Here is a 144,179-nt window from a genome sequence, read left to right on the forward strand (position 1 = left end):
TTCTAATTTGGAATGCATTATATAATTGAGGGTGGGATAGAGAAATCAATTTTATTTGGGTTATCATTAAATTACTGTAACATAAGCATGCACTAATAACAGGGAAAGCCAGCCCGAGATGCAAAGAATACCACATAATTAGTTGCCAAAACAAGTGGTTCAAGAATGCATTAGAGGAGGTTGATAACCAATGCTGCTTGACTAAAGTTTGTATTTTTCTTTAAAAATCGTCAAGAAGATACTAAAGAATGTTCAATCCATGTTATTTCATATAATATGGTTAATGTGAGTCTAGCCACAGCTATGTAAACAATTAGGCCATGCAAAAAAAAAAAAAAAATACCGAAATAATTATTTTAGTAAATAATTTAAATGGCACCAATTGTGTATCTGGATGAAGACATCCAAACCAAAAATTTAAAACATGCAACAAAAGCATTTTTAGAACATAATTCCAAGATGAAGGGAGCAGTATGGCAAATGCTGAGCATAAACTTTGAAACCCCTCAATTTCAACTCTATCACTTAAATTGATGTGTAATCTTTAGTTTGCCACTTTGGGCTTCAATTTTCTCATCTGAAAAATAAGAAATATAGCACCTTCACTTATTGTTATGATAGTTTTAAACGGGAAAACATGAAAAGACCAAACAAGCATGGTGTCTGTCATTAGTGTGTGACAAATTTCAGTTATTTTCTTCTCTCTTAAGATAACTCTGAAAACTCCAAAAATTTACTGGGTGACTATTCAAGAGTAAAATGAGACCCAAAAAATGAAATTTTTAAAAAAGAAAAAGGCTTGCCCAATCTACAAAGATAATATGTGAAAAACTTGAAAGAAAAACCCAAGTCTCCTGTTCTTGTACCCCCATGGTCTTCTACAGTCTCCTGGTTCTCTAAGAGACCGGAGGAAGCTTCTGACCCAAGAAAAAAATTGAACCAATATGGTACTGAATTACAAAATTTTCTGGAAATTATGGGCTAAGGCAACAAACAGTTGTCAGGAAAAACAAGATGTAAGTACCCAATACATTTGAATATGGTTTTACTGAAGCATAAGTCATTTCAAAGCAAAAGCAGTTTATGATGTCAATTCTAACATATAATACATTTAAGTCATTATATGAACTTAAGTTTTTATTTGTGTATTTCACTGTAGTGCTGACAACAAAATGACATCTGTGTACCAGAGCATACATACATCAACAGTAAGATGTAACTTTTCATTACACCACTGCTAGGATATTTAGCTTTTTGTAGGACACATAAGCATTTAAGATGGCCACACCAAATAATTGGTTTTTTCCCCTTAGATAATCTTAATTTTTTATCAGTAATACTTTATCAACCAAACTGTTAATAGAACTGTAAATTATCTGGGTGATGGGGTGTGGGGGTAGAGGGGGGAGGAATCATTCAACTGTGTTATATATAATAGTCGCTGGAGTAATCTCACACATACCAATAAGGAACTGTCATCATAATTAAGGGCTAGTTACTGTTGTTAGTTGCACAACAATAAAGTTCTTTTCAAAATATTGGTTAGCCCACTTATAGTATGAAAAATGCCCTTTCCACTTACGCAGAAGAAAAAATATTCAGAAAGTTATTTTTGGCCTTGCTATGTCAAAAAGTCAACTGTACAAAGATCTACGTGTCAAACCTAAAATTATAATTTTAAAAGTCTATTAAAAACAAAAATGTCATGCATTTTTATTATTAATTATGCAGAGGCTTTAAAACTGTTGCAAGACCATATAGTATATATTAGCTTTTATACTGCTAATGCACAACTAACAGCAAACTTGATTAGATTAACAGAAATCTGTCTTAATTACACCTTTATATATCACACTAGAGAAACAAATGCCACAAGATCTGCAGAAACATTCAGTTCTGAGCACTTAAATGGCAGGATAACCTTTTGTGTTGTAATCCATCACATATAGAATAACAAAACAAAAGGAAAAAATTCTGCAGTCTCACGTTGCAAAAAAACGTACTGCTGTAAAATATTAAGAAGGGGTAAAGGTATCATCTATAACACAAAGAAATAACTAGTGTCAAAGAACAAACAAAACCTCTAAATAAAAATCTCAAAATACACATAGCAACTGAAGCACAAATACTGCATTAAATACAGTAAAGATATTTAATAAGACTAGTTAATAAAAGACACAAAAATAGGGGGAACTAGGATAACCAGTAAATAAAACCAAAATAATGGGAAAAACATCTGAACCAGTTTTCCCATAGTTGGAGCACAATTCTTTTGGGGGGTGTCTTTCCATTCATATAACACCTAACACTGTACATTAAGATTTTAATGACATAGAAAAACTTGGTTCTTCCATGAAATTCTTGATAAATTTTTCAAAGTAGACATTATCATGAATGAAAAACAGCCAACAAATGGGCATCTGTTGTTTTTAACACTGTAGATTTACAGAAACTTTTTAAAAGTTATCGTAATCTTTTTTGTCTTTTTTCCCCTCAGCTTCAAATCCATCAACTCCATCGCTATCCCTTCTTCGTTTCCTGTTGTTGTGGATGTTAAAACGCTGGCTCATTTGGGGTAATGGATCCATGCCTAGAACTTTGTGTATCTGGCGGAATGCAAGGAGCCTCAACGCAAACTGCAACAAAGAGTCAGAAGTTAAGAGTTAATTTAAAAAATAAAAAATTTAGTATTATGTTCGTTAAAAAAAACAATCTGAAATAATATACAGCAAAAGAAAAGTGTCAACTTATTCAGTGAACCCCTTTTTGGGTCATAGTCACATATTTCCCCATTTGCACACACTCACTCAATCACCCAGATTTACACAAGGAGAATCATACTTCAACTTGTTAATTTCATGAACTAAGGAAAATTTTCACTACATGGCTATGTATACACAGTCACAAGATCTCATGGAATCTCGAAACCAGAGGGACTTGAGGCACTATTCCTCAAATTTCTGGGAATATACACCCTTTAAACTAATTCAAGGAGATTTTATTATAGTTATTTGGTTAAATGGCAACTTTAACTATACGATATAACCCTCAATGTAACTGTTTATTTTTTGAAATGATTTCTGTACCACCCTGACAATCACTAATCTACCATTCTGTCTCTGTAAATTTTCCTACTATGAATATTTCATATAAATGGAATCATATGGCTTTTTGTGTCTGGCTTCTTTCACTCAGTATAAAGTTTTCAATGTTCATCCATATTGTAGCACGTATCGGTACTTCATTTCTTTTAATGGCTGAATAATATTCTACTGTGTGGATATACTATAGTTGTTTACCCATTCACCAACTGATGAACATCTGGGATGTTTCCACTTTTTGGCAATTATGCATAATGTTGCTATGAAGATTTATGTACAAGTTTTTGTGTGGACATGTTTTCAGTTCTCTTGGGTATGTATTCATGCACGTAGGAGTCAAACTGTTTTCCAAAGTGGCACTGTTTAGACTATTTTTAACTCCTCTTTATTTTTTGTCAGATGAGATAGTACATTTAACACATTTCTGGAAACAAAAAGGTAAAGCTATGGGAGTCTTAGATTGATTTTTTTCATTCATTCATTCAGTTCACATATTTTTTCCTTTTCCATGATTCTTCTTCAAACAGGATTAATAAATAATAGTGATTGTGATAATAGCTAACATAAAGATGAATACTGAGGCAGGTAATAGGAACAAAAATGATTCATTTGAACTATGGTGTTGGAGGGAGAGCTCTACGGATACCCTGGACCACCAGAAAGACTAAATAAGCGGGTTCTAGAGCAAATTAAGCCTAAAACATCATTGGAGGCAAAAATGACAAAACTGAAGCTGTCCTACTTAGGGCACATCATGAAAAGGCAGGCTTCTTAGGAAAAGACAATAATGCTGGGGGAAAACATAGAAGGCAGCAGGAAAAGAGGAAGACCAAATATGAGATGGACTGACTCCATAAAAGAAGCCCTAGGCATGAATCTGCAGAGCTGAGCAGGGCTGCTGAGGACAGGACACGGTGGACATCACTCATTCACAGGGTCGCCAGGAGTTGGAGCCAACCCAATAGTACACGATACACACATTAAAGTTCCACATGTGAATTCATTCAATCCTTCCAACAATCCTGCTTGAGACAAAAACTGCTTTTATCCCCATTTTATAGATGAGATGGCAGAGCTGGAATTCAAACCCAAGGTGTCTTGACTCCAGAGCCCACACTTTTAATTACCTCATTAGATGGCGTTCCCAGTGGCAGGAAAAGGTAAACTATAACAATAATTCCACAAACTACACATCACATCACATCACAACACTTCTGTACAACCGGAGGACATAGTTTCTCTACTGATCTTGATATGTATGCTGCTGCATTTTTATATTTACGTAATACACTTAACTAGACACACATAGTTAAAATAATAAAATTTAAGGGTATATCAGGGAAATCTAGTTTAAATTATAATCCCTTCTAAGGGCTTACTTACTAAAGCAGCAGCAGAATGAATACTACACAGTATCTCTTCTAAAAGACAGTTATAAAAAAACAAAACCTTATGGGTGGTGACCCACCAAAGCTTTGGGATTAGGAACACACAGGTACCTGTGCACTGGATGTGATGTCTTCACGCTGCTGGTCAGTCATTGTTGCCAAGGTGTCAAAGGGATCCTTCTCACAAGGATCCAGAAGTCCAGGACTACCTACAGCAATCACCATAGTGAGAATAAGATTAGCTTTTTGTCAAAGAAAGAAGAGTTCTTATTCAATTATCAAATATACAAACATTAAAACTGAAGTAAAATTTACCTTTAAGAATAATCCCTGAAGAAATGCATTCAAAAACTCTTCTCAGTGCATCTCCAGGGCTCTGAGGACTAGAAGCACTACTGATTGCTTTCTCTACCAGTAACTCCATAGCCTAAAAATAAAAACGTAAGAAAATGTGTTTAACAGTTTACAGACCAAAGGAATTATCCATTTGCAAACACTTAGAATGACAAACTACTTAATGAAAATTAAAAATTTTAAAGACTTAAAAAGTTACATAGAACAAATCACAAAAACAAAAAAAAAAATACATTACAATACAAAAACCATCAAAATTAAATAAGTAATGAAAACAAAACTCATAAGGCAATATGTAATTCAGATTTTTAAAAGATTTTACAATTTATAATAAAGAAAAATGTAAAGTAGATTAATAGGTTTTTAAAACTATTTTTATTGTTATCCTTTACTGTTAAAATACGAGTCTTTAAAATTCTTTAGATATTTAGAGCTAATATACATTTGTTCTTTAATACCTACAGACTGATGATACTAAGGAGTTAGAGCAGATCAATCTTATACTAAGAAGACTTTTTTATTTTTATTTTACAAACAATGTATATTATCTAAATTTTCATATAATGCACAACTGAACTTCTATTATCCCTAAGGAAAATACATATTATGCTTTCACAATGAATAAAAGACAAACGTAAAAGCACAGATTTAGATAGCAGCCTACCCAGGAAGTATTTTGAAGGGTGTATTAGAAAATTTGCTTTCATACAGATTTTTAAAATTGAGACATAATCCCCATGACAAGATTCACTCTTTTAAAGTATACAACTCAGTGGTCTTTAATACACTTACAAAGTTGTTCAATCATAAACACTCTCTAATACCAGAATACTTTCATCACTCCCAAAAGAAACTCCATACCCATTAGTAGTCATTCTCCATTCTCCCTTTCCTTTAATCCCTGGCAACCACTAAATCACTTTCTATTCCTATAGATTTACCTATTCTGGATATTTCATACAAATGAAACCATGTAAAATGTGACTTGGTGTCTGGCTTCCTTCACTTAGGGTTCACCCATGTTGTAGCTTTTAACTTAAATAAGATCACCAATAACAATTCCAAGGAAGTAAACAGATTGGAACTACAGTGAAATCCTTAAAATGATACTGAGGCTGAAAATACCTTAGTGAGAATCCAATTTTTAGTTGTGTGCTTAAAAAGCTCATAAATTTAATCAGGGGGAAAAACTATGTCAAGTTATTCACTCCTAGGCCATTACTCAAATCTTTTCACTAAGAATTCTATAAAGTTTCGACACAGGAATATTGCAGTCCCACACAAATTAGGAATAAGTTTTAAGAGAGACGGGAATTTAAAGAGACAGTGCACATTAACAACAGTAAAATATGACAACTGGCAGCATGAGAGATTGAAATAAAATTGAAAATAATGTTCATGGTGATAAATGTAAATCACAACTAAAAAAATTAAGAGGTTCAGTTTATCCAGTTTAATAATGCAGAAGATGTCAAGATTTTTGAAGGATTTTCATTGAAAATTTTCAGTATTTTAAGGAATCAGCTGTAGTTTTCCAGACAGCTCTATGAGTGTGCAATAAATTTCTATTTCAAACAAATCAAGTATTATTTTAGGATGTCCGACAGAATGTGAAATTCTGAAAGATAAGTTGAATGTCACATATTTTAAACCTCTTTGCCTAGCATAAATGGCCAGCAAGTAGTAAATACTTAATATGTTTATGAAACAGAAAACTTTTGGAAACAATGTGAAAATAATCCTACTGATAAAAGAAGTCAAGAATAACAAGCAAATTACTTACTGATGTTAGGCTTAAAATACCAAACATAAAATATGCAACTTTCCAAACTTTTACTTAGTACCTTTAGAAAATATTAAGGGAAAAACAAGTATTAAATAATCACCTATAATCTGTATGTCAAGATAGAGAATGTTTCAAGTAATTCAAACCTTTCTCAAAAATTGCTTGTTGACTGGCCTAAGAAGTGGGAATTCGTGATTTATACTTGCATATAAAGGTAGAAACTAATTAAAAACCAAGAAAGAAATGATTTACTTATGAAAAACAAAAAGACAATGTATTTAAACACAATGAAACTAAGTCAAGTATCTGACTTCTAGGTCAGATCATCTCCTGTGAAAGCAAGCAATTTAAAAATGTTAATTTTCTACAGAACATGGCTATTCTTCAATAGATGTCTACAGTTTGTGGCTTTCCTAAGCAATAGAAGTGGAATACATGTGATTTATAAACTCTAAAATGTATGAATTCATAAGTAAAAGGACAATATGAAAGATGAACAGAATCAAATTAGGGAAATGATAATTAACTATAATATAAAGGATCTTGGTAGCTAAAGTTATTTAAAGAGAAAAATTCTCTACATTAAATAATCTGAAATCAATGATTGTAGTATTTGCTTTAAAAAAGTCAGGAAGCATATTATCTTCCCCATCTCTAGTAATATTAATAACAATAATGCTAGTTACAAAATGGCAGGTACCATGCTAAGCACTTTAAATGCATTTAATTTTCATAACTAGACGCTATTAAGCCACAATTTTAAAGATTAAAAAGAAAACTTAAAGAGGTTAAGTAGTTGTCCAAAGTTATACAGCTAGAAGATGAAAAGATTATGATTTGAACCCAGGTCTGTGACTCAAAATCCTTTTTTTTTTTTAACTACAACTGTATCTCAATAAATATTTTTTTTATCAATGGGTGATCAAGACAGGTAACAACTAATTTCCTTGGATATTAGTTTCTAGCTCTGGCAGAGGTCAAGGGCCATATTTTAAAAAACACCTGTGAGATTGTGGTAACACAGATACTTTCATTTGGTGTTGAGTGTAAACTGGTAAAACCTTTTTTTAGTATACAACTGGCAAGATCAAAGGCACATACCACCAATGCCAGCACTAAAGATTTACTATAGGATTACTATACTTAAATAAAAACAGGAAATTTATTCAGTGCAGATGTTTATCTGTAATGGACTGGAAACAATGGAAATATCTAACACTAGGAATTCTGGTTAAATAATAGCAATAGTAGCATGATTAAATAACAATAACAGTAGCAGTTACCCTTTTCACCATTGTAACTGAGTGCTTATTATATACTAAGCACTGTTCTGAGCCTTTACACACATTAATCAATTTTAATCATCACGATCACCTTTCGGAGACAGATGTAATTCCCATTTTATAAAGATGTTTGTTATTAAAATAGGATTTTATGAATACAATTACAAGCAATTGTATATACAAAAGCCAATTCTATATTCCAATTGATAGAGTAATATTGATACATGCACGACAGACTTCCATTCCTAAATCCATTTGCAAGATGTTACAATTTTGTATTATACTTATGCACAGCACCTTATTTCATACTTAACAATTCTTAATAAAAACTGTCAAGAGTTTACTCACAGCTACTGGTGATTTAGCAGTGAGTGTGCACTTTAGGTTGTTTTGTTAAGTGGTAGCTAAGTGCTGAGTTATTATTTTTAAGCTAAAGTGAATGATGATATATTCAAAAGTATAAGTTGCTGATTCTAAGAAATATCAGTTCTTTGCCCGGAGATGTCAGTGTCCTATCATTTAAAAACTCTTTATTAGTGAGTTTTAAAAGTGATTTTCTTACTACAAGCCACCACCACTAAAATCTAAATTTTTTGCATCTATCTAAAATACTCTTGAAAATCCAATAACATATGTGCAAAGAAATGTTAAATCACACATTTCAACTGCTGTTTGAACAGAAAGTATAATTATGGCATTTCTCTCAGCTTCTTTGGGAGCAGTCCTTTTACATTTGACAGATCATTCTTTTTAAAAATATAAGCGAGGCAAAATTCACGTAACATAAAATTAACTATTTTAAAGTAAATAATTCAGTGGTATTTAGTACATTCACTATGTTTTGCAATCACCACCTCTATCTAGTCCAAAATGTTTCCATCATTTCAAAGTAAAGCCCCTTACCCATTAAACAGTTTGTTCCCATATTCTATCCTTCCCCAAGCCTATGGCAACCACCAATCTGTAGTAGGTCTTTATGTGTATTCTGGATATTTCATACCAATGCAATCATATAATGTGTGACCTTTTGTGTCTGGCTTCATTCACATGTTTGAGAGGTTCATCCACGTTGTCACGGATCATTCTTTTGTGTAAAATATTCCTCACCCTAATATATATTAACTACATACCTTTTTGTAAATTACAGCAGGTATAGCATTCTAGAGGTTTAGGTACCATATAGCAATTCTGATGCCAGACTAACCTTACAATAGAACTTTGTATTTTCTTTACCCAACACTATAGATTCAGGACAAAAGAAAAACTAATTTGAAGGCAGAGTACCATTTTCAATACTCATCGCAGTGGTAAAGGAAGAGCTTAAAAGCAGGCATTGTTAAAGACATTCAAACTAAGTAACTCGAATGCTAAATAAAATTGAAAATAATAAAGCTTCTAAGAATTTCAAATTTCCTTTAAGGAAATCAAGAAGAAAAGTTAGTCTCTGCTTAAGGTGATAGTTAAAAACCAAATCTCAAGATCTCTTGCCCCCAAAACATGATAATGATTAAGAAATATGTTATGGGGCAGCCAGTTAGCTCAGTTGGTTAGAGCGTGGTGCTCTTAACAATAAGATTGCCAGTTCGATCCCCACATGGGCCATTGTGAGCTGTTGCCCTTCACAACTAGATTAAAACAAATACTTGACTTGGAGCTGATGAGTGGGTCCTGGAAAAACACTTGAAATAAATAAAAGTTAAAAAAAAAAATGTTACAACACACACTACTGTCAACCAATCAAAACTGAAATTAACTTCAACAAAACAGAGGAAAAGGCCAGTGAAAGAACATTTCCAAGAAACTAAGTAGCTTGGCAAACTCTCCATGTAGCTCTTATATTGGCTTTCTAGAAAGAATATGGAGGTGGGGGTTGGCAGGTGAGTGAAAAAATCCAAAAAATTTCACCAGTAACCTGCCAATTTGGAGAAGTGGAACAAGTCAAGTTGCAAATAGTCCCAAGAAAAGATATTTTCCTAATTGTAAAAACCCCTTCTGACCATCTTCCATCTCATCAGAGAAAGGTAAAGTAATAGAATTCACCATAATAGAGACCCTTTGTGGAAGTGAGGAAGGGAAGAGCAAAAGAATCCTAATTATCCACATCTAATTATGTCTAACAATAAATAGACATTTGGATAACATGTAGATAAAAATAAGGTAAGATCTTCCAAAGGAGAGGTAGAGATAAATATCAAAGATGGCTGTGAACTCTCAACACAAGGTCCCAAAGTGGCTTCACACAGCCAAAACCCCTTCTTGGTTCAGGGAATTGTAAGCTGTTCCTGAAAAGGAGATGACAAACAGACTCAGAAAACAAATACAGCAGATTCTGCATAGGCAAATGCTCCATGAGCCCATCCTGGGTTTGAAACCTAAAGCCTAAAGGTGTGCCAATGGAACCCACCTCAGAGTAGCACAGCACATCTGATCAAGACACAGAAGAAAGCACAGCCCATGTCTATAACAAGGCTGCATGCAGCCAAACCCTATTCCTTTTCATAAGCAATCCTCAAGGTACAGCTCACAGGTGAACAAAAAAGGAGAGGTATTTAAAAATGTGACAATTCTTGTTTGGATGTCTCGGCACGTAAAGCTGATATTGTGAACTGAAGACGCTAAGCACTAACGAGATGAAAAAAAACAAAAACAAACCAGGCGTGACATCTTTGTATTTGCGTGGAAAACAGCATGAAAAAAATCTATTCTCTACGGGCTTTGAGTGATAATTATAGTTAATTCTATTAGGTTAGTGCAAAAGTAATTGCAGTTTAAAAGGTTAGAAATAATTGCAAAAACCGCAATTACTTTTGCACCAACCTAATAGTTCATTGCTTGTAACAAGTGCACTGCTGCTGCAAAATATTGATGGGGAGGCTGTACATGGCAGAGGGGATGTGGGAACTCTATGTAATTTCTGCTCAATTTTGCTGTGAACCAAAAACTGCACAAAAAATAACTATTAAAAAATAATAATAATCTACTCTTGAAGAACCTTAATTTAATGGAGATGTAATCTGCTAACATTTTGAGTTATAAGACAACTTGATGCATAAAAGTAGACAATAAAATTAAGAGCTCAAAGGTGAGATGAAAAGATTACAAAGCTAATAAAGAAAATTGAAATGCAAAATAACACTATTATAGAACTAATGAATTTATTATAAGTAGCACAGAGGATTAGGACATAGTGGAAAATCAAGTTACTGCCAGAGACAATAACAGGGTACGCAACAATAAAGAGAACAAAGATTAAAATAGTCACAAAGACAATAGCTATGCAGGACAAAGAGAATCCAAGATAAGAATAATTGGTCTCCCTAAAATAGAGAATGACATTAGACATAATTAATCAAACTGAAAGAAAAATCAAATCTGTAGGACAAAAGAACATAAAGATTTCAATGAAATGCTTATATCCAGGACGGCCCAGTGGCTCAGGTGATTGAAGCACTGCTCCTAAAGCCAAGGTTGCCAGTTCAATTCCCACATGGGCCAGTGAGCTACGCCCTCTACAGCTAAGATTGTGAACAACAGCTTATGAACAACAGCACTCCCTGGAGCTGGGCTGCCATGAGCAGCTGGAGGTTGGCCTGAGCTGCTGCAGGATGCTGTGTGCTGCCATGAGCGACTGGCTGCCGTGAGCTGCTGTGAGGAGCCAACCGACAACTGGCGACTGATTGCCTCAGCCGGGGGAGCGCAAAGCTCACAATACCAGCATGGGCCAGGGAGCTGTGGCCTACACGCTAGATTGAGAAACAATGGCTTGAATGGAGAGTGGAGGTGGAAGAAAGGGGGGGAAGCAATAGAATCCAAGTCATAATCTGATTAAAGTTACTGAAATTCGAGGATAAACAAGGAATTCTTTCAACAGCCTAAGTAAAGGCAAAATAATTAGGCTGGACTTAAGACTTTGCAATACTCAATGCCTGATGATAATGTATTGATAGCAATATTTGAAATTAAGAGGGAAAAACTATGACCCAACAATGTGTTTCTCATTAAAGTAATGTCAATTGGCAGATTCTCAAACATAAAAGAAATTCAAGAAACTTAAACACTTTTTGATAAAAACTACCTGATGACAAAATACAGTCAATCAAGAAATGAATAGGAGGGACCGGCCCGGTGGCTCAGGCGGTTGGAGCTCCATACTTCTAACTCCGAAGGCTGTCGGTATGATTCCCACATGGGCCAGTGGGCTCTCAACCACAAGGTTTCAAGTTCGACTCCTCGACTCCCACAAGGGATGGTGGGCTCTGCCCCCTTCAATTAAAATTGAACAAGGCACCTTGAGCTGAGCTGCCTCTGAGCTCCCGGATGGCTCAGCTGGTTGAAGCGCACCCTCTCAACTACAAGGTTGCCGGTTTGACTCCCACAAGGGATGGTGGGCTGCGCCCCCTGCAACAAACAACGGAAACTGGACCTGGAGCTGAACGGCACCCTCCACAACTAAGATTGAAAGGACAACAACTTGACTTGGAAAAAGTCCTGGAAGTATGCACTGTTCCCCAATAAAGTCCTGTTCCTTTCCCAATAAAATCTTAAAAAAAAAAAAAGAAATGAATAGGAGAAACCCCAGTAAAAAACCTAGTGGTTTTAAAAATCTGGAACATAAACAATCATAGGAAATAACACTACATAAGGTAAATGTAGTTACTTTTATACATAAAGTAAATGTAGTTACTGTTACACTTTTAAGGTTTAAAAAAGTATAAGTGTATAAATTCCCTCCTTTTCTAAAGTGGAATCAGCATATAAATAAACCAAGAAACAAGTTTAAATACATTATTGCTTATTTAAAAGAAACAAATGAAACAAATGAAAGAAGAAACAACAAAAAGCCCAAAGGAGGAAGGAAGGGGTGTAGGAAGAAGTGATAATTTTCTCCGCTTTTATAGATGAGAGATTGACAGACATTATCTAAAATTGTTAAACAAATAGATAAAAGATAATATCACATAAAATTAGAAGGATAGCTAATTGCCTAAATCAGAAGGAAAACATTCATAAGAACAAGAAAAGGAAAAAGATAAGAATTACAGCAAAAGACAGAAGAAAACAAACGAAACATGAACAGAATCACACCAGAAAAATGCTAACAAAAAGAAAGGTAGAGTTTCAATATTAATAAGTGAACAATTCTTATTAACTCATGGCAGACAGTATTAAATGAGGGGTCCTTTATAATGGCAAAGGGTTCAGATTCACAACATAACCATCTTAAGTGTTTATGTCCAAAATATCACTGCAACAAAACAATAAAGCGGAAACAGTAAGAAATGTAAGAGAAATTAACAGAAATATAATAGAGTAGCAGATTTTAATTCATTTTGGTCAGTCCATATTCAGATGTAGTACACAAAAAATATTTAAGGAAAGAATATAGAAGGTACGAACAGAATGACTGATGAACTTGAACTAAGATGTATATATTGTACACTGTTGAGAACACATCTTTTAAGTGTCTGGTTTATAAAAATTGTACATATTACTGGACCACAAAGAAAAAGTTTAAATAAAAAAAACTGCAAATAGAATACATTTATTAGATGACAATGCTATACAAACTTTGTGTTTTTTTTTTACAGAAACAAAAGCCACCCTCCTTCAATCATGTAGACTTTAAAAATTTCCTCAAAACTACTCTTGGCTTAAGCAATAATATTAATATAAATTTCAGATAGAATGGAAAATAAACAGAAAAATATTACGTACATGGCCAAAAATCTGTGTTCAGCTTTAAATTACAGCTTTAACACCTCTACATAATTAAAGTGTGAGTGAATTAAATAAGTAACTCAAGAAGTGTGTAAAAGAACAATAAAAATAAACCCAAGGAAAACAAATCAGAAATTAATGAATTATTAAAGAGGAAAATGGTAGATATGACAGATAAATCTAAAGGGCTGATTCTTTGGGGTGAAGGGGAAAAAAATAGATAAACCACTGCCTAAAGTTTATTATAGAAGTACCAAATACTAGGAGTAATTTTAAAATTCAAAACACTGACGTCTTGGTGTGTTTCCAACTACTGAAATACTGGTGTACTTTATATGTACATGATTTCAAAGATCAGCTAGCGATTGCCCTCCCTGACTCTCCCATCACTACCCTGCAATGGCCTATGCCCCCAAATTCCTTTCTCCTGTGCATCCTTTCTTTCCCACTCGGCTCTTACAGCTCTGTACCTTCAAAGGCGAGAGTGCCCTCTGAAGTTGATCGCTCTTTCTGATGAGAGGAAAAATAAGGTGTAGGGCAGAGCAAGGCCATCTGCAAGTGGTGGACCTCCAGACTCCAGGAGTGGCCTTGAAGGAGTGGCCTGAGAGTCCATTCTCATATGTATTGAAGCTTGGGCTTAGTAAAACAGAAAAAGCATCAAAGGGCACCTGGGATGAGGGGACTGAAGTTCAAGGAAGCAGGAAGTAAAATGATACAGAATGCTTAATTCTATAAATTTTTAAAATTTGAAGTTATGATGCTTGTGTATTTTTATATTTCAATCTACTGAGAATTTGGTAAGTTCTGATCACAAATAAATACTGAAACACACCATTTGTCATTTTGCTTTCATATGGGTACTGCTATTACTGGGTAGTCTAATCGATCAATCAAACAAGGAAAAATTGAAAGCAAAAAAGGTAGTAATAAAGATGCTACCAGATACAAGAACAAAAATTCCAAACTCTGTAACATTATTATAGAGTTAGTGCATTATAGATTCAAAATCTGACAAAGGAGACAAACAAAACTACAAAATAATTATTTTATGTCACTGCAAAAGTCCTAAATAGACTATCAGCAAACAAACTTAACAGTTCATTTAAAATTATTCTCGTATACTATATGAGAGTCATTCCTGGAATGCAAAGGTAGTTCAATATGAGAACACTTACTTGTATAATACACAATATTAACAGATTAAAGAAGAAATTTACTATAAATTTATGTCAATACTTTGAAAAATTATGTGATAAAGTTCAATTTCCATTCCTGACTCAAAATTACTTAGTAAACCAGGAAAAGACTGATACTTCTAACATGACAAGGAAGTAAATATCTCGAATAAAATGCTATACATCACTTTACACTATAGAAGCCTTTTCAATACAATTAGGAACATAACATGGAAGGGATAGCATTATTTCTTTTATTCTATATTTATTATAGAAGTACCAAGTAAATTAGAAGAAAAAAAAAAGGAAAAATATTGGGAAGAAGGCAAAATATCACTTGTAGATATGATTCAAAGACTAGAAAACCTAAGAGAATCACACGAAAAAACTTATTACAAATAAAAAAATGCAATCAGGTGTTGGGTTACAAAATTAATATCCAAAGTTAACAGCTTTTATATACATAAACAATAACCAGAAGATAGAATGTGAGGAAAAATAACTCTAAAAGATAAAATACTTAGGAACAAAAAAACCAAAACCACTTAACATGCACAGAAGATATTCAAATCTAAATAGGTACATAAATTTCAATAAGGACATTCCATAATCTTGGCTAAGAAGAGTTAGTACTGTAATTATCAAGTGATGCCAGTCCCCAAATTAACCTGCTGACTCAATGCAGTACTACACAGAAACCATCAAGGGAACTTTGGAGAAACTGAACGAAATGGTTGTCCAGTTCACTTGGAAAAACAAACATATGAGAAAAGCCAAAAAAATTCTTCTGTGTTTATAACAGGGGGAAGAGAATGGAGAGAGGGCATGAGATGAACAATCAGAACTTTAAAAACACTATGAAGCTTCAATAATCAAGAGAGTAGTTCGAGAGAAGAAAATGGGCTGAAGAATAAAAAGACAATCACAGAAAACAGGCCCACAAAAAAAGGAACTTTGGTTTATGACAGGGTTTCTCAACCTCAATGCTACTGGTGACCAATTTTGACAACTATATAAAAATGTCTCCAGACATTGTCAAATATCCCGTAGCAGGTAAAATTGCCCCTGGTTTATGATAATGATATTTCAAACTGGGGGTTGGGAGAACAGACAATCATTATTAAATTATTAAATGGTACTGAAATAATTGTCAGTTGGTCTGGTAAAACATATAGCTGGATCCAACTTTAATCAATTAATAATTTTTAAATTAATTGTATAAGCAATAGATGCATATTTTATCCTGGAAAAAACCAAACATTATATAGATCTCTATCCTAAGAATCCCTTTTACTCACTCATCAGAGACAACCACTATTGTTAAGTTGGAAAATATCCTCCTAGGAACTTTTGCTAGGTATTAAAAAAGATATATGCACCTGTAGAAAATAAAAATTTGATGGGGGAAAAAAAACCTCTAGAAGAACGCATGTATGAACGGATTTATAACCAAAAATACAAGAGGATTTTGTAAGTAGGATACAAAATCATAAAAGATAAGTGAGTTAGAATTTGTAAAAATTTTTAAACTTTTATATAGCAAAAATTATTATAGAGTTGAGAAGCAAAACAGCATGGTATTGGCAGAAAAACAGAAACACAGACCAAGGGAATAGAACTGAAAACCCAGAAATAAACCCACATAAATATAGGCAGATAATTTTTGACAGAGGAGCCAAAATTACACCATGGAGAACAGACAGCCTCTTCGATAAATGTTGCTGGGAGACTTGGAAAATCACATGCCAAAGAATGAAACTAGACTGTTATCTGTCACCATGTACCAAAATTAACTCAAAATGGATCAAAGACCTAAACATAAGACCTGAAACAATAAACTGCAAAGAAGAAAGCATAGGTACTAAACTTATGGACCTTGGGATCAAAGAGGATTTTAGGAAATTGACCTCAAAGGCAAGGGAAGTAAAGCTAAAACAAATGAATGGGACTATATCAAACTAAAAAGCTTCTGCACAGCAAAAGAAACCATCGACAAAATAAAGAGGCAACCAACTGAATGGGAGAAGATTTTTGCAAACAACGCCTCCGATAAGGGGCTAATATCCAAAATATATAAGGAACTCATACAACTCAACACCAAAAAAACCCAAAAATCCAATTAAAAAATGGGCAGAGGACCTGAACAGACATTTCTCCAAAGGACATACAGATGGCCAATAGACATATGAAAAGATGCTCAACATCACTAATCATCAGAGAAATGCAAATAAAAAACACAATGAGATATCACCTCAAACCAGTTAGAATGGCTATCATCAACAAGACAAACAATAACAAGTGTTGGAGAGGCTGTGGAGAAAAAGGAACCTTCATAAACTGTTGGTGAGAACGCAGATTGGATGCAGTTGCTATGCAAGGCAGCGTGGAGGTTCCTCAAAAAATTAAAAATAGAAGTACCATATGACCAGCAATCCCTCTCCTGGGTATCTATCCAAAAAATCTGAAAACATTTGGCCATAAAGATATATGTGCTCCGATGTTCATTACAGCTTTATTTACAGTAGCCAAGACATGGAAACCACCAAAGTGCCCTTTGACAGAGGATTGGATAAAGAAGACGTGGCATATATACACAGTGGAATATTATTCTGCTGTAAGAAAAGATGAAATAGTGCCATTTGTGACAACACGGATGGATCTTGGGATTATTACGCTAAGCGAAGTTAAGTCAAAAAGTAGAGAATCATATGATTTCACTGGTATGTGGGATATAAAACTGAAAGCAACAAAGGAATAAGACAAAAACTGATAGACATAGACAACAGTTTAGTGGTTACCAGAGGGTAGGGGAATGGGTGGGAGCGTGGGGGTGGTAGATGAGGGTAAATGGGATCAAATACATGGTGATGGAAGGAGAACTAACTCTGGGTGATGAACACACAATGTGATATATAGATGATGTATTACAGAATTGTACACTTGAAACCTATGTAACTTTACTAACCATTGCCACCCCAATAAATTTTAATTAGGAAAAAAAAAGAAAAATCAGAAAAAGTAATTTTCAATACAGATAAAGGCTAATTTCTGATAGAAAGAGTATAAATTATTAAGAAAATGATGAGTAACAAACAACTGGCAGTTAAAAGAGAAAAATAATTGCAAATGCCAGCAATTACTAAAAAAAAAAAAAAAAAAAAAATTTAAAAATGAGACACACTTTTTTACTTATATTGTTAAGAAATGTGATGGTATCCCACAGTTAGTGAGGGTGTGAAGGAAAAGGCTCACTCCTATAGTTTTTGGAAGTTTTAAATAATCCAACTTTCTGGTGCACAATTAATTAGCACATGTTCTTTGACCTTGTCCCAGCCTTAGTATAAGACTCACAAAAAAGTTTGTCAACAATATGAAGATTTAATAGCAAAACACTGCAAACAACACCAATGTCCATCGAACAGATAGATAGCAGTTAAAATATGGCATGTCAATACAAAGGGAATACCATGTAGTCAATGCAGAGAAAGAGGGAGACCTGACTGTGCCCTTCTCAAAGAGCTCCAAAGATGCCTTTTGTTAAGAAAGATGCAAATAATGTAAATAGCGTGATCACTCCTGTGTTTAAAAAAAAGGAAAAGAAAAAGACTTCAGGTAACCCTAGCTAGTCAATTCTCACTAACCCAACCCAACTCTGGAATCCTAAGTTCAATTATAATAATTCTTTATCTGAATTTGTGTTCTTCAGGAACCAAAACAGTTCAAAGATCAAACGGATACTTGTACATATATTAAAAATATATATGTACATGCGTGCCTCTTTTTTCCTGGAAGAAATCAAAACAAACTGTTGATATAATTCATCTTTAAATAAGAATTTCACTTCTTATTTTGTGTTTCTGCATTATTTGAATTTCCCATCTTTATGCATTATTTTAAAATAGTGTATTATTTCTGAATTTTAAAAATTCTTAACCTTATCTATTATTTTTAAATGTCAACAGACCCTTGTAAAGAGAGATTAATAGTTCATTTTTAGTCATTGTACTTCTATGTATGTAAAAGCCAATTACCAGTTATTTTTTAAAAAATTAAACACTGTAAGAACAAAAAAAGGAGAGGAAAATACAAAAAGAAACATTAAGTGCAACTGTTTAAATAATAAATTCTCAGAAAATTAAAAACTCTAAGATCCCCAGGATTTCTCACTAGAAGAGGAAAGAAACTGTATTTAGGAAATGAAAATAAAGTTCATAATTAAGTATGAGACTGCAGAAATATTTCCCAAATGTTTATTTTTCACACCATACAGTTAGGTACTACTCACCCAGCTTGGAAAATCAGACCAAGTTGGAACTCGCTGACAGAGGTCCCGGAGGATGCGTATGATAATCACACAGGACTGCAGACCATTAGCTCTAGCCTTGAGAGCAACACAAAAACCAACTGAATTACTCTTAGAAATATTGACAATATCCCTTGATGAAAAAAAGTCAAAATACCACTGTTCAATGGAAGCTCAGATAAAAATAAAACAAAAATAACCACACTTATAATTGGATTAATGAGCTGCCATTTACAGCAATATTTTATGCCAGGGTTAGTATTTAAAAGCTGGTATTTTAGGTCAAAGTAAACAGATTATACAAGAATAATATTTCTTGATCCCCTGTGGACCTTGACCTGTGTTCATTTAAATCAGTAAACTTAAAAAAAAAATCTGCCTACATTAGAAATAAAAGAAAAAGTAAAGAGCTAAAAAGTTTGTCTAGGGACTGAGAGGTTAAGGAAATCTGTTTGGTTTCCCTTCTGTGCCTTTGCATGATTGCAAAGTCACTAAACCAAACAGCTGCTTCCTCACCTTTCACTCCCTACACTTATTAACTTAGAGAAAGAGGGGGGAAAAATCTTAAAACTATACACAAAGCTTTAAACACATATTCCATTATTTAAAGCAAAGTTAATCTGCAGCCTTATGGAATACAATATATGTACAAAAACATGTGATGTTCTTAAAGAAGTCAACTGTAATAGTCACTAAAAATAAAAATAAAAAAACCCAAACTACAAAACACCCCCAAAACCTAAGTTTATTGTCAAATGAATAGTAACTGCAATATGCAGATCTTCAAACTCGGCTCTCTATGTTAACATGTTTTCTGAAATTTAATTTAAAATAGTGTTGCTTGGGCAATGTTTTGAAATGTTTAAACACAGTTAAACATGTTGTACTGAACTACTCTCTCATAAGGCTACAATAAAAAAGTAAAATGATGTTCCGAACCTGGAACCACTTAGCGTGGCGTAGAGCAGCCAGAGCGTCAAGGCATTTTTGCCTGTCCAAGACGTCCGGTGGGTCTTTCACCATACCCGAGGTTACATCTAAAATGGATTGAATTGGCAAAATGCAGTGAGGAATGGGTGTTTGACCAGGTGAGCAAGACACTTCCTTAAAGTAGCATCAGTGTCACATGAGCCATTTGAGAGTTTATCAGCACTTGAATGCACCCAGGGAATCATTTTCAACAAATTTACATAATCCAATGACAATTAAAAGGAAAATTAAACTCAATTTAGAAGTATACTCATTTCTGCAAATATGAACCCTACCCGCCAAAATCCAATCAGAAGGAAGGATTACTGGACACAACGCACCAGCACAAAGATGACAGGACAAGAGGGAACACAAAAATCCACCTTAATAAATGAGAATGTAAAATAAATTATTGAGTTTGTTCAGTATTCTAAATGGTCATAGGTTATTCTGGGGCTACGAATTATATACAAAGAATTAATGATAAATATGGAATGACAATACAGTAATAATCACGGAAAAAATAAAGAGGCCAAAATAGGCATTTCTAAGAGTTCACTACTTTCTCTTTCACAGGGGGATTTTAGCTGTAAGGGAATATAAAATGCCCTTTAAAATCCAAAGTTCCCATAAAGTGTTCCAAAGAATAACTGGAGGGGAGCAATGGGTAGCGTAGAAAAGGGCAGTAGGAACTAGCATGGTTAAATAGAGTAAGTATAGAAATAGAAGAGGTGCAGTAAGCAGATGCTTTGATGATAATATGTAAGGTCTAACGTTATAGTAACAACTGATTTTAATCAATTATTGTTTTTAAACATAAATGAGCTACATAAAACTTGAGAAGAAAATCTGAACTTAAACCAGGCCAAGAGGTTAACTTTACATTCATAAAAGTAGTTGGAGGGCCAGCTTTGTATTCTTCTAAACATCTCTCTAAAATGTGTGTAAATGTAACAGCAAATTTGCTAATCAGTTATTCACAAGTAAATAGCAATTAAGTCAATCTAATTCACAGCTCTTGGTGATTTTAACAGTATAAATATTTTCTTAATATAGGGAAACTATATACCAGGCAACTAATCTATTGTATTTAACACTCTTCTGGCTAAAGAGCACCAAAATTATGGGGCATTTAGGATATTATTTAATAAATCATTGAGGGCACCAAATGAATATTTGAGGGAAAAAGAAGAAAAAAGTATATGATAAAAAAAATCTTAAAGATGATTTTATTTTAAGAGTAGTACTGCAACTCTGAGTAAGGTACTTGACTGTATATTTTATATGAGCATTCAGAAATCTTAAGAGATACTTGTCTTTATTTTGAGTAGATAACATACAAAAAAGCGTATTTTAAAGTGACAAAGAATTCCATCCAGTCTGAGCTTTCTATTATTAGTTCTTACTCCTCAAAAAATCAGATAAACACAGATTTTTCAGAAGACTTTAGAAGGGAGATTTACAAGATAATCAAAGAACGCTATGTGGTATTCTGAGAATAAACACTAAGAGGAATCTGGATACTAAAAAGAAACTATCAAGACAAAAATATCAGTAGTTTTTAAAAAGTAATAATCTCAAAACCTGCAAGAGCAGCTACCGAATCCAAAAATATACTCAACAGAAGAAATGGGCTATTCTGAGGTAAGAGAAAGGAACACAGGAAAGCACAGCTCACTACGGAAGTAAAAGAGAAAGGGGAAAAAACAAAAAAACCACTCCCCAAAGCAGGGCTACAGAACATGCTGAAGGACCCTCTTTTTCCATGTCCCTATTTACTGACATTATTTGCTAAAAGCTAGAATGCAAATAGGTGACAATGTGCAATCTCTTTCTAAAAGTTTCTGAATTTCTAATGTTAATTCAGAATGTTATAGTTTCCTCCAATAGTTCCTCATATAGTTTCCTCCAAGAAAAATGTCTTTTTGCACACAAGCATTCATGACTTTGGAAATTTTAATTAATGACAGAATTTCAAAGACGCCAAGACACCTATTGCAATTTAAAAACAAATTAAGAGCTATAAGTAGAAAATTTCTGTTAAATTTAGAGTGTGGATTTTTGCACCCATTTTATAGTTTGAGTGGATTAACCCCTTAGATTATTGTACTAAAATCATACTTGTTGCCTAATACCCAGTTAAAACAAAACAAAAAGCAGTTAATTTCTTTTATAAAAAAGCAAATTCTTACCCTACATGAACGTATTTAATACATTTTAAGGGGTTAATCACCAGTTAGAAGACATGCTGTGTCCACACTATTTTATGATTAAAAGTTAATGGGAATATATTAATTTAAATTAACACGGTTATGTAAAATATATAATCCACCCAACCATTTAAAAACTAGTGTGAACACTGCTCAATTCTAGAAGAGACAAAGACAAAACAAACAAAACAGCCACACAAAGGACAATAAATGCCAGGCTCTGCATCCAAAATCCTTTCTTAATCAAATGGCAGGTGTGACACTGAGCTTTTGAAAACCTTGGTCAAAAATCCTTCCGATGTCTTGGCAGCAACCCCTGACAGGAATCAATCCCCTCTGCTAGAAGGCTTTGGACCGGGCCTGATAAGCTACAGGTGGAAAAAAACACACATAATACTTGACTTGCTGCAGAAAACACTCTGTAGCAAGGGTTAGAGCATTTTGAACATTTCAAGCTTCAAGTCAATTAAATATTTACTTAATATTTAACTGTCAAACACAGTACCGTAAAATAGATCTATCATGTGTTTAACAGTTATTTGGGCAATTTAATCACTTCCTTAAAATCATGTTTGGTATTAAATAGGACCATTAAGCACTAAAGAGGCTACCACACTACGCACAGTCACAAGTCTTGTAATTGACAATTGCTCTTCCGGCAAAGCCTTCCTCACCCCCTGTACTAACTCCCCAAAGCAAGCTATAGGCTTTAAATGATTTTAAGACACAGAGCATTGGGAGCTGCAGTGAGAGAGAATACATACCATTATTCTGCAGCAAGAAAGAAGCAATCTTCATAATGAAGCTAAAGACATGGTTTACTGCAGTCATCTGCAGCAAAGTACACTCGTATCAATGTTTCTACACTTTTTGCACATCAAACTTTTCAGCTCAGTGTCTTGGAAGTAAAATCTTTCAATTTTGGACTGATCATTTCTCTCACCATAATATTTATGAAATTCAGAACAATAATTCTAAATCAAGTCTGGGTCAGACAAAAATATAATTTTGTTTCCTTTAGAAGGGATAGGTTATCAAACACTCTACTAAAATATGATACAATTAACTTTTGCAACATAAAAAAATGACTTGATACTGCACAAATTAAACTAAGCCTAAATATAATTGGACAAAATGTGCTCTGAAATAAAGTTAAATGCTTATACAAGTATAATTTCATCTTATACAAGTATAATTTCATCTTAAGTATAGCAACTTTTTATTTATAATATATATTAGAAGATTTTTTTCGAATCCTAAAGTCAATATGCTGCGTATGAATTGATCAGATTGACTCAGGAGCTGTGTGTCCAGCAATATCCATCACCAGACCTTAAGTGGAAACTCGTGTTCATATAAAAGACCCTTTATCCAAAACCCATTTATTTTTAAGATGAAAAGCTTATACAACATAAAGACCTGATACGGTATACAAAGTATGCAAAATTAGACATGTCTCCCAATGACCACATTTTTGATAAAATGTTCTTTTCCTGGGTTGTAGAAAGCCCAGTATCTTAAAAAATTGCATTGCTGTAAGCAAACAAATTTAAAGTGACAGTAACTGAGAGCCTACTGATGCTATTTTAAACAAATTTTAATATTCAATATATAGTATTCTTTTCTTCTTTATATCACAAATAAATATTATATAACTCCATAATCAACAAGTTAAGATGTACAAAACAACATGAAAGGAAACAAAGTAAATTTTATCTGACCCATAAAACAACAGAACCAATATATGGCAGACACTGACCATGCTTTTTGGCTTATAAGCTTTTGAAGCTTTGAAAATGTTACAGAATAGTCCCTAAAGCAACATTGCTGGCACCAGCAGGATTTCATATTCTACAATTGTAAAGAAGTTTAAAAACCCTGAATTGTACTATAACTCACTACCTCTACACCATTTATTTTTCAGTATCTCTAGTATCACATTGGGCTCAAATACCCAAATACATGCATTAGGATGGTCTGTGTTTATGAAAGCGCTCCAAACCAAAGAGCAACCTCAGAGAACTAGAAATATTTACCATAAGACAAGCCAAATCCATGCATGATTACATATATAACAATGCCTCTTAAAATATAACTTATGAGTATTTAACCAATTTTATTTCTGCAACTCTTGCCTTTTTTGTAAGACAAGAACTTCTTAATATAAATTAAATTTGTGGCCCCTTACTAGCAACTTTTAATTTTTTCATGTGTCGACTATGCCAGTAAGAATAATTTTGAACTTTTTTTTTTTTTCCAGAAATCTGAGGTTAGCAAGAAAAGAAAAAAAATCAAGAAAATCAGTAATACCACGAGTGTTTTATAATCAAAGTCCAGTACTAAAAAGAGCATTTACTTTCTGGGAAATGATCTTAAGCAAAACTGGTTGCTATATAAGTCAAATCCATCAAATTCTTATGTAATGCCAGCATGTTGCCTTCTAGGGCTTAATGCCATCTTAAAGAGTAGGTAAATGAAAAAAAAAGTTAATAGAAAAGTAGAATGTTTAATGGCTTTCCAACCTCCTTCCCTCATGTTCTCTTCTCGAATAATTGGAGATGTCAGGGTGATAGTGACTTGCATTTTAGGTTCCACACATGAATTCAAAATTATTGCGGCTTCAGACACAGCACATTTTATGTCATACTTCTCAGGACTTATAACCTATGTAATGAAGAGTACAAGAAGTTACTTGGACCTTTTACATTATCAAACAAAGCAGTTTCACTATGGCTCTTTCATTTTCTCACTACCCCAACCATTTTATAAGGACTAGGTCATATACTACTTCCTCTGAGAACCCTTGCAATAAATGCAAGTATTATTAAACTCTGGCTCCACCTTCTTTTTAGAATTCTTTGAACTCCCCTACATCTGTTTCTGTAAAATGGGGACAGCAATTCTATCTAACCTATTGGATTGTTGCAGGATTAAGTAAATCAACTATATAAAGCAATTAAAACAGTGCTTGGTACATACATAGTAAGTACTATATAAACGTTAACTACGATGATGATAAAGAATTAATTCTATTTCTCTTGCTTACCCACTTGTATAATCAAGTATGTACTGATTTGGAAAGAGCATTCTGCTGTTAGCTTAACTGTTTAACCGTTAATTAGTTAGGATATAATAGTTCCTGCTGTGCAGTTTTACCAAGTACCACAACTAGGATCAAGATGTTCCTTATAAATTACATAATTCTTTCAAAGTCCTCAAAACTTTTCTCCCTCCTCAGAGGGTAGGAAGTAGACACACGATGCCAGTTCTCCTAGCTCCTGCTGGCTGGTAAAAAGACTCATCCACAGTTAAGAAACTTCCTATCTGGAACAATGGTAATACAAAGCAAACAACAGTGAGTGGCAGAGTTGTCAGAGCTTAATTGAGTTCAATAGTGTGCGCTTCACCATCCCTTTTGTTACTGTTGCTCTGCTGTGGTCAGCTACTACTTATTCTAACTCAGTGCTGTAGAATACACATTACCAGTGAAATGTCTATTCCTAGATTTAGAATAGAATACCTAAATAAATAACAAGGTTTTGAAATGACTTTTATACATTAAATTGTTCAAGGAATCTTTATTTTAAATTTCAGTTTGAGATTCTGACAAGCTAATATATAAAACTTTTTAAAATTTAAACTTGGAAAAACTGCTTTTACAGGACTGAAAAAGGATAGTCTATTAACCATGCATTACCATGATTTGCTAATTGGACACTGGAGAAGTTAATTCTTACCATTATAACATGTAGAAAACTGAAAATAATCACAAGCAAACGGGAAATTTGAATCAGCAAGACTATTTCATTAACTACACTTTCTTAAAAACATGTATTCAACTAAATACGCAAGAGGTTCATGAAATTTAAAAATTTTAAACGTGCTATACATGGGCTTTGTTTAAAAAAAAAATCACTTTCTGTTCTGAATTGCCTTCCCTCTGATGATTCAAATCTCGGAAAAAGAACAGGAAGAGGACATGCAATTTTACATTTTGAAACAAATTAGCAAGATGGCTTCATGCCAAATATAAGCACTATAAAATCTAAAAGATAAAGTAGAAAATAGCTCTACCAATTTGCACAATCAAGGAAAAAAACTCAATATGGAAAGTCAAGCCAAAATTTTAAAGGTTGGCTTAGGTTTAGGCTTTAGCACAGTTAGTTCTGCCAGAAACTTTTGAACCAGACAAGGGGTGAAAATGAACATTTCCATAATACTTACAGCAAGTTGTTTGGGTAGGTTTTCTGCAATACGGCTTAATAATGTCTTTGAAGGTTTCTCTGAACACAGCAAAACAAGGTTGACATTTCTATCTCCTCGGAGAAGTAATCCTTTTGCCAATACTCCCACTCGCAAAACTCCTTTTAAAGCTCTGCAGTAAAATCAAATCAAATTATGACATTTCTCAACGAGAATCAAGATAATCTCTAAACACAATAGTAAATTACTTTTATATTATTAATTTTTCATCAACGAGAGTATAAAAACATTCAATATATTTAGAAGTATCCTTCATTTAGATAAGAAATATGGATAAATCAATCAATCAAGAGCTAAGTTCTCACAGGGGCAACTGAAAAGCAAATATTAATGTTTATGTGCACACTTTACAAATTAAAATGACTCACTTCTAATATAATACAAAAATGTTTCCAAATAAGGGGAGCACGAAATGTTATAGATCATAATGTAAAACTTGATATGAAAGATGCTACTGAAAGATGCTACTGACACTTGGACTTTATCTTTTATGGTCAATACATTAAGAGAAAAAAATTGTTACAACAAAGACTGAATGTCGGACAGATTTAACAAATAAATAAAAACTGAGTATCAGCTGAAAGCAATTAGAAGACTACAAAAGCAGCTTTGAAAACAGACTCAAAATAGTTTTATATAAATTTAAATAATGCAGTTGAATACATTAAATACCTAGCACAAGCATAAGACATGTAGACTAACACTAGAGAGGCTTCACTTTGTAACTTTTACTTGAAGTGTAGGAAGTCCATGTAAGGCAAAGCAAAAACATACAAAGTAGATAACCCTGAAAACACACCTGTCTTTACCTCCCTCTTTCTTATCATCTCCCTCTTTGCTCTTACTCTTCTCATGTTCAGACAAACTGTCTGAAACAAGTTTTAAAGCACGTTCAGTAATAGAAACAATCTTCTGAACTGCCTGTAATTCCTCTTCAGTTGGATAAATAGTTGCATGTTTTGTCATTACATAACGGTCATCAGATGAGTCAGGACGACGTAAGGGCTAGAGAAAAAAAAAAAAGTACTTCATTAAAAAAAAAAGTCAATTATGGAAAATGTCCCTTTAAAACTATCTTCTCCTTTATTCCATTTCAGTACAAACAAAAATGCAAACTGGAAACTTAGACCACCAAGTGTGTATGTATATATGTATATATGTGTATATATACATTGTCTCAAAACATGTACAATTGTAATACACACCATTAAAAGTTAACGAAAATATTTTTTATTCAACTATAAAAACCAGTAATTCTGAAACTTTTTTTGCTTTTTAATAAAATGTTTTGAAGATGATTGTTGTGTTAAGACAACTGAGAAATGAGGAATGCTATTTTCTAAGTGCTCTCTAGAAAACCAACCAACCAACCAACCAAATTCTCTTGTTTTCCATAGTCTGAACTTCTATAAAATGTTCCTCACACCCCAGGTGTCTCTTCTTTTACCCAGCTTCTACAGAACACAGACTCTAAGATGCAGATCTTTCCTACAGTTTTCCTAATTCACCAGCTGTGGTGCTACTACCCGTCCTCTACTCAACTCAGTAGTAGTAGGTTTTAGATGGCCGCAATTTGAAGAAGGAAAAAAGATTCTAAACCACTAATAATGGAAAAAATAACTATGGGCTAGGTCTTATTTTCGGAGAAACATGGTATACACGAAGACAGGAGCTAAGAACCTATATTAAAAAAAGGAAAAATTCAAAATCAGATGAAAAAGTTATATTGAGATTACAAAAGTCTAAGGATTAGTCCCTGAAACTGTTATCTTCTAATATTGAGCCAGTCTTCCAGTTTTGCCCCCACATAAACAAACTGGACACTCACTGCAGGCCCCTGTGGCTGAGGAGGCATGCCTGGTCGGACTCCCAGAAGGCCCAATGGACCCGGGGGACCATGAGGATAGCCACCATCAGGCATTCGGCGACGATCATCCCAGTGATGCTGTTCTTCCTCCATTCTTCTCCAGTACATGTCCTCTTCGTAACGTCTGAAAACACACAATGACATTAGAAGCCTATAAGAAAACTACAACCCAAGAACTTACTTCAATAATGACATAAAAATTTTTCAAAAAAAGGCCCCAAATCAGCCTGACATGTTGCTTTTTTTCCCTACTGTACCTGGTTTCCCTTATTTGCTTTCATCTAGAAGTAAATGCAAGTGAATGCAAGTGGAAAGAGAAGGTGTGACTACAAAGAGGAAAGCAAAACAAAATTTCATAGTCTGAGGTCAGTTGAAAGAATAAGCATCTGGAATCTGAGAGTTCCTTCCAACCTCTCTTTTAAGGAAGAGATTAACTTAAACACCTACTACCTAAAGTGGCCAGACACATAATGTATGTTGGTGTACGACTATGACCCAAAGTACACATTAAGGAATTTCTTCATGTCTCCAAAAAAATGTGCTCTCTCCTATTTTTTCCTTAGTGAGAACCTTTTAGGACTACCGTTAATTTCCCCATTTATGACACAGGCAGACACAAAGACTTTTCTCCAGCATGAGCAACAACAATGCAAGACAGTGATAAATGGCAACTCACATTTTGTCTCATTCTTGGAAAACTATACTAAGGGTGATGGAGACTATGGTCAAGTAGAAAGTACAAGTTCTGGCTAGAGACAACAGTTGCACCTCAGCTTCTATTAATCATTGCCATTAAAATACAGGTTGTAATTCCAAGGTCCTCAGGATTTTAATTTATATCTCTTTAATGTTGGACTTTAAATGTTGGATCAGATTGAAAAATACTACGTATACCAAATAAAACACCCATGGGATGAACTTGGACTGTGGGCAGCTAGTGCGGACTCTGCTTTACCAGTCAACATGTTCACACTCTAACTTCTTTTCACCATCTCATATTCTCTAAGTTCTACTCTTTCAGCTTCAAAGTAGGACACCAGTAACTCTCAAGGGAAATCATATCTCTAAAGCAAATTTCTGTAGCAATAAGGTTTTTCTAAACAAATCTATTTAATACAAAACATAAGAAGTAGCACTGTGGAAACTACCAATTTTGTCAGGTTGGGAATAAGCAGTGCCTTTTAGGTCATCTAACTCTAGAGATGTACAGAACCACTCTTCCATGTTGTTTAGGCCTTGAGAAAAAACGAACAAAAACAACTTGAAGACTCTTGAAAACCATCTTCATTCTAGTTTCCAATAGTTTACTGTTATTATTAAATGTGTTTAAGTTAAATTAAGGGCAGGGACCTTTATCCACTGTTTACCAATTCACACTCATTGCCTAATACTTCCTGACACATGGTAGATACTTAATAAGTATTTGATATATCAGTGAACGAGAAAATAACTGCTTAGTTTAGGTATAGAGAAGAATTTCCAATGCATTAATTACAAAGGCAGAAACTTCACAAAGAACGTGACTAATAGGTTTAAATACATTTTTTTAAATTGACACATAAATAACAGCAACAACTATTTAAAAGTAACACGTCAATAATGACTTATTAACTACAACATATAAGAAGTATCTGTATGAATCAACTATAGGTAAGTAAGAAAATGAATAGGCAATTTACCACAGAAGAAATGTAAGCGGTCAAACATGAAACAAAAATTCAATTTGCCAGTCATAAAACAATTCAAATTGAAACAAAAACGGCTTCCACATTTCACTCTCTCATTGGCAGGGATATTAATAAGTTATAGCAGTGGTTCTCAAAGTATGGTCCAGGAACCTCAGGTGTTTCCCAAAACCCCTTCAGGAGGTCCATAACATCAAAATTACTTTCATAATATTAATACATTATTTGCCTTTTCCTCTCTCATTCTTTTATGAGTGTAAAATGGAGTTATCCAGAGGCAAATGTGGTATAACATATTGAACACAGAAGCAGACATGAGAATTATGCTGCCTTCTCTTAAGCCAGATAAAGAGATTTGCAAAAATATGAAACGTCATTCTCACCAGTTATTTTATAGTTAATTTTCACATATATTTATTAAATATATGTAACACTTCAATATTCTAATTGTTAAATATTTAACTATATTTTAAAACAAAGCTAAAATGTCATTTTAAAATGAATTCATAAATACTTAAACTTCTGTTTTAATTTCTAATACAGTGAATCTTGACAGCTATAACCCACATAAGCAAAAGCTCTTTGAAGTCTTCCAATTATTGAGTATGAAGGGTCTTGACACCACAAAAAAAATTTTTTTTTTTTAAATATAAATTTTTAAATTTTATTTTATTGGGGAATATTGGGGAACAGTGTGTTTCTCCAGGGCCCATCAGCTCCAAGTCATTGTCCCTCAATCTAGTTGTGGAGGGCGCAGCTCAGCTCCAAGTCCAGTCGCCATTTTCTCTTTCGTTGCAGGGGGCGCAGCCAAGCATCCCATTGGGAATTGAACCGGCAACTTTGTTGAGAGCTCGCGCTCTAACCAACTGCACCATCTGGCTGCCCCCGACACCAAAAAGTTTTAAGAACCACTAAGTTATAGTATTCAGTAGGCTGACGTATGGGTATTTTTGAATCAAACATTTCCATTCCTTGATTTTACTATTAGCAACTAGTCATGATTTACGCAGTAATATAGACTCAAGAATGGTCAATGTAATTATAGTAGGAAAATACTGGAAACAACCTAAATACCAAACAATATGGAACTGATTATAAAGAATATCTTACCTTGGCACAAGAGAATACTCTGCTGCCATGAAAAAAAAATTTATTGGCTTAATTTTTTAAAAAGTTGGTATGCAAATGAAAAAAGTGGATTGTAAAACGTGTACATTGTGCTTCTGTTCATAGTTTTGAAATTATATTTTAAAATTGGTACATAAATACAGCAGCAGTATTCACAATATCCCCCAAGTGAAAACAACAAATGTCCATTAATTAATGAATGAACAAAATGTGGTACATCCATATAATAGAATACTGTTCAGCCATAAAAAGGAATGAAATACTGATAAATACAATAACATGCATGAACCTTGAAAACATAATGCTAAGTGAAAGTAGCCAGACACAAATTGTCTGATTCCACATATTGTATGATTCCATTTAAATGAAATCTCCAGAATAGGTAAATCTACAGAGACAGAAAGTATTTTAGTGGTTGCCTGGGGTAGAGGAAGAGGTTAGGGGGAAAAGAGGCAGTGACTGTTAATGGGTTCGTGGTTTCTTTTAGGGGTAATGAAAATGTTCTAAAATTGTGGTGATGGTTCCACAACTCTGAATGTATGTGAACTGTACCACTTGAAGATATGTCAGTTACATCAATAACACTGAACATACCTCTGGAAGACGTTTTCTCATTTTTCCTTCCCTGTAGCCTACGTAATTAAGTTTCTTTTTAAAAAACACACTAAAATGTCTATAATCTACCAAATCTTATACTCAGTGTATTTTTATCATGTAACCAAATGTTCTACTTTACATGTTTTAAACTGAGGCATTTATTTATAATATTAAACTACTTCTTCATATATTTAATACATATACCGTTTAGCCACATAATTCCTAATACCAAGGCCATGGTCAAATACTGGAATAGCTAAGAACTTAATTTAATGAATTTCTTTTCTAGACCTAGAAAATTCCTGAAAAGTGAAAATTAAAAGTACATTAAATAAATCTGGATTGCTTTGAATGGGAGTCACATTCTCAGAATAGCTAAGTTTTTTATTTATTACCATGCTACTAAAAGTTAAAGATATTACCTCATTTCCATTCTCCAGCGTTCTTCTTCTTCTCGTCTTCGCCAATACTCCTCTTTCTGCATTTGTTTCCTCATTTTCTCTTCTTGAATTTTTCTTGCGCGAATACTGGGCTTTACTTCCACTTGCAAATCTGGATTGACTTTTTTCTGTTTACATAGACAAGATATTTAAAAAACTAGTATCCCTACCAACAATCTACATTTTTAAAATCATAAAATCCCAAATTTTCTTTTATCATAGGCTTTTAGTTGCAAATTTCCTATTATGTAAGAGTGCAGTCAGTATATAAGTTGAACCAGAGGAAAGATTCAGAATACACTAATAAATATTCTTTTTTTCCTCTCACCTCAAAAATTCTTAATTGTCCAAATTTCAAACTGCATACTTAGTGCGTAAAAAGTACATATTAAGGCTGGACAACAGAAAAGATCCTTAGGGGACCAATGGATAGTTAATTTTCCTTCATTTTTTGGTAAATAGATGATTCAAAATGTCTGAGTGTGGGGGTTAAAAGTTTCTTTCCATAGAAATGTATTGCCCTTTAACAGACTATTTTAATTTTTATGACCTGTGTTTACAAGAGAAAACATGAATCTGGTACATTAATCAAGCCTAATTAAAAACTTTACACACAATGTAACACTTGAAGTGTTTTCAATGAAGAATTCCTCATCTCAAAATTCATTTTCGTGGGAATCTACCAAGATAAAGTAGGGTGAATGGAGACCTGACGTTTCTTTACATGATTATACTTGATCCAAGCATTGTTACAGCACTGAAAATGATGGAATATGGTTATATTCTTATCTCAGTATAACAAACTAATCAGTAGAAACCAAATATCTGAATCTAAATGAGGCAGGACTTGCTAATTTTAGAGTGGGAGTTCATGGACTGGGTGAGTTATGTTTAGATGTTTTGTTTTACATCTAGAATGTTCCAAACTGTTTTAAAAAGAAGGAAAAAAAAGATAGTTGAAGTTTTTAACTCACTTTATATTGAAGTCTGTGTCTTCGTCCTTTTAAGTGCATCTCCTTAGCATTGGGATCATTAAAGCTGCACTCACATAATTTACAATGGAATCGAATTACTTTTCCTTCATCATTTCGTACCTTGGTGGGGAGGGGGGGAGAAGAATCAAAGAATCATAATAGGAATATTCCAGTTGAAGATTTCATTCCTATACCCTCCCAGATTCTCTGATAAAGAAATGTTCTGAAAAATTACAATTTGAAGTGAGAAAAAGAGGCAAAGTATACACTTTTTTAAAAGGCTAATCTATAAAAACAAACTAAATGTTAGAAGTTTTAACTCTTGCATGCAAGGTGTATAACCGTGTATTTGCTTTTGCAATTAACTTTAATTTTAATATTTTTATCTATATGTAAACATTTAAATGCAATTGGATACCTTAAATTGTCTAATAGACAGTTACAGAATACCAGGTAGTGTTGCTGGAGATAAAGAAAACTAAAGGCATTATTTTGGTATACAAATTTCTACAAAGTTCAAAATTTTATACATGTAACTTTATGGAAAACCAATGTCAATTTTTTCTGACTGTACAATGTCAGGAAGACAAGTAGACTAGAATGTTATTAAGAAGTCTATGATGGACACCAAGTTCAAATTGTCTGTGCAAGCTTTAAAGACTGGTTCTGAACACAGTTATCTGAAGTTTATGATTACTTAATTAACCAATGTCCTTGGAGATTAAGGTGTTCTGGCTGAATACATTTTTTTTAGATAACCAAATCTTACTCTTTTAAGAACTACAGTTTTAAATTAAAATTGTATGTGAACACTTACAAACTACATAACCCAACTTTCCATTTCATAAACAAAGAACTCAATATAACCTGATGCAGAAAAGGATGAAGGACACATATTTACCCATATTTACCAAATATCCACTACATGCTAGGTACTGTGCTAGGTACTTTATTTCATCTACTTTTCACAACTTCGTTAGGGACTATCCAAATTTTACAGATGTGGACACTGAAGTTCAGAGAACTTGTATGTTCTACAATAAGGGTAAAAAGTAGTGCTATATCACTGTTAGTCTTTCTAACAGCAAATATTTATATCAAGACTCTTTGGTGCTCCCCCACTCCTCCATTTACTGAGTTTACGTTACCTAAGCAGCTTGGGAAACATAAACAGGATCTTTTAAATGAGCAACCTTCATTTTACACATGAAACTGATTGTTCAGAAAGAGAAATATTGGCTCTCTTTGTCAAAATTTTTGCTGCTCACAATTTTTTTACATCTCACGTTCAGGATAGTTGAAAGATACATTACAAGAATGCCTATTATATAAATGGAAAGTTACTGTACACCACAGTGATGGTGTTAGCAGGGAAAGAGGTAAATTAACAAAAAAAACTGTGCAGTCACTTAGGCAAGCTTAAAGGGCAGCTTTTAAAAAACCCTTAAAACGATCTCTTAGATATTCCTTCATAAGTAAACTAAATCTAAAATATAACTGAACACAATTTCATTTTACATGTAAAGCATGCTTACAGCAAACTGACACATTTCTTCCCTCTATCTAACTTTAAAGCGAAGGTATTATTAAATCAATACCTCTTCCACATAATCGTGGCCCACTGGCTGCACGTCACTCTGCAAAGCAGCAAGAGATGCAGGTGTAACCGGTTCTGACACTGTGTCTGGCTTTACTTCTGGAATCTGCACAGAAGTGACAGGAGTGCTTTTAACACATTCGGTTCCTTTTAAGTCTTCTGTTTTATTTCCTGTTGATTGAAGTTTATTACCACCTAGAAAAGCATAAAAGAATAACAGTAATTTTAACTTTCTTTTTGTATAAATATATAACTTAATGCAACAAAAACTGCAGATAAAGTTCTTATGTTTTCTACCAACAGTCAAACTCCTGCTTCACATACAATAGATCAGAAATGTGAAGAACCACATAGAGCACTTGGCTATTTTAGCCTATTAATGTCGTGTCTGAATTTTTCCCTCTCTACCACCCAACAATCCTCCCTGTCTCCACATGGTTCTCATAAGATCAAGTACCGAAAAGTGAACAGCAAGTACCTGAAAAGATCGGGTCTAAGTCTAAATCATGCTCGTACTCCTAGTTCTTTGCCAAGGAACTGGGCAATGCTACTACATTCTGAGTGTAGCCGATTGAGAGGCACCAACAATTAAGGAGAAACACAAGTAATTACAATACAATGTGGTAAGTGCCGTAATAAGTATGAGTAGAGTATTGTGGGAATATAAAGCAAAGGAGCCACTACCATTTAACCTGATCCAATAAGGAAAGGCTCTACCAAGGGTGTGATACTTGAGCTGAGCTTTGAAAGAAGAGCAACAACTATGAACTGGCCAGGCAGAAAGAAGAGAATGATGTCTAGACAGAAAGAATGGCAAGTACAAAACAGCACAACAACATGGGAGTTAAGAGTACAGTAAAATTCCAGGAAGATTCAGTAATTCAGAATGAATTCCTACTTAACTTAGGTAAGCGAAGACATGAAGCAACGGTCAGACCGCCAAAGGCCTTGCATGACATAATTAAGGAACATAAAGAGTTTTTTCCTATATGCAAGGGGAAGGTCACTGAAAAATTTTTAATAAGACTAAGACAACTTGATACATATTTTTACAAAAATGACTTTGATAAGTGTTGGGAAGACTGGATGCAACAAGAGAAAACTCTGAAGAAGAGACTTTGAAGGCCTAAAAACAAGGCAGTGGCTATGAAAAAAATTTTTTGGGGGGAGGGGTGTAGAACTATTGTGATAGAAATGACTAGGTACACAAGTGTACCAGGGAATACCAAACTATATCTAGAACTCAGATGGGGATTTTGAGTTTGCCCATAAGATTTTAAAGTCACTGCACACATTTGAATGGAAGAGACCACTCATGAATACAGGCTGAACAAAGACGAGAACAGAATAAAAACCTTAGGAACACTACCATTTTATGAACATGAAGGCAGGAGAACCAATAGAGATACCTGAGAAAGGGGTGGGTGGACAGATAATAGAGAGATAGAGACGTATCATAAGCTTTAAGGTATAAAAGTCAACTGAGTCAAATGTTAGAGCTGTCAACAGAATGAAACTGAAAACTGGCCACTGGATTTGGCAATTAGGAGTTTGATGACTCCTGAAAGCAGTTTCAGAAAAGGGTATAGTAGAAATACTGTAACAGACTGAGAATTGGATAGGAAATATAGAAGTAGAGAAAATAAGAATTAGGTTAGCAGCTTGAGAGGATAATCACAATGGGGAAATGTCTTTTTTAAATTTAAGACTACAAAAGAAAAAAGGTATACCTGCATGGCTGAAGGGAAGAGAAAGAAACCATTAGAGGACTAAAAATTCAAGGAAAAAATACAGATGTGATTCAATGAGGTCCCAGAGAAGAAGGGAAAAGATGGGTACAAGAGCATAAGCTGAAGAGTTAGTCCTGGACTAGAAGAGAAATATCACTTTGATGAAGTTAGGAGGAATACAGAGAAGCTTCAGTACTTGCCAACAAAGTTTATTTTGGGTGTAGATGTCTTCTTGGCAGCCATATTTGTAGGCACTGCTGATACTTTAGTGTTGGATGTACTATTAAGAGACGAGTTTCCTGTAGTTGTAAGACCTTTCACTGAAGAAGTTGCAATTGATGAAGTATTCACAGTACAATTGCTTGCTGCAATGCTTGAAGGAGAGGCAGTTGGTTTTGAAGCAGACACAGCTGTTGAAGAAGTAGCTTGGCTAACAACGTTTGGTTCCGTTGAAGGAATGGGTTTACCAAGTTTTGTGTGTAATTTAACCACCTACAAAATAAAAGCACATTTATTTGTCAGGAAATTCAGTGTAGATTTTTAATTCTAAGAGACATTATAAAACAAAAATCTGAACTATATTTTCCTTTGTTGTATTTTTTGTTATATATACTTCATACACAAAACTCACTACTTTCAAAATATTTTCTGTGAAGCAGATATGGATATATATTGCATCCACTACCGGGTGAGGAAATTAAGGCAGAAACATGAAATGACTTGGCCACATGCATAGCAGCCTAGACTTAAGCATGACAAAAAGAAGAAAATAATCATACAACAAATTTCCAATTGGTAGAATAAATGATCTAGTTCAATTCAAAGAAAGGGCATCAGTCGTTCCCTCTTTAAGCAATGACTATTTGAAGTCACCTTTATGTATAAACAAGGCTTAAAATGCACTCAAAGTTTTAAGTTTTGGAGTCAGTTTTACTCAACACCCCCCACCCCAATTGAAAAAGTAAAAGAAAACAGAGTAAGACATAAGGGTGCGTGGGAAAAAACACCTACTTTCTGATGCTTAGCACCACGAATGTGGGCAGCATATGCATCTGCTCCTGTACAAGACACATCGCAGAGCTCACAACGTAGCTGATTTTGAGTCCCACGGGTAGAGTTGTTGCTGCTGCTGGTATTTTGTGAGGCTTTCAGTGCAGCTTCTTTTTTTTTATGTTTCTGTCCTTCTAAATGTTCTTTGTAAGTCTGTTTCAAAGAAAAAATATAAATGTTGTTTTACTAGTTTTCTATCTATATCATTTGAAAAGTATTCAAAGTGTCAAATCTAATACTCATTTAAAAATGAGCACTAAACAATTTTATAAGCAGCTGAACAAAAAAGCACGTGGATTCCCTACATACGTGATATATGTGTGGTTCTTTATACCTTGTTTACCAAGAATACATTTGTCTAACACTTTGATTTACAAAGGACTTTCATACATAGCCATAATATCAACATAAGGTAATCTCTTTCAATTTCAAGAATTTGCATTTACTGCTTATGTATAATGTTGGATAGAGAACAGACAGCAATCTCACTCCGTGAAGAAATTACTTAACTATATGAACAAGATGAGGAGGGAAAATGTATCTACATCATGAGAAGGAATAAAGTTACTCTATGGTAACAAGACTCTTCACAAACAGGTGTTTATTTAGAAAACTGACTTTTCTTTCTTTCTTTCTTTCTTTTTCTTTCTTTCTTTTTTTTTTAAGGAGGGCACAGCTCACAGTGGCCCATGCGGGAATCAAACATGCAAACTTTGGTGTTATTAGCACCATGCCCTAACCAACTGAACTGACTCAGAATGCACATTCACATAGAATTCTTGCCACCCTAACAAATGCCTATTTAAAATACCACAGCCAAAATTGTATATAACTTCATGGAAAATTCTTATTATTTTAATACTAGCCAACAAAATAGTGTGATAATATATTAAAAATTGTTTTGAATGCAGAAAATTGAAGAAGGAAGATTTATTAAAATGAGAAGTTAATATGGACTGTTGGATAGTTTGTTTTTTCTTGAGTGGGGCCAAATAGTCTCATTCATGTTTTATTTTTCAAATTGTTTTTAAGACAGACATAGGACTAGGCTAAAATCGTATATTCATCATAGCATTTCAGAGCTAGGTGGAACTTTAGAGATTACCCAAAATAGTGATTTTCTAATTTTTAAACAAGAGAATGCTTTCTATAAATATTATGCACAAATAAAGAAAATTGTTCTGTTTTTGAAACAAAAGAGGGAGACCTAAGATCCAGCCTTTTTATTTTTCTCTCATTACCTGTGGCAGCCTGAAGAGGCTCCATGAAGCAGTTTAAGTCTCAATTATTTAGGACAAGTCCCTATTATAGAAGTAAGGAAACAAAAGCCAAAGAAGTTAAGGTTTCTGACTTATCCAAGGACATAGTTGGTGGCAGAGCCAAGATTGGAACCATGGCCCCGGCCCCTTAAATCTGAACCAAAGTACTCTGCCGCCTATGGCCACACCTACACTCTATCACACAATCTCACTATGTTTCTCTAAGGCTCATTAACCCCTTAAAGCACTGCCTCTGACTTGCAGAAGTACCCTGGCCTGTTCTTGTGTAACCATCTAGACACCCTCAAATCACTGATAAGCCGTACAAACACTCATTCTAAATGCTATTGTCAACCTATCTCCCGAGACCAATGTTCTATCCTTCGATATAGGTACGACATGGTTAATACATCTCTTAGGCTTACATTTGTCACTCAGCCTCATCCCCCCAAACAGCTATAATAGAGTAGTAGGATACACTCCTCAAATACTAAGACCAACATCTTTTTTCCCTTTCATGTTTAATCCCATCATTATAAATATTATGGTTGGAGGATGCCCCCTCTCCTCCAACCATGTAATCACAACAAAACCATTTCTTATCCAAATTATGGAGAAAAAAGGTTTTATATAACTAGCCACGTATATTAAAATATTCCCTAATTTGATATAATTCAGGTAATGCTGATAACTGAAAACACCCCTAAAATTCAGTATTAGAAAGTAGACAGAACTTATCTAGTAAATGAAAAAGAACATACACAGATGGGGCAGGGGTAGGAGACAGATGTAACTGGAAGAAACTACTAGAGAATCAAAATCTGGTCTTTTCAAATAATATGCCCTTTATCTGCCAGACTGCTTATCAAATTTTTATGTAAAAACTATATAATCTTAAAGAAAACTATTAACAAACAAAGTTGGGATGGGAGTGAACTCATCAGATTTTATAAACAGATTCATGCCTCAATCACATATTTTAAGGTGCGGCAACCAGGAAAAAAGCAAAAAAACAAGAAGAATAAAGGTTTTACATGCTTCATTAGTTGATATTTTTTAAGAGACTCTTTTCTACACCTTTCTTGTTCCCCATATTCCTAGTCCCTCATGGAGATTATATAGAAATAAGTAATATTCTATAAAGCACGTATTAATACAAAAGTCAGTCTCATTAGAAATGTTATCCTGAAAATTGTAGATTAAAAGGCCTTATTTTAAGGATTTTTAAAACTCCACAAAAACAATTTTCTTCAACTACTTATATGCTCCAAAAAATAATACATTTGACAAAATCATCCCATCTTTAACGCAAATATGTAAACTGAATTACCTCTATGGTCATCCTTTTTTGGCTGTAAAATTCTATTCACATACTCAAAATGGACCTTGAATAAGAGCTAAAGAAATAATTAACGAACTGTCTTAAGTTGAAGAATTTTGTGTAAAGGCTTTACAAAGCAAGTTGAAGGTATTAAAAAATACATAAAGATTCAATCCTTACCCCAAATCCCAAATAATGTAAATATAAAACGTTTAAGCTAAATTAAAGTATTAATAAAAAGCAAAGTATCCTTCCTGAAAAAGGCTCAATTTATTCATTTTTCATTTATATTCAATCATTTTTACAGTTTTGTAATAGTTTTGTAATGTTTCAATACAAATACTTTTAAAACTAGCCATTTAGCAAAATACATATGCGTCAGCTAAAAGCTAACAGAAAGGAAAATGTTAACCTTCTTTGTAGGCACAAGAGAATACACCAACCATATTTAACTACGAAAAATAACCATTGAAAACTCATGGTAAAACATACAACATAAGTTACCTGTGGTCCAGCACAGCTGATCTTACAAACATCACAATAGTGAATCTGGGGTGGTTTGGGAGGCTGTTTTGGTTTCAGTTGTTTATTTTGGAATGGTGCTTTTTTAGTGAAGGTGGTCCCTGTCCAGGCAGCTGTTGCAGCAGCAGCAGCAGCTGCCGCCGCCGCCTGCTTCTGTTGCTGCTGCTGCTGTTGGTAATAGGAGGATGCAGCTGAATACACTGCTGCTTCATAACCTGAATAAGACGTACCTTACAAAGAAAATCAAATAAAGATTATGTTACATAACTATAAAAGGCCAGGTTAAATGTTAAGAATTTAAATTCAATAAATTCTACTCACAAAAGTAGGTTTACATGTGCATCTTTACAAACAATGTATATCTCAGAAAACACCTTCCTTTTATATAAGTCAACCAACAAGTATTTACTCAACACATGCCAAGTGTTATGCAGGTATAAAGAAAGTATAAGATTTGATCCTTGTCTTCAAGAAGCTTATAGCTCAGTTGGAGGGATGTGACAGAGTATTTGGTAAACTTATGCGGCTACAGAAACTGTTAATATTTCCCCAAACAGAATTCCTCTGAATATAATTTGGGAGGTGTTGGATTTGAAGAAGGGTCTGAACTAGGATACTAGATGGGAAAAAAAATAAACTCATGAAAGTTAAGATTTCACATGCTTGGTGGCCAGGAAGATAAAAGATATAAAAGAAGAGGAAAACACACAAAGATGACACCAAAATTTTGAATTCCAGTGACTGACTGATGGGTTGTGCATCTGAAAAAAGTAAGGCGCTGATAGAAGCTGGTTTAGAGTGGCCAGGTGAATAAAGCTCAGTAGAAGTCTGTGATATGGAATTGAGGTTCAGATGAATTTATAGGACAACAGATAAAAGATTTTGGAATTAAGAATCAAATACATTGGGTTTCATCTTCCAAAAGATGAAAAAGCACTGTATTTTCTGGTTACATGTATGGATTCCATCCATTTCTATTGTTTATAGTCTCTAATGAACAAGCACATTAAGCTAGTAGTTGCTGACATAATTTGTATTTTTTTTATGTTCAGTGATTTATAGATTTAGAGATCTGTAGTTTTAAATTTGACAAAATTGCTGATTTTATTTCTAAATCTACCTAAAAACTGGGAAACGTACCCATTCTAAACTAAGATCTCTGGAAATTTCATGGACTCTCTATTTATCATATTCCAATAAGATGTCTATTTTTCCCTCAAGTGGAAATGAGTGGGCAAAGAGTCATGTAAGGTTCAAAACAGATTCCTAATTGCCAGGATAGCACAGAACTACTTAAGGAAAACTGAACTTTTTCGTCTCACAAACGCAGACTGCTATACTGAAAAGTAAACACTAATGACCCACCAACTCCAATATACCTGCACAGAGAGAAGAAAACGGAATTGGAAAGGTGAGAGTTAAAATGCATGGGAAATCATAATCACATGAATCTGAGACTGGACATTTTCAGAAGAGAGAGTAGTTGAGCAACTCCCAAGAAAAGCATTCCTATACTTTTATGGCAGGTTATTAAATTTTGTAAATTCTTATAGATACGAAAACAGAAGGTGTGATTAAAAAAAAATCTAAAAATAAAAGTAGGAAGTAGGTAAACATACCAATAATAAACAGATAAAAGACCATCAGAAAACAATTGATATAATTGGTCAAAAGAAAAATTCTATAGATTATTAAACTGTTTAATGTGTTGATTCTACCAAAGTCCCCTATTACTAATGAATGTGATAAAAAGAGCCTAATTAAGCTCACAGCCAAATGCTTTCAGATTTATAGGCAGAAACATGTCCATTTTAAATTTCGCTCTTTAAAATACCATAAAATTGTCCAATTAAAAGTAATAAAGCTGGGCCGGCCCGGTGGCTCAGGTGGTTAGAGCTCCATGCTCCTAACTCCGAAGGCTGCCGGTTCGATTCCCACATGGGCCAGTGGGCTCTCAACCACAAGGTTGCCGGTTCGGCTGCTCGAGTCCCGCAAGGGATGGTGGGCTCTGCCCCCTGCAACTGGGATTGAGCACGACACCTTGAGCTGGGTTGCCTCCCGAATGGCTCAGTTGGTTGGAGCGCGGGCTCTCAACCACAAGGTTGCCAGTTCGATTCCTCAACTCCCGCAAGGGATGGTGGGCAGCGCCCCCTGCAACTATGATTGAACATGGCACCTTGAGCTGAGCTGCTGCTGAGCTCCCGGATTGCTCAGTTGGTTGGAGTGCGTCCTCTCAACCACAAGGTTGCCGGTTCAACTCCCGCAAGGGATGGTGGGCTGCGCCCCCTGCAACTAGAAAACGGCAACTGGACCTGGAGCTCAGCTGCGCCCTCCACAACTAAGATTGAAAGGACAACAACTTGACTTGGAAAAAAGCCCTGGAAGTACACCCTGTTCCCCAATAAAGTCCTGTTCCCCTTCCCCAATAAAACCTTTTAAAAAATAAATAAAAAATAAAGCTACTTTTACATCATAACCAGTTAGGACCACGAGTTTTATATGAAATCTTTAAAATATAGACATTTCCCAAATGACTAGTTGTTCCATATAGAATCTGTAAAAATGCCACTTAAATATACATTCATGAGTTATATATCAAGAAAACGAAGTAAAATAAGATCAACAGCATCCTATAATGGATGACCAGGAATTTTAGTTGTTTTTTTTTTTCTTTTTTGAGAATCCACAATACAGACACAGGAAGACTCAGAACTTATCTTTAAGGCAGGTATTACTACTTTGCAGATGAGAAAACTGAGGCTAAGAGATTGTGAGGTCCCTTAAACACTGAGTTATTTAAAGTGCAAATCACCAGGTTAAGCTTAATTTTTATAAATAATCTCCTCCATTTGCACACATGTAGTCTAATAAAACTAGCAAGCTTAACTATAGCTTACTACTTCTTATAGTTTTTAAAATGTCTAAGCATGCACTGAAAGGTGGGCTAACAATTCTGGAACTCTGTTAAGGAACATCTTTAAATCTCCTATGTCGACTAGTAACAAAATGTACATTTCTTGTAAAAGCACTGTGGCAAAACAAATACAAGGCTGTGTCTCTAAGTAAAAGCCCAATTTTTGAACGCTAAAATAATTTCACTTCAAAAGTACTTTTATTAAAAATGTTTGTCAATTATTAGTAAGGCACATAATTAAAATAGTCAAAATATAATTTTTAAATTTACATTATCAGCAACAAAAACATACCATTTCACCAGTAAATCCATCATGCTACAAGTTACCATTTAGTATGTACCAATATTCTAGAACTCATTTTAATGAGATAAAAAGAATAGCTAACCTAAGTTGTAGTTGATATAAAATTGCAGATATAGAACATAGACAACCTAAAAATGATCTCTCTGGATGGCAATTTCACACTGTGTATCACGTATTCTTTAACTAATACATACCCTTTAATGTAACAATTCCAAAAATAGGAATTTGTCCTAGGAAAACAATTGGCAAACACACAAATCTTTACATACAAGAATTATTTTACCCAGTATTCTTTCTAGTTTTTCCCTAGTATGAAACTAAATGTTTCAAAATAGGAACTTTAAAATATATTACCTCCATACAACAATATATTATGCAGCCATTAAAAACCATGTATTTCTAAGCATAGATCTAGGTTTCTAAATACCACTGCCATTTAAGAAACCATGGCTCCTTTGTAAAATGACTAATTGTTAGTCGAGGGCAGGAAAATCTCCAAGTGTATCTGTAATAGCTTACTGTGCCAGAAAGGAGAGAAACACTCAAAGACTAATGATGCCAAGACGAAAAGACTCAGGAGCTGGTTTGAAAAGAATCCCTTTGGTCAAATTTGGGATAATGTGTGCCTCAAAAAGACAAAAAGGGAGTAATGGATTATACTGTATTGAATAAAAAAGAATGAGCCCATAGTAACACTAAAAGAGAGGAGGGTGGGGACACATTTTAGAGAAGAATGCCTAAGAATCAACATAAAGGATTCTACAACCACCACTGTAAATACTTGATTCAGTTAAGTGATTTTCAAAGGATCTAACACCATAAAGTGAAAGGTAGCTGGGCACAGGCCCACAAATTTCTTGGTTAGTTACAAAAAGAAAAAGGTATCTTTACAAGGGAGAGATCTGGTAGTTACCACTTTAACAGTGATTATACTTGATATCATCAATAACAAATAAACTGACATTTATTATGTGCTCCTGGTACAGTAAAATGGAAAAGTTTTCTTAGACAATTTAACTAATAAGCTGCCAGAATCTAAGCATAATGAAATCAGGTAAATCCAGATTGTGGGACATTCTACAACTGGCTTGAACTCTTAAAAAAAGTCAAGGTCACAAAACAGAAGACAAAAATAGGGGATTATCATACATTAAAAAAAACTGACATAATACAACCAAACACAATCCATGATCCTTGACTGGATCTTGAATATAAAACAAAGTACAAACACACAGAAAGCCTAGCCATAGAAGACATCTGTGGAAAACTGAAGAAATTTATTAGATAATATCCATCTTCAATTCCTTTTAAAGATATCTGCATTGTGGCTATGTAAAAGAATGCCCTTATTCTTAGAAATACATGCTGAAAAATTCTGGGCAAAAAGCATGTCATCTGCAACTTTTATATATAGCTGACCCATTAGAAAATACGTTTTAAGAGGAGATATAAAGTAAATGTGACAAAATATTAATAACTTGTGAATGTAGGTAATAGTATATGGGCATTTGTACTATTTTTTCAACTTTTCTGCAGAATTAAAATTTTCTAAACTAAAAAGTTGGAGAAAACTATTAATCAAAGGAATGATATATCTTTATATTTAGTGACACGAAAGGACATTCACAATAAGTAGTTTATACAAGGTGTGATCAAACAATATGGTGAATGTTTAAATTTTTTAAAAACTTATTACAGTAAAAGACACATTGCCATTAATCCCCCCTCAAAATACTCCCCCTTGCTTCAAACACATTTATTCTAATGTTCTTACCACTTTCTGAAGCAGTTCTGGAAGTCCTCTTCCGTGAGTGTCTTGAGTTGCGCTGTTGTGGCTGCCTAGATGTCCTGAACCATTTTGACTTTGGGGAAAAGCCCGAAGTTGCACAGTGCCAGATCATGTGAATAAGGTGGATGAGGACACACCGTAATGACAGTAATTGCCATACCAGAAGCGGTATGTGCCACGGAGTGTTGTCATGATGGAGGATGATTTACGGCACACTTTAAAAAACACCTCTCAACCGTAGCTCACACCCAACTGACTGCACTTAACAAGTTGAAACTTGTCACACACTATTACTAAGGTTCGGCTCACTGCTTCCCGTATTGAAGATCCCTGACTTTCCACTGGATGGCACTTGGCAGTAGCAGTCACTGTATTTTTTGATCACAACAGAAAGGCTCTGTGTCACACATGGCTTCTGGTATGGCAACTTCTGTCAAATAAAAACACTACAGTGTGTCCTCATCCATCTTATTCACCGGATCTGGCACCGTGCAACTTCTGGGTTTTCCCCAAAGTCAAAATGACCATGAAAGGTAAACATTTTGAATCGATTTAGGACATCGAGGCAGCCACGACAGCACAACTAAAGACATTCATGAAAGAGGACTTCGAGAACTGCTTCGGAAAGTGGCAAGAACGATGGGATTAAGTGTGCTCGAATCGAGGGAGAGTATTTTCAGGGGGATTAATAGCAATGTGTCTTTTACTGTAATAAATTTTTTAATTTAAACATTCACTTATTTTTGGTCACACATTGTAGTATGCATAACACAAATTCATTTTTATAAAGAAACATGCTATCCCCATGGAAGAAAAGTATACAAAGACATGCACTAAAATGTTAATGGCAGTTAGTGTCTAGGGGTAGATGTCCAGTGATTTTTTTTCCTCCAGTTTCTAGTTTTAAAATAACGACATATTATTCATGTAATAAAGCAGTATATAAAGAAAGGATACTATTGTACTCATTATTTTGAAGCTAATGTGGACACTAATAAAATGCGTCCTCAGATTTCATTGAAATAACTCCATTACAGTTATTAATTGGTTAATCAGATCAACAGAAGCAGAAAAGTTATATCCGGGCAATGCTGAACAACAGATCTAGGAATAACAACACCTCCAATTCATTTCCACGTGGTTGTCAGTTAACTTACAAATCTGCTCTCATTTTTCCCTTTTTCATAAGATCTCTTGGCATTCTTTCTGCCCACAAGATAAAGACATACACAGCAGACAGCAAGGCTTTTTTCACACCGACATTTCCATCCTCATCTCCTGATATTTATCCCCTCTGTCCTGTATTCCAGCCACAATGAACTCTTGTTCCCAAATACTCCGTGCCTGTCTAATTCACCATTTTATCCCTAGCACCCAGCACAGCATTTGGCATAGGGCAAGAGACAAAAAAAAAATCTCGAGAAATTAAAAAATATTTTTTTAATTCAGTAGCTAGGCTTCTAACACTCAAGCTACAGGTAAGAATTGAAATTGCTCATGTCACCTTAAATCCTCCATGGAACAAGATAAGGTATTAAGGAATAAATAAAATGCAAAACAACAACAAACCACATAGTAGTATAAGACCAGTGTCTACAAAAAAGTAAAGTGTGATTTCAATCACTGGAATACTGGAGGTACCTCAGCTGGAAATTAGCAAAAGCACTGGACACAGTAAGAATGTTTTAGTGATTATACTTGTCCAGGAAAAATGTACGATTATTTAAGGAAAATAAAACTACTCTGTATTTCCAAGATGTGTTATATAACCATTATCTTATGGATGTTTACAAATATGCTACCCAATATTTTCCAGATTACTTATTCCTGATAATAAATATGAAGAAACAGCCCCTCAAGGGCTGAAATAAAACAATATAATTTGTCAGTGGTATTCCCTTGTTAACCTTGAGTTTTCAAATTCACTTGGAAAAGTCAGAAATAAAATAGAATAGAATACTAGTAGAATACTGTCGTTTTATCTTATTGCAATGCTAGGCCTAAGACTGATGACTAGCTTTCAAATGTCCAATAGAGCATTTCACGTTCTACTAAAATTTTCTGGCTTAAAGAGAAAACAAAAAACCCCATGCAACTTATGATCCATTTGTCACATGATGCACATGTATTAAGGCCTATCAATTAATTCAATTCTTTCTACTGGGAGGAAAATCAAGGTAGTTTCTAGCAAGTCTCTAATTTCTTTATTCATTTAAACACTGTTTATCAGTCTTACCAGAATAAGTAACTGCCGTGGTACTGTAAGTAGCACTCTGGGTATAGGATGGCACCACAGTAGCTGCCGCTGCTACTGGCTGTACGGTGGAAGATACAGGATAAATGGAGAAAGTAGTAGTAGCTGGACTCGGTGTGGCTGGTTTTATGGCTGTCACTTGTCGAGTTTGCTGGGCTTGTGTATACTGAGTTGCACCTTGGCTATAACCTGCCTTGGGAGCTAAATGGGGAAAGAGACATCAGAAAATTAGAAGGGTGAACCATTTATAGCACTCATGTTATTGTGGTGGTCTGGAACCAAACTCGCAATATCTCCAAGGCATGTCTATAGCTATTGCACCCAACATCCTGGAAAATTACAAAAATAGGTATAAACATTAACTATAAATCTGATGCCAGCAATTTCTTCCTGGCAAAAGGGGTAAAATTCTTATTACGAACTGAGCAAAATATAACATTTACATAAATTAATTTATTATCCTATCCCAGATGCTTTCCACTTATTTCCAAAATGGTACTTTGTAAAACTTACATCTAACTGAAATACCGGTACTGCTTAAAAGAGGTATTAATAAAGGAAATTTTCAGAAAATGTGTGTGTGTGTCTGTGTGTATTTAGGCTAGTCAGTCTACTTGAGAGTTATGCTTCATATTGGGAACAGTAGACAGAAACTCAAAGTATATATTCCAATTCACCATAAAAATTTCAATGTTTCATTATATGGGACTTATTCACATATTAGTCATCACATTTTATTGATTTATCCACAGTGAACTTCAATATAATTCCAACTCACAAGGTACTACTGACTTAATTCTTCAAATATCAATAGGCTGAGTAGAGTTGTTCTTAAATGGCTACCGCTAATGTCTTTCTGTTGCCTTTGACTATATTCAAAACGAATGTATACTTTAAGAATCTTATGAGCCTTTTTATTAATCATTGAATTAATAATCACTTATTAATGAACATTAGAGCATATAAATGTAATTCCTGAGAAAGCCCCAAATATCAGGGAGCCGAACTCATCTTATGCTCAATTAAGTAAAGGTAGCTTAAAGAATTGCACTTAAGAGTTTATAAAACTTTATGAAATTTTACCCACACAATACACAGATGAGGACAAAATTTTAAAAGAGGAAATAATGTCCAAGACCTAAGTGACTTACAAAGTTACATAGGCAATGTCAGAACTCAGACTAAATCAAGCTGACTCTTACATAATTCAATCTAAGCACAATCTACCCTTGATAATTAACTAGGAAGTTCACTATAGATTGCTGTACTCAAAAATCATTAGAGATGAGACTAAAGGAAAAGTCAGAGTCATTATAATTCAAAATACTTTTAAACCTCTTTTAAAGAACACATAAAATCTTAGAACTAGAAGTACCCTAGTGTGATCTGCGTCAACTGTCTCATTTACAAATAAGAGAACAGAGATAAAAAGAGGTAAAAATCACTTGCCCATATTAGTGGTAAAGTCAGTACTAGAAGTCAATCCTATTCTTTCCTACCTTACGGTTCTACTCACTCTCCCAATGGTCCTTCAAAAATAATTAAAATAAAGGAGTTGCCTACTTTTCAAAACCCAGAGAGCTTTGTTTTAAAAGTCCTCAACTAAATCTTTATGAAAAAATCCATCTTTTAAAGATTTCAAATATGTACAACTGTTTGCAAACAAAACACTTCCTACCTTTGAACCAACTATAATATTGGTGACTGGTTGCAGAACCAATTGTCATTACAAATCAGAGGAAGATGATTTAAAAATACGGGCCCACAAAAGGTCTCCATTGGCCATAAAGGCAGCCCTATGTTCTGGGCATTTCTGGAAAAGATACTACGGTGGCCTGAAGCTATCACAACTTCTTTTGTACGACTTATTTCAGCAGGAAGAGAACTGTAAGCTAAAGACCAGAAATGAAATACATTTCTACAAGAGCAAGGTATGATTACGAATTGCTTCCATGGCCTTCTCTTTGGGATGGGACGCAAAGGCATTCTAGCAGAGAAAAGGAAGGACATGGCTAGAACCTGCCTCTCAAGGTAATATAACAAACTCAGTAAGTTTAGATGGACCCAAAAGCATACCTTCATTAAATACACCCTGAATAATATATTCAATAGTTTACAACCATGTATATTAATAAGACCCACCTGTCTGATAGTAGGTTTCAGCAACAGAAGGCTGAGGCTGGGCAGCAGCAGCTACAGCAGCAGCAGTTGCTGTTGGCTGCTGATAGTACTGCTTACTGTCATAAGCTACAGCAGGAGCTGTGGATCTTACATACGAGTACGAGTCCTAAGGAAAGGAAATGAAAGAAAATCTCACTATGAATGATGAGGCAAAGAAACCCCGCACACACACACTTTTACTATATAAAAGTATAATAAAACAAGAAATAAATAAATACCTAGACCCAGACATAAGAGTCAAAATCAATACAAAGGAGATTTATTTTTTGGACTTCAGTAAATAAGGTCAAAACCATTTCAAGCAGAACGTTTAACTTTTATAATCAGAAAAATCACCAAAACATTTTAAAATAGTGCTTTTTAAAAAATTTAATTTTATTTAAAAAATCAGTGAGTTTTTCCTTAAAGATAGATCCCATGTTAAAGAAGACCTGTATGTTCTAAGCTTTGTGATTGTTCCAGCTTTCTTTTTATCCTTCCTTATTTACTACTATCATTAACAATGATGAGAAGGAGCTTCCAGATGGAGGAAAAGGGAACAGAGGTTCCGGGGAGAAGGAATACTATATAGAAATCTCCAAAGCAGTGAAGATCAAGGTGAGTTGGGTCAATTCTGGCACTGCATAAGTGAGGAGGGGTGGGGAAGTAGGCAGGTGGAAAGCCTGAAGAAGCAGATAGGGCCCAAAAAATGGACTTCATGCACCCTGTTAAAAACAATGGAATTTATTATGTCTATAGACATAATGAAAACAATCACATATCAAAAGGAAATCAGAGACATGGATGGACCTAGGGAACATTATGTTAAGTGAAATAAGTCAGACAGAGAAAGACAAATACCATATGATCTCACTTATATGTGGAATCTAAAGAAAAGAGTAAGTGAATGAACTAATCAGAAACAGTTTTGGAGACATGGAGGAAAAACTAGGGTTGCTAGAGGGGCGGGGGGGTGGGGATAAGGGAAGGTGAGAGGTTTAGAAAATAGTCGGTAACCACAAGATGGCCACAAGGTTTTGAAAATTAATTTGGGGAATGTAATCAATAATGTAAAGATATTGTAGGGTATCCGATGGACAGGTGTCCCATTTCGGAGACCACCTCAGGGATGATGCAGATGCCTGATCTCTGCACTGTACACCTGAAGCTGAACAATAGTGAATGACAACTATAATTTTATATAAATATATATATATGTATGTATATTTATATATTTGTATGTATATTGTTACAGGAAGCGGAGTACAGCATTAGGAATAGAGACAGTGGAAATGTACTGGCTCTGTGCGTTGTCAGAGGGATAGTGGATGGGGGAGGGGGGTTCACACAGTGTGAGGGATATAAATGATAAATGTCTAAGTTTTGCTTTGTCTTGTGCACCTGAAACTAATAAAATTAAAAAAAAAAGGGTAAAGGGAATTAAGAGGTACAAATTTCCAGTTATAAAATAAATAAGTCACAGGAATGTAATGTACAGTATAAGGAAGACAGTCAATAATATCCTAATAATTCTATACGGTGACATATGGTTACCAGATTTATCATGGTGATCACTTTGTAAGGTATATAAATGTCAAATCATTACCTTGTACACCTGAAACTATAATAATATAACATTATATGTCAACTATGCTTTAACAAAAAAAAGGAAATCAGTTTAGTAACTTACATATTAATAGCAAATACTAATATTATTGATTCATATGTCAATTTCTTACTTGACAAAATAAATTCCTATACCTCAGAAAGAATATAGAAAAACTAGCTAAAATCCAAAAGGGTCAAAGTTTAAAAAAACTGATCCTAAAAGCAAACAAACAAAAAATGGGTTAAAGGAATTAGGACCAAATATAATTAAATAAGCAAGTAGTAATCCAGTACCACAATAAACACAATACTATCATTAGATCTTTATGTCCCCATAAAGCTGAACAAAAAGCAACTAGATGAATAAAGATCAGGATCGATTTCTGTTACATACTAAGAAAGAACACCATGAGGAAGAATGTACAGGCAACAGAATTCTCAGCCTTGATAAGTTTCAGGAAGACACTATAATTTGTCCTATATAGCTTAGGCTCATGGCTCTCAACATAGGAGGCAATGCTGTCAAGGTATATCTTCCCTGTATCTTAATTTTTCTGAAAAACGTGGGGTAAAATTAAAATATTTGACCAGGAATCAATATAAATTTTTCTAAATTAAATTAAAGTAAAGAGATACAAAATGGAGTAGAAAGACTATGCCCCTAAATTACTTAGGCATACACACTCTCTTTTCTCTGTCATTACAGATGTATTTTGGAAGACCCAAGTTTAAAAAAACTGGCTTGAACATTGTATGATACACTGTAGTCACTTAAGCCTGTACGTTAAACGCTATTGAAAACGAATAGTTTTCTTACCTGGTAGTTTTGTGTAGTAGCTGGGGGTGGTGGTGGTGGCGCTTCTTGTTGCCTCTGGGTATAACCATAGTCCGTTGCTGTGTGTGCAGTGGGGTAGCCTCCATAAGCAGCAGCTGTTGCAGCAGCTGCAACAGCTACTGGAGCAGGTCTGGCAACTGCAACTGTGGCAGCTGCCGGTGCATAGGCCGCAGTAACTGTGTGCGCAGCTACTGGAGCCTGATGGACAGTGTAGCTAGCAACTGTAGTTGGATGAGAGTAGGCTACACCCGAAGCTGGCTGCTGGCTATATTGTGGAGTAGAAGAATAAACACAATACAATTTAATTTTAAAATCTAGGAGTTTAATCAACTTAAGTAAAAAGCACCTTTTAGATAATTATGGACTACAAAAGATCACGTATTTTTTTGAACTTAATAAACCTCCTAATCAATACCATATTTATTGTGTAATTTTCATTCCTGAATCTCAATACATGAAAAAGTCACACATATGTTTCAAATCATAGATTATATCACAAAGCAAGAATGACAAACTGGGATAAAAAGAAGTATTAGGAGAAAAAAGTTGATCAAATTCTGAATTAAAAAAAATGTTTGTTGTACATAAAGTTCTTTATTATGCTCTACAGTTTTAAGAAAGTCTCTACAAAGAGACGTTAAGAAAAATATTGTATTCTAACTCCAATTACGGAAACCATTTAAGGTAGAAACTATTATCCAGTTGATTTAAGAAGTATTTCTGATGCCTTAGGGTAGTGGTTCTCAACTGGGGGAGATTTTGCCCTTTACCCAATCCCAGGGGATATCTGGTCAGGTCTGGAGATATTTTTGATCATCAAACTGCAGAGAAGGTGATGGTGATGAGTGCTACTGGCATCTAGTGGGTAGAAGCCAGTGATGCTGTTATATATCCTACAGTGCAAAGGACAGCTACCCACAACAAAGAATTATCCACAGAACGTCAACAGTGCTGAGGTTGAAAAATCCTGCTCTAAAATATGAAACCTACAATGGAGTATCTATTATTTTAGATAAATTTTCCAGATGTTAGGCAGTATTTCAATGTACATTTTTCTCTTAAAAATGTAGCACATGTTGCAGATAGATGCTTTGCAATCATAACCATTTAAACCTCTAAGAGGCAAAAAACATTTTCCAAAAACGTAAATCAAACGAATTTCCAGCTAAAGTTCTTAAATGTTTAATTTTTAAATTGACAGCCTGTGTCACATAAATCCAAGACCTAAAGATGTTGACATATGTGTATTTGTTGTTCTAGCATCTCTGAGTAATACACTCACCATTACACTTGCTAAAGCTGTATTACCAACTAAGACAGAAATGCCTTCTAAAAAAAGGAGACCTCCAACAGTTATTTTAGTTGATAGGTTTTAGTTGACTATAAGTTTTAATATGAGCCAACAGTTAAGAATAGCTAAGAAAAAAAATATCTGACATAAGCTGAAGTAAACTAGTAAACTAGAGAGTCTGATTCATGGGTTATTGTACAGAGTATTCTTCACTGGTGTGCACAAAACTGTAGAAATATGGCATACAATTAAATTTTGGGGCCATCATTTAAACTGTATTATGGAAATCACGGATAATTAGGAATTATTCAAAGAGAATCAATATGAAGCTTACAAATATGGGTATTATTTCATACAAAAAGTGGAGGACTGGGAGACATTCAGTGTAGAAAAGGTGACTGGGGCAGATATGATAGCTGCGTTCTAATTAGAAGAGACTTACTCCATGCTGCTCCAGAGAACAGAACTACAACCAATGGATGAAAGGGTGGCAGATTTCAGCCCAATATGAAAAAGAAAAAAAACAAAAACAAAAACAAAAACTTAGAACAGAGTCCAAAGAAGCTCTTATAATTCCTATTTGGTTGAGGTTTTCCGTATTTTGATATTAAAGTTAGTTTACATTTCCTATATATATGCCAATTATAAGACAGGAAAAGGAAAGTTTGTATTATAACAATGGGAAGAAAACTGTCTTAGGATTGACACTGTCTATGGATAATTCCACATCCTTAAGAAAAAATGCCAACATACTTCTTCAAAATTCCTAGAACTAAGAAAAAGAATTATACTTAAAATATGAATACATCAGTTTTATGAAATTTGTATTTAACAAGTCAATTAGGCAGACAATTTAACTTATACTGCCTCTTATCCCTAAAAGTCCATGTGACTCAGGAAGAAATGGTCATATGCTGTGGTTTATACCTACTCTGGTTTATGTCCCAGTATAATTATTAATAGTTCTCGTTTTTACTTTCCTACGTGTCTCAGTGTGAACAATAAATTTTAGTCACCCCAGAAATCATATAAAAAAAATGTCAGTGAATTTAGCAATTACCATATACATCCCTAGGTTTGCCTAACTGGACTCTGCTCTGTAAAGCCAGGTCCCTATCCATCATCTGGGCTGGAACCATGTCCCGCACGAAAAGAAATCATGAAGAATGATGATCCAGTCCCAATTCCCACAGAGTCAACGGTTAGGGCAGCTGACTGCTCACTGTTAAGAACAAAGATTCTCTGGGTTTGTTATCTTAGACCCTTCGAGGAAATTCTCTTTCAATTTCAAATATCCTTAGAAAAACTGACTTTTATGTGATACGTAGGTGACCAGACTGGATTATACCAATTCAATTAAATCTCCAGTGGCTAAGTCTAAATAAATAAGTTAATTTTTAAAAATTCAGGTGAAATCAAGATCAAACTCACTTGAGTGAAATTTGTCTAAATGGAAATAGTTCAAATCACGGTTTTCACCTAGTTGGGGGTGTTAGAATAAAAAATGTTAAATTATACCCCTACATAAAATTAAGACTTACTGTCTTTACATTATTTTTTAAATAAAGCAAGACATAAAGTAAATAACAACCCAAATCTTGTGCCATAAAAATACATTATGGAATATGAGAAGATTTTCATTTACTAAGTATTCAGTAAAGCAGAAGCTTCTATTTAGAAATCCTTTGTGAATAAATTCAATATAGTCAGTTTCAGTTTTTTAAACCAGAACTAAATAATAAGTCATGAAACAAACATATAAAAATATGGGTAAAAAGGTTAAGAAATACTTGAAGAGTCAGATATAAAATGGAAGGGTATTTCTCTTGGAAGTAAAAACAGGAAAAAACGTATTTAGGGAACTGTTAGTATTAAAGAGTAAAAACACTTTATATTCTTGGACTTGCCCTGGAGGTTAACAACTCCTCAACTGCTTACCAAAAAGTGAAGCCAGCCAGAGGCCTTACCAAAATAGACAGCCAACCAAAAATTACCACATATTTAAAGAAAGCCTACTATAAACTGCAAAGAAACAAGAATGACCCTGTAGAAAATGGATACTTCAAGGCAACAGACAAGAATTTTCAAAAACTCTAATGTGTAGCCATAAAACAAGAACTTTATACTAGTTAGAAGATAAAGTTGAGGGACACAGAGAAAATAAAGACATAAAAACCATAAAAGAAGATAAATCTAAAAGGTCCAATATTCAACTAGAAGGAATTCTAGAGAGAAAAGAAAAAAGCAGATCAAAGAAATTAAGAAATAAAATTTCTGGGGAGGCTGGATGGCTCAGTTGGTTAGAATGCGAGTTCTGAACGGGGTTGCCAGTTCGATTCCCACGTAGGCCAGTGAGCTGCAACCTCCACAACAGACTGAAGAACAACGACTTGGAGCTGATGGGCCCTGGAGAAACACACTGTTCCCCAATATTCCCCAATAAAAACAACTTTTTAAAAATTTCCCAATCTTAAAGGGAGTTTCAATTTTCAAATTCAAAGGGTGTAAAGCAGAATGAAAGAACCACACAGAGAAACATACAGCATTTCACAACACCTCACAACAACAAAAAACATCCTTCAAGTCTCAAGAGAGAAGAAAACCAGGTCACCTACACACAACTAAATGAAAATCAGACTCACTGATAACAATAGTGGCTAGAGACAATAGGATAACGTCTTCAAAATCAAGGGAAAATGATTATCAATATAGTATTCTGTACCCAGCTAAACTATTAAAGAAGAATACAGATATTTTGACATCCAGAGACTTAAGTTTACCTCCCATATATCTTTTCTTAGAATGCTATATAAACATATAATTGATAGCTAGATATAGATATAAATATAAGACATACAGACAAGGAAACAAACAAACCAAGAAAGAAATCATGAGATCCTGCAAACAGTGGCTCCAACCCCAGGAGAGAAATGAAGGGCCAGGTCAGCAGCTGTGCAGCAGGCCCAGAGTAGCAACAAGCATAGATTAGAATCGAAGAAAGGACAGAAGCCTCCAGGAGCAAGATGTTCAGGAAGAGGACTGGACAATAGACAGTAGACTGGGAGCCTGCCAAAATCTTAAAAATATAATCAAGGAACCAATAAGATTTGGGAGAGAAAAAGGTAATGAAAGTCTTCAGGAAATATAAAATTGCTTAAGAAAGGCCTGATCCTGGTATTAAAAGACACCACAGCTGAGCAATCAGTGGGGTGTAAAACCAGAAAAATCCATTTTAACTTGAACCTAGGAAGATTCTTCTAGTTAAGTGGTACAGGGTTGTAAAAATGAAACAAATTAGGAATTATAATCATAGGACAGTACTTGGCTCACAGCAAATACTATTTATAGTCATAATAATGAAAATTTTTGCTTTAAAGTTTTAGAATCAACCTAAATTACAGAAGGTAAACTATGATTACAGAATATAATGTAAACGTTATCACAGGTAAAACTGTAGCTAAGTTGGGAATGGGGTGGAGAAAGAGGGAAAGTAAAGCACAAAAGTTTCAAAATTCTTTTCCTAAAGCAGAGAGTACTGAGATACTGTCTATCTTTGATGAAACTAGAAATGGAATGTATTGCTTATAGTAACAGAAACAGCCATATCACTGAATTTGGGAGGAGAAATGAGAAACACGATAGGGTATGTACTAAATCCTAACTATGTAGGAAATTAAACTATAATATATAAAGTTAATGAATTAAGATACAGAAAATAAGCGTATTATTTAGTGATACAAAGATTATAAATAAAACTAGAATGCATAAAAGATGGGAGTCTTTGGGAAGTGGAATTGGGAGGCAAAGAGAAGGAAAAGTTGTTTTCATTATAAGCCCTTCTATACTACTTTATTTTAAATTACATCATGTATCACTCTGGTGGAGGAAGAAGCATAAAGGTATTGAAGTAGAATTCTCAAACTGGCAACTTAAACGACTAACAAACCAACCCCCAATTTAAATACTCCTTTCTAGTTATTCCAACTCGACTCTAACTTCTACATTTCTGGCCTCAACCCTAATCTATATCCAACTCTGGGCCCATTTTTAGTGCTCTCAAATTGCATTACTATGACCTGGCTTTACATTATACTCAATTTTGATAGTCACTACTGAAATTAAAATAACTTATGTATACAGATGGCTTGTCCATATAAGTATCACCGGGTAACAGGGAAAACATTTCTGTACCTCCTTTAGTTTCTATACAGTGATTCTCAAAATATGATCCAAAGACTGCTAAGGGTCCCTAAGACCCTTCCCGATGGTACAGGAGGTTCTCCCTTTTTCAATTACAGATTTCCTTTATGTATTTTAATCCAAACAATGTATTACAACAGACTGAATGCAGAAGCAGATCTGAGAATCCAACCATCTTAATTGAGATATTAAAAAGATTTGTAAAAATGTAAAACAATGGGGTGGTCAGATGGCTCAGTTGGTTAGAGCCCAGTGCTCTCTTAGCAACAAGGTTGCCAGTTCGATCCCCGCATGGGTCACTATGAACTGTGCCCTCCACAACTAGATTGAAAAGAACTACTTGACCTGGAGCTGATGGGTCCTGGGAAAACACACTTAAATAAATAAAAGTTAAAAAAAAAAAAAAAGTGAAACAATGCCCCTCATCTCACTATTTTTTGGGAGGTAGCAATATAGTTATTTTTCATAAAGATATTTTTGGTTAACATGTAGTGGTTTTATTATTATTTTTAAATGATTTAATAAATATTTTTTGAAACTTCTTATAGTGAATATTAATATAACCCACATAAACAAAAGTTCTTCGGGGTCTTCACTAATTACAAGTGTTAGAGGGGTCCCAAAACCAAAAAGTTTGAGAACCACCATTTCACAATACAGAACATTCAGAGCAGTCACCTTCATTTCCCTCCTCTGTATTACACCTTTAAGCAAAATAATCCCTTCTATTCTTTAACACGCAAACAGTGTTAGTTCTCAGGGAAAATGAGCTGTGCATGAGTGACCAGAGCCCAAACTCTGTTACCTGCAGCTGCAGTATCATTATGCAGGGGTCCAAATCTCCCTCTGTTTACCCAGTGTGCTGCTGTACAAATATAATTTTCTGTGTTAGCAGACACACAAAAGGCATTAAGAAGCAATGGACTAGAACTCTGGAACTCAACAAAAGAAACCAGCACAGACAGTGAATTATTAAAAAGCCCATTTCCCCTTTAAGGGAGTACTGTAAGGAAAAATTTCCTGGCTCAGTCCTGGCTCTGAGTAAAGGCAGGAAAAGTCTCCCCTGATGCTTCTTAACCACAAGCCAGCCCTCCTCTAGGCTTGTGCTCTGGAATTCACGTTATCTGACCAGAAAAACTCTTAAGTCAAGAAGTTAGTTTAATATGTCTCTGGATAGCAGTGCTTCCAAGTGCCACAAAATGCATATTCCTCTCTAAATGCTATAAAGTTCCAAGAAAGAGGAGGTTTCAATTAAAAAAAAAAAAAATCACAACAAAACTCCTAAGGAGCGGCCTGACCGGTAGCTCAGGCGATTAGAGCTCCATGCTCCTAACTCCAAAGGCTGCCGGTTCGATTCCCACATGGGCCAGTGGGCTCTCAACAACAAGATTGCCAGTTCAATTCCTCAAGTCCCGCAAGGGATGGTGGGCTCTGCCCCCTGCAACTAAAATTGAACACGGCACCTTGAGTTGAGCAGCCGCTGAGCACCCGGATGGCTCAGTTGGTTGGAGCGCGTCCTCTCAACCACAAGGTTGCCGGTTCAACTCCCGCAAGGGATGGTGGGCTGCGCCCCCTGCAACTAGCAACGGCAACTGGACCTGGAGCTGAGCTGTGCCCTCCACAACTAAGATTGAAAGGACAATAACTTGACTTGGAAAAAAAAAGTCCTGGAAGTACACACTGTTCCCCAATAAAGTCCTGTTCCCCTTCCCCAATAAAATCTTTTAAAAAAAAGAAAAAATGACTCCTAAGGAAACAAGTTACTATGAGCAAGAGTTTGCAGAATAAAAAAATTTTTGAAAAGACTACAAATATTAGAATTATTGGCTACAAAATATAAAATAAGTACACTTAAAAAGTACCAGACTACAAAAACTAAGACAAGGGATGAAGAGACTTATCAAAAACAACCAGATGAATTTTTAAAAGAACCAAACAAAACTTCCAGAAATTAAATAAAGCGTACATAAAAATTATCATTAGAACCTCAAAAGGGGATTATATAACTGATTAGACGTGCTGGCAAAAAATGAGTGAACTAGAATGTCTATAAAAATAATCCAGAATGCACAGAGACAAAGATGAAAAATATTAAAGGTTAACAGAACTGGAGAATAGGCCAAAAAGTGGTTAACTTATATCTAATAGTTGCAAATGGGAAAAAGGAATGGAAGAAAAGAAACTTCTAAAAACAATGTTTGAGATTTCCCAGAATTAATGAAAGATAAAAATCCTGAGATTCAATAGCCCAAACAAACCCCAAGTAGGAATAAATAAAAAGGAATTCTCATCAAGATGAATTTAAGCAAAACCATAAACCCCAAAGACTGAAGAGACACACTCATAAGTAGCCTGGGGGAAAATATTGCCAACAGAGACTTTTAAGTGATGACTTCTCAGGAATGAGGGTGAATTAAAGACATTTTAAGATTAAAAAAAAAAGTGACTAGTATACCCACATTACAGGACATTCTCAAAGATTTACTTTAGGAAGAATGAAAATGATCTCAGAATGAATAAATGTAAAGTAAAAAAAGTGGTAAATTTAAGTAATCACTATGTAAGACAATATTTAACAATGATTGCGGGGTTAAAATAATCTAAAGAGTATTGATCGAGGTTAAAGCATTTTAAGTCCTTGTATTGTTTAGGAGAGTAAAGATAATAATTAACTTTAGACTAAGTGAAATATTCATGCTAAATTTCTAGAGGAACCACTACAGAACAGAAGTAGTATATTTAATTTCTGACCTTGTAAAAGAAATGAGGGGGAAAAGTCTCAATCAAGAAAATGCAGGCAGCACCTGTCACTTACATTATTAGATGTCCTTTATCTTCCGTGGAAAATACAATGTGTGTGCGTGCATACATTTGTTTCCATTTTGAACAATACCATGAGGTAATTGATGAACATTTTTTTTCCTTTCTTTTTCATGGCACACAAAACACAATCTGACCTTTCCATTAGTACAAATTGCTCAACATTGTTGGACTTTTCTAGGTCAAATTATGGCATTTTATATACCTACAAAATTACTGACAGATTTAACTTTAAATTCGATTTCATATAACATTGAAAAAGATGCAGAATTCAACTTCCTCATAGGATCACCCTGAAGACAAATGACCTTTATTCCTTATACTTGATATTGTAATGTTATCGTCCCATTACCTTTATAATGCTATTAAAATAACTATGATTGTAGAATTTTAGAAGAAATTTAAATTCAAGTTCGATTTCTTTTTAAAAACTAAAACACAATAATCAATCCTACAATTTCTACTAACTCACTAATTAGACTGGCAGACTAGAGCAGAAAAGGGTGGTTAAATGTCATATGAAAACTGTTACTAATGGGCATGTTTAATTATGCCTTTGCTTTATTGTGCTCCACAGATGCTGGATTTTTTTGTTTTTACAAATTGAAGGCAAGACTCTTCACCAGCAAAATTATGACTTGCTTTATTGCGGTGCATTGGAACTGAACCAGCAGTATCTCCAAGGTATGCCTGTAGTTTTCTTGGGATTTTTAAACTCTCAGTATACCAAGAAAAAATAGCCATTACCATTTACCATCTGGGTCCACTGTAGCTTTTCCATTTATTGTATTTTTTAAGTTATTTGACAAATAAGTTACATAAGAATGAGGGATAATGACAAACAACTATTAAAAATGTTTAATTAGTAAATCCAGATTTTTATTCCATATTGTCCTGGTTTTTAAAGTACCCGTAGACACACCCACAAGATGAACCATATTCTCAGAACATAACTGCTCATCAACTGTTACTGGATTGCTGTGGTATCACAGTGTTTGTGTTCAAGTGACCCTTATTTTACTTAATAATGGCTCCACAGTACAAGAGCTGTGATGCTGGCAATTCGGATATGCCAAAGAGAAGCCCTAAACTGCTTCCTCCAAGTGAAAAAATGCAAGTTCTTGACTTAAAAAGAAAAAAAGTTTGTACGCCAAGGTTGCTAAGATCCTGGGTAGAATGAGTCTTCTGTGCAACTGTGAAGAAGGAAAAAGAAATCCATGCTAGTTTTGCTGTCACCCTCAAGCTGCAGAAGTGACAGCAACAGTGAGTGATAACTGTTTAGGATGGAAAAGACATTAAATTGTGGGTGAAAGACATGAACATAAAACATGTTTCAAATGATGGTAACGTGTTGTGCCAGAAAGCACTGAGCCTACAGTAGTCCCTCCTTACCCAGAGGGAATTCGTTTCAAGACCCCCAGTGGATGCCTAAAACCGTGGATGGTACCAAACCCTGTATTTACTGTTTTTTCCTATACATACCTACGATAAAGTTTAATTTATAAATTACGCACAATGAGATATTAACAATAACTGATAATAAAATAGAACAATCATAACAAAATAAAGGTTACTTGAACACAAGCACTGTACTAAGTGACTAATAGGCAGGCAGCATATATAGCATGGATATATGATGGACAAAGGGATGATCCACAGCCCAGGTGGGACAGAGCAGAACGGTGCAAATTTTTATCACATTACTCAGAATAGTGTGCAATTTAAAACTTATGAACTATTTCTGGAATTTTCCATTTAATATTTTCAGACTGTGGTTGACCACAAATAGCAAAATTGTGGATACGGGGGAACTACTGTACAGACTTCAGCAAGGTTAAGTATGTATAGGAGAAAACATAGTATATATAAAGTTTGGTACTATCCAGTTTCAGGCATCCACTGGGGGTCTTGGAGCATATTACCCACAGATAAGGGAGGACTACTGCATATATCTTTTCCCAGAAATAAAAAGTTTTTAAATTTATTTTCATTTAATTGCTCTTCAGAGTGTTTCCCTTCCCAATAGTTTAACCTCATTTGACCTCTAGGACCCTCAAGAATTAAACACTAAATTAAACTTAAAAATTTTAAGCAAAATTTTATGCTAGTCTTTCTGTAGCTCCAAATGATCTGAATCTAATTTTCCTCTAACAGTTACCCATTAAAATTACAACAATAATTTGATAATGATCAAACCCTTAACCTAATCTCTCTAAAGCGTTAACATTGATGACTACCTCTGTCCTTTTGCTTATTACACTACGTTCTCCCAGCTCTCTGCCCACTCTATTTGTTTCTCTGGCCCTACCTCACACACAGGTATTACCCAAGTTTATAACCATGGCTCTATTTTTTTCTATTTGTCTTTCATTCAAAAAATGTTTACTAATGTTTGATGTATGCCAGGAACTGTCCTTTATGTGGTTTCAATCACACTTACAGCTACAATGCTGGATCACCACCACATGGATAATACCCAGATTTATACTACCAACCCTTATCCCTTTTCTGAGCTCCATTTCCAACTGTCTACTGGATATATTATTAACATCAATGGGGATGTAATATATCAGGGACCGTTCTGAGCACATTACAAATATTACCTCATTGGATTCTCAAAACAATGCAATAGAGACTGTAGAGGATTCCCAGGATGCTGATAATGTTCTGTATATGACATTTCATAAAGGTATACTCATTATTAAAGGTGCAGTTCTTATACATATACTTCAACAAAAAATTATTTTAAAATCTCAATCGCATGAGATACGAATTAGTTTTATTTCTAGTTTATAGATGAAGAAACTGAAGTACCAAGAGGCTGTTTGCCCAAGGTCACATGGCAGGTATTAGAGGGAACCAGGATTCAGCTGAGGTTGGCTAACTTCAGAGTCCATCTACTCTCAATCACATAAACTATTGTCTAAAATGACCTTCCCTCGATTTTCAGAATGAAAGACCATGAAGTCTACTTCAAATTCCTTCAGAATCCTCAATTCACCATTTATTTCACTAAAACTCACTTACGATTGTTATCATGGCATAGTTATCTGTATCTGTCCCCACTCATCCCCCAGAAGTGTAAACTCCTTGAAAGCAGGAACTGTGCATATTGATGTTCATTAAATATCATGTGAGTTACTCCCTACAAACATATTTTAATATATTACACAAGACTAATATTAAAAAAAAAAAAGCCCAATGTTATTTCATTAATTTGTGCTCTAAAAGTATGAATTAAGAGCTGCACTGCAAACAGCTTTCATAAAACACTGAGAAATGCCATACTCAGAACAATACCCTCATTCTGATGAGTGGTGCCAAGACCAACTCACGGACAAGCACAGTAGGTACACTCCTCACCTTTAATAATGTACCTAAGTGATTCTAACATACTTTGTCAATTACTATAAGCCCATGAACTGTCTTCTGATGAACCTGATGGCGTATTTCTGAATAGTAACAGGCTGATTTGCTTTTGACAAATGCTTCTATTTAAACAGCTATACATTCGAATCTCACTGCCCATAAGCATGTCTATCTCTGGGGTCTCTATTTTAATCCACTGATCTATTTGTCTATTCTTGTACCAATATCACAGTTTCCTATTTAATCAAGTTTGGGTACCTGATAATACAAGACCTTCCTTATCATACCTTACAGATGGTCATGACTGCCTTTCATGACAAATACTCTCTGCAGTATCAACATAAGAATCTCTTTTAGAGGGGATAATTGATAACTTGATGGCACTGATTTTTTTCACTCAATGAACACAGCTCATCTTCATTTATTTACGTCTTCTTTTATGGCCTTTATATCCAAATGTATTTTTTTCTTAGTGTTTTGCATATCTCATTTGTTTTATTTCTACTTACTTAATTGATTATGTGGCTAAATATAAAAAAAATCTTACCTGACACTGATACTGAGCCTTAACCAATCAATATTCAAGTACCCACTTTTAAAGCATTTTACTTTGGTATGATGAAGCTCTATATATTAAGTATATGATAAACATCAATTAAGGAGTGCTTTAAAAACCCTTAGAGTATTATTCAAATCTCTGTACAAAATTAGCAGTGGTAAAATGCCTACTGAAAATCAAGCACTAGGCTAGGAAGTTTTATAATCTCCACCTCAAGTTAGGTGACGAAACTTAGTTTCAGAAAGGTTAAGTAACTTGGCCAAGTGACTGAAGGGATGGATAGTGCTGGTTTTCAAATCCCAAGTCCGACTAGCTCCAAATTCACGCTCTTTTCGTTATAGTACATTGTAAGGCAGTTTGCAAAAGCATAGTCAAGCATACACCTTAGACATTCTATACAGGGATATTCTGGCTCATCCCACTCTTAAAGCTATTAATAACATATACAGGAAATATCATTAATGTAAAAGCAGCAATCTTTCTGTAAAGAAAATTTTCATTATTTCAAACTCAAGCATGCAATATGAATCCTAGGATCTCTGATTCAACAATGGAAGAGCTGATATAATTAGCTGTTGCAGTAAATTTTTTTGTAGTTAGTAAATTTCCATCACTATGACTGCTTTCAAAAACCTGTTCACCTGGTTTTTTCACCTTCTCAGTTAGTGATTACTCCTTTTCTACCTTACTAGAATTACTTTTGTTCTTTCCTTCAAGACACAATATTCTTAACACTGTTAAAAAAGAGAAGGAAAAGAAGGAAAATTTCACCAGCTAATCAGCCTACGCAACTTATCTTGGTGATGTGAAGAGATACTTATCCTTTAGGAACAGACTGTCCTAAAGACATCTCAAAAATCATGCGATGAGATGCTTTCTGACTAACAGACAATTTAAACTAATGTCCAGAAAACAGTGAAACCCCACTTAAACATTTATCATTTAACAACATTTGCTAATAAGACTCTAAGAATATGGGAGCAAAGTAATTACTTTGCACCTTTATATAATCTCTCAAGTCTTCAAATTAAATAAACACTGGATATAAAAAGTTGTCAAATGATTCTTTTAAATAACTGAATGATTATTTTAAATTGATGGTAGAATAACATTCAGATATCAATGATACTCTAAGAATTATATACAGGACAAATAAAATTAATTTAAACACAAGTTAGAGATTTAGGTTATCCAGGTAACAAAGTAACTTGACTAGATAGAAAGATCAAGGAACTGGTATGTCCAAGGCTTTTCCAAATAAGGGAAACTGGCTGTTTAAAACTTTCAAAGAAACGGTTATATTCTATTAATAGTGGACACAATGGGGATTACTTTATTTTATATTACATATATGAGGTGTGATAAAAAAATACAATGTTTCAATTTTTTAAAAATGTATTACAGTGAAAGATACATTGCCATTAATTCCCCTCAAAATACTCCCCCTTGCTTTGAACGCACTTATCCAAAAGTCCTCTTTCATAAGTGTCTTTAGTTACACTATCGTGGGTGCCGCAATGTCCTGAACTGATTCAAAACCTTTTCTTTTCGTGGTTATTTTGAGTTTGGGGACAAGCCAGAAGTTGCCTGGTGCCAGATCCAGAGCTGGTGAATAAGTGGATGAGGACACACCATAATGCTTTTATTTGACAGAAACTGGCATACCAGAAGCAAAGTGTGACACGGAGCGCTGTCATGATGGAGGATGAAGACACTCATGAAAAGAGACTTCCAGAACTGCTTCAGAAAGTGGTTAAGAACATTAGGATAAATGTGTTTGAAGCAAGGGGGAGTATTTTAAGGAGGATTAATGGAAATGTGTTTTACTGTAATAAATATTTTTAAACAGTCACTATATTTTGTGATCACACCTCATACATGTATTTGTACATACCATAAATCCCCTTCAAAAACTGAAGAACTCCTATGACAACTTCTGTCTCATTGCCAGTGAGTGGTAATGATTTTTATCCTACAAAACTATTAATTAGAAAGTTTTTCTATTAAGAATGATCTTGCTTCATTCTTTGCTACCCTAAGTCCTTATAACTATTAAAATATTTTTTCAAGATTATAAAATTAGACTTGTCTACTTAAAAGTCTGTATTCTCAAACAAAAAAGGTACTCTACTGAAGTAAGTTCCAACCAAGTTCTCTTTCTGCCATAAAGCCATCCCTATTTTTTCACCATGCTTGGTCCTGCATACCAAATTAATACTCTATCAGAAACACATACAAATACTTAAAAAAAAAATTTTTTTTATTTCTTCATTTTCTAAGGCTGGAAAAAAGCAAATGAAAGGTCAGAAAATGAAAAGATTACATTTGCAAGAGTGGCAAATGGCATAACAGGTTTATTTACTTGCCTTAAAAAATTACACAAAGCAGGAGGAAAAACTCAGTAGCTGATGGAACATGCAGCAAAAGGATTGACTAAATGCTTACCACAAAAATGTTTAATATGCATTATATAAATGAAAAACTTGGTTTAGCTAGGAGTTATTAGTAGCAGAACTTAGAAGATCTCTATAAATTATCTTTAGTATGCCATTATGAATCTCAAATATTAACAAGCAATAAAGAAGTCTAAGCTTAAAATAAATTTAATCCAGTATCTTACATAGCAGCCCTAGCCAAGGAAACTAAGAACCTTAATTAAATCTAGACTTAATACGTAATTAGAATAGTTACTTTCAGTTATCTGTATTCAATGACAGTGGAAGCAACTATTCACAGCATCCATATGTAAATGCTTAAGATTTTCCTGAGTTTGCATCCTTCAAATTAAAAAAAAAAAAAAAAAAAATTTTTTTTTTTGGTAAAGTAAGCCTTAGTCTTCCATGTCTAAAAGTTAATTATAACAATTTCTAGACAGGAAAAAATTAGCATAACTGCAATTTTCTGCATATGCTTTTATTATTAAAGTTATTTGCTCATTTTCCTTAAGCAAAAGTATTAGCTTTACTGGCCCGGATTTCTTCCCATTAAAAGCAAACAATTTCCATGTACTGTGTTTATATACAAAGGCAGAGCATCTTCGTTTTGCCGATATATGCATAAGTAACATCAAAAGATTAGTCTTTTCTCACTAGCCACACACAAAACAAGCAATAACTGAATTGTTATAGTTCACTGAAACTTGATGAGATTTGAAGCCAAAGAAAAATTAGGTACAGACGTTCTTTAATAGTTTTCTATATTGGGATAAAATACATACATGCCACTATTTTATCAAAAAATAATTAAGTATCTTTAAAATGGTACTGACTCCCCTCATTTCTATCTGTAGGTTAGCTTGGAAAAATATTTCAAAACTGCCACAAAGAACAAACCCATTACATTTTCAGTTAAAAATCCAAAAAGCTATCCCTCTGCCATTGTAACAAAAAAAAAATGGGTAAAACAAGTAAAAATTTTAATGGTTAAATACAGCCTTGTCTAGATCACAAAGTACTTGGTAGCACTGGATTTATGGCAGATGCTGATTAGCTATCTCACTTGCCAGAAAAAAAAGGCGTAATTTTTTTCTCTATGAAAATTATTAGCCCTAAAAGGTTTTAACAACGTAGTTGAGACTTTTTAGTTGTTTAATCATCAAAACTTGTAAGCAAAGGATTTGTTAATGTTGCAAATCCCAATATTTTGCCCCAATTATTTGTCATCTCAGTCCTTTTTCTGGAATATAAATCTCAAGATAAGAGACTTGTTAAAAAAAAAATCTGCATGCAACCAAGGCATACAATACTTAGTAAAATACCAATTTCATCAATAAAACCCACATTTGTACATTTTCACATCTCTTAACATCAATGAGGTCTTTAAGCATTGTCATGTTTTAATTGATAGCAATTTTTTGTGATACATAAAATGATACCCCTTACAATAAACAGCATCTTAGAATCTCATGAAATGGCAACTTTCTCAGAATTACAAATTTTAACCCAAAAATATAGCTGTACATTTCATTTTATAGCTGAGGAAAACGAAAGTCCAAATAAGTGATGTCCTAACGTCATAAAATCAACACCATGAGCTACTGGAACCCAGATCCCGATTCCCAATGATGCCCTTTTCCATTACACAACCCGCTGCCTGAAGTGAATGAGATGAAAAAACTCCCTGGGTTTAACAAATGGCTAGTGTATCTAATACAGATATCTAATATAATACGTCCCTCTATAAAAAGCATATCACTTAGGAGCCCTGTACACTTTCGGCTTGAATCTGAAGAGACTGTCTCAGACTGATTCAATAGTAACAATGACAACAACAAAAATCTAGTGTTTGCTTTTTTTCTTTTGATAAACTACAAACACTGAATTAGAGCTTCCCTTAAGGTAGGGATTTCATGAGGTGCATTACAGTAACTCAGTACAGTCTCACTTGCACTTTTTTTTCCCCCCAGGGGAAAGACCGGCTCTGGGGAATTATTGGCCCACCTGGAGCCTAAACGCAATAGCTAGAACTTGGCTGTGGACACATTTATCAGCACTAGAAACTTCGCACATCTTTCCTAGTCTACCAACTATACAATTCACAGGTGGTTGGTATGTTTACATCGCTCCTTGGAAGGAAAACTAAAGGAACCCAATGGCTGTAGTGACACCCGCGGTTTGTTTGCAGGGCTCGGGTAGAGGGCCAGGGGAAGTCACAGGACGGAGGAAAAGGTACCTAAGAAAAACCACACGTTATGTGGGCTCAGGGAGCTCCGGAAGCGGGAGCAGCAGGCGAAGACTGGCGCAAGGGAGGGGTCGCGGAAGACGCCCGCACGGCCCTGCTAATCGGCACTCCCCTTCGCCCACCCTCTCTGTGCCCAAGTGGAAGGGAGATCATCAGAGGTGGGGACGGGGCAGGCGGGGGTGGAGACTGGGGGCGAGATCGGAGCCTCGGCCTCGGCTCCCTCCCTCGGCTTGCCGGGCGGGGGTGGCGGCCGCGCTCCCAGGCCGCGGGAGGCCATTTTAGCTGCGGGGCCGCCGAAAGCCCCAGCTGCCCTCCACGTCCCCAATCCTCGACCGTGTCTCGTCCCGCCCCCATTGGGGGCCGCTCCCCGCCGCGGGCCGGGCGGGGTGGGGAGAGGCCGCGAGGCCAGGCCAGCCGCGAACCCGGGTTCCCGGCCGCTGGGCTGGGGCCCGTGCGGGGGCGTCGTGTCCGCGGGATCCGGGCGGAGGAGCGAGCAGGGGGAGAGAAGGGAGAGGGCGGGAGCCGTTACCTATACTGGGCCGCAGCCGCCGCCGCCGCCGCCCCGCTGTGGGTGAATCCAAAGTAGTTGCCGGTCGCCATTTTGGCATCTTCCCCCAGCCGGCTGGGCACTGCGGCGGGCACGGAGAGTCGGGTCCCATGGCGGGAGAAGAGGCGCAGAGGGGCAGAGACACCAAGGGAGGGAAAGGGAGAGAAAGAGGCGCTGTGAGAAGCCGCTCTCGCCCGGCCCGCGGCCGCGCCGCCTCCCCCTCCCGCCTCGCACTCTCTCACTCACTCGCACGCCCGGGTGGCGGCCGCCGCCTCCTCCCCGGAGCCAGCCCCAACCCCCGCGCCTCCCCACTGCCCTGGGCCGGGGAAGGAGCTGGGCAGGGACCTCGGTGGGGCACATTATACTCACCATAGGTGAAAGAAACTACAGGGCATATGGGAATCATGGGCTCGGGCTGCTGCTGCTGAACTCTGAACTCTCACCCGCTGCCTCCCTCCTCTGCCCCGCTCCTCCTCAGCGGAGAACAGACCGCTGCCTCCCCCTGCACTGCGCAGGCGCCCCGCGCTCGGCACCCTGGGAGCTGTAGTCCTCGCCGCCTTCGGGGCTCCCTCATGCGCGTGCCGGGGCCTCGGCCGAGGGGGCTTAGGGGGCGCCCGCGGAGGAAGGCAGGCCTCACCTCCTCCAGAGTGGTAGTGACTGACGAGCGATCCGGGCGATAGAGGAGCGTGCGGGGAGCGCCTCGCCCGACCGAGAGTGACTCGAGAGAGTGACGTCTATTAGCCTCTTCTTACTTTTCACAATTCTTTTACTTATGCGTGTGCATTTGTTCTCTACCTTTCATCCCTCTCGCCTGTGCGCTTTTCATCAGAATTTGAGTTGGGCTCATTTGGATTCTTCCTTATTTCCCACATTCCCACTTTTTGTCCTTCGCCTCTAAATTAGGGAGGAAAAGACGGAGAGGACGAAGAGAGAAAAAGAATGGCAAATGTGCTAGTACTATGTTGGATTGCAAGCACAACCCCAAACACCCCTCCCGAGCACACCTCTTACTGTGCCCTCCCCCCACCTTCAGCCACTCCTTGAATCTTTCAACGTATATTGAGCATCTCACAAAGTGTCAGGCTAGGTACTGGAGATACAGCAGTGAACAAAATAAAATTCCTGCTCACATGGAATGTAGTTTCTGTGAAAGGGCCATGGTGTCCGACAATAACCAAATAAATCGTATGTTGGGTGGTGATTACAGCTTTAAAAATTAAAGCAGGTTAAAGAAGAGTGGAGTGAGGTGCTATTTGTGTAGGGTGTGGATAGGGTGACCACTTGAAGGAAGTGAGGGACAATCTCAGTACCGTGTTTCCCCGAAAATAAGACCTAGCTGGACCATCAGCTCTAATGCGTCTTCTGGAGCAAAAATTAATATAAGATGGGGTCTTCAATAATATAAAATAAGACTGGGTCTTATATTAATTTTTGCTCCAAAAGATGCATTAGAGCTGATGGTCCAGCTAGGTCTATTTTCGGGGAAACAAGGTAGTTACCAGGGAGGAAGGACAAGCAAGTGGAGGGTCTTAAAGCAGGAGAATTCAAGAGCAGCAGGGAAGTTAGCCTGGCTGGAATTGAGTGATAGGGAGATGGGATCAGAAGGCTCTGTAGTAAAGTTTCCAGATCTTTCGTTTTTAAGGACAGAATGATATTCTTCCCCCGTGTATTTCTTTCTTCCCTCTGCTTTCTCACAGTTTTCTCTTTGCTTCTGGTTCATTTCCAACCATTCTCTTTCTTCTTGCAGTCCGTCTTCTGATTGACTATTTTCTCCTACCTTACCTCTTTCCTGCCTACCATGCATAAGTGCTGCATTTCACCTCTTCCTCACCTTCTCCATGGCTATCCCCCAGGCCCTCTGCTACTGGTTTCTCCTCAATGTTGGATATGAGCATTAGAAAGAAATGCAAAGGGTGAATCAGAACCCACTCATGAAGTTTAGGGCTTTATCCCACTTTCTTATGCCAGAGCAGAAACAATACCTCAGTTCCTATTTGTGCCAAGCTTGCTCCCCCACACCTCCTACAGAGGTACAAGTTCTAAGAACTTGTCTGATTTATTCTCTTATTCATTAAAAGAAAGAGAAAATGTAGAACATTTAAGTAAAATCAGTGTTGTTGTTTTTGAGAATACTGAGGTTTCCCCAGGCAAAAGTTATCTGTGCCACAAGTGTGTTTTTACGAAAAAAAAAATCTCCAATACATAGGGTATTAGAACTGCATTTAAAGGTAATTTGCCTTGAACTTCATGGAGCAATCAAACCTTCAAGGCACTGACTGTCACTGCTTTGATAAACTTGCACTATTAGTTACTAGGCTGTTGAAGAAAACTAGAGGAGAAAAAGTGTTAATCACCTGCCTAAGAAGATTCTTTTTAGGCCAATTTTATGCTTGGTTGCTTGGTAGGGCTTTAGAGGATGGAAGAGGCTGCCGGCACACCCCCAATGAGCAGGCAGATAACTAGAAAGAGAGAGGCGTGCCTCTTCACTTTGGTAACTGTTTTTAGAGATCAGAGTAGGTGTGGCAGCAGTGAAAATTATTGACGACAGAGCTCTTCTCAAAGAGGGAACCTTTAGGTAGCGCCTCAATTTACCCCTGACTTGGGCTTATTTAAGGAAGGAGTTTGGGAATTAATTTGGAATCAAGAAGACTTGGGTTCTTCTCCTAGGTGTTTAGAGGTCGGGTGACCTGGGCACGTTATTTAAAATTTTCAAGACTGTGTAATAGGAATAACAGTATCTTCCTCACAGGACTGTTGTGGGGGTTAAATGAGATAGCAGTTCTGTAAAACAACACTGAACACAAGGTATTTCTGTAAAAAGAACTCGGCTGGATTATTGCAAATCTCTTTAAAATCTACTTTCTAGTAAGTGAATGCACTGTGCAGGTTATTCACCTAAAACCAAAAAGTGGATGGCTCTGCCCTGGAAGGGTGTATGCCCCAGTGTACCCAGTCTAGGCAACATAGCAATATGCAATCATCTGGACCAACTACAGAAGGTAGGAGACTTGACTGGAAGCAGCCAGTTATAATATCTATCATCCTTTGTGTCCAGAAATGGTTGGCATGCGAATACAAAAAATTACACTTAACAATCATTTACCACACTTCAGCTAGAGTGACAGGTTCAAAATGCAAATCTGATCAAACCCTTCTGTGCTTCCCCTCCCTCTTAGGATAAAGCAAACTCATCTATGTGGCCTGCAAAGCCCTGTGTGCTCTGGCCTACCTGCCTTTTCAGCCTCTTGCTCCTTATTGTCTCCATTCCAACTACCTTGGCTTCCGGTTTACCATGCACCCCTCTCACCACAAGGCTTTGTATGTTTTCCCTGCCTAGAATGTTCTTCCACTCTTCTTCTAGTTGACTTTCATGCTTCAAGATCGCCACTCAACTTGTCCTCAGCCTTCCCTGACACCCTTGATCAGTTAATTTAATTTTATTTATTTAGATTTTATTTATTTATTTATTTATTTATATTTTTATTGGAGAAGAGAAACAGGACTTTATTGGGGAACAGTGTGTACTTCCAGGACTTTTCCAAGTCAAGTTATCCTTCCAATCTTAGTTGTGGAGGGCGCAGCTCAGCTCCTGGTCCAGGGTCCAGTTGCTGTTGTTAGTTGCAGGGGGCACAGCCCACCATCCCTTGCGGGAGTCCAACCGGCAACCTTGTGGTTGAGAGCCGGCGCTCCAACCAACTGAGCCATCTGGCCATCCATTTGCTGAGCGGCAGCTCATTGACTTCATTCTAGTTGCGGAGGGCACAGCTCGCTGGCCCATGTGGGAATCGAACTGGCAGCCTGGTTGCCCAGAGCTTGCACTCTACCCAACTGAGCCACCCGTTTGGCCCTCAGTCAATTTTATTATGCTCTCAGAGCACCAGGCATCTCCCCTTAGTTGTTTTTGTCACAGTTGCAATCACACTTATTGTGTAGTTATTTGATTAATAAATATGTTTAAAAAAAAACAGGCCAAAATGGAGTCACTGTTGCTAAGCCACGTCACCAAACCAAGAAAACTAACTTAATAACTAACCTAATTGCAGTTTTAGTCTCCCCCAGGAGTGAAATTTTAAACCAATCAGTCTGGAATTTCCTGACCAACACTAATGAGGTAATCTGCCTAAGACTCCTACCTAAGAGGAGGTGTCCTTGTCTGAAACAATCCATTCTTTTAACTTCTTAGTCCCACCCTCTTTCTGTCAATAAAAAACCTTCTATTGTGTACAACTCATGGGAGTGCTCTTCTAGTTGCTAGACGGGAGGCTGCCTGCTTCATGAATCATTTAGTAAAACCAATTAGATCTTCAAATTTACTCAGTTGAATTTTCTTTAACATATATTTCCCCTATGAAACTACAGCTTGATGAAGGCAGGGTGCCTGGTGATAGGCTCCCAGTAAGTACTTATTTAGTGATGAACCAGGTTGTGCACAGTTTAATCTCTCTTTGATGATTCAGGCACTTATTGTGCCTCAGAGTCATTAGGAACCGCACAAGGCATCTGAGGGCAAATGAGGAAATGTTAATTGGTAGACTGTCAACCACAGGGTGGAGCTAACCTGAGAAAGCCTGCCCCTAAGCACACCTTTGAGTCAAGGCCTTGGCATCCTGAAAAGCCTTGTTAAAATGCAAACATGGCGCCCAGAAAAGATAACCTAAAAACTGCTCTTTACCAAGAGGAGTACGGCATGGTAAGGGTATAGACTCTGAAGCTGGACCCACCTGGCTTCCACTCTTAGCTCCATCACTCACTGCTGTGTCACTTCAGCTACAACCTCTCCGTGCCTCCTTCTCCTCCTCTGTAAATAGAGGTGATAAAAGTAGTACCTACAGCAGGGGGTTGTTGACAGGGCTTCACAACCTCCTAGATGTAAAGCTTCCAGATCAGTGCTGGGCTCCTTGTAAGCACTGTGTGAGGGTGGCCATTATTCTAACCACCACTGATTCTTACCACAATCAGAAAATGAGCCAAAGGATGGGGATATTTTTTGTGGGGGAAAGGGAAGATCAAGCCTGCGAGAGCATAAAATGGAGGTACCTGGGTAGGGAGGGGCAGCATGGAGATTCACAGGGAGGTATGTAAAGAGAGGCAAGGGACAAACTGCTGCGGCTTCCGTGTTGGCCAGGAACCTCCTGGGAGGGAGCAAGGAGGCTAGTCACCAAGACCAAGGAGAGGAGCCTGCGTTTGCCAGTGTTGTTGACAAAGAGCCCAGAGGCTGTTTTTTTGAAAATTTTAATGTGCTGCCATGTAAGCACTTGTCTTCATTCTTCATTACTTAGAAACTCTTTCATATCTCTACAAAGTATTGTCACCATGATTTCTAAAGGGCAGACTATACTAGGCACTTGAAAAAATTGAAATGTTAGAGACTCTCTAAATTCAGTGTTTTTCCCAACTTTCCCATGATAAAAATCACCTAGGGATTCTTCCAATAATACAAATTTCTAGATCCCATTGCAGTCCCACTAAATTGAAATCCCAGGGCCTATGGCCTGGGAAATCACATATTGAACAAGTCCCCTCACATGATTCTTATTAGTAGGGTAGTTTGGGGACATTGGGCCCAGTCTCATCATTCTAAGGATGAGGATGCTGAAGCCCAGATAAGTTGAGTAAGTTATCAAGGATACCTCTGTGCCTATGCTTGCATAAGCACAGGCTGCTTCTGGAGGAATTGTGCTTTTCTTTGGGGATGGGACCCAGAGGACTGGAAATCTAAGAGGTGAAAGAGACTTTATTTTTTCATTATATGCCCTTTTGTGGTGGTTGGAAAAGAAGTTTTCCCCGTATAATGAATTAATTTTTCAATTAAAAACCTACTTATAAGTAAATCTGATTTACATACCTCCTGGAAATACAGTCATTTGTACATGGGCTCCCTGCACTCCCACCTACCTTGCATCTGCTTTCTAGCTGTCAGACATCCCCCTCGCTTCCCTTTCTTCTGCCTACTCCAGACTCCTCCACCTGTGCATCCAGCCCCAAGTTACTCCAGCAGCTCAGCCAGGCGCGAGGTCAGGAGCATTTGAACAACTGCTTCTCTGCCTGGAGGGCCTTGGAGTTGCATCCTCCCCAGGAGATGCTGAGGGAGCCTCAGAGCCCCAGAGATTGCTGGGCTTAGCTGTGACTCAGCCAACGCCTTTCTTGCAGCACTTGCCAGCGGTGCCCCTAAGCAGCGCTTAACCTCGAGTACTTTCAGAAAGAACTCTGCTGAGGTGGCCACGTCTTAACACCACGCAGGCAAGATTCTGTGTAAGGTGGAGTTCGCAGGATATATTTAAACATCTAAACATGAAAGTGTAGAGCAAGTGGAACTGCCATAACTTCAGTGAGTGTGCCAATCCACTTTGGAAAACTTAAAAAAATTAAAGCTCGACAAATGCATACTTACTACCCAGCAATACTCCTCCTATGAATACCTACAGAAAAATATATATATATATTTACTAAAAGATATGTACAAGAATATTCATAGGGGGCTCCAGCCAACCAACTGGATGGCTCAGTTGGTTAGAGCAGGAGCTCTCAACAACAAGGTTACCAGTTCAATTCCCACATGGATGGTGGGCTGCACCCCCTACAACTAAAGATTGAAAATGGTGACTGGACTTGGAGCTGAGCTGCGCCCTCCACTAGATTGAAGGACAGCTACTTGGAGCCGATGGACCCTGGAGAAACACACTGTCCCTGAATATTCCCCAATAAAATAAAAAAAAAACCCAGAATATTCATAGGAACAACTAGTCAAATAATCCAGAATTGAAAACTACCCAAATATTCATCAATAGTCAAATGGGTAAGATAAATTCTGTTATCGTTATAAAATAGAATATGATCAGCCATGAGAGTGAATGAATTATTGATACATGCAGCAGCATAGATGGTTCTCACAAATATAACTTTGAGAGGGAAAAAAAAGCCAGACATAAATAAGTTTATATGAAGACATTTACATAAAGTTTTTTCTCTTTATTTCTTTCCAGCTTTATTGAAATATAATTGACATATTATGTTATATAAGTATACGACATGATGATTTGATACACATATATATGGTGAAATGTTTACCACAACAAAGTTAGTTAGCACATCCATCACCTCACATAATTATAAATTTTTACATGAAGTTTGATTAAAAACAGGCAAAATTGATAGTGCGTGGGAAGTGACTGGAAAAGAGTATGAGGGGGAATTCTGTAGAGCTGGTAATGTGAGGGTCCATCAGAGAAGATGGGTAACTTATAAAACTTTAACTTATAAACATAAGTTGGGTATCAAATGGGTAATTTATAAAAATCCATTGAGTGATCCACTTACGATTTGTCCATTTTTCTGTATGTATGTTTATTCCATGTAAGTTTACTTAAAAAATTAGTCCCCATAGAGGAGTGGTTCTCCACTTTATCAAACACAAATGTCCTCCTTTTGCAACAAATGTGTTCTAACACTCTCTGTACTCTCCTGAAATGAAAGTTGTAGATAATTTTACATGTTACATGTATAAATAAAAACTTTTCTTTTAAAATAAAATTTTAATTTTATAATTAAAAAAATCAATATAGTGCCTTTGTTGAAGTATACAGAAAAAAGGAGAGGAAAAAAGCCTTATAATAAAATAATGTGTATTTCAGTGTATCAATGTTTGGTCACGACTACTCTAGAAGACATGAAGTGACTGCATCAGGTGCTTGTACCTAGTATGACAATCTCCAGGATTGTAACAGATGCAAGTGCAGATGGCATCAGGTAACATACTAGCTAATTACTAGGACACTGGTGATGTGATTTTCTGAAATAGTAAACAATCTGTGCTATAAAGTCTTAAACAGGACACAGTACAACCACCCTTCCATTTGTGCAATGATGACATTCCTTTCAAATGTTAAAACTATGCAAAAATAATTTGTGTGTGTATGTCAAAACCCACTTAGATTCTAGGCTTAGATTATTATAAACATGCTTTACATATACATGAATGTCCAATTTGATATTATAAAGTCATGTAGGATGTGAGACAATTCACTGTCATACAGAGCTATCTTGTGCATTGCAGGATGTCTAACATAAGTGGACCCTGACCATTAAATGCCAGAGGTGTCATTGCAACAATCACAAACTTCCAAAATTTCCCCAGGGGGCAGTGTCACTTTGGTCAAGAGGCATCTGTGTAGAGGATAACTTCTAGGCTGTGCATCTTGAATGTTCTCATTCATGAAACCCTTGGAGATCTACATGCATCAAAGTAATTTGATGGCATAACAATTTGAATAAATTCTCTCAGTCCTTCAAGGCTTCTCCACTCATTGCACTGCAGATCTGTCCCAAATTAGGCTCTCTGGAGTCCCAGATTAATGAAGTGATTACTGTGATGTGCTGTGATTACTACCTCCGGTTAAATGTCCATCAGAGGGGATGCATAATGTTCCTGGACAAACAAGTGAAAATTATGCCTGTAATTTCAAGCTGTATCCCTACCTCTGCTCTGCAAGCTCCACTCCTTTTATAAGTAAGACTCCTCAGATGTTCCAGAGCAGAGGGCCCCCTTGATTTGTCAGCCTGTATGATCAAGGGTTGCATGAATCCATGCTGGGCAATCTTGATGACTGAATACTGAAGACCTTGTACCTCCTCTTCTGTTAAGCAGTATAACTAATATTTGAGTGAGTATTTCATGCCAGGTAAATAACACTTCATAGGTGTTATTTCATTTTATTCTCACAACAACCCTATTAGGTAGTTACTATCATTATCCCTAGGTTTTGTTGGGGAAGGAAACTGAGGCACAGAGAGTTTAAGTAACATTCTCAAGGTCACATAGTTAATACGCTTTAAGAGCCAGGATTTGAACCCAGTCATCTGATTCCAAAGCTGCTCTTAACCATTATGTTATTCTGCTCCCCAAGTGGGGAGAACACCCTTTTGCCAAAAGATCTGTACTTTGGGCATAGAGAAATAGTACAACCTTCCATTACCTAAATGCCTTTTGGAATTCAGCCTGCCTGGGGAGAAGCCTGGTGGCATCCTACATCAGTGATATTACATTCGGCTTCAAACAACAAAAAGCTGACTAATAAATCTGAACAATAAGGAAATTTATTGCAAATTCAAAACAAAGTCCCAGGGTTGGTTAAATGGCTCAATAATATCATTAAGCGCACTTGTATTACTATTAGCTTATTTTCCTTGTATGTGTTATCTCCTGGCCACAAGATGGCCGCTGCTGCTCCAACTGCGCAAGACGAAGGGGGCAAAAGAAAAAGGATTTTGTAATGGCTTTTTATCCCTACCAAACTTTCTTTTGCATCTCATTGGCTGTGCTGATTGACATACCCACCCCTGAACCGGTTATTGGAATAGGGGAATGGCATTACAATGGTTGCCTTAGACAAATCATTATTCATCCCCTGGCGTTCTGTTGCCACCCATCACGAAATCAGGATTTTGCTGGGAAAGAAAGGGAATGGCTGTTATATTATCTTGCTAGAGCTAAACAACAGAAAACTGGAGACTAGAAAGTCCAATATCAAGGTCCAGCAAGTTTCAATTTCTGGTGAGGACTCTCTCCCTGTTTGAAGACAGCTGCCACTTGCGATGTGCTCACATGGCCTTTCCTCAAGGTGTGTGCTGGGAGAGCGAGGCAGCGAGAAAGAGAGAAAAAAGAGAGAGAGCAGCTCTCTGGTGTCTCTTTTTAGAAAGGCACTAACCCCATCATGAAGGCCCCACCTTCATGTCCTCACCTAACTTTAATTACATTCCAAAGGCCTCATTTCCAAACACCATCACATTGGTGGGGTAAGGACTTCAAGGTACGAATTTTGGAGGGGACACAAACATTCAGTCTATAACTGCTGCTAAGTAGACAATAAATAATATCTGCATTTCTTGCTCTATGGGGTGATTAGGTGGTCCCAGCACGGGTAACAGCCTGGGGATCATGTTTTTTGCAGGGGACACCGAAGATGTGATTATAGTACTCTCACTAGCAGTGAATCATATGTCTCTAGCTAGTTGGGCCTCACACATTCTACCTCACAGACCTCCAGAGCTTGAGACTCCTAGTTGATGGGCTCTGTCCAAAGCATCATGGGGTAGGCCAAATGGGTGTGGAGCATTGCTTCTGTCATAACAAGACCTGGTTTATCCCAAAGAGTCCAGAATCTATGAAGAAGCCTATTGGCAGTTTCCTGAATACTTCACGCATGCAGTATTTGTTTGCCCATGGCAAGTGTCTCTACCACAGACAACTTCATGGCCATCCATGCTGCCTGATTTCTAGGCATGGGCTAAGAATGGGTATTTCTAGTCTCCTGCATAAAGGAAGTAACATTTCACCAATAGTAATCTGCTTAATTCCTCCTTTGAGATACTCCAAAGTTCTCCATTTCTACCACCTTCAACCCAGGTAGCTAGACCTGAGCCATCCACTTCTTTGGGGGTGTAAAAATTAGAGATCTTTGATTGCAAACAATAGAAACCAAGCCTGGGTGAAGCAATTAATATGGGACTTTAGAAGAGGTTATAGAAAGCTTACATATTTAACAGGAAGGCTCGAATCAGGCTTGGAATTAGGCAGGCACAAAGTCAGCGCTGGAGGGTAAGAAAGCAGGAACAGTCTGGAGAGATCACTGCCTAAAGAATGAAAACCAACCGTTTTCAATTCAGTTCTCTGCAGAACATTCAAACTAGAGCCAGGATCAATTTTAGATGGATTGCAAATTTAAATGTGAAAGAAAAATCAATAAAGCCCTTATAGGAAAACAGACAAGAGCTCCTTTGGGCCAGAAAGGGCAGGGCAGGGTGTCAGAGTGAAGCCAGACTTGTAGAGCAAGACTGGGAAATGGAGGCAGAGCCCAGGGACTTGAAGGTGGGACATGACTGTGGCTGAGGAGTTTGCGAAGCTCAAGCACAACAGATACCAGGCCCACAGCAGCCACATAAGGATTCCAGATTCCTTCTATGGTGGCTCGGGTGTTTCCAATGCACCTCCCTTCTTGGCCAGGGTCAGCTCAGCCTGCTGGGAAAGGGCCTCGGGACCCACAGCTGAGCAGGGATGGGCAGGGACTCATGCATCACCTCTCCCAGCGAAGGTGTTCGATTGGCTCAGGACGAAGGACAAGGAACCAGCCTGAGGCCTCAACCTGTGGAAACCCAGTGTTCCCAGGGAAGCTCTCTGAGAGAGTGTAGCACACAGCTCCAAAGCCCAGAGGTTGAAATTCAGGGCCACTGGTGACCTCAACAGTGTGATAGAGCAATGGAAGCAGAGGCTGCACGCTTTGCATATGTTTCAGTAAAGAAACAGCTATTACTTTTGTGCCAGGCCTGTTAAAGCACTTTACATGTGCCATCTCATTTAATCCTAATAATTCTATCATGTACGTAAGTTGCTATTATTCTCTTCATGTTACAGATGAGGAAACAGGCTCAGAAAGTTTAAGGCACTTGCCCCAGGTCACATAGCTATTTAAAGAGGCAGAGCTGGGATGTAAATGTTGACTCCAGAGATGCTTAAACACTGCACCCTATAATGTCTTTTGTGTAATCTGGGCTGGTAAATATAGACTCCAAAGCAGACTCTTTGAGCAAGGACTGACAACCAGAATGCATCAGAAGTCAAGGAGACACACATGTGTACTCCAAGCTTGAGAACCAGAGAGCCAAAAGGGGCAGAGAGCATGGGGAAGTATCAGAGAGTCTGGGTGTGAGCGAGTGACGCTGTTGAGGAATGACTCTGCACAGCCTTCCTCTACCTTGCCCCTCCCTTTTGGAGGGCTCCCAAAGTGGTTCTTAAAGGTGTATGTGGGACTTCTGACATCAGGTTGTTAAAGAGAATCTTGAGTTCCTTCAGAATTTTACAAGGGAACTTGCCCAGCAGCAAATCCTGCTGCTTTGAGATGTTTTACATACACGTGAACATCTTCAACACCAGCGTCTCCTCTTGGTAAGAGTAGATAAGGGTTCTTATTTGCCTGTAGGACTGTGTACATATTCCTTACCCTGGCCTGAGAACCAGTAGAGCTGATGGTATAAGTTCCAGTCAAAAAGCAAGCAGGCTTGAGACTCAAGAGGAGCCAATGTTTCAGTGAGTCAAAAGGCTGGACAAAGACCAATGTCCCAGCTCAGGCAATCAGACAAAAGGAGTTCCCTTTTAGTTGAGGAAGGATCAGTCTTTGTTCTATTCAGGCTTTCAACTGATTGGATGAGGCCCACCCACATGAGGGAGGGCAATCTGTCTGACTCAGTCTACTGATTCAAATGTTAATCTCATTCAAAAACTCTATCACAGACATACCCAGAATCAGGTTTGACCAAAAGTTTGCGCACCCGATGGCCCAGTCAGGTTGATGCATAAAATTAACTATCCTTCTTTCCTTCATTTTTGAATTGGCACTATGTCCTCCAAGCCTCAAATTGTTACTGTGGTTACTCCTGAAAGGTGAAATTCCAGGAGAGTAAGAGAGGACTTTCATTATTATGCTTTACTGTTCAAAAAGAAGATTAAAAGTGGTGGAACTTTGAGTAAATTGTGCTTGTGTGTGTGTGTGTGTGTGTGTGCTTTTCAATGTTATCTTTTGTGTGCTTTTCCAAGTTACCTATATTAAAATAAATTTTATTAAAATAATGATATAATTCTAACTACCAGTTATAGAAAATACAGCAGACAAAGGAACATGTTTAATAAAACACATGATGCAATAAGCAAAATTCATGACTATTGGATACTATTCAGCATAAACAAACTGGTTTCTTCAACAGATAAACTGCAAGTGTTATAAAAAGAAGCAGAGGGGAAAACCTATGATTAAAAGAGATTTTAAAAACATAGCAACCATTTGCAGTGTGTGGCTATTATTTGGATCCCCTTTTTAAAAAACGCACAAAATGAGAAAAGAAAAATTCATAGGATTTATAAGACAAGTAGAAATTTAAACACTGACAGGACAGTTGAAACTATTAAGAGATTTTTCAAAAGTGTAATAATTGTATTGTGATCATGTTTTAAAAACTTGTCTTTTAAAAAAACATACTCAAATTTTTATGTGTGAAACGATGTCTGAGATTTGCTTCAAAATAATTTGGGGAGGGAGAAAACAGATGGTGCAGGGTTGTCATGGACCCGTGATTTGGGGGGTTAGGTGTAAGATACATTAAGGTCTCATGAAACTATTTGATCTTCTTCTGTGTAAGTTGGCAATTCTCCATAAATAATAAGATTTTAAAAATTGTATGGCCAGCACAATTTAATTGAAGGCAATTACTTCTACCCCAGCAACTGTGAAAGACTTATTTTTAAAACTTAGAGATTCACTCAACCAATAGTTGAAAATTCCAAATGCTGAGAAATTTTTATCCCCATTTTCCTCCTCCCACACAACGTAATTGACATCCTGGCCACAGTCTTGTGTGAAACCACGCACAACACAAAGTAAATTGTCAGCTCACTCCTGGTTTCAGGCTGCAACTCAGCCCTGATTTGGCCATGTTCCTTCAGGTTCAGAGCTGAAGCCTCGTGGAGACTTTCCCTGCTACTGACACAGGGGCCAACACCAGAGCACATGCAAAACCTGGAGGGATCACCAAGGTGACTAAGACAGGGCCCCTGCCTTCAAGAACATGGATCTGCCTTTACATCCAAAGGGAGAACCGTCCATATTTCTCAAGGCGTCTTCTAAATTGTGAGGTTCTAGACATGTCGGACTCCATCCTCAGCTCCCTTTCTCCCTCAAGCATACACCCTCATTCAAACTCATCTAAAAGCTGATGATTCCCGGGTTCATACCACCAGCCCTGACTTCTCTCTTGACTGCTGACTGGCATAGCCAACTGCCTTCCTGACATTCTCATCTAAATGGTGGAGGAGAATCTGGAGTTACCATGGTAACAGGGCTCAGGCTATTTCCTCAAGACCCACTCCCAGCTCACTCTGCCCATTCCACGAAGCAATCCTTGATTCTTCTCTTTTCTTCACTCTCCACATCCAATTGCCCTGTTGACTCTACTTTCAAACTATACCTCAAGCCTGCCTACTTCTCACCACCTCTACCATGACTACTAGGTCCAAACCACTGGTACTCTCATCTGTGCTACTGCAGTAACCTTCTAACTGGTCTTGCTGCTTCTTGCCTTGTGTCAGTGAAGATTATGTTTTAAAGACATTAATCAGATCACGATCCACTCCTCTGCTCCACTCTCTCTGGTGGCTTCCTATTCTACAAATTCCTTATGCTGCTGACATGCTCCTCTACGACCTTGCCCTTGACACCCACCATTTCCCACTCCTCTAGGCTCATTTTCCTCTAGCCGCTGGGCTTCATGACGGTCATTGAATGTTTGCTCCAGTCTCAGGATCCTTATATTTGCTCCTCCTATTCCAGGATGTTCTTCCTGAAAACTGCTTATGGCTTGTTCCCTCCTAGGATTCAGGTGTCTACTGAAATGTAAGGTTCTCAGAGATGACATCTCTCCGCCCTCTGTGATAGAGCCCTACCTCTTCTAACCATTTACCCTGTGTGGCGTGCCAGCCGCCACGAGTCGATCAGTACCTGAAAAGGGGAGTGGGAATGAAAAAAGACACTCACACAATATGCTGCGATCGATCGGACTCCAGTGATGCTGAAGCGTCGAGTTTATTCTGTCCCCAGAATTTATACATTCTGTGGACGTGCAGTTTAACAATCACAAAAATGCATTACCTCATTAACAGTAAATCTTTAACTTTAGACACAGAAACTACAAAATCACTGAAACTACAAAAGATGATTATCCTATCAATTGCCCTGATAGGCATCAGCCTTCTGTGTCCGGGAACTGGCCGCTCCCACCACATTCCTGAGCAGCTTGCAAGCACCCTCCAGGTGCAGGCAGAGACAATTGCCTCAGGGGGAGGAAACAGGTTAAGCATAAACCGAACCATTCTGTTAAGGCTCAGAGTTAGCTGTAACCATGGCTCCCCACAACCCTGAGGTGTTTTTTTTATAGTGCTTCTCACTGCTTAAAATTATGTATTTATGTGTTTATCTATTTTCTCTTTCCTTCCCCTCCTCATTCCAGGAATGTAAGCTTCACGAGGGCAAAAGCTTTGTCCCTTTCACCTTTGTATCTCTAGTGCTTCACACAGTAGTTGAATAAGTATTTGCAGACTGAGTGAATGAATGAATCTTCTAGGACTACTCTAATACAGTGAGAATACTGTTGATCAGCCACTGTCCTCCTTAGAATCCCAGACAGAAATGTAGGCTGTAGAGTTCATGTGAATTTCCACATGGGCCACCAGCAGACCTTTTCTCAAGAGCCAGATGCATGGTGCGTTGAGACGACAGCTGGCCCCCAGGACTGTAACCCACCTTCATTTAGAGAACATTCACTGTCGTGCGTGGAGGCCTTCTCGCCGCACCATCTTTCAGGCGGGGCAGCCTGCGGGGCCTCTGCTCCCGCTCCCCACACAAGAACACAGGATATGGTGAGGCCGAAAAGGAACACCCACGGAGCCATAGGTAGGGGAGTCATACCACTATGGTCTCACTGGAGGCTGGGCCCACCGGACGCTGACCTGCCGGCCGCTTTTCCGCCAACTGACCGCCTGACCGACAACTCTCCTCCACTCCTTCGACTCTGTTCCTCTCTCTCGGCCCTCCTCTTCTGCTCTCTCCGGCTCTGCTCGGCTCTCCTCCGTAGTCGCAGCAGTTATACCAGCGGCCAATTGGCTAACAGGCCACAGCCGACGGCCAATCAGCCACAGCCGACGGCCATTCACCACCCGAGCCAGTACCCCTTCACGTGAGGCCGAGAGCCTGTAAACTACTTTCTGGGGCTCTGTCCCCACATTCACTTTACCTTAACCTTCCTGGTGGTATTTTAAAAGGAAAGCAATGTACCCCAAAAAGAGCATTCATGCTTGACCCACGAGCACTGTTTAGGTAGGAGAGGAGAGAGGGTTTGAATGCAGCCCTGAGTAGAGTCTCAGATGACCTTTAGGCCCACCTCCCTTGTATCAGGCTCCTGGGGAGAGGGGGCTGGTACTAAAATGAAAAAAGGAGTCAAGCTTAAGAGCTGTAGACAACAGCACAGGGTGGCTGTTTTGCGACCTCATAGAGTTTAACCCAGGTTGGAAGAATGTGTTTCACTCCAGCAGCGACTGAGGCTAGCTGTACCTTGCCTCTGACCCCAGAGACACGGGAGGTACGTCATTACTGGGGAGAACTGGGGCAGCAGCCACAGTGGGGAGGGTGGAGACCCGTGCAGCAAGAGTCACAGAGCATGCCTGGTCATGAGTGACTCCTGGAGTGACACGGGAACTGCATGTAAACACTGGGCGCTTGCCAAAGAAGGGGAGCTGGATGGATCAGACAGGTTTTACTGCAATGATTCTGGTAAACAAACAAACAAAATCAGATTTCAGTGGCTCACAGTGTCACTATATTTATGTTTCTCACAGCGGACCTGTATAGGTCTTCAGGTCTGCTGGGTGGTTCAGCTTCAGGCTGCGGGTCCAGTTCCAATCGGTTCCATGTGTCTCTCATGCTGGGACAAGAAGCTTCTCATGGCAGATGACAGAGGTTCAAGCAGCCAAGACAAACCAGGCACATTTAAAACCTCTGCTCAGGTGACTGACGTTCATTAGTATTCCACAGACACACCAATCACACAGTCGAGGCCACATCAATGGGGCAAGAAAATGTACTGCAGTGGGAGACCCTGCTAAGCCACAGGGCAAAGGCTATGATGTTTCATTCTATTGCAGGGAGGGAGAGAAGAAGTAACCCCATCTCCCACAGGGCCATCAAGGCTGTTTGGAGGCACAAGTGAGTTACCATGGAGACGTTTTGAGTGAGAAGAGTGAAATCTCAATGGTAAAGGCATGCTGCTGAAGATTATTCCTTTATTACTATTACTGTGATACGTAATACTTGATGTTTACCCTTCAGGGTAAAGTTTGGGCCTACTCTTCTTTTACCCCTAGGCTAAATATGACACAGCAGAAGCTCCAATTACAGGACCACTGGCAGGAAGCAACAAGGCTGAGAACTTGAGCACAGAGCTTGCAACTTGTAGCATAAAAGCTACGTGCCCATGGAGAAACATACAGCAACCAGGCCTGATATGGGAAAAGACACACTTGGGTCTTTTCCAGGTTTGTTTAAAATTACATGTAAGATCTTCCTTGCTCTGCATTTATGAGCTTCATTCTACAATGACTTCTTTTTATATCTAAGAATTATATCAACACTTAGCCTACCCACATAGTGTAGAAAATAAGGTTCCACATAACTGATCCTTCCATGTAATGAAAACTTGCCCCTTTAAATGCTAAAACAGTATTTATTTTAAACACTTTTTAAAAATAGAAATTCTTATAAAATATGGAATGTATTTTCTATCTTAAAAATCAAAGGGGCCTAAGCATAAATCAACCTTTTCTTAAAGACTCAGAATATTGATTTATGTCTGTTATTGTGCAACTCAGTTTCTCCTCCTGTTTTTCTGTATTCTTTGTATTCAGCTTTCACTTCCTTTTTCTATCATTTGACTTGTTTTAAAAAAAAAGTCCTCAATTTATCTTACTTCCAATCTATGGTAGACAAGGAAACTGGTTACCCAGCTTTATTAGAATCATATGTTAAGACCCATGCATGCAAAAGAAGTCAATATTTGATAAAAATGGCATTTTTAAATCAGTAGAGAACAAATGGAAAATTCACCATCCATTTGGAAAAAGGAAATAAAATGACTCTTAATTCCATTGTAAGTTCCAGATGGATTTTTTACATTTATTTCAAAAGCAAAACAGCAAAAGTATTGGAATAAAATGTCAACGAATAAAATATGGAAGAATCTTGAAATGGTGAAGACCTTCTTAATCAAAGACAAAATGCAGAAACAATGAAGTAAAAAAAACCACGCAAAACATAACAGTAAATTTTGTCACCCTCATAAAATTTTCTGTACTCCCAAAGATACACACTTAACTTAAAAAACAAGCAAAAGACTGGAAAGAGTAATTGTCACAAATATAAAAGGCAAAATATTAGTAACCAAAATGTATAAAGAATGTCTACAAATTAGTAAGGAAAAGATAACAACCTAATAGAAATACAGGCAAAGAAAATGAACATGCAGTTCTGTGAAGAGGAAATACAAATGGCTGGCAAACGTATAAAAAGATACTTATTCTCCCCAGTGATAGAATCATGTATAGTAAAACAAAACAGAGATAGCCTTTTCACCTATTGTATTGACAAAAATTAAAAAGACCAATTATAAGCAATGTTGATGAAGTGGGGAAACAAGTATTTGCATGCATTCTGGCACAAGTGTAAATCACGTAAGGCAAGGCCTTTTTGGAAAGCAAGTTGTTAGTGTTTGTTAAAATTTTTAATGTTTATACATTTGACCTAGATATTCACTTCCTAGATATCCACTAGCCTAGAAGAAAACTTACACATGTGCGCTATGAAACATATATAGGGTCTTCCCTGCTGCATGCTCATTGTGTGAAAGATTAGAAACAACCTAAATATCCATCAGCAAGGGAATCATTAATTAAACTCTGATCAGCCAATACTATATGTTGGGGGAAACTCCATTTCTTTTCTGGTCTCATTTCCACTGAAAGGAATACAATTAGAGTAACACACCCTACCTCTTTACTCATGCTTCTCTATGGGAAGAAGGGGAATCCGGGATTAGTGAATTTGGGAGAAAGAACTGGACATTCTCAGCTAAGTCCTTTCCTTTTTCTCTTTTTTTTTTTTTTTTAAAAGATTTTATTGGGGAAGGGGAACAGGACTTTATTGGGGAACAAGGGTCAAATTGTTGTACTTTCAATCTTAGTTGTGGAGGGTTCTGTTCAGCTTCAAGTTGTTCTTTCAGTCTTAGTTGTGGAGGGCGCAGCTCAGCTCCAGGTCCAGTTGCCAGTTGCTAGTTGCAGGGGGCACAGCCCACCATTCCTTGCGGGAGTCAAACCGGCAACCTTGTGGTTGAGAGGACAGGCTCCAACCAACTGAGCCATCTGGGAGCTCAGTGGCAGCTCAGCTCAAGGTGCCATGTTCAATTTTAGTTGCAGGGGGCGCTGCCCACCATTCCTTGCGGGATTCGAGGAATTGAACTGGCAACCTTGTGGTTGAGAGCCCGCGCTCCAACCAACAACTGAGCCATCCGGGAGGCAGCTCAGCTCAAGGTGCCGTGTTCAATCTTAGTTGCAGGGGGCAGAGCCCACCATCCCTTGCGGGACTCGAGGAATTGAACTGGCAACCTTGTGGTTGAGAGCCCACTGGCCCATGTGGGAATCGAACCGGCAGCCTTTGGAGTTAGAAGCACGGAGCTCTAACCGCCTGAGCCACCGGGCCGGCCCCCTTTTTCTCTTTTTTAATGACCTTCAGGGACACTGCATTTTGACCTATTTTCCACTGTGTGGCAGGTTCTAGTCCTCTGGGACTAGCTGCGACTGAGTGAGGAAGCCTATCTAATTCAACCCTCTCTAATTGTAGGCAGAAATGCTTTCAGCCAAAGATTTGGACCCATGTTCAATTCAAGCTTATCAGTAAAAAAGCAGACACTGTGGTCTGCTGTCTATTTTTCAGTGGTCCTGTTTCGGGATAGGAATACAAAACTAATATAGTGGTTTCCTAAAAACCCAACAACTTGGAACCTTGGGCAGTAAAACAGGGCTGTCCCTGAGAACAGAAGGAACATGTGGGGAGATTACAGTCCTGTCACAGCCAGGGCTGCTGGCATGGGGCTTTGTTGCTGCTATAGGAAGGACAGGACCAGCGGTATTTTGCCCTTGGCCATTTGAAATATGGTTTGAAATGTTGTTGCTTTTTACATCTGCTTTTAGGGCCAAGCAGGAAACTAACCTCGCAGGTTCATTTGGCTGGTCTACAGGTTGAGTCAAGGCCTATCTATGTCGGCCAATTGCATAATCTCTGGCTATGGCTTTGGATTTTAGAGACTCAGACACTATGGCTTCATCCATCAGAACGGATGTTTGCTTAATAATTCTCTTTTTAAAATTAAAGTGTAACAATCATGCAAAAAAAGTGCTCAAATCATAAGAGTACCCACTCAGTGAATGATTACAACGTGAATACTATCCACGCCCACCACCCGATCAAGAAACAGAAATGCGTTTTATCAATACATAATTCGGTCAAATTCTTGCATTGAGGTAGATAAACAACTCAGTAAAATTACTGGAAAGTGAAAGGCTGAGAAGGGAATTAAAAGGCCTACATCTAGGAGTCAGAGAGTCATGGAGGAACATAACATAAGTTTGAAAAAAAATATGCTTTTGGATGGAGCAGTGGGAGAATGCAAACAAAAAGAGGCAGGCCTCAGTGAGCAGTCCCAGATCTGCAGCATGAGCACCAATGGGAACTTGTTAGAAAGGCAGACTCGGATCCTCCCCAAGACCTATTTCATTGAACCTCCAGGGGTGGGACTCCCTTTTCTCCACATCCTTGCTAACTCTTGTTACTTCTTCTCTTTTTTTCCACCTTGGTGTTATTAGCACCAAGCTCTAACCAACTGAGCTAACCGGGACCCCCTAATTCTTCTCTTTTTGATGATCAACATCCTAACACATGTGAGGTGATGTCTCGTGATTTTCATTGGTATTTCCCTAATGGTTGTGATGTTTTCATGTACCTGTTGGCTGTTTGTATGTCTTCTTCTTCAGTTCCTCTACTCATTTTTTAAAAAAGCATCAGTGAGTCTTTTATTGTGGATTTACTCACTTTGCATTAACAATTCCATACAATACCAGGACACTGTGAGAAAGTGGGTGTGGCACACCCGGAATTTTTTTAAAATCAGAAATAAAAACCACCGGACATCCAAACACAGATAGGGTAGAACCTGCCAGCACCCCAGATTGCTTCTGAAAACCGGGAACTAGCCGTTACAACATCTCTACCTTCTTTTTAATTGGATTTCTTTTCGTTATGGAGTTGAGTGAGTTCTTTATATATTGTGGATATTAACCCCTTATTCAATATATGATTTCCAAATATTTTTCCCTCCTTTGGTAGATTGCCTTTTCATTTGGTTGATGGTCTCATTTGCTGTGCAGGGGTTATTTATTTATTTTTATTTTTAAAAAATATTTTATTTTTTAGAGCAGTTTTAGGTTTACAATGAAATTGAAAGGGAGGTACAGAGATTTCCCATATATCCCCTGCCTCACACATGTATAACCTTTCCTTTTACCAACATTCCTCACCATCTCACCAGAATAGATTTTTTTTTTTCTTACCCAAGGATGATCCTACCTTGACACATCTACCTTCACCCAAAGCCTATAGTTTACCTTAGGGTTCATTCTTAGTATTGTATAAAAATGTATAATGATATACATCTATCATTATAATATCATACAGAGTATTTTCACTGCCCTAAAAATCTTCTGTGTTCTGACTACTTATCTCTACCCTCCCCCCAAACCCATGTAACCACTGACCTTTTTATTGTCTGCAAAGTTTTTCACTTTCAGGATTGACACATAGTTGGAATCACATAGTCTGTAGCCTTTCAGATTGGTTTCTTTCAATTAGTAACATACTTTTAAGATTTCTCCATGTCTTTTCATGGCTTGAAAGCTCATGTCTTTTTAGCACTGAGTAATATCCCATTGTCTGGATGTATCCCAGTTCATTTATCCATTCACCTACTAAAGGACCCCATGGTTGTTTCCAAGTTTTAGCAATTATGAATAAAGCTGCTCTAAACATCCATGTACATGTTTTTGTTTAGACATGTTTTTCAGCTCTTTTGGGTAAATACCAAGGAACTTGATTGCTGAATCATATGGTAAGAATATGTTAATTTTGTAGGGAACCACTGAACTTTCTTCCAAAGTGGCTGCGCAGTTTTGCCTTCCACCAGTGAAACGAGAGACCCTGTTGTTCCACATTCTCATCAGCATTTGGTGTTGTCAGTGTTTTAGATTTTGGCTATTCTCACAGGGGTGTAGTGATACCTCATTGTTGTTTTAATTTGCATTTCCCTGGAGACATATGATGTGCAGCATCTTATCACACGTTTGTTTGACATTTGTTTATCTTTGGTGAGGTGTCTGTTAAGGTCTTTAGCCCATTTTTAAATTGGGTTGTTTGTTTTCTTATTGTCGAATTTCAAGCACTGTTTGTATATTTTGGATAACAGTTCTTTATCTGAAGTGTCTTTTGCAAATATTTTCTCCCAGTCTGTGGCTTGTCTAATTCTTTTCATACTTCTCTGACTAGTACTTCCCCCTTTCCCCACAAGCTCCTCTTCCTGTTCTAATCCTTAAAAAATGGTTCAGCGATCGATATATCTATACACACAATATTATGTCACTAAAGGATGGGCATCTAAATCAAGGGATTTCATATGGTTTTATTACTCTCTATTTAGTTGAATGCTTCCTTTAAAATTCTGTGAGCTCCTCTAGAAAAGGTCTGTGTCTGAGTCCTGCAGTGTCTGGTCAGGGAAACATTGGGTTGTGTGACTGTGAGGTGAGGGCTGGGGGGACCAGCCATTGTCCCTGTGTAGAGACTGCCTCACATGTAGTCTACAGGAAGGCGCCATCTTTTCTGTGTTGAACCCTCTCCCCCCACCCCCCATGCAGAAGCATTTTGCTTTGATGTAGTCCCCTTTGTTTATTTTTTGCTTTTGTTGCCTTTTCTTTTGATGTGAAATCCAAAAAATCATTGCCAAAATTGATATCAAGGAGCTTACTGCCCATGTTCTCTTATAGGAGTTTTATGGTTCCAGGTCCTATGTTTAAGTCTTTGATCTATTTTGAGTTGATTTTTGTGTATGGTGTAAGATAACGGTAACTTCTAATTCTTTTGTATGTGGCTGTCTGGTTTTCACAACACTATTTATTGAAGAAACTGTCTTTTCCCCAATGTATATTCTTGGCTCTTTGTCGTAAATTAATTGATATGTGGGTTTATTTCTGGGCTCTCTATTATGTCTTATTTATCTATGGTCTGTTTTTATGCTAGTACCATACTGTTTTGATTACTATAGCTTTGTGATATAGTTTGAAATCAGTGAGTGTGATGCCTCCAGCTCTGTTCTTTCTCAAGATTGCTTTTGCTATTCAGGGTCTTTTATGGTTCTGAAGTAGGAATATTTTCCTGTGAGTCCCCAAATGATGTAAATGATATTGGATCTGTTAGCAGTTTCTGGATGTGGGCCGGGATCGTGTCTCGTGAAGCTGAAGAATGGACACACGGACCAGGGAGAGACAAAAAGTTTTAAAAAGAGAATAGTTTGTTAGAGGGCAGGAGAAAAGGTTGCAGCTCCCAAGTGGGAGGGGGTCCTGAATGGGGGTGCCCAGTGATTGAGGCAAAAGTTCTTACTTTTATACCTTCCCTTGCTTGTTTGGGGGAGGGGGCTGGAGCCTTCTAACTGAATTCATCTATTAGGTTTGTCCTGTTTGCTCATCCTGAAGGGATTAAGGAACCAACCCATTCCTATCTATCAGATCTGCTCCTTTGGAACCAACCTATTCCTATCTATCAGATCTGCTCCTTTGTCTGGCCAGAAGGGATTTTAGATTATCTATTAACCTCAAGGCATATTCCCATGTCTCTGTCTTGGAGTGAAGGAGACTTCCCAGGGCCTGGAGTTTCAGGATACGGCTGCTTTTTTGTTTATTTCACCAGGGACCCCCCTGTCTACCTAGCAACATACTAACTATCCTGTCTCAGTTCCATACACATTTTAGGATTATTTGTTCCATTTCTGTGAAAAAAATAACATTAAAATGTTATAGGGATTGCATTGAATCTGTAGATTGCTTTGGGTTGTGTGGGCATATTAACAATATTAATTCTTCCAATTCATGAGCATAGAACATTGTTCTGTTCATCTGTGTCTTCTTCAGTTTCTTTCATCAATGTCTTATATAGTTTTCACTGTATAAGTCTTTCACCTCCTTGGTTAAACTTATTCCTAGGTATTTTATTCATTTTGATGCAATTGTAAATGGAATTGTTCCCTTAATTTCTCTTTCTGACAGCTCATTATCACTGTATAGAAACACAACAAATTTTTGTATATTGAAATTGTACCCTGCAACTTCAATGAATTTGTTTATTTTAACAGTTTTTTGGTAGAGTATCCAGGGTTTTCTATATGTAATATCATGTCATCTGCAAATAGTGACAATTTTAGTTCCTCCTTTCAGATTTGGATGCCTTATGTTTCTTTTGCTTGCCTAATTGCTCCAGCTAGGACTTTCAATGCTGTGTTGATTAGAAGTGGTAAAAGCACGCATCCATGTTTAATTCTTGCTCTTAGAGAAAAAGCTTTCAGTCCCTCACGCTTTCATCCCTATGGGAAGAAGACTGGTTTGCTTGATTGGAAAGTTAGGTAGAAGGAGCTGGACACTATTTCAGCCCTTTCACCGCGATCTTCCAAAGTGTCTGCTTCGAGGGCATTCTAGCCTGTGCACTGCTCTGTGTAGCAAGCTCCAAAGCCTGAGGACATGTTGGATTCCCTGGAAAGCCTGTGACCTGACAGGTAAGCATGTACTCATTCAGGGGTGAAATACAGCAAGTCCTTCTCGATCAGGGGTGTCCAAACTTTTTTCAACGGTTTTCACCAAGGGCCATATGCTGTAAAATATACAAACAGCCAGGCCACTCACTCGAGGTGAAGTATGCATTGCCTCACCTGGTTTATTTAAGTAAACTAAATATATATTTTGGAATTTGCTGCGGGTCAATAAAAAATGGATTGCGGGCTGCAGTCGGCCCGCAGGCCACAGTTTAGACACCCCTGTGCTAGATGTACCCTTAAGCCATGGTTTCCGATCAGCTTGTTAACAACACAGACATTTTGATTTCTGTCAGTTTTTTATTTTATATCTGTCTGCCTTCACTGCCTTCTCTCTCCATTCATCTCAGACTTAGGAAGGAAAGAAAGGGAGTATTATTTTGGCTTTCTAAACTCCCAACATTATGGGATAGTATGCAGCAGTTAAAAAGAACTAAATGGCTCCATATGTATGCATATGGAAAGATTTATTGATAAAAGAAGTTTTATTCTTAATTTAAAAAAATCAAGCTGCAAAAGAAGACAGGTACAATATGATCCTATGTGTGTGTTTTTAAAATAGGTTCACAAAACTCTATTTCTCTATGTAAATACATATAGAAAGTTCTGGAGGGACATGGTCCAAACTAATAACAATGGCTTCTGTATGTTGTATTTGATATTTTTAAACATTACATGTATCTGTGTAATTTACAGATTTTAGAAAAAGCTTATATGTGAGTAGAGTGTCTGGCTAAAGGCCAGTCCCTTTTGAAGGTTCGGAGGCCTTCTGCTATTACTTCCTGGTTAGAAGCTGTGAGATTTTCCCTAAATAGGGTGGTGGGGATGGAGTGGACATGTAAGCCAGATGGAGCCCAGAGGACACAAGGTAAATGCAAGCTCTGTTCCTGGGAGCATATTCTGGGGTCCATAATGAGGGGTGACTATTGGATTGGAAAAAGAGGCACTGCAAAGGAGGGGAGAAGCTAGACAGGCGGGCCTGGAATTGAAATGTGGGTGCTGGTGGAGCCAGAGAGTCCAGGCTGAACTTGGGGCTTGATTTTTATTGAGTGCTTTCTGTGACATGCAATGATGGGTTGGCCTGGTTGAATGTATAGAGTTGGGCCTGGCAAGAACTGCGTTTTAGAGTTGCTAAGTGTCTGCATTTGTGAAGTATCAAAGTCCCTAAATGTTTTACATGTGTAGAATAAAATGTGAGGACGCCACCAGAGCTATGATATCCTTACCTATCAAACAGTCTTGATGCATCTCTGAAGAGGACCCAGTACTCTGAAGAAATCTGTCCCTGAAAAAGCTCTGTGCAGATGTTGAGTGGGGAAATGGAAGGCTATTAAAACAGATTTTCTTCTCCTAAGGTAAATTGTAGTTTACCTTCTGACCACAAGGGGGCGTACGCATTTCGGTTAGAGACTTGGCTTGGGGCTGGGCAGGAGCCAAGCAGGGATAATTACTACCAGGTGTGGGAGACTCTGCATCCTTTTCCCAGAGGCCACAGAAATTAACCCTTCAATTGGCCAATTGGATTATGTCTTTTTGACATTTGGTTCTGCCCTATGGCTATTGGATCTGAAGAGGTTTATAAAGACACTGCATTAACAAATTTCATTTAACTCTTTATTATCCCAGCTTTCTTTTGAGAAGTCTTCCAGCTGGTTCCTTCTTCCTTATGTGTTTGTTTTTAAGTCTTCTGCAAATATGGTAAAAATTGAGTGGGAGAGGAGACGACCATTTGTCCTCATTTTTATTATTAAAGACTAAATCTCTCTCTCTCTCTCTCTCTCTCTCTCTCTCTCTTTCTCTCTCTCTTTCTGTCACACGTACACACACACACACACACACACACACACCTCTATCCCCTTGTAAACAGAAAGAGAAAAATGACACAGAAATTCCCAGAAGCAGCATTCCATCTTCTGTCTGTTTTGTTTGTTGTAGGATGTGAGCAGATGGCCCAGCTACATCAATAATAAGTCAGAGCTTACTAGAAAAGAGTTAGCTGGAAATTCAAGAGGGCAGGCTGTGCTAACAGCTCACCCTATCTCCCTGGGGCACTAGTTCTCCAAGTATAGTCTGACCACCAACTGAATTGGGCCACCTGGGAAGATGAGGCTTGTGAAAATGCAGCTTTCTGGGCCACGTCCCAACCTACTGAATCAGAATCTGGATCTCTAAATCTGCATTTTAACTGAGTTGTCTAGTTGATTTCTTATGAATATACATAACGTTTGGAATTAGAGGCCAGCCTCCTGGGGTAGTGTAAGTGGAGAGATGTGGCACCTGGGGAAATTTCTGTACCTGGTTTCAAGGACCTTATCTTGAGGTAAAGGTCACCTGTCCTGTGGAAGACAAAGTGGCTGGCAGCCAACCTGAGTATGAGTTGGTATCACTGGGAGCCATCTGGAAGGAGAAATGGGTATTGGGCAACACAGGAAGTAGCTTTGAAGCGTCCCTGAAGACTTCCTGTTTTCTGCCATTCAAAAGCACCTAGAAATCCAAAGCACAATATCCAACAATATGGGTACCATCTGCAGAGCACCTGTGAAACATTCTTCTTGTTCCCAAATATTTCCCTTACTGCAGGAAATCTCACTTCATCGCACTTCCTGGAATTTCACCAAGTACAGGTTCATTTGTGTAGGATTTGTGTTTTGTTTTTAAGTCTTCTTTTCAAATTCCCTTGGGAAAATGAAGCTTCTATTTACCCATTGAAGGGAATTTGCTCATAGCCTCTTGTTGCATAGTTGTGATCTCTTACACTAAGAAGAAAAGGGGAACATTTTTATTGAATTGAGAGGAAGAGGTAATTTTAGAACCTGGGAAACTTGAATGAAGGGTGGAGGCATGAGAATAGGACAATGATTCCAGAAACATTGTAAGCAGGGAAAACTCCAAGAGCTGCTGCTAGTCTTATAGGGCTTCAAGCTCTGGGGTACTGCTGGCCAGAAAAAAATAAGAAATAGTGAGAACTTGCAGCAGGAATGAAATCTTAGCTTGCAAACTTCAGAATTGAAGACATAGAACTTTATGTTTCTATGTCACCCTAATTTCTTTTTTGCCTCCCTGTACCCATCTATAAACTAGGTTATGCTGCGACAAAAGCAGCCCCCACAGCTCAGTGGCTCAACACAATGGAGGTTTATTTCTTGCTTATGCTACCTGCCCACTGTGGGTAGGCAGAAGGACTAAATTTGGTGTTGTCACTTAGGGATCCAAGCCTCATTTCCACGTACCAAGGTCACTGTGTCAGGGGAAAAAAGAAAATGGGACAAGTTGCACATCGGCTCTGTACTGGTCAAGCTTCTCCAGAGAAGCAAAACCAGTAAAACGTGTGTGCATGTGGGCAGAGAGTGAGAGAGAGAGAGAGAGAGAGAGACAGACAGACAGACAGATAGACAGACAGAGACAGAGATTTATCTTAAGGAATTGGCTCACACAATTGCAAGAGCTGGAAAACCAAAATCTGCAGAGTAGGCTGTAGACCCAGGGAAAAGTTAATGAGTCCAAAAGCAGTCTGAAGGCAGAATTCTTTTTTCCTTGGGGGCTCTCAGTTTTTTCTCTTAAGGCCTTTAACTGATTGCATGAGGCCCACCCACATTACGGAGTATAATCTGCTTTACTCAAAGCCTACTGATTTAAATGTTAATCAGATCTAAAAAATACCTTCACAGTAACATTGAGACTGGTGTTTGACCCACAACTGGGTACCATGGCCTAACCAAGTTGACACATAAAATTAACTACCATAAGCTCTTATCCTTCAACCTAGACAGGATACATCTCACTTGTGCTCATATTTCACTGACCAAAGTATATCACATGACCACATCTAACTTTAAGGGGGCAGGGCGATGCAAATCCTACCATCTACCCAGGAGGGGGAGAACCAGAATATTTGTGGCCACCATAATACTCATTTCACTAAGGAAATAGAAACATATTCTAAGCTAAATTGGGGTCTTTCTCTTTCCCTGAGTTCCATCTATGAGGGTGCTAGATATGCCATGCTAGTGGAGAGCACCTGGACCTCAATTACCATCCTTTCAGGTTGGCATCTCCTGAGATATCCAACTGGTTTGCAATTGTCTGCCTACCTCACTTCAGTTTGCAGGGATCCATCAGAGCCAGTGACTTTTGGGACACATCTGTGCCTCGCTGGGGCAAATGGGATTTATCCTGCTTTTACTGGGGTCATGGAAATTGTTAGTTGCCTCTAACGTCTGTTTTTCTCTTCTATAGAAACAGAACACCTAATTTTTAGCTGGGCACATGCTGTCCAGAGTAATGACTTACCGGAGAGGGGGGCCCTTCTCCGCGAGAAGTTGGGCTTGGCTCACATGAGGATGTCGAACCGGCAGAGTCTGGCTAGCTTCCCACACCTGGGGGTTGAACCCAGGCCTCGGGGAGGAACAGTGGGAGGCTCAGCTGCTACGTTACCAGACAATGGGCCCACTTTGATGCGGTGTCCAGGTTCTTGGCGTCTCGAGCAAAGAATTGAACGAAACACAGAGGTAAAGTGGTGAAAAACTTTATTAGAAGAGATAGTGCACTCCAAAGAATTAGGAGTGGTCCGAGCACCCAGAAAAGCCGCTCAAGGCTCAAGGCGTTATTATTATTAGAAAAGAAAGTACACTCCAAAGGGTTTGCAGTGGGCCCCAGCAAAAGCAAGGCTCAAGAGGGGCTCAAGGCTCAATGGCTCAAGGTAGCATTATGAGGAGAAAAAGTACACTCCAAAGGGTTGGAGCAGGCCCTGAGCAAAAGCAAGGCTCAAAAGGCCACAGCTCACAGGACCCTGGGGGTTTTATGTTTTTTTCTATGGGATGGGCTGTTCCCCTTCAGGTGCGGACCGCTTGATTGACACCTGTCATAGGTAAGGGGCTATTATTACCTCACCCTCTTAGACTGCATGTCCCTTCTCAGAGTTCAGTCTGTTGTAATGATATTAATGAACTACCGGGCATATGTATGATATTATAATGATGGTATAATGAGGTTAGGGTGAGATGGAGGTCGTGGTGACCTTCTACCATTCAGGTACAAGTGAACAGTCTAACATTCCAATTTAGTTAGGTCCTCACCACGCTTAATGGCTAGGGCAGGTAAGGAAAAATTCGGGAGGTCTCCAGGCGGTGCTCCCCGTAGATTGTGTTGGAGGTGCAGGAATGCAGAGACCCCATTTCCTGTCTCTAACTGCCTGCCTTATTTTCCCTGAGACATGTGATCCCATAAATCTCTGTGGGTCTCTTCTGCTTCAAGCTGAGAAGGGGGTGGAGCTGTCCCTACTTAATGGGGATTCACGAAACTCTTGCCCTATCTGTTCTTAAATAAAGAAGGGGTGGGTCTCATATTTGCCTTGGTCGTGGCGCACTGGAAGCCTTGCTGGGACATAACTCGGCCCCTAGATGAGGAGAGACAGATGTTAGTTAATAAATTAAAAGTGCTGGCTCCAGGAGTAGGACTTGAAGCCCAATTTTCTTGATTTTACCCAGGGGTTAGGTATAGACTGGCCTGGAGGAGTGTGAAAACCCATTTGGTCTCTGGGATGGCATTTATTTCTCCAAGAGTTAGGCCTGGAATGGCCTGGGGGAATGCTGGGCTTCAATGATTACAGTTAACAAACTTAAGTCAGGCCTTTAAGTAGTCATAGGAAGGAGGGGTGAGAAACATTCTGTGATTTAAGCTAGGAGCAATCTTTAGTTTAGGATTTAGAAACTGACTAGAAGAGTGATTAAAACCAGGGACTAAGGAGCTAAGAAACTAGGGGAAAGGAGACTTAAAATTTCTGTAGTGAAGGAGGCTTAACATTTCGATAGTAAGGGAGCTCTCCCGGATTATGACTACATATCCCAGACTTCTTTGTACTTTGTTAGTCATGAGACTAGATTCAGGCCATTGGGATATGGGCAGAAGAGAATATGTACGACATCTGCAAGGAACCTTACAGGGAGAGGGGGAGCTTTTCCTCCTGGTTTCCTCCTCCCTGCGGTCTAGCACAAGGACGAATGGCTGGACTGGAGACCGTGATTTTGGAGAATGAGAAGTCTTTGGGAATGAGGTCATGCAGCTCTTCAGTGTCAGGAATCACAGGAAGGATGAAACCCAGAAAAGAGAGCAGGGGGAGGAAAATAAAATCTGAGTTGGACACTTTGAGCTTGGACTAATAGACCTTCTAAGGAACCCAACAACTTACGAAGTATTGTATTAATAAAACTCCAGAGCGGATAGTTGCTTAGGCCCCTCGCCTAGAAGAGTTCCATGCTTAGTTAATGCTCTGTTACCACCTTGATATCCTTAATGTTAAAACAAGGGCCCCTGCATTTTTATTTTCCATGAGGCCCCCACATATTACGTAGCTTGTCCTGGCAAGGGCAATTTACTATAGGGAACCTGAACAACAGAAGTACTAAATAGTTATTTCATGGTTTCAACTTAAGCAGGGGGATATAAGGTTGGTGCAAAAGTAATTGTGGTTTAAAAGGTTAAAAATAATTGCAAAAACCACAATTACTTTTGCACCAACCTAATAGCTTTGGAGAAGAGCATTTGACTGTAATGTAAGCAAAGCTGATTCCTCTCCTAAAGGAAAGACTCTTTTTTTCTTTCCCAAAAGATTTGGTTTCACAGCAAGGAATGCATTAGAGGAAAATTAGAGTGGACATAAGTGCCGGCCCATCTCCCGTGGCACTATCTGCTGCACTCGAAAGGCTGCTTACTGACAACACCCATGACTCTACTTGAAGACTCTTTCTGGTCGCAGGAAGCTACTGGGCCTGCACATAGGGCAATCCTGAGTGTTAGAATGTGAATGGCCCCAGCCAACAGGGAACAGAGGTTAATGGATATGCAGCTCACTTTCCTCAGCCCTCATAGAGTCGTAAACTAAAAAGGATATATTTGAATGTATGTAAATTATACCTCTATGAAAACAATGTTTTAAAACTCTAAAGCAGGGTCTCTCAATCTCAATGCTGCTGACATTTTGGGTCAGATAATTCTTTGTGGTGGGGGCCTGTCCTATACACTGCAGGATGTTTAGCAGCATCCCTGGCCTCTACTACTATACGCCAAGAGCACCGCCCTGTTTCCAATTGTGACAACCAAAAATGTCTTTAGACATTGCAAAATACTCCCTGGGGGGCAAAAATGCCCTGGTTTAGAAGGACTGCTTTAGAGGAATACTAAGTTCCTCCACTAACAGCTTGTATTATTATAAATCTAAGTGCTAAGAAAGTATGCTCTTTTGTTTAAGATTGTTTAATATGTTATGAAATCCTGTTACATGTAATGTACATCCAACGACATACATTTTTATACTCTCAAAACATGCTGAAAAATTAAAAAAGAAAAGTTAATAGGGACTGCTGTGATTGGCACCTGGGATAGAAATCGGAGTCTAGAAGGGACCAAAGGGAGTGATGGAAGCACAATGGGAAGTCACCAAGTGCAAGATGTGCCTGCTCCAGTTTTGGGCTCAGAGCCCTCCTTGCCCCCAGGCCTCCCATGTTAGGGAGGAGGGACTCAGATTACTTAGGCTGGATACTGTCTCCATTATAGGGTCATCATTGTTATGCCCAGGTGTTAATGGTTTTTCTTTTCTATTGTGATCAAATGTATTTTTGTATTGTATAGAATAAATGTGTGCCTGATATAAAAAATTAAATGATAAGAGTAGTAATAAATATTTAATATTACAAGCGTTTATTATCAGTTATGAATCATCACCCTTAAAAATATAGGGCAGGCTAATACTAATCTATCGGCCCTGTATTTCCTGTAACATCTTTGCCATCCTCTTCCATATTCAGGTCAGCTTTTGAGTTTGAACAGCCTAGTGCTGAAGGGAGTAGAAACGACTAAGAAATAGTCTGATGTATTAGCAACGCTCCAGCTTTCTGTGCAGTAATGCCCTGGGTGCACGGAGGTTGAAAGATTCCCAAATGGGAGGAACTTGAATTCAGCAGGGATGGGGGTGGGGAGATACAAACCCTGGGCACAGAGGGAACTGCCTTTCTTTCCAGATACAGCCCCAGATATATGGCAAGACCCAGAGAGAAGAAAGTGTTGCAAGGTGTGCTGGACAGATAGAGTTGTACCTGAAACAGTAGTATTAGTTAAGATCATGTTGACCTATGAGTACCCCAAAGTACAGAAACAGCAGTTTAAACACATTAGACTTCCTCTCTCATCTAACAGCTCTCCCTGCCCCTAGCGCTAATGACTCCCTATAATTTTATTTTTACTTCATAGCACTTGTCACAGTAACCATAAGTGTATAAGTAACTAATCAGGCTACTCTCCTAACGCACTGTAATCTCCTTGAAGGCAGTGTTTTAACCTCTCAAATTCACCTTATATCTCCTGTGCCTAGCACATATTACACAGCTCCAGAATACATATTGAATGAATGAATGAATATATAAGTAAACAGATAAATAAAAAATATGGAAATTCCTTATTTGGGTTTCAGGCATTTGGTTTAGCCTTGCAGGTGTTTGAGACACTGAACATCCTTAAAATCAGTGCTTGTGGAACTGGGAAGAAGGTTCAATTGATGAGTCTTACCATAAATAAAAGAGGAAGAAAACAAGCTAAAGAAACATTTTATTCATGGAACCATACAGGAGGAGAGGGGAGGCGAGCATAATTCTGCTTATATTGTTTAACATATGAAACAGGTAATATAGGAACATGATTTAAAGAAAATTAAATTCTACAGCGTTGTACACCTCTGCCTGTGTACCAGGAATATTCTTTGCTACCTAGAGGCAGCCACTTGATTTCGGTTTTTAGGTAATTACATCTGTGTGTCTATATACTGTGCTTACACTGCTATTTCTTGGCTTTTCAACTTTAGACATTATGTCGTGACTTCCTGTTGTGAATAAGAATTTAGCTTGCTCACACTCCTCACCTGGCAGAGGTACATCTTTATTTTTAGTATTCTATTGGTTACTGTTTTAACATCAAGTAATGGACTAAATCTTTCTTCTCCCAATGATTTGAAGCAGCATCTTACTGACTTATTCCTTTATTAAAACCAAAAAAGAGGTTTCCGTGCGGTTGGAATGAGGGCTTGGGCGGTCTGGTGCTAGACAGACCAGAAGTGATTTGCCAGCTGCTGGGTTGAGGGTGTCCGTCCAGAGTGGCTTCTGGGAAAATATGAAGGCAGTGGCTTCAACATCCCATCATCCTAGGATCGGATGCCCCACAACAAAGAGAATAATCATGGTACATTGATCTAATACAGTACTATACAGCAATGAAAAAGAATGAAGTACTGTACTGCTACACAGAACAACATGGGTGAATATCACGGAAAGAAAGTGGAGAAAAAGAATACCTTGGAGATAGGCTATAGATTACGAACAGCAAAGTCCACTTTCCATCTCCAACAGGAATATGTTTTCCTATGCTTCTACTCCAGCAGGTAGAAAGGAGGATCTTTTCCCTGCCCAACAACCACTCAGCCAATGCAAGACTGTTACAACTCAGCCAATGAAAAGCCACTACCCTTTGAACTCCCAGTTTCCTCCCGTGGAACTAAACCCTACCCCTTTGAACCCCTTCCGACCCCCCTTCTCTATAAAAGAAGATTTTTCTCCTTAGGTCTCTTGACTTGAGTGTGATTCCACATTAAACTGTACATCCAGAATTGTAATTCTTTGTTGTTCCTGAGTAAACCTATTTTGCTGCAAGTAAAAAAGAATAAAAAAGAAAAACAAGCGTGTCTTTCTCCTAAACTCTTCTCTCCATGCTGTTTCCCAGTTTCTGACATCTGTAATTTTACTTTCACATTGTCAAGGCTGGTAAAGTTTACATTTTGTTTCTTAACCATAATTTGTTCCTCCATATCTTACCTAGCTTGATTCTAAAAGGTGAATATCTCCGAAGGAGGAGAGGAATGAAGAGAGAGGTTTCGAATTTCCCCTGAGACAGGGCCTGACCTGAAGAGGCCACCTGGACAGGAATAAGGGGCTTGTCATAAAATGACTTTACTCAAGGACCGAGAAGTGAGTGGCAGTTGAATCCTTACCCGCAGAAGGTGGTCCTTACCAATCTGAGCCATGTTTTGAGAACTTCTCTTCAACAGTAGCCATCCCTGACTGATGTCATTGCAACCTTAGTGACGCCTGTCCATCCCTGAACCTTTGCTTAGCCCCTATTTGACTTATCCTCTATGGCTAACCCATATTTCATAACATCCTGGGACATCAGTAAGACCCCCTGCCCCCCCCATCACCACCAACAGGAGCCTTACAATTCATCAGGGAAAACCCTACATTGGTTCTGGAATTTGAGGGCGTCCAAAGGTACAAGCTTAAGACTCTCTCCCCCCCTTTGGGGAGGAGCAGTGGTTAGACATTGCCCTTCCTACACAGACCTTTAGTTAACTCCTTTCTTTTCTCCTCACATCTCCATCTGCCTCTGTCATTCCTACAGAACGTTGGGAGGCAATTCTCCATGGCATTGCTACACATTTTATGACAGCATTTGTCTAGACAACATTTTCTAGATTGTTTGTTCAGCAAACCTCCTTGGAAGCTGGAGATAAGATCTCTTTCTGGGTCAGAAGATAGTTTCATTTCCTGACCAGTATAAGATACTGTCTTTCTCTGAAGCCCGGGTGGGGCAGGTTCACTAGAAGTTTTCTTATAGGATTGGGGATTTCCTCAACTTCAAGGTGGACCTCTGTGTGGCCAGCATTCACCCCTGCTGGCTCTTCCCTGCCCCCAGAGGCTTGGAGGGCAGAAGGACCTGATGTGAACTTGGGGCTCACCTGCCTGCCATGCTGTGAATAATATCTACATCTGTTTGGGCTTGTTTCCTTACTGCCTGTGACAGTGCAGCAAGTCAGTAGACCTAGCAGCTGTGTAGTCATGCCTATTTAGGGACAGCTTGACCACTTGACACAAACCCTCTTGGGGCTGTGGGTTTCCTCTCGGGAGTCAGGTCCTCCCCACATACTTAAGACAGTGGTTTCCTCTGTTCTCATGCTTCTGAAATCCTTTAGCTATTGGTGACTTCCTTACATTCTCTTCCTTTACTGTCATTTGGATTAGATGTCAGGTTTGGGGAGTGGTAGATTATTCATGTATGTGCTCAGGTTACCTCATGGGAACAGAAGCTTTATTTGCATTTCCATATAGACTGAAGAAAGAATAGAGAGGGAACTTTTTGAGATTTTTCGGTAGCTTATATCATACAATATCCAATGACTAAATTGCAAAGCATAAAAACACCATGAAAAGGGACATTTTTGCTGATTCCAAAATCTCTACCTCCTGCATGACTCCTCAGATGTTCACCATAGGAATTGGCAGAACCTTTTAAAGATCAGAAGCTGAGTGGTGTTTTTCTGCAGCGGCAAAGAAGGAAGAGTGGGGAGACATGGTCTGCTTGACTGCAATCTCGGAGCTCACCCCTGTGGATTGGTTTGCTAACACCATTCACACATTCCTGTATGCAGGAGCTGGAGAAGCCTGCACTTACTAGACTCCTGTGCAGCTAGGTTTCCTCAGATCACTGACCTGGTGGGACTTCAAGGTAGACGTGCAGCCCTGGTTGAGTGAGCAGAGATTGTGTCTTTTGGAAAGCACCATTGTGGAGGTTTTTGGTTCTTCTAGAACAAGTGTGCTGGGGTTTCTAGTGTTAATATCTGATGTCATGGGCATAGTTCCTGCTAACCTATACAGCATCTTTGCATTAATTCAAAAAAGATACCTAGGGGCCGGCCTGGTGGCTCAGGCAGTTGGAGCTCCACGCTCCTAATGCCGAAGGCTGCCAGTTCGATTCCCACACGGGCCAGTGGGCTCTCAACCACAAGATTGCCAGTTCGATTCCTCGACTCCCTCAAGGGATGGTGGGCTCTACTCCCTGCAACTAAGATTGAACACAGCACCTTGAACTGAGCTGTCGCTGAGCTCCCGGATGGCTCAGCCAGTTGAAATGCATCCTCTCAACCACAAGGTTGCCGGTTTGATTCCTGCAAGAGATGGTGGGCTATGACCCCTGCAACTAACAATGGCAACTAGACCTGGAGCTGAACTGTGCCCTCTACAACTAAGATAGAAAGGACAACAACTTGACTTGGAAAAAGTCCTGGAAGTACACACTGTTCCCCAATAAAGTCCTGTTCCCCTTCCCCAATAAAAATCTTAAAAAAAAAAAAAAAAAAAAGATACCTAATGCTGCCAAAAGCATCTGTTTAAAAATTGTCATTAGTATACTACTATATTAGAATAAGACATCTGCTGGAAATTGTAATAAATCTAATTGTAAGATGTCTACAGTGTGGATAGCACACCTTGGGATTATAGAGAGAATCCTGGTCAGAGATGCTAAGTTGTCTGTGGTGGCAATACTGAGATTATTTTTAGAAGAGTTTACTGGGGTAGTTCCTTAATCCAAGGCTGGTTCTCTCCCTAGTCCTTTAAGAAATGCATAAGACTACATAATACCCTTTAATTAATCCCTTTCTGCATAAAGTAGCTAGAGAGGGTTCTTGTAGGCCCCTAACAACTCTGATCAATACAGGCACAAACGACAGAGAAAGTAGCAGCAGTGAAGAAAGGAGAAAGAAAACCAAATAAGTCTTTGGGGGCCGTAGGGAGTAAAGAAGGGTCCCTTAAGAAGAAACCCTTAGAGAAGTCAGCTTCCACTTAACTGCTAGGAAAACAGAGTTCCTTGAAAAGGACTCATAATATACACATGTAGGGGAGGGTTATAGGTTCAATAGAGGAGAAAAAATATGTTTGAGAAATTAATTTACTAGAGATTTTAAAATCAGCAAAATATACTTTTTTTTTTTCTGATGCGTTATGCTTTACAATATACTGGTTGAATGCTTTTTACATAAATGAACATGTGACCCCGTTGATGTACCCCTGTGTTGGAAAGGAAGTAGCTGTCTGATTCACACCACAAATGGACGCACTGATGAAGCACAGACAGAGTCTGGAAGATTGTGCATTAGAGGGCCCACAGGGGAGGGGGAAGTTCCCAAGATGGGTGGGGGTGGGATGGGTGTGTGTGGGGGGTCTCTGCTGCTCTGTTTTACCAGCTTCCCTGCTAGTTTTCCTCTCTGGAAAACCTCAGTTTAGAACTGTTTGAACCAGTTTGCCTCTTCTTCCTTTGCTAAGCACCTTGTATCATCTTATTAGTTCTGTCACTTCTGGTCAAATCTAGGTGGGAAAAGGATTAGGTCTTTGATTTTTATCATCAGTTTAAAGACTGTATCTCCACATATAACTGCATTGTCTACTTGCAGATGGAAAAAAATATAAGTCTCCTAGAAAATAGCAAAGAGAACTTTTGCTTTCAACGACCTCCCCCCCCCCCACTTGGATTTCTTATCTCTACCTCTCCTCCGGGGCTCTTCTTTCTCTTATCCCCTTGCCCTCTCCCTCAGTTTCAATTCAGTCCTTAAGCTTCATCTGCTTCTTTCCTGGATGTACCAAGGGCTTTGGGCCAGGAGAGTGCTGGAAAAAGAGGGCAGAAGAGGCCTTTGCAAGAGCCTGCCCTCGGGGAGTGGCAGAGGGAGGTATTCAAACCCTTGACACTTCCCAGCTGAACAAATCTTCAGGCTATTATGTTAAGAAGCATGACTGCCTCATTTTGTTGTTTTAATCTACTTTGTATTCAACCCTGGGATGGAGAACGGTAAAGGAGAAAAAAAAATCTTTCCTGCCACATATAAAATATCGCAGATGTTAACTGATGATTACAAAAGCCTGTCAAGCGGGCCAAGAAACCGTTGGGGGGAGCAGGGAGTGTTATGGAGCTGAGTGTTCAGGACAGATGCTCGGAGGATTAAATTACAGAATGAGGCTGCCGGTGCCGCCCCGCCTACCGCCCCGTCTCCGCCCACCAGTAGGGCTGGGACCTATTTCAAGCCAGTGGGAAAGAGAAAGAGTCTGTACTGTTTGTCTTTAGGAGGCACATTATTTTCTTTCTTGTTTGGGAAAATGATACCTAGTACCTCTGCATGTATGTATGTATGTATGTATGTAGGGGGTATGTATGTTTTGTGAAGTGTTACTTGGCGACTCAATGTAAGGACTGGGTAGGCTGGGCATGTGTGGATTTGGCCTCCTCTGCAGTCATTTCCCCTCCTCTGGTTAACAGATTTTGTATGGGGACACCTTTCCTCACTCTCAGTCCATATGGTCAGTGAGACTGACCCTCACCAGACCTAGTGTCCCTACTGCAAGCTGAGCACTTACAGCAACCTAAGCCATCGGTCACTGTGATTGTACTGGGGTGTCCATGTGACTTAAGTTAGGACGAGGAGGGTCAGCCCCAGGACTTCTGCTGTTACATTTGTAAAAGAGAGGCTTGCTTTCTGCTGCGGGTGCTAAATGGATGGGATATTAGTTTGGAGTGGCTCCTGGCTTGCTTTGTGAAAACTTGCCTGAGAATGAAGCCAAGTAGAAGACATCCAGTTGTTGAACACAGAGAGAAGGTTTTTGAGGACATTTTCTGAGCATGTGCATCCAGCTGCAGCTAAAACTGATACTACGCCATGACTTTAGATATATGTGCCTATAAGTCTTCCTACCTCCCCTTTATTTGCAACATTTTGCGTTTGGGTTTCCGTCACTTACAACCTAAAGGGTCCTACCCAGTACAAGTAGCATCAGAAAGCCCAGGAGGCCTGCTGAAGTTACTGTGCGGGGCAGAACAAAGTGAGTGCTGCTGCTATCGCATTGTCTGAGATGCTGTTCTTGCTGTGGCTGAAGCTTTCTGGCTATTTCCAGGTCATGTCTGACGTGCAGCACACAGCTGCCTCTGAGAAAAGATTGCCAGCCAGGAGTCAGCAGCCAGAACTCAGCTGAACAACCAACATGTTCAGTTCTGTGCTGCATTGTACAGCTGTACTCTCTGAGGACACCCTGAACAAAAATGAACGCACATAAAAGTCCAACACGCATTTGGATAGCCAGTTTCCACTGCCCATGGGCAAAGGAATAATTGTTCTCAGACCCCCTAGAAGAGACAGCTCTTGGCTCACTGACATGAGCTGATGTGAAAATGTTCCTTGAGTGGAAGGCAGCAGGAAGCAGCTGTTAAGGGCAATGAGAAAGGAGAGGCCAATTTAATATTTATTTGTCCAGCAAACACTGATTGCTTTCTATGTGCTACAGATAATAAAAGACCAAGTTCACGCTCTTCACAAAGAGAAAATTCTGAGATGCCCTAAATTAAATTACAGCAGGTAGAAGGAAGAGACAAGAGAGGTTTATCAGTAAACAACTGCAGGGTAAAACCAACAAAAGACTGCTTACATTCCTGAGTGTATGTTGAAACTTTGAATTAACTTCCAGGTGGCTGTTTCCCTGATTATCTAGAGAATAGCCAGGAGCCACAGACCATCAGGTGCCTCCCCTTCCTGCTTAGTATGAACTTTCCGGACTGTTGCACATAACCAATCCAAAAGAACAGACACTTCTTCCTTATGGCCTCTGCACTTATTCCAGAACTAACCTTGCTTCTCCTCCCTCCCACTTTATCTATAGCCAATGTAAATTTTTTGAAAACAACTTACAACTGGCTTCCCTAAACTATGTGCACAAGAGTCCATCACCTCCAGGACAGCAGACAAGTTTGTCTTTTCCACCTAGCCCTGCTCTTGGTGGTTCAGACTGCACCCCCCGGGACCTGATCCTTTTCTGGCTAGCATTTGGCTCAATAAACCCTCTTTCAGGAAAGCTGTTGGCTGTGAAAAGTTTTTGTTCAAACACTCTTAGGAAACGTGCATGTGGAGCAGGGACTCAGGCAAGAAAATCAATGGATAAATAATGTCATTAGTGATACTTTAAATGGAAATAATAGAAGTATGAGCCTCCTCACCTGCATCCTTCTCTTCTTCGTTAGTCCATAGAATCCTGATTTTATTCCGGGGGCAAGATGCTCAGATAGCCACTACTCTCCAGGCTCACGATGAACCATGGTAGACCTAAGCCAGTGATTCTCAAATTTTGGAGTGTATTAGAATTACCTAGAGGGATTTTAAAACCCAGAATCCTGGGCCTAGCCCCCAGAGTTCCTGATTCAGTAGGTCTAGGAGAGGCCCAAGGATTTGTATTTCTACGTAACAAATTCCCCAGGTAATGATGATGCTGCAGGCCTGAGGACCACTAATCTAAATCAAGCATGGTCACCTGGTTTACCTGTTCTGGCATTTGGTTTAGGGTTGGGTACATAACCAAGTTCTGGCCAATGAAGTGAAAGGGAAAGCCTATGGAGGACTTCCGGGAGGAATTTTTGCTTCCTGTGGAAAAATGAGATGGAAGGAAAAAGTGAGTAGAATTATGTGAAGAGATACTGTTTGGAGCTACTGTTGTCATGTTGTGACTCTGTGAACACGGCTGAGTCTTACAAAAATCCTGAACCAGAGAGAGCCCTGACATTGTTGAGGTAAGCAAACCCTAGAACCGTACACCTTCAAACTCTTATTTGTGTGAAATAATTAAATGTTGTTATTCCCATTTGCAGTTAGAGTTGTAAGTACTCCAGCAGATTCAGAGGGCCACCAATCTGAGACTGAGTGGGATGGAGTATCAGGAAAGGCTTCCAGGAGGAGGTGACTCACTCTTATTTCCCAACTCTTCAGGGAGAATGGTTTCCATCTGTGTTTTGGAAAAATTACAAATGATGACACTTCATAGACTCATTTCATAGAGTAACTTTTGAACTGGCTAAATTAGGAATCTTAAATTTATGAATGCCAAGGGTTTATTTCATGTATAAAAACTGTATGGGAACAAAGAACAAAGAAACGATGAAATCTGCCTGTGGTAAAGTCAAGGAAAAATTTGTGTAAGAGGTGACATTTGGACCCGGCCTCTGATGTGGGCTAGGGGGAAAGTATAGCGCTATCGCCTGATATGTGGTAGTATGTACCCATATCTGTGAGGCTTAACTGACCTTAGAAACACATCATCCGGAGGAAATGGCATGGACAACAGTCCGAAAATATGACAGAGCTTGGCGTCTCTGGGTAAGAGCATACACTTTGGTATGGTGACCCCTTGGCAGTATGGGTTCTGTGCTATGAATCGAAAAAAGTTGGGAGGCATTAGATTAAATTAGAAAGCAAAATCTAGGAGATTAATTAGGTCAACAACAACAACCAAAAATGGAATTTCCCAACCCTCAAACGCTTCTGAAATCTAACCCTCTGAACTTTCCTGCCTCAGGAAGGGTACCTTCTTTGCCTTAAGGAGGCAGGCACCCCTCTCCTTCGCCATTGGAGGAGAAATTATTCCATGCCCTACTTCTCATTTACTATTCTAGTAACCAAAATCTAAATACAGCATGGCCTGCGGTGGAGCAAGGTGGGACAGAGCAGGTTGTGAAATGAGCCAGGACATGATAATAGAAAACGATCACTTGTACAGCACGCTGGGCTAGCAGACGAGAGTGATTACAGCAGGGGGTGACTAGCCCAGGGGCTCCACTTACCCAGCCCCCATCCACCCACTACGACAGTGACGGAACCGGTAATTTTACACATCTGTAACCCATTGCCTATTTACCTTTTAAACATTCCCGGTGATGTTTCTAAGAATGGAATTTGGAGGATGCTTAAACAAGGATGATGGACTATAGTTTTAGTTTGGGCTGAATTTAGTAATCGGGGTGCAGTTATATGCTAGCATGGACAGGCAAGGGTGGCTTTTCTCTTTTTCTACAATGAAAATAGCTCTTGAAACGATTTGAAACAATGGTCATTAAAACAATTCAGAAAAGTCCAGCAATATGTAAATCAGATTTCACATCTGGTCCCAGGAAATATACACCTTAGATCCACTGCCTGGGGAGAACAGCTACCTTCTTTTGTTCTTTAATTAACAGCTTTATTGAGATATAATGTGCGCATCATAAAAGTTACCTTTTCAAAGTGTACAATTCAGTGGTTTCAGTAGATTCACGAGATTATGCAACTATCTCCTCTTTCCAAGAGGACGGCCTGAGGGTATGATGGGATCCAACAGAGTCTGTATGGAGGTAGCCACCTGTGCTAGGGGGAGGCCATACCCCCATCTCCCCCAAGTGAAGATCAGTCAGAGAACTTCTGAACAGCCCAGAGTAACCAGAAAAGAAGCGTCATCTTGATCATTTAATGCGTTCAGAGAAACTGCAAACCTGGAGTTGTCAGAGTCAGACAAAGTAGGTGCAGAATGGGGGAGGGGCTGGCAGAGGAAAAAGAAAAGGAAGCCATCGTGACACCCTTTCCTCAAGCTGATTGAAGGAACATGCTTTAAGTTTACATAAAGCTAGCAGTTCCAATTATTACACAGGATAAGACATTAATTTCTAAAATTAGATTTTTCTTTTGGTTGAAAGCAATCAGAGAATGTTTTTCTTTGAGTGAATGATAAACTATGGGGTTTGCCCAGGTTTCATCCTGCAGGCAAGAACTGACCCCACAGGGCTTATGGTTTGTCTCCTTTAACACAGAAGTTACCCTAACAATTAACTTCAAAGAGTGATAAATGTGGTGAAGGAATAATACGTAACAGTTTAGATGAGAGATGATGATGATATGAAGTCAGTATTTGAGGCAAATGGGATAAAATTGGTTTAAAAATGGACAAGAGTTAGCAGTAGATTAGGTGTGGGAAGTAACAAAGAAAGAGAAAACAAAGATGACTAAATTTTCTAGTTTCGGGGAATTAGGTGGATGACAGTCCCGATAACTGAAATAAGGAACACAAAAAAAGGAGCAGGTTTGGGTGGGGGAGAAAGACAAAGGGTTTTTTTTTTCCAACATGCTGAGTGTGAGGTTCATGTGTCATGGAAAGGTCAGAGGCCAGGAGACAGTTGGAAATATAGTTGGGAGCTCAGGTGACAATTCAGGTGATATAGATTTTGGAGTTCTTAGGCTATAGATAGCAGGGGAAAGAGAAAGTTAGATAAAATCCCGCAGAGAAAAAGAGCACAGGGTAAGAAATGGCTTAAGATGGAGCCAACATTTTTTTTAAATTTATTTTTCAATTACAGTTGACATAACAATCTTATATTAGTTTCAGGTGTACAACATAGTGATATATACCTTATGAAGTGATCACCCCAATAAGTCTAGTACCCATCTGACACCATACACAATTACTACGATATTATTGACTATATTGTCTACGCGGTACTTTACATCCCTGTGACTACTTTTATAACTGGCAATTTGTGCATCTTAATCCTTTCACCTTTTTCACCCATCCTTCCAACCCCCCCTCTGAGATAGAACCAACATTTAATTGTTAGCAGAAGGTTCCAAAGCAACTGTGAAGGAGTAGATAGAAAGATCTAAAGGAAAAGGGAACATGGTAACCACACAGTACAAGGAGATGAGGAAGGACACCCGAGCCATACAACCACTCCTTTCAATAATGTAAACAAATTAAATATTGATGACGGCTGGCCTAGTAGTAATAATGCTATTCTTCACAACACATTAGCTAACCATCTTGACCCAGTGATAAGGAATGTTACTTGAACAGACAATGAATTTGCAGCATTTTTATCTACTCATTTGCGTGGTGATTCCTTAAAATCTGTGACTTGAACCTGCAAGATAATTACATAGGGTTGGGATTGGGACCAAAGTCCAGAATGAAGTTGACTGTTGACTTCTGGATCATTTATCAGATCCAAAATGCCTTTACATGGGATGTAAGACCCTTCCTGCTCTGACCCTGATTCCTTTGAATCTATTTCTCACAGTTCTCCTCTGTTTACCTTGCTCTCCAGGCCCTCCAATTACTTGAGTATGCCAAGTGCTCCCTTGCTCATTCATGCCTTTCGATATGTTCCCTCAGCTGGGATTGCAGGTCTCCATCCTAAAACCCTTCATCAACTGCTCTTGGAATAAAATTCAAACATGATCATGCATGACCATGTTCTTGCCTACGATAAAGACAAACCAATGTCATACTGGAGCTTCATGTTACCTAAACTGCCAGTTAGAGTAAAAGTTGAAATCTCAAGAAAGTCCCAGATCTTTAAGACTTTCTTGAACATTATGTCCCGTTTGATAGGTAATGCTATCGCACCTTGTGCTGAAGTCAGATTTTTTTTTATTTTTTAAGGAGGGTGCAGCTCATGGTGGCCCATGCAGAGATCAAACCAGCAACCTTGCTGCTACCAGCACCACACTCTAACCAACTGAGCTAACCGGCTACCCCTTGAAGCCAGATTTTTGAATTTTCTTACCTATCACCACGTTTCCCCTTCTCTGTGGAATCACATGATAGCCTTCTCCCCCACCTCAGCTTCATGAGCCTTCCCCTTTGCTTGAATTCCACAAAAATCCCTCCTCCATTGAATGTCACAGGACAACGCTCAGCCAGGTTCGTAAGTTGTATCTATGTTAAGAGAAAACCTGTCACATAATTTCTGCTATTTCCCGCCCCCCAAATCCATAACCTCAGTCTAATCCCAAGAAAAACATCAGACAAACTCAAACTGAGAAACATTCTAAGAAATGTCTGATACTCTTCGAGAGTGTTAAGGTCAAGAGAAGTATGGAAAGACTGAGAAAGTGTCATAGACTGGAGGAGACGAAGGAGACATGACAAATGATCCAATATGGGATCCTGCATTAGATCCTGAAACAGAAAAAGTAATTTAGTAGTAAAACTGGAGAAATCTGAAGAAACTGTAGTTTAGTCAATAGTACTGTACCAATGTTAATTTCTGATTTTTGAGAAATGTACAATGGTATGTAAGATGCCAACATTAAGAAAATGAAGAGAAAGGCTATAATTTGACATATTAAAATAACTAAGGTATGGGGGTCACCCAACTTCTGGCTGGTGAACACTCCCCTTTTCCCTTCCTTAGTACTTAGGAAATGACAATTCCTGATATTAAATCCTAAATTCCAAACTATTTCTTTGATCTGATCTCGTGCTGTCTGTCTGTCATTTCATCATTCCACTGTAGCTATGATGGCCTTTTCCTAGTTCTTAGGACATGCTAACCCTCGCCCCACTGCAGGATCCTCGTGCTAGTCATTTCCTTTGTCTTGAAATTCTTTTCCCTGCTTCTTTGCAGGGCTGCCTTCTCTCCTTCAAGTCTCAGCTTAATGTCACCTTCAGCTTAATGTCTTTCAAGGAGGGAGAGGCCTTCCTTGACCATCTCTCCCATTAATCTCTGTTAGAGCACCTTAATGTATTTTTCTTCATTTCCCTAATCACAATTTTTTTTAAATGCTAACCAGTTGTTATTATTATTATTATTATTAATTTTTTATTAGGGAACAGGGTGTTTCCCCCGGGCCCATCAGCTCCAAGTCGTTGTCCTTCAATCTAGTTGTGGAGGGCACAGCTCAGCTCTAAGTCCAGTTGCCATTTTCAATCTTTAGTTGCAGGGGGCGCAGCCCACCATCCTATGCGGGAATTGAACCGGCAACATTGTTGTTGAGAGTTCTCACTCTTTCAGACTGATGGCCGCCCCTCCAGAACTCAGCGGCAGCTCATTGTCTTCAATCTAGTTGTGGAGGGCGCAGCTCACTGGCCCATGTGGGAATCAAACCCGCAACCCTGTTGTTCAGAGCTTGTGCCAGAACCAACTGAGCCATCCGGCTGCCCCACCTAATCGCTACGATAATGTGTTGATTTATTTCCTGGTTTTCTCCCCTCCAGAATGTTTGCTCCATGAGGCAGATCTATCTTGTCTATCTTGTCTCTGCTACATCCCCAGAGCTGTGTCTTGCCTATAACAGTTGTTGAATGAGTACTTGTTAAATGAATGCCAAATAATTTCTAAGAGTTAAAATCATGACTTTCATCAAACACATAATAAGCATGCGTCAAATATTTCTTTTAATTCATTTAATAAAGGACTGAGCAAGATAATAAAGCTGGTTCAAGGAGAATTCTAGGAACAGAAGTTTATAGAGAATCTGGAAGCATGCCGAGATAAATTAGCCTGGTTAGAAGCAGATGTGGTCAATGTTTTCTACAGGGCAATAATCATTGGAGGTGTATTTTCGGTGGAATCATTTGCATCTCTAACAGACAAAAACCTACAAATTGACAGGCAATGTCACAGAATCTGGACCGTAATGATAATGATTAACAAGTCAAAGAAAGGTACGTTTTATCAGAGGAATAATGCTTGGGCAGGCCTCGTTAGGCAATGCTCCAGCATGACATTGAAAAGACACACAATTATCTTTTTGCCTTAATTCTAAGTTTTGGACAATTAAAAACAAAAACAAAAACGAAAAAAATAGAATGAGTGAGCAAATGTTCCAATTGAAAGGAGGCATGCTCAGTTAGCTGGGGAGAAAACTAGACCTCTGCTTTATCGTATCTTCCCCGAAGGCATCATCATTTGATCTAGCATCCATTCTCAAGAGTCAGCCGTGTTTTACCTTCTCTGTGAAGTCAGCCTAGAGTTTCTTTCACCCTGCATCAGGCAAACTGAGGTATTCAATCCTTGTTATTGAATTGTTATTGTTTCAAGGCCCTAGATTACTTTTTCCTATGACATGTTGTAGCTCTGGTTTATGACAAGATACCCTATTCCTGTTGTAACCCTTGTCTCCCTGGCTATATTTTTGATTTGTAGATATACATGAGACACCCTTCGGGGATTCTTAGAAATTCCCAAAGGTGGGGTGGGGAGACTTTAAAGGTGGGAGCCCTGTTCCTGTATCAGCAGGTGAGGAGTGCTAGGGGTGAGGACAGCGTAAGCAGAAATGTAAAGATGACTTCATTTGTATTCCGGGTAGTGGAACCAGTGCACACTGGTTAGACAAGTATCAGAGCTGCTCCCTCTCTTGGTCCCTGTGAAACAGGTGCAGAGTCCAGCCTCGTAGGTGTATTTTTCTCTAGTTTTATAATTTACTTTGTTAGAGGGGGTAACATTCCTTGGGACCCAACTCTTGGGCATTGAACCAGGGGCTATCCTGAGAAGAAATCATTTCCAGGGCGAATAATGACTCAACCCAAGCTTAAAACAATCCCCTTAGTACCTCAGAAGGGACATATTGGCAAGTGGTATCTTGCCAGGGAACTGACTCAAAGCGAATCTCTAGCAGCGCAGAGGTGCTGGAGGGGAGTTACAGAAATCGTCAGCAGGGGAGGACTGTGCAACATCTTACAGGAATTGCCTCACTCACACTTCGATGTTCATCCTTTGCAGAACTCTGCTTATGCCTGTGGCTTCAAAATAGCACATAGGAATCAGAGATGGTTACATTAGGAACTCAGCAGACCTAAAAGATGTTCTCTTCCATGTCTTTCATGGTACAGGTGAGGGATTCTAGACGCAGAGAGATGAAAGGATTTGCTCAAAGCCACACAGTGGAGAACTGTGAACAGAACCTGGATTTCCTGGTTCAAATATTTCTAATGCCTGGTACTTTATATATTAGCTAGGCAGACGGTGTGGCAACCACATGGATTTGCTTTCTTGCTGATAGATCTCTAGCCCTGGTGCGGAGCTCAAGCATCAATCGACACACAGTAGGAAGAGATAGCTGTGGCTTCAGTGATAGTGTGTCAGCACAGACATAATTTAAAGCCATGCCATGGCAACCAGCATTCGCTCTGGTCCCAGACAGCACCAGGAGCTACAGAGTGTGATTGAAAATGGCTTCTCACTTGCTGAGCGGAGTGCTTAGGTCTCTGTTTCCCCTATAGCCAGTGACTCTAAAATACACCAAGTACTGACTGCAGCAACAGGAGTAGTCCAACTTCTTTACCCAGGGCTGGGGGATTTCTCACAGGAGAAATAAACTCAGCAGACTTGGGAATCCCCAAGAATTACTGCGTCTGGCAGTATTGGTTTGCAGTCTAGCAGTCTGGTCTTGCTTTCTCTTAGAGCAATGCATTGTTTCAAAGTGTGTTCCTGATCATCAATATTCCAAAGAGGGGCCCTAGGTGGTGAGGGGAAAGTAAGGGGGAAGGGCACCACCACTGGTACCTTTCTTATATATTGCAGGTTTTGCTGCTACCAGAAAAAAAAAAAAAATCATAAACCACGGCAGTACCAGGAGCGCTTTGGACTGAGTTAAGCTGTGCCAGTAGGCTTGATGATTAAGCCATTGTACTGAGATGCTGAAGTCGCCTTGATTTTAACTTGGATGCGCATGTCAACAGAACTCTTCAAACAAGCCATTTGTTGTCCCCCAATATGTGCTTTCCCCTTCTTTTTCTGAGTTTCTAATTGGGCACTTTGGAATAAAGACTTCCAGCTTCCTTGGCATGGAGGCATGGCCAGGTCACCAAGTTTTGACCAATGCACCATGAATGGGAATGCAGCTTTCCAGATTGTTTCCTATCCTTCCCCTTCCCTTGGCTGTTTTTTGGTTCTGGTGGTGACAAAGCTTCTTGGGCCATAAGGATGAGGGCAGCACCACAGAAATGGTGGACCGCTAAGGCATATTTTTATGATAATTAAAAACATGGCTACTTATTTATCAACACTAAAAATAAAGCAGGAGGTACCCAATATGCTAGATAGAAGAAGCCTGGTTTTGGGTGAAGCGCTCGAACGTGAACTGCCTTACCAGCCATCCTAGCTAATCATGCTAAAAGTAGTTTTTTTTTAGGATGCTCTCAGTAACAAGCTTTGCTGAAAGTAGCTTAAAAACCTAGGATTTAAAAAAAATGATGTTGTTTCTCAAGAAATCCAGAGGTAGGGAGTTCCAGGGTTGGTTCATTGTTAAGTTGTTGTTACCAAATTGTTGCTATGACAAATTACCACGAAGTTGGTGGCTCAAACAACCAAATTTATTCTCTTACAGTTCTGGAGACCAGAAATCTGAAATCATTTCACCGGACAAAAGTCAGTTGGCAGTGCTGGGTTTGTCTGGAGGCTATAGGGAGAATCTGTTCCCTTGTCCTTTTTAGCTTCTGGAAGACTTCTGCATTCCTTGGCTCAGGGACCCTTCCTCAAATCGCTCCAACCTCCGGCTTCTGTTATCACATCTCCTTTTTCTGCAGCCAAATCTCCCTCCGCCTCCCTCTTATAAGGACACTTGTGATTACCTTTAGGGCCCATACTGATAATCCAGGCTAATCGCTTCATCTCAACATCCTTATCTTAATCACATCTGCAAAGTCCCTTTTGTTATATAAGGTAAGATTTGTAGGTTCCAGGATTAGCACATCACCTTACATAGTTATTACAATATTACTGACTATATTCCCTATGCTGAACATTGCATCCTGTGACTATTTTTACAACTGGCCGTTTGTATGTCTTAATCCCCTTCCCCCTCCCCTTTGGCAACCATCAGTTTGTTCTCTATCTATGAGCTTGTTTCTGTTTCATTTTGCTCATTCGTTTTGTGTTTTAGATTCCACATATAAGTGAAATATGGTATTTGTCTTTCTCTGTCCGATGTATTTCACTTAACCTAATAACCTCTAGATCTACCCACATTGTTGCAAATGGCAAGATTTTATTTTATTATTATTATTTATTTTATGGCTGCTGTTCAGCCATTCTCAATGTTTTGGCAACATCTCCCTTCATGGTTTTAAAATCACTTTGGGGCTCTAAGCATCATATCCTCACGAGGCTTTGTCCACAACAACAAGGGAGGAGGTTCCATTGCTTTCTTTTCGGTTGTCAAGCAGGACCTGCTTTCCCAGAGGTCTCAACAGCAGCCACAGGAGTCTCAGGAGTCAAGACTGGGTCGCCTGCCTGTGCTCTAGCGGCACACAAGGCTGAGAATTTGCTAGACTGGCATCTTTAACTTCTACAGAAGGATGTGGGCACTGCTACTCAGAAGGAGAATGACTGCCAGGGAGGCGAACTCACTCCTGAAGGTCCTGCAGGAGAGTCCACAGGCATGAGTACCACTGAAGTGCCCGTATTTCTAGGCAGCCATGAAAAGCATGTGAGATGAGAAGATAATCATGATTGTTTGCAAAAGAATATTCTATTTAACTGTCACCTATGGATGGGAGAAAATATGTTCAATATTTGTGTGTGTGTGTGTGTGTGTGTGTGTGTGTGTGTGTGTGTAAAGCACCAAACATAATGCCTAAAAATTTTGGTCACGAAACAAGCCATTTAAGGATAATGTGTGATAGGGGTAGCTGGTTAGCTTAGTTGGTTAGAGCACAGTGCTAATAACACCAAGATTGCCAGTTTGATCCCCACATAGGCCACTGTGAGCTGCACCCTCCTTAAAAAAAAAAAGGATAATGTGTGATAATTGAGTTGTCCTTTTATTTATTCAACTGACATTTGAATCACCTTCTCTGTGCCAGACTTCTCCATCAAGGGCGGCAGTTAGAAATAGATACAAAAAAAGATCCTGATGTCAAGGAGATGCTGGATCCCTGTGAGAGAGACAGACAATCTAAGTGAAGACAAAGTGTATCTGGGATGGAGACATAAAATGCTGGGATGATGCACAGTGGTTCTTTATGGAACACAAGGGCTGTCATGCTTCAGGAAGTATGGAAGCAGGACATGAATTGTCAGAAGCCAGGACTGGCTGATGGTCTCTCTCACTTTCCCATTTCATAGTTTCTTTCTTCCAATGCCAGCTCTCTCTTCCTCCTTTCCTGTCCACATGGGTGTGGTCGGCCACCCTACAACCAATAGACAACCCTACAGTTGGCTCGCCCCCTGTAGTGGGGTGAGGTCATACCGTACTATATATACTACAGCCAGAGAAGGAGGCTTGTAAGTGCAGGAGGCACGGACAAGTGCTTCTCAGAGATGATGCAAGGGAAGAGGAAGTGGGGGCAGGCAGAGGTGATGGTTTTAATTTGAGTCACTTAAGTTAGCTGTCTGTACCCACTTTTAGACAGCTTGTTCCACGTCTACAAACCTGGAACAAACTGAACAAAATCTTGCTGGGTTTGGAGGAGGAAGGAGTCATTGTCCACTGTTCTCCCCAGGAAGCACTGGGGTAGGCTGCCACAGAGAGGCTCAGGGCAGATGTGGAGATGTGGGGCTGGCACAAGGCCAGACCCTATTGTTTTTTGGATTAAGTAGGAAAAGTTCCTGCACAGAAATAACAGAGACTGGAGAAGGGGTATGGGATTTTCTCTTACCCTCAGCATGTCTCTACCTCCATCCTGGTCTTATTTCAGGAAGGAGGAAGTTGGGGTACTGCTGGCCCTCACAGACCATTGTTATTCCTGGAACTCTTTTAAAAGTCCCATTTCTGTAACCAATTACTAGATAAATGCTTTCAGTATGAATTCGTCTTCCTGGAGTAGACAGTTCAGGTTGAAAAGACCGCGAATCTTCAGGAAAGCTGAACTTCATCATAGGGGAAGGTGACAGGAGTAGGAATGGGGACACTAGCTTCACTGTTTTTAGCTGGCATTTCTCCCCAGAGCTAACACATATTTCATCTCGACTTCAGATTTAAAAAAACAACGTAGGTAAAGATGCTTGGGTAGTAGATGTGAAAGCTCCTCTTGTTTTAATGAGTAAAACTCATCATTGTCCCCTTTCTCTGCAGGTTCAGGGGCCCTGAAACTGTCCTCACTGGGACTGGCATTCATGCGCAGTTCATTCTCCTCCTCTGGGGGAGAGGGGGGGCCGGGAGATAAAGCAATGTGTTTTGAAAAACTGGTTTCTCCCTGCCCTAGGAGAAAGTGGGTCAGAGGAGAATCCCTGTTTCTTCTCTGTTATTTGGGCTCTCTAGTTTTAGAGGGTGGTGGAGGTTTTTACTGCTGGGCCATTAAGGCAATTTTGAGGAGAAGAAAGAAGAGAAAGAAAAAAAAGAATGAAGAAAATGGGGCATTTAGTGAGGGAAAGCCAGGAATTCTGAGAAAAGTTGGAGGTAGTAGTGAGTGCGGCTGCTGTGAAAGAGGTGCCACGTTGGGGGGTCCCCAGAGGAGGACCATTCGGAGGCTATTCTTGAGTGACAGTCCTGCCAGTCTTCCTGTGTAACTCAGGCAGTTTTCACTCCACATTCTGGCTTTCTTTGTTTTTCTAACAACTTAATCCCAATTACCTTATCTCCCCGGGGGCTTCATACTCAATACCTTGCTTCTTCTACTGGCTCCCACCATTTACCTGCATTTAAATCTGCATCTGGAGGCCTTGTGAACACCAGGTGGTGATGGTAGTCTTGAAGGCCCATTTAATCTTCAAGTTACCTACTCATGCAGCTGTCTGCCGAGACTGTCTCTCCAGCATACCAATTATGCAGGTGGCCCTGGGATGCCCTCGTTCCTGTCTGCTTGGTTCCTTCAAGTCACAGGGCCTTTCTCATGCTAGTCCATGCTTAGTCTTGGGGGCATAGGAATCCCTCTGAGGCAGGTACTTTCTCTCTACAGTAATTAGGGCACAGAGCCCCAGTCTCTGGGCCTCAGTGACATCTGCCCTTTTGCCTGTCCCTCCTTTCACTGAGCATGTGGCATTTTTCCCCCCCTGGTGTGGAGAAGGCTCCCTCTCCCCAAATCGCACTGCCAACTCCCACTTTCTGTCCGACTCCTCTCGGTACCACTATGGGCTTTAGGCTTTTGGAAGCCACAGTCAGGAAGAAGCCTCTCTGTGTCTCTTGCTCTCACTCTGTTTAGCTTTTTCCATCCTCTCATATTCCTTCCAAATGGCAATGGCATGAAACACTATCTGCTGGAAATGAGAATAGACAGAAGAGAAAACTACATGGGAAAGATTTGTTAAGCCTTCAAAATACTGTGCACACATGTAGGTAGGACCTCATGTCATCTATCCAGAAAGAAACTAGTAGAACATCTGGAATCAGAATCACCTGTGTGCTTACTACAAATGCAAATTCCTGTGGTCCACCCAACGTCTACTGCATCAGAATCTTTCTAGGCAATTCCTTTTTTTTTCAATTTCAAGTTACTTTATTTATTTTATTTTTTAAAATAAATTTTATTGGGGAGTATTTGGGAACAGGGTGTTTCCCCCGGACCCATCAGCTCCAGGTTGTCCTTCAATCTAGTTGTGGAGGGCGCAGCTCAGCTCCAAGTCCAGGTGCTATTTTCAATCTTAGTTGCAGGGGGCGCAGCCCACCATCCCATGTGGGAATTGAATCGGCAACCTTGTTGAGAGCTCGGGCTCTAACCAATTGAGCCATCCTGCCACCCCTCTGGAAGCTCAGCAGCAGCTCATTGTCTTCAGTCTAGTTGTGGAGGGCACAGCTCACTGGCCCCTGAGGGAATCAAACCGGCCACCCTGTTGTTCAGAGCTCTTGCTCTAATCAACTGAGCCATCCGGGTGACCTCAAGATACTTTATTTTTAAAACAGGTCACAACACTAAACTTTTGGCCTGTTCTGCCAATATACAAGCTACAAATGTTTGCTCACCAGCCGAGGGGCACTCTTTAGTAGCATGTTTGAAAAGTGACTAAAAATCCACACAAAACAAATATTCAAATAGTTTCCACAGGCACACAGATCAGTGTGACCCCGTCTCCTCATGTTCCATATTGTTCCATCTGTGCCAAACCTACTTACAAAGTCAAGCTACACTCTCAGTAACAGCTATAAGAATAGCACGTAGAGTGCCGGCAGAGAACGTGGTGAGAAGCCGAGCACGGCTTTCTATTCTGGGCCCCTCCAGGCCCTCGGGCCTCGGGCTGGGAGGTGAGCTGGGGGCGCCCAGGGACAGGCCGCAGGCTCTGCCCTGCAGAGACCCAGACCCCTCCCCGCGGTTGCCCACTGGCTGGGCCCAGGCCTTGAAGCAGCAGCGAACCTCTCGCCCTCCCCCCACCTCCATCTCCGCGACCCGATGGCGGTGGCTTCTCGGATCGCACATCCCACCGACCGCCCCGTCTCCTGGCCCAACCTTGCGGGGCCTAGGCGAAGCCCCGCCAAGCGGCGGACGCAGCTGAGCGTTTGAGCGAAGGGCGTGGAGGGGCAAAAAGAACGGCGGCCACTCGAATGCCGCGGACCTTCGGGGACCTTCGGCCGTTAGGACCTTCGGGGGTCGGAAGGCGGGTTTACGTGGTCGCAAGCGGGCCCACTCTTAGGCCTTCGAGCCGCGCAGATGTAGGACCTGGGGTAACTCCTCTGACCCAGTTGGACGAGATGTCACCTCGCACAGACAACGACGGACAAAGGCCATAATGGGCCCGGAAGGTGAGCAGAAAGAACCCAGTCGACGACGGGTGGAAGGGTTAGTGGGCCATTGGGCAATTGGTCTTCGTTCAGCTAGACCTTGATTACGGAAGAAAGAAAAGGCACAACAATATACCACAGTTGGCCGACAGGAAGTGCCCACCACCCTTTGGGAAGATTTACTGGCCGTGTATAGAAGGCCTGTGTATATAATATGAAAAAGCTGCTCTCAACTTTACCCCCCAACCTTCCAAAAGAAAACTGCTACATCTAGGCCTTTAGATGTAAAGAGGTTGCCGACTATGATAAAGAAGAGTTAGAAAATCACACGTCTTGCAAATGCACATTTTTTTTGGTTTTTGTTTTTGTTTTTTAATCGAAGAAATGTCTTCTGGAAATGGCTTTGAAATAGAATTGTTAGACTACCCCTAGAAGCGACATCAGGAGCAACACACGTTCACACTTGTTCAGTGGGGTAGAGGACATGGAGAAGACCTTGAGGAGGAAGATAAGAAGGTTCTATGCCAACTGGTCTTATTTAGAAGACATTTTCAGAGTATAATTATTGTTTGTGTATGTATTTCATTCCTCACTACTGTATAATAGTTGAAAACGTTAAGTACTTTTTTGAAATATCTATCTTTCTAGATGTTCTGAAGTGCCTGATAAAAGTAGACGTAACAAAATTAAAACTCATGTGAAATATTGTTATTTGGGGCAATGGCCAAACCACCTCTTTTGAACAGTACATACTGAATTTGTGCACTGGTTCGAGGGAGGAGGGAGAAAGAAGTGCAAAGAGCTCTATGTCAGCGTGTTTCTAGTGAGGTAAGATAAACCGTTGTCCCTTATGTTCATGCATTTTGTTTTACTTTGCTGTGTATATAGTGTATATAATGGACAAATAAGTCCTAATTTACAACACCTAGTCTTTCTAGATGTTAAAGAGGTTGCCAGTGTATGACAAAAGTAGAGTTAGTAAACTAATAGATTTTGTACATTTTGTGTTAAAAATCCCTAGAAAGACTGTCTTGAAATTTTGAGCATTATAGCCCACTTGGTTAGTAGAGGAGGGGGAGAAGGGAAGGGTTGATCTTGGACTAGAATGTTCCTATTTCGAAGACACTTTCAGATTATAACTGTTACATGTGTGCAGTTTATTCAAATCTGCTGTGTATATAGTGGACAAAGTAAGTCCTTATTTGAAACATCTAGTCCATCTAGATGTTTAGAAGTGCCCGACTATGTTAAATGTAGAGGTAGTAAAATAACACTTTGTAAATATCTTTTTGCTAAAATTCATAGGAAATACTGTCTTGGGAATGGAATTGTTAAACCCCCTCTGAGCAATGTATTATATACTTGTTCAGTGGTTTGGAGGAGGTGGGAGGGAAATTACAAAAGGTAATATGCCAGTGTGTTCATACTTGGACATTTCAGACAAAACCATTTTTGTATGTTATGTGCATTTCGTTTTGCTGTGTAGATAGTGTATGTAATGGACAAGTAAGTCCTAATTTTGCAACATCTAGTTTCTAGATATTAAAAGAGGTTGCCGGTGTATGACAAAGTAGTTAAATTAGCACATTTTGTACACTTTATGTTGCAATTCATAGAAAGCTTGTCTTGTATAAATGACTTTTGGATGTGAATTTGTTCAACCACCTCTGAGCATTACATATATCTGTACTTGTCCACTGGATTGGTGGTGGCGAGAAGGCAGTGACAGGGGGAGTGATTCCAGCCAACACGGTCATATTTAGAAGATACCTCAGACTAACCATTGTTACATGTGTGCAATTTTAACAGTGCTGTGTACATAGTGGCCAAGTAAGTTTGTATATTAAATATCTTTGTAGATATTTAGAAGTGCTTGATGTATTTAAAAGTTAGGAGTAGTAGAATAACGCTTCTTGTAAATAACTTTTAAAAACTGTCTCGGGAAATACTGTCTCTGGAAATGCAATTGTTAAACCACCTCTCTGAACACTGTGCTCTTATGTACTTGTTCGTTGGGTTGAGGGAGGTGGGAAGGAAGAAATTTCAAAATACGTTTTGCTAGTGTGTACTAGAAATTTTTAGCTTATCTATTGCCCTGTTACATGCATTTCATTTAGCTTTATGTATTGTGTATATACTGGACAAATGGGTCCTAATTTTATAATATCTAAGCTCTAGATATTAAGAGATTGCCAATGTATGACAAAAGTAGAGTTAGTAAACTAACACATTTTGTATACTTTGTGTTAAAAGTCACTGAAAGGCCGTCTTCAGAAAAGGACTTTTGAAAATGAAATTGTGAAATCACATCTAAGTTATACACGTGCCTATACTCAACCCACTAGATTGATGGTAGACAGGAGGAATTGGGAGAAATGGAGCGTTCTAGACTAGAATGTTCCTATGTAGAAGACACTTTCAGATATGACCATTGTTACATGTGTGCAGTTTATTCAACACTACTCTGTATATAGTGGACAAACTTAAGTCATTTGAAACATCTAGTATTTCTAGATGTTTAGAAGTACACAAAGTATGTTAAAAGTAGGCTTAGTAAGATAACACATTTTGTAGATATCATTTTGTTAAAATTCATCCGAAATACTGTGTTTTGGAAATGGGATGATCAAAATGATCAAACCACCTCTCTGAGCAGTACATGTTACTATATTTGTGTAGGTTGTGTAGGTTCAGGGAGGAAAGAGAAGAAAGTGCAAAGCGCTTTATACCGGTATGTTTATAGTTTGGCAAGATTAACCACTGTCCCCGTATGTCTGTGCATTTTGTTTTAGTTAGCTGTGTATGTAGTGTATATAAAAGACGAACATCCTAATTTGAACATCTGGTCTGTCCAGATGTTAAAGAGGTTGCCAGTGTATGACAGAAGTAGAGTTAATAAACAAATACATTGTATACAGTTTGTATTAAAAATTCCTAGGAAAGACTATTCTGAAAATGTGAGGAAGTGGCATTTTAAAAATCCCCTTTAAGCATTACAGATGCTTATTATACTTGTCCACTGGGTTGACAGATGAGAAGGGGAAGAAGGGCTCTAAGCCAGAACGTTCCTTCCTATTTAGAAGACACTTTCAGATTATAGCCTTTGTGTGCAGTTTATTCAATGCTACTAGGTGTATAATGGCCAAACTTAAATCCTTATTTGAAACATCTAGTCTTTTCTAGATGTTTAAAAGTGTACAACATGTTAAAAAGAGTTAATGCCCTTTAAGTTTTTGGGTTAGTTTTTTTTCCTAGGAGTGATTGTATTTGGTGAATGCAGTCTTGATGTCTTGGAGTGGATGCTGACTGTTCACAGGGTGGGGGGAGGGAAGGAAGTACAGAGACAGGTTCTGTGCCCAGGAGTTTTCAGATAAGTTCAGATTGTCTAACCATTGTTATAAATGTGCATTTTAGTTAATAGTGCTATGTATTCAAGGATAAACAAGTCCTAATGCCCATAGTATATCAAAAGTAGAGGTAGTAAAATAATCCCTTTACAAATGCCCTTTTGTTAGTTTTTAGGAAGGACTCTTCTGGGAGTGTCTTTGTTAATCCACCTCTTGGAGCTACTAGATGTAGGCTTGTGCGTAGTCATTGACGTGGTGGAGGAGGGAGAAGGAGAAGGGTGACAGGAAGGGCTCTTGGCTAAGAGCCCCACATCTAGAAGACAGTTTTAGGTTAGAATCATATATCCATGTGCATTTTTGTAAAGTACCTGTGTTGTGGACAAGGTTCATTCTTTATTTTGCAACAGCTGAGCTTTTTAGATGTCCTGAGGTGACTATGATAAAAAGTAGAGCTAATGAATTAACCAATTTTTTAAATATCTTTTTGCTACAATTGCTAGAAAAGAGGCAGCTTGAACATGGAATTGTTAAACCATCTCTGAGAAATGGACGTCCCGACTTGTTCTTGAGACTTGTTCTTGAGGTTGACGGCAGAGGGGCAGAAGGAAGGATAGAGGGAGAGATGTATGCGGATGTGTTCGTATTTACATTGTGATGATAACCACAGATGTGCATGCATCTGTTGGCTTTACTATCAAAATACACTTAAGTATTTCTGTGGAAATTTGCCTCGTTCATATTTTAAAAGTGTAGATCATAATGAATTCTCTTAGAATACTTTGTGTATTCTGTTGCTTTATGTCTCATTTTTAATTGAACATTAAGGGAATGCAGTATTTTTTTTTTTTAAATGATATTTTTTTTTAAATTAAATTTATTGGGGTGACAATTGTTAGTAAAATTACATAGATGGAATGCAGTATTTTAATTGTAACTGCCAATATCTTTATCATAGAGGCCTGTTGCCGTTTTTACCCTTTATGAAATTTTTGTCGCCAAGAAAGGTAGGATTACATTTTTTTTCTTCCAGATTGAGTTGGTGTAGTATGTTCTTGGTTATCAAAATACTCATATTGTTTTGGGATTTTGAAACAGTAAATATTCGTATGTGTGAAAAAGCTTGATACAGGACTATACAATCTTAATTACATAAAAATGGAAGCTTAGTTGTGTAGATACACACAGGACCTAGAAGGACACATCAAACTAAACTGCTTGTGATTATGACTTTGTCTTGTGTTTTCACTTTCTTATTATATGCACATGTTAACTTTTAAAAAATAAATGTTATTTCCAAAACCTAAAAAAAAATAAAAAAAATAAAAATGGCATGTACACAATGATACTAGCTGAAACACAAGCTGCAGGACGGCATTTCATCCCAGTCTCCCATGAGACACACACAGAGTGCTGACACCTGCTCCTCCACTTTGGGTTGGAAGTCATGGTTCGGGATTTGCTGCATCAGTTGTCATATCAGCCCTGACATCACATAGTAGATAGTCAGCCTCTGGAATCCACGAAAAGTAGAAGTGGCAGCAATAATGTAAGTAGCCAGGTTTTCAAAGAGCATCCTGTCTCCCACATGCGTCTTGGGCAAGCCACAGCACTCAACAACGTGATGCAGCCCATCACATATCTGCCCCGTATACTGGATGAATAACAGTTCTCATCTGGATTGGGCCGCTTCTGCAGAAGGAGCTTCATGATCATAGACAATGCGATTAAATGATCCGTATACCACATCATTCACATAATACATACAGGTTTTTTTCGCTCGACTCATCTTCAGCATTAGAGCCTGTTTGTTCTTTTAATATGAGGTTTTTTTTGGCAATGATAACTACAAGCGTGAAAGCAGGTATAATTTCCAGGCAATTCTTATGTGCACTAAAAGCTTGAGCATATCTTAGTTCCAGCCTTAGCCAAATCATCTACCCAGTTTTAATATTGTGTTGTGCTTGTTCCCAAGCTGGTTCAGAGCACTTGGGTGTGCATTTAAATCACGTGAGGTCTTGTTCAGTTGGGAGGTGGGACCTGAGACTCTGCGTTTCTAACAAATGTTCAGGTGCTGCCACTGCCTGCTGCTGGTTGGAGGAGCACACTTTGAGTGGCAGAGTGCTAAGAAGGCTATGTTTGACATCCTCTGCAGACCTGTGAAGCCAGCTCAACACTTTTCAAGTCCCTGGTGCCAGTGGCTTGCTTGGACTGGGTTGGAGATTGCTACACCCTTGTAGATGCTTTGACTGGGTTCTACCCAGTGGTGATGGAGATTCTAGGTAAAGTCCTTACTCCTGGGAGAAAAGGGGAAGTGAAACTTGAGTAAGCAAATAAAGGTGAGTCAGGAGTTCTTTTTTCTCTTTCAGTCCACCATCAGTGGGGAAAAACATTATAACTTCCTACACAAGCCTTGACTTTGAAAGAAGAACTGAGCCTGTGGGAACTCCTGCCGCTTTCTGATAGGTGAAGGGAAAGGGAAAACCCAAACTTGCTCTTGTCATACGTGTTTATCCCACAAGTCCCTGGGGAGTGGCATGGAGCGTTACAGACTTTAAGAAGTGGTGAGATTCTTTTCTGCAGCCTGGAGAACTTTTGATGTGGAAACTAGCGTGGCTTTAATTTTTGTGAGTGAATAATTATAAAGCAGGTCTAAACTAGAGGTGTAGAGAAAGCCAGACCTGTGGCTCTCTCCAGACATGGAGAATCATCAGTCACATTGAAAGATCTAATGGTTGGAGTGAAGCCACCCGTGATCAGTGGACTGAAATGACAATGGATCTAGAAAGAGATCCCTGATCCTATGGTTGGTGATCTGGGGTTCTGGACTGGGGTGAGAGCCCACCCAAAGCAGGGACTGCAGAAAGCTCCATCAGTGTCACCTGGAACATTTAATAACCATGATTTCCATGCCCACCCAGAGAGGGTGACTCAGCAGGGCCTAGTGAACTATATTTTAAAATATACTCTTTGTGTGATTTTGGACTTACAGTCAGGTTTGGAAACCAATGCCTTAGCACATGATTTGCCAAATTTTAACAGAAAAATTTATTCACTAGATAAATACTTATTGAATAACCGTTAGATGCCATGCATGGTTCTAAGCCCTGGCCAAGCAGTCATGAATAAGACTGACAAGGTCTTCCTGGAGCGCCAAGATATGAAATAGACAAAAATAAGGAGTGGATTTTTCAGGAATTTAACATTTTATTGTTTGGTAGAAAATGCTGTTTTTTGCCGAACCCCTGAAGCACTATTGGGTTCTGGGTGCATAGTTTGAAAACCACTCTTTGGGGGCTGGGAAGCAGTTTGGGGCAGACAAAATAGCACAGACCTTTCCGTTTCCTGGCTGATAAGGTGCAGATACCACAGAGTCATATTGTGAGTAACAGAAGAACCAGACACACAGAGTGTGGAGTATAGGGCTTGGCATACAGCTGGCTCTCACTTCATTTTCAGTCTCTTTTCCTTCTTTTTGCTTGGGGGCAGCTTAAGTAAAGGGCAAGTAGGAGGAAACAAGAAGAGTTTTACAAGAGGGATCTGTTGATCAGGCGATATAATGAGGAGCACAAAATACAGAGGCCAAGAAAAGGCCCAGCCATAGCAAGGAGTGACTACAGGTGTAAAATGATGCAGCTGCTGTGGGAAAGAGTCTGCGAATTCTTCAAAACACTTAAATATAGTGTCACCATATGACCCATCAAGTCCACTCCATGTATAGACCCAAAACTAAGGAAGACACGTGTTTATACAAAAACCACACCAAAGTTTCCAGCAGCACTATTCATGATAGCTGAAAACGGAAACAACCAAAACGTTCATCAAGTGATGAACGTGTAAACAAAATATAATACAGCCAAACAGTGGACTCTTATTCAGTCGTAAAAAGGAATGAAATACTGATAGGTGCAACAAGATGAATGAACCTTGAAAACATTGTACAAAGTGAAATAAGCCAGTCACAAAAGAACACGTATTGTATGATTCCATTTATATGAAGTGTTCAGAATAAGAAATTCTATAGGCACAGAAAGTAGATTAGTGGTATCCAGGGACTGGGGGAAAGATGAGATGGGTGTGACCGCTAATGGATCTGGGGTTTCATTTTGGGGTGATGAAACGTTCTGAAATTAAATAGGAGTGATAGCTGCACAATTTTAGGATTACTAAAACCCATTGAGTCGTACACTTTAAAAGGGTGAATTTTATAGTATGTAAATTATATCTCAATTTTTTATTTTTTATTTTTATTTTTAGAAAAAGAAAGAACTTTTTTTTAGGAAACAAAAAAGGTGCAACCACAGAGAATAAAGCCAATATCAGAGCCTGTTGAGCCTCAGCTAGAACCCACCAAAGGCTGAAAACAGGGATTCAGGGTTCAGATGACAAACCTGGTCAGACCCAAGACTGCCTTTCTGTGCTGGGGCTTGAAGAATTTATCCGCTTCTCAGGAAAGAGGGATTGGCAATTGATAAAATTACGCCTGTTGTACTTACAATGGTGATTATTTCTTGGCCTACATTGATTGTTTACCTATGTTTATATTCCAGGCATAGTGATGGTTTGTTAATTTTTAAATACTTACTTCATTTTGTTGTATTTCAAAGTCCCAGTTCTAGAAGCCACTTCAGGTTGTTAGAAACTCAGTGCCAAAATAGAGCAGTGCAGGTTACTCGGTCTTGGGGACTACACATAACCCTCACATTAGCCCAGCAGACAACAAGTACACAGGTCTTGATCAGTAGAGCTCCTTGAACAAGGAGCCTTACAGGCTCCCATTGGGTGGGTGAGGAGAGTCTTTTTGGGAGAAGCAACTTGCAATTTACATGCTGTCTGAAAATGCACTAGTGGGACAGAAGGTGTTTTTAAGCATGAAAAGTCTGGATCATTGATGGGAATGAAGACCGGCCACTGAATTGTTATTCCACTTTCTGGTTCACTGTTGCCTTTGGGTTTTCTCCTGTGAATGGTTCTGACAACATGCCATTTTATAGAATGTGTCACTGTCGTTTCTGAGCTGCCACCTATGCTCTGCCACACGCTTGGGATTACTGCATCAGTTAGGCAACAGTGATGAAAAAAATATTTTTGAAGTTTGCTTTTAGCATTTTACAAGGAGGTTGCTCACCAGCTGTTTGTTTATACTCCCTAGTGATTGTTTTTGCACCTTATCAATGAGTAGCATGCAATTACATCATTATAATGGCAAGTAGTAAACAGGGCATTTCTGGGGAATAGATGTACTCTCTCTAATCCTAGTGCCCTGAAGAGACTCCATAGTTTGACAAGCCAGTGGCTCCAGGGAGATGAGTTTAAAGCTTCTGGCAGCCCTTACCAGGCCATTAGCCAACAGATCTCAAAGGCTGCTGGGACTCCGAGGCTGAGGTTTGCCAGGAGTACCTATTTGAACCTCTTGCTACCCTTATTTCTGATCCAAATTATTCATGACAAACCTCTCTTCTGCTGGGATTGACACTGAATTAAAGTGATCCCAAGGATCTAGATATAATTAGAACCTCATTCATTTATTCATTCATTTTTTTAATTAGAGCTTATTGAGGTATAATTCATATACCATAAAAGTCATTCTTTTAAAATGTACAATTTAGTAGTTTTTAGTGCATTCACAGAGTTAGCATTACTATCTAATTTTAGAATATTTTCATCCCCCCCAAAAGAAACCTTGTGCCTGTTAACAGTCATGCCCAATTCCCCTTCCTCTCCCAACCCATGGAAACCACGAATCTACTTTCTGTCCATGGATTTGCCTCTTCTGGATATTTCATATAAACAGAAGCACACAATATGTGGTCTTTTGTAACCGGCTCTTTTCACTGAGTCTAATGTTTTCAAGGTTCATTCATGTTGAATGTATCTACATTCATCATTGAAAAACAAATTTAAATTGTGGTAAAATACACATCACATAAAATTTACCGTCTTAACTATTTTTAGTGTATAGTTCAGCAGTGCTAAGTACATCCACATTGTGGTACAACCAAACTCCAAACTCGTGTCATCTTGCAAAACAGAAGATCTACATGCATTAAACAAGTCCTCATTCTCCCCCAGCCTCTGGCAACCACCCTTCGACTTTCTGTCTCTATGAATCTGGCTACTTTAGGTACCTCAAGAAGTGGAATCATACAAGTATTTGTCTTTTTGTGTCTGGCTTGCTTCTCTTAGCATAATGTCCTCAAGTTTCATCCATGTTGTAGCATGTGTCTGAATTTCCTTTCTTTTTAATTCTTTCATTGTATGTATAGATCACATTTTGTTTACCCATTCGTTTGTCTATGGACAGAGGTAGCGTCCACCTCTTCACAATCGTGTTTAATGCTGCTATAAACATGGAAGTACAAATATCTGAGTCTTTGTTTTCAGTTTCTTTGGGTATACAGTAATTCTATTTTTAATGTTTTGAGGAACCACCATACTGTTTTCCACAGCAGCTGTACCATTTTAAATTTCCACTAACAGTGCACAAGGGTTCTAATTTCTCCTACATTCTTGCTCACAACTGTTATTTCCTTTTTTTCTTTTATAGTAGCTGTCCCAATGGGTGTGAGGTGGCATTCATTCATTCTTAATGGACATCTGACATATTGTGCTAGGTGAGTGCTTATCTAGTCTAGCCTACCCTCCTGACATTTAACTAGTGACAAATACCAGCAAGCCTTCATGTAGGAGAAGTGTGCAGGCATTATGATCACTTGGGAAGGAAATTGGAAAGTCTCAGAGCAGGCTGGAACAAGACGGGAGTGGAGCAGGCATGTGGAAGGCAGAGCCTGCTATTTATCCAGGGGTTCCCTAAGTCAAGACCTTTGCAAGGGGGCTCCTTAGAGTCAGTTGCCTATACCTCAGCTCCGATTCAAGTCCTGTAGAACTCTGATTCAATTCAGCTCGGATTCAAGTCCTGTTGAATCCAGTCCTATTCCCCAAGGTAGGATTTTAGGACTCCAGTGAAGGTCAGTCTTATGCGTTAACCTGGCTAGGCTATGGCTAGGTCAAACACCAGTCTAGATGTTGCTGTGAAGGCATTTTTTAGATGTGATTAACATTTAAATGAGTAGACTTTGAGTAAAGCAGATTACCCCCTATAATGTGGGCTAGCCTCTTCCAATCAGTCAAAGGCCTAAGAGCAAAGACGGAACATCCCAAGGAAGAGGGACTTCTGCCTGCAATCTGCCATTTCAAGACTTTGCAACATCAGCGCTTCCCTGGGTTTCCAGCCTGCCTTGCAGATTTGCCAGCCCCCACAATCCTGTGAGTCAGTTCTTAAAAATTTCTCTTTCCCTTTTCCCTTTCTCCCTGCTCCCCCTCCCCCACACCCTATTGATTCTGTTTCCTTTGAACAACCCTGACTAATACAACTATCCTCAAGTCCAACGATATATAGTCTTTGTGCTCCTATAATTTGAAGTTAGGGTGGATATTTACAGCCAGTGGGGGTGTCCTCACGCTCAGACAACAGGAGGCATGGAAGGAAATACAATGCACATTGACAGCCTGGTTTCACCAGCACCAGGCATTTTTACAGCAGCCTGCCTTGAAAGGACTTTTTAAATTTTTTTAAACCATGTTCTTTTTCCCCATTGTAGCTTTCTGTCTATTCATCCTCCTGCTGCTGTTTGTTTTTCCCACTCTTGTGGGGAATCTGCAAGATACCAGCCTCCCCACTTCCCCAGGCTTTTCATGGGGATGATAGTTAAAGCAGTGATGGTACATCTCTGTTCTATGCCAGAGCTCATCACCCAGCCAGCTGTACAAAAGACTGCAGGGGAGACACTCAGAAGCTGGCTTGAAGCAATTTAAATTGATGTGCTGGGAGGAGAAAGCTGCAGTGCAGCAGCTGCAGGAAGAACTAGTAGGGGAGGGGGCAGGGCAGGAGTCGGGAGAAGGTGGCACTGTCAGCCTGGGCCTCTTTTTAAGCAACACAAATACATTAAAAGACAGGGCGTGGCTCCTGGAGAGAGGGATAGTCCTGACAGGTGATTTCTTTCCAGGAACCCTGCACGCCCTCTCTAGTGACAGAGATAGTTAAGGGCCTAATATCCTTGTGGCCATCGTGGACAGTTAAGGGCCTAATATCCTTGTGGCCATCATGGACACCAACTACACAAGAAATGGCACTAATCGCTTTCCCACCTTGTTGTGAGTACCAGTGAGATGACGTGTGTCGAAGCGCCTGAAGCTATGCCAACACCATCCATTTTACTGTTATCTTAGTACCTAGAGAAAACTAACTCCAGGTATCAACTCTTATACGAACTCCTGGGTTGCTGTATCAAATACAATTATAGATAGATAGATAGATAGATAGATAGATAGATAGATAGATAGATAGATAAACATATAGATATATATGAAGCCTAGCGCTTATAAAATTATCGCCTATCTGATGCTTTCCATTGAATTTCCCTGAATTATAAATTTAAAGAGATTATTAGTTGTAGCTGCTGCTAAACAGTGCCAAGGTTGAGAAACCCTGCCCAGGAGCAAGTCAGCATTCCTTTAGCTTAGCCCCTCTTCCCACCTTTTGTGTGAAACACAAGCCTAGAGTGTAATTATCAAACATTCCCTGGCTTCTTTTTTCTCCTGCATTTTTGGACCTTTGTCTCCTTTTCTCTAGGATGGCTTCCTCAGGAGACACTACATGTTTTTAAAAGTAATAAAAGCAAACACTCCTGTTTAGACTTTGATACCCTTAGCTTTTATTTCTTTTGTAACTTGCTTTGTTTTACCACCAAATCAACAAATGAGCTGAGCACAGGCAGTCCACAGGCTCAAGGTCATGTGGGGGCGTGAGCGGCCCAGCGTGTAGATGCCTCCGTTGGTCCTCAAAGAGACCTGCTTGAGGTCCAGCAGGGCAAATGCAGGGAAGAATCCACCGGGCTGGGGCCTCCTCTTACATTTTTTAAGGCAATTGAACTTTGAGGGAAGCTATCCTAAAACAAATGGCAGGAGACATTCACCTTTTGTTCGGGGTCTTCCCTGTGTGAGGGACGCCTTACTTCCTCACAATTGTTTAGACTCAGAAATTAAGGTATCTGCAAAGGGTCATGATAGGAGAAACGCTGATAAAGCATACAGCTTAAAATATCTTTCTTGACATTGCTTGGGACTTGGTGTACTCCCCAAGGCCTAAGCAAATCTTGCTTATCTAGAAGCCCACCAGGCCTTGTGGACTTGGGTAAGAGAAGGTGAGGTGCTTAGGGCGTGCAAGTCTCAGGGTTCTGCAAGTTCAGGGTCAGTATGGCACCAACCCAAGAGTGTCCCAGGTACCCCTCTTGCCTCACCCTAATCCTGGCCCTGACGTTCCCCAACATTTGTGAGGGGCTGGAGTTGCCTTATGCCTTTGGAAAGGACATGAAAGGATACCAAATACTTATATGCAGACATCCTCGGCTCGTGAGTGATCTTGAATCCCCTTTTGTCCAGCTTTGGAGATAAACCTAACACGGTCTCTTGGGCTCAAATTCTTCCTTGGAGCTCTGACCCGGCCTATTCTTAGTCCAGGATTATTTTACTTGGTTCCGTAAGATGTCTGTATTATCTTTCCATTTCCAAATCATTTATACTCCTCTTTCTGACTACCTAAGCAGTATTTCTCACTTGACCTGAATCCCTATGGTTCTCAGTTTGTTCCCTATTCAAAGCACTTGCCAGTGTTGCTATCTATTTTTTCGTCTTGCACTTAACAATTTCTAACTTACTTTTTGTGTAGGCTAAATAGTGGCCACCAAAGATATCCATGTTTGAATCCCTGGAAACTATGCATTTTACCTTACATGGCAAAAGGGACTGTGTAGATGCGATTAAGTGAAGAATCTTGAGATGGGGAAGTTATTCTGGATTATCCAGATGGACTCTAAATATGACCACAAGTTTCCTTATAAGAGGGAGGCAGAGAGTAATCTGACTACAGAAATAGGAGATTGATGATGGAAGAGGTTGAAGTGACTCAAAGAATGTAGGCAGCCTCCAGAAGCTCCAGGGCAAGGAAAGCAAGAAAACAGTTTCTCCCCTCAGAGCCTCCAGGAGGAAACCGCCCTGCCCACACGTTGACGTTAGCTCAGTGAAATTGATTTCAGACTTCCGGCCTCCAGAACTGTAAGAGAATAAATCTGTGTTGCTTGAAGCCACCAACTTTGTGGTAATTTGTTATAACAATCATAAGAAATGATTACACTATCCTTTTATTACAGTAAACAGTGCACCTGCTTTTCTGGACTATATACTCCGTGAAGGAGCCAGCATAGCCAGGGGTTAAGAGTACTGGCTCTGGAGCAATTAAACATGGATTCAAATTCTGGCTGACCCCTTTAGTAGACATTTGCCAATATTTTGTCTATCCAGGCTTTTGAACTTTCTTCCTATATGAGGCAGAGGGGAGGGTGTCAGTTGTCTTCCTAACAGCCATTTCCCACTTTTCATTACGAATAGAATTTTAATTTTCTATAGGGTGGTAAATGTGACCATCTTAAGAATAATCACATTCACAGTGTCCTTTGAAGCCACAGGCAGCCACTGACAGTTCTTGCCAGGTGGTCATTTCTTGGAAGGACTTCAGAGAAAGCTCTTAAAAAGCAGGTTGATTTTTGCACCTTTGTCCTTTGACTTACCCTTTCTTCTCAGAATGCGATATGCTAGGGATTGTGAAGTGGAAAGATAGATATATCTTGGACTCCTAACAGAATCATGGAGTCGGTGTTCCAGACCTGGTCTTCAGGCTTCTTGTTTTGTGAGAAGAATATGCCCCTTATTTGGTAAACCATTATTTTTTGTGTTCTCTGTTTCATTAACCCTATCATTCATTATTTGTTCCACATTTGAACTCATCCATTTCTATCTTTGATTCTAGTATTCTAGTACATTGTACGTGTATCTATCACCAGGTCCTAAACAGCTTGAAAAAGGCAAATTACCAGTGGGTAGGATCATAGGCTATGGAGTCTAATAGCCCTGGTATATTAGTTAGGTTAAGTGGTGTTAGGTGCTATAACACATGAAACTCAAAATTTTTATGGCTTCAGACAATAGAAGCTTACTTCTTGTTCATACAAAGCCCCTTCTGGTACTCATTTCATTCAGGGAACTAGGCCCTTAATGTAAGTCTTTACTGCCTAATCTTATTAGAGTGGTTTTCTGATGTGTGTAATTAAGAACTTGGGCAGATCTAGCTACTTATTAGATTGAGTGGTAAGAAATTAACATTTGAACACAAAAGTAGCCTACAAAATGGCAGTTTCATATGATTCCACCTAATTTTACGTGGAATACAAAATTTTATGTGGCTTTAAGCAAAAGACTCTCTAAATTCATTTCTTCAGCTATAAAATGGGGTACCAATACTCCCTTCCGCTAGGGAGGTTACAAAGATTAAATAAGAGAATGAATACAAAGAATTAAGCATAGGATCTGACACATAGTAGGAGGCTCAAAAAGGTAAGCTTTTTTTTTTTTTTTTTTTAAATCCAGTGCTTAGCACAGGATCTCTGGAATATACTAGCGACTCTTAAACTATCTTTTTAAAAATTGAGATATAATTCCCATACCGTAAGACTCACCCTTTAAAAGTACAGTTCAGTGGTTTTTAGTGTGTTCACAAAGTTGTGCAGCCATCATCACTAATTCCAGAACATTTTTATTATCTCCAAAAGAAACCTCTAACCAATTAGCAGTCACTTTAATTATCTTTTGAATGAATAATCTTTGTCTCAAAATGGCTGAAAGTCTCTGCCTCATAGGAGTCACTTAGTAGTTATTAATTTTATTGGCATTTCCTGTAAACTTAAAGAAACATTCCTTGTTTATCCAACAATTGTTCACCTAATTTAATGTGTGTGTGTGTGTGTGTGTGTGTGTGTGTGTGTGTATAATCACAGATATCCCACATGTAAGCTCAGGAAATCAGATTCTCTAACACCACAATAACAAAAAGACAACAACAACAATAACATTGATAGCATTCTTGGGTGTGCATTTAAAAAGACACAGGGAAGCTATTGTGAGGCTGAAGGGATCTCCACCTCCACCTCTGGGAGAGAATTCACAGGGGAGATTGGAAGGAAGAGCTCCAATTTCCACATTCTTCTCACATGCAATGACCTTCTTCCTCTCCCCATGTGCAGTCACTGCAGCTCATGTAGCGGCAAGAGAGGAAACTGAACCAGTGTTTAGGAGGGTGCCTTGAAAGCTTCTCATAGTATTAATCTTTTATTTCAAAACATTTTATAAATAGCACTGTTTGGGGCGCACACAAAGAAGGGCAAGTCAAAGTGAAAATAGCATAGTTCTTTTTCTTGGCTAAGAATGCCTACTTTCTACACCTGTCGCATTGGACAGGATGTGTCACTGTGGGAGTTTGCCTGATTCTGTTCAGAGTCACAGCTGTAGAAGCGGATGCATTTTTGCCTACTTTACATTCTTAAAGAAAGGTCATCCTGGAAAACAACGCAATTTTGTATTTTCGTTACTCTACACGGTGGATGGTTTCAAAAGGTTAATCGTGTACTATACTTATTTTGGAGATGGTTCATTGCTCGTATTTAAAAACAGCCCAGTTCTCTTTTGCACCTGCTGTGGCTAACAAAGGTGTCGTTCCCGCTTGGGTCCTTCCTTAAAAGTGTGAGCTGCTGTCAACTCAGAAGAAGCAAGAAATATTGTGCACTGCAATGAAATGAAAATAGTTCCCTTACTTTAACTCCTGATGCCTGAGAATGTACAATAAAAGAAAGAGACCTTTAAATGTGGAGGTGACCAATCCACTGGCAAAACATTAAAAAATAACAATGACAACAACAACAACAACAAAACGAACAATCAAAATAAAACTTCCAAACAAACAAAAGTGAAAATAAAAACAGCCCATGGTGGGGTCCAGCCAACTGATTATATCGTTAGTTGTATGGAATCACATGGAGTATTTAGTCTGATCTCTGATGGAGAAGGAAATTGAGACTGAGAGAGATGAAATGACTTGTGCTAATGCTATTCTGGTCAGTATCACTGTTGGTCTCTGGACTCAGCTTTTTAGCATTCTTTCCGTCACTCTATACAGCTCCTCATGTATCAATTCTCTGAATGACTAAATAACACAGAGTTTGGGCACCGGTAACCCTCACCTTGAATCCAGTCAGCTCAGTATTTCTACTTAGCTTATGAAATCTGGAGCAGCCATGAATAGGTTTTGAAATCAGGTGGCAACAAAAACTTTCTTTGATAGCATGGAGTCTGTGTTATGTTTGCTATTTGGGATGCAGACAATAAAGCTCAAACCCCAGCACTACTGCTCACCAGCTGTGTATTGCTGGTGTTTTTGGGTCCTAGGGCTGCCATAACAAAGTGACCACAAAACAACAAAACAGGTGGCTTAAAACAACAGAAATTTATTCTCTCACGGTTCTGGAGTCTAGGTGTCCAAAATCCAGGCGTCGGCAAGGTCATGCTCCCTTCTTCAGGGAAGAATCCTTTCTAGCTTCTGGTGACGTCCAGCAATCCTTGGTATCCCTTGGCTTGTAGACCCTTCGTTCCAATATCTGCCCCAGTCTCTGTATCTCTGTACCCAAATCTCCCTTTCCTTTCTTTAATAAAGATACCAGTTATTGGATTTAGAGCCCATCCTAATTTAGTATGACTTTATCTTAACTTGATTACATGAGCAAATATCCTATTTCCAAATGAGGATTCATTCACAGGTACTGGGGGTTGGGATTTGAAAAACCTTTATGGAGGGACACAATTCAACCCGCTAATTTGGGTAACTCCCCTTTGCCAACCTGGCTGCAGTTTCTTTCTTCGTATAATAGGGATAAAATAGCATTCTCCCGGAGTTGATATGAACACTGAATGGGTAACATGTGTAAAGTGCCTGGCATATAGTAGGTGCTTTATAGATGATGCATCAGATTTCTGTGTTTCTAGAGTGAAGTTCTGTTCTGTGACTTGCACATAGTAGGTACTCACTAAGTTTATTAGTGATTGATTTTTCCAGATCAAAGGGGTTAATACCTGCTAGACTTGGCACCAAAGGGCCCAAAGAAAGACCAGCTATTCATTCTCTGTGTCTCTTCACAAAGCACGAGCCTTGAAGAATCACTGTTGAGACACACTTCCTGGTTTCACCTCCTTTCTCCCTCAAAACACAATAAAATATGATCTTCTCTGCACATCTAGGGTTCTGCTTTACAGAGCAACAAGTCTTTGATATTTTTTTATGATGAAGAAATTTCCACTTTCTATGTAGAGTTGACACAAAGACATTTGTACTTTTGAATTAGGGCTCCTAATTTATAGGTAAGCATCAGATCAGAATATTAAAGAATTAATGAATTTGCAAAAATAACCTAAGAAATATGAATTTGTATAGAGTGTTTAAAATGGACAAGTTTTATTAGAAAACTCTCCTGGAGAAGAACTGTTCAAACTCAGAAGAAGTACCTCATTAAAAAAAAAAAAAAAAAAAAAAGTCCAGATCTTCAGAGCAAAGAAATGAGTAATCTGAGGATATATTTTAGCAGAATCTAATGTGGTCAGGGGTCTCTAGAAGTTTCTTTTAAGCAACAGCTAAAATCAAGGAAAAGCAGAACAGTGAAAAAGCAGGGTAGAAGAAAGTTTTGTTGAGGAATTCGTTTAACAATTCTAACAGTTTCAGTTCTTTTTTTTTTTTTTAAGATTTTATTGGGGAAGGGGAACAGGACTTTATTGGGGAACAGTGTGTACTTCTGGGACTTTTCCAAGTCAAGTTGTTGTCCTTTCAATCTTAGTTGTGGAGGGCGCAGCTCAGCTCCAGGTCCAGTTGCCGTTGTTAGTGGCAGGGGGCGCAGCCCACCTTCCCACAAGGAAGTCGAGGCAACCTTGTGGTTGAGAGCTGGCGCTCCAACCAACTGAGCCATCTGGCCACCTGGGAGCTGAGCAGCAGCTCATTGACTTCATTCTAGTTGTAAAAGGCTCAGCTTGCTGGCCCATGTGGGAATCAAACCAGCAGCCCCGTTGCCCAGAGCTCATGCTCTAACCAACTGAGCCACCCAGCTGCCCGAGTTTCAGTTCTTTTAGATACTAAATTGAAAAAAATCACTTACGAATGATTTCTAAATCACTTAGACTTTTAAATAGAGTGAGGAAAATTGTTCATCCAAAATAATTAAAATAGAGATGATGGTGCTGATTTCTTCACCTTGTTATGTCCCTCTGTGTTTAGGTTCATGTTTTCCTTATTTGGTTCTATGTCCCAGTCTGACCTAGATAACTTACTTCTGCATAACTTTCCACTGTCATGTTTGAGGACACAAAGTCAGTAATAACCTAAGTGCTACCATGAATGAACAAAACTATTTAATTTTTCCAGTCGAGGCCTGACAATCTAGCAGAAGTCACTGAGGGACTAGGATGTCCACATAAGGTGTTACTAAAAAGTTGACTTCTTAAAAAACAGAAATACCAGAATCTACGCACTCGTCTTGGTCCGTTGATCATAGTTAAATTTTTGAAACTGGAAGTAATAAGCTGATCGCTTTCGAATAACATGCGTTTACTAAAGACACAGTGATGCTAAAAGACCACAGTTCTGAATGAGATAAAGTGGCATTGTCGTCTTGACCCTGAGCTGTTGATTTCTGTGACGGTCCAAAGTCAAATATCCTACATAGCCATCTTGAACTCCAGTATTCTGAGATATTTCCAGATTGAATTACTTGAGTTTCTCAATGCAGCATCACTCAGCCCTGTGATCTCTGGTTCCCCAGCTTTGCAGGGCTGTTGGTGGACTGAGTTCTTGTTTCAGCAGAGACCATGACAGTAATTGATTGTCTGTTCAATCACTATACCTAACCTGTTGCTGATAGAGCTCATGCTATGTTTCTGGACAGTCTCCCTAGGGGTTTGATGGTCAACCAGGCAGGAAGACCCTAGCATTGGGCACCAGCTAAAGAGGAGAATACTTGCATTGAATTTTCATATTGGTTTCATTGACTATCACAGGCATAGCAACATAGGATGATGTTAAGTATTGAGCACTCTAAAAAAGTTTACCTAAGCAGTACGATACCTGAAGGACTGTCCTTTATGGTAGTCTCCTTCGTACGTTATGTACTTGTTCAAACCTTGACACCACATTTATACTCAACATTTTTTTAAATTGCCACCAGGGCCAATTAGTGATCCATATAGGAATATCATTGTATGAATATCTTAATTACTCCTATTACTGATCATGGATC

The 144,179-nt window shown here is 38.7% G+C and overlaps 1 protein-coding gene and 1 pseudogene across 4 annotated transcripts; both read right to left on the bottom strand.

Moving 5' to 3' along the window:
• Positions 1 to 1,028: 1,028 nt before the first annotated feature.
• On the bottom strand, positions 1,029 to 70,581 carry ZFR (zinc finger RNA binding protein). Of its 4 annotated transcripts, XM_088796468.1 has the most exons (21): positions 70,420 to 70,574; positions 70,033 to 70,132; positions 54,318 to 54,341; positions 52,567 to 52,849; positions 50,124 to 50,268; positions 47,964 to 48,182; positions 40,703 to 40,950; positions 37,580 to 37,771; positions 36,769 to 37,060; positions 34,840 to 35,033; positions 33,242 to 33,361; positions 32,250 to 32,395; positions 28,379 to 28,541; positions 27,350 to 27,555; positions 26,512 to 26,662; positions 24,810 to 24,951; positions 20,048 to 20,145; positions 19,091 to 19,186; positions 4,805 to 4,916; positions 4,601 to 4,698; positions 1,029 to 2,636 (listed from the first exon to the last, which is right to left on the bottom strand). In XM_088796468.1, exons 1-21 carry the CDS (start codon positions 70,454 to 70,456, stop codon positions 2,457 to 2,459), a joined length of 3,246 nt encoding a protein of 1,081 aa, XP_088652594.1. In that variant the 5' UTR covers positions 70,457 to 70,574; the 3' UTR covers positions 1,029 to 2,456. The 4 variants fall into 4 exon arrangements, 2 of the variants coding, with proteins under 2 accessions (XP_088652594.1, XP_088652595.1); XR_016020601.1 differs by lacking the exon at positions 20,048 to 20,145; XM_088796469.1 differs by lacking the exon at positions 54,318 to 54,341 and having other exon boundaries at positions 70,420 to 70,581.
• A 57,603-nt stretch (positions 70,582 to 128,184) lies between these two features.
• LOC109450182 (ornithine decarboxylase pseudogene) lies at positions 128,185 to 129,896 on the bottom strand (annotated as a pseudogene).
• Positions 129,897 to 144,179: the final 14,283 nt, after the last annotated feature.

This window comes from Rhinolophus sinicus, chromosome 3 (genome assembly GCF_057876585.1).
Source record: "Rhinolophus sinicus isolate RSI-liver-muscle chromosome 3, RSI-T2T, whole genome shotgun sequence".
Classification (NCBI taxonomy): domain Eukaryota; kingdom Metazoa; phylum Chordata; class Mammalia; order Chiroptera; family Rhinolophidae; genus Rhinolophus; species Rhinolophus sinicus.

Coding starts and splice junctions, on each gene's coding strand:
- ZFR (XM_088796468.1), bottom strand. CDS start 70,456: ATGATTCCCATATGCCCTGTAGTTTCTTTCACCTATG. Junction 50,269..52,566: donor CTACTACACAAAACTACCAG/GTAAGAAAACTA, acceptor TCCTTTCCTTAG/GACTCGTACTCGTATGTAAG. Junction 24,952..26,511: donor ACCTACCCAAACAACTTGCT/GTAAGTATTATG, acceptor TTCATTACATAG/GTTATAAGTCCTGAGAAGTA.